Source organism: Monodelphis domestica, chromosome 3 (assembly GCF_027887165.1).
Source record: "Monodelphis domestica isolate mMonDom1 chromosome 3, mMonDom1.pri, whole genome shotgun sequence".
Taxonomy (NCBI): domain Eukaryota; kingdom Metazoa; phylum Chordata; class Mammalia; order Didelphimorphia; family Didelphidae; genus Monodelphis; species Monodelphis domestica.
Genome location: NC_077229.1, coordinates 62,258,998 through 62,386,483, shown reverse-complemented (window position 1 = coordinate 62,386,483; position 127,486 = coordinate 62,258,998). Strand labels below are relative to the sequence as shown.

The 127,486-nt window shown below is 43.1% G+C and overlaps 4 protein-coding genes and 1 long non-coding RNA gene across 13 annotated transcripts; 1 reads left to right on the top strand and 4 right to left on the bottom strand.

Annotated features, from left to right (window-relative positions):
- Positions 1–7,501: 7,501 nt before the first annotated feature.
- LRRC8E (leucine rich repeat containing 8 VRAC subunit E) lies at positions 7,502–17,120 on the bottom strand. 3 transcript variants are annotated; one of them, XM_007489520.3, is made up of 4 exons: positions 17,019–17,120; positions 16,246–16,350; positions 11,282–11,426; positions 7,502–10,803 (listed from the first exon to the last, which is right to left on the bottom strand). In XM_007489520.3, exons 3-4 carry the CDS (start codon positions 11,417–11,419, stop codon positions 8,578–8,580), a joined length of 2,364 nt encoding a protein of 787 aa, XP_007489582.1. In that variant the 5' UTR covers positions 11,420–11,426; positions 16,246–16,350; positions 17,019–17,120; the 3' UTR covers positions 7,502–8,577. The 3 variants fall into 3 exon arrangements, with proteins under 3 accessions (XP_007489582.1, XP_007489583.1, XP_056678010.1); XM_007489521.3 differs by lacking the exon at positions 16,246–16,350 and having other exon boundaries at positions 17,019–17,115; XM_056822032.1 differs by lacking the exons at positions 16,246–16,350; positions 17,019–17,120 and having other exon boundaries at positions 11,282–11,907.
- A 13,502-nt stretch (positions 17,121–30,622) lies between these two features.
- LOC130458239 (uncharacterized) lies at positions 30,623–32,120 on the bottom strand. Its single transcript, XR_008917349.1, has 2 exons — positions 31,843–32,120; positions 30,623–31,023 (listed from the first exon to the last, which is right to left on the bottom strand). It is a non-coding gene; the product is annotated as an uncharacterized LOC130458239 (long non-coding RNA).
- A 99-nt stretch (positions 32,121–32,219) lies between these two features.
- On the top strand, positions 32,220–39,745 carry PRR36 (proline rich 36). Of its 2 annotated transcripts, none has more exons than XM_056822027.1 (6): positions 32,220–32,351; positions 34,029–34,288; positions 34,918–34,978; positions 35,464–35,600; positions 35,861–38,863; positions 38,958–39,745. In XM_056822027.1, the coding sequence occupies exons 2-6, from the start codon at positions 34,030–34,032 to the stop codon at positions 39,416–39,418; spliced, it is 3,921 nt and encodes a 1,306-aa protein (XP_056678005.1). In that variant the 5' UTR covers positions 32,220–32,351; position 34,029; the 3' UTR covers positions 39,419–39,745. The 2 variants fall into 2 exon arrangements, with proteins under 2 accessions (XP_056678005.1, XP_056678006.1); XM_056822028.1 differs by lacking the exon at positions 32,220–32,351 and adding an exon at positions 32,592–33,100.
- Positions 35,915–44,861, bottom strand: LOC103095533 (zinc finger protein 358-like). The gene is made up of 6 exons (XM_007489526.2): positions 44,121–44,861; positions 41,518–41,583; positions 41,100–41,225; positions 40,821–40,966; positions 40,495–40,660; positions 35,915–40,060 (listed from the first exon to the last, which is right to left on the bottom strand). Exons 2-6 carry the CDS (start codon positions 41,573–41,575, stop codon positions 39,813–39,815), a joined length of 744 nt encoding a protein of 247 aa, XP_007489588.1. The 5' UTR covers positions 41,576–41,583; positions 44,121–44,861; the 3' UTR covers positions 35,915–39,812.
- A 118-nt stretch (positions 44,862–44,979) lies between these two features.
- Positions 44,980–107,421, bottom strand: EVI5L (ecotropic viral integration site 5 like). Of its 6 annotated transcripts, none has more exons than XM_056822030.1 (21): positions 107,307–107,421; positions 98,485–98,737; positions 97,690–97,879; positions 83,588–83,812; positions 83,199–83,273; positions 82,369–82,494; positions 79,842–79,985; positions 79,413–79,502; positions 77,676–77,773; positions 77,465–77,525; positions 71,824–71,877; positions 70,267–70,299; positions 67,565–67,705; positions 57,501–57,629; positions 53,239–53,379; positions 50,703–50,858; positions 50,284–50,430; positions 49,983–50,078; positions 49,761–49,856; positions 48,449–48,549; positions 44,980–47,970 (listed from the first exon to the last, which is right to left on the bottom strand). In XM_056822030.1, the coding sequence occupies exons 2-21, from the start codon at positions 98,652–98,654 to the stop codon at positions 47,958–47,960; spliced, it is 2,286 nt and encodes a 761-aa protein (XP_056678008.1). In that variant the 5' UTR covers positions 98,655–98,737; positions 107,307–107,421; the 3' UTR covers positions 44,980–47,957. The 6 variants fall into 6 exon arrangements, with proteins under 6 accessions (XP_056678008.1, XP_007489589.1, XP_007489590.1 ...); XM_007489527.2 differs by lacking the exon at positions 48,449–48,549 and adding an exon at positions 100,431–100,562 and having other exon boundaries at positions 107,307–107,411; XM_007489528.3 differs by lacking the exon at positions 48,449–48,549 and adding an exon at positions 106,101–106,202 and having other exon boundaries at positions 107,307–107,398.
- Positions 107,422–127,486: the final 20,065 nt, after the last annotated feature.

Below are 127,486 nucleotides of genomic sequence, written 5' to 3'. Positions count from 1 at the left end.
TAGGAGTGTGGGAGCTTTACCTCAGTCTCAGGAAAAGTAGGGAAACTGAGTCACAGAAGAGTTCATACCTAGTCATGAACCTCAAAGCCAATTTATAGGATACAGTAAGAATAATAGAGAGCAGCTTAAGTTCACTCAGCAATTTACATGTTAACTCATTTAGAATCTAAGGTCTAGAGCTGGTTTTTAGCAGTCAGCTAATCCAATATTCATTTTACATTTTAGAAAGGATAATTGATCTGCTCAATAATCACAAGAGATAACATTTTTTTCCCCTTGCCTCTACCTGTAGACCTTCCTGCCTTTTTCCTCCTCTTCTTAGTGAAGTGGAAAGATTGTTAGATTTGCAGTTAGATGACAGGTTTATGTTCCAATTTACTAAATGTTGGATCTTGGGCAAGTCACCTAATCTCTCTGGTCCCCCAATTTACTCAGCTGTAAAATGAGGAAGTGGTACTATAATGACTTCAAAGATCTCTTCGCGATATGATGCCATGTCCTGGTCAGACTAAATCTGATACAGTTGTATTAAGTACATTTTAGACAGGACGTTTGATTATTATGTCTAGAGGGAGGCAACCAGAATTGAGAGGGATCATGAACTCATATAAGCATGTCAAGGGAAGTAAACTAATCATTCCCTGTAAATAAGTGGAAGATTGTCCTATAGAAGGTATATATTCATTCTGCTTGGGTTTCAAAAGAAGAACTAGGACAGGGAAAATTAGGTAGCATAGTGGGTAGAGCACCAGATTTAGAGACAAATTTAGATACTTCCTAGCTATGTGACCTTGGGCAAGTCACTTAACCTCAATTGCCTCACTCTTCTGTCTTAGAACTTATACTAAGACAGATGGTAAATGTTTATTTAAAAAGACAAAAAGAAAAAAAAGACCCTAAGAAGTTAGTGTGACAGAGAAGTAGATTTCAGCTCAGTAGAATACCTTCCAAACAAGATTGAAAGTTATCCCCCAAAATGGACTCAGTTGCCTCAAGAGGTAGTGGATTTCCTGATATTGGAGGTCTTTTTAAAAGCTTGAAAACTTTCTCTAATCAGGAGGGATTTAGAATACTTTTTCATGTGCTTATTGATAGTTTTTATTTTATCATGTGAAAACTGCCTATTCATGTTTCTTGACCATTTGTCGATTGGGGAATGGCTTTTTTGTAGATTTGACTTAGTTCCTTACATATTTGAGAAATTAAAACTTTGTCAGAGTTGTTATAAAAATGTTCTCCCAGTTTATTGATTTCCTTCTAATTTTGGTTGCATTGGTTTTGTTTGAACAAAACCTTTTAATTTGATATAATCTAAGTCATTCATTCTATATTTTGCAATGTTCTCTATCTCCTGCTTGGTCTTAAATTCCTTCTTTTCCCACAGATCTGACAGGTAAACTATTCTTTTTTTTTTAAACCCTTACCTTCCGTCTTGGAGTCAATACTGTGTATTGGCTCCAAGGCAGAAGAGTGGTAAGGGCTAGGCAATGGGGGTCAAGTGACTTGCCCAGGGTCACACAGCTGGGAAGTGTCTGAGGCCAGATTTGAACCTAGGACCTGTAAAGAGTAAAATTTTCTATTTCCTCTCTCACTATTCTAATTTCTCTTAGAAATTGAATATTGTGCATATCTTTAGTTAGAAGTGAATTTAGAACTACAAAATGATTATGTTAAATGATCAATGGGGAGACTAGTCTCCCAATGATCATCAGGGGGGATTGTAAACCTCAAAATTCCTTAGACTTATAAATGTTGGAAATTTCACCATTGGATATTTCATACTTGGAAAATTTCTTACTGATAGTCTATTGGAATGGGAACTCCATTGGCATGGGAGGTTCCTTCTCTTCCCTTCTTAAGATTACTTTAGGACAGAAAGCCATTAGGGGGCAGTCCCCTTTGGCATAAAAGTATACATACAAATAAATGTTCAATCAACCACACCCAAAGTTCAATTTTGTGCAACTTGTGGTCTGGAGGCTTCTTCATGGTGGCTTCTCCAACAGTTCAGTTTCTGAATTCAGAGAGGTAGCATCTTCTTCACCTAAAATTCTTCTCAAAAGGAATTTAAACTTTGCAATTTAAATAATGATTTTTTTTTTACATTCCCCCGTGTTGTGGGTGATTGAAAGATTCAGAATCAGTTAGGGATGCATGGCTGAGGTATATGAATCAATTTGCAAGAGATATTAAAAAGACATCAGAAAAATAAAAAGGGAAGAAAAATTTCTGGATGAAAATATAGACTATCAAAGTCTTATGTGTAAAAATTCCAAGTAGAAGAAAAATAAATCTATAACAGGTCCTTCAATCAGGGCCCAATCAAAATGATCTAAGTAATGATGCATTTACCCAGTCAGTAGCCAGGACTACAGAAAGTTACCACACTATGAGAGGCAGAAAAGGGGACCAGAGTATATAAGCCAAGGTTCCGGGAGCCAAGTTTGAGGTACTTGGTAGAATGTGGAACAAGGAAGACCTGCTTTTAACACATGTTAAACAGCCGCAACCTCGAACCCCAAACACGTTCAAGTCCTCTTTGTCTAGGCTCAAAGTGACGTCAATTTCTCCAGGATTGGTTGGTCTCTTTGACCTTATGCTCTATTGGCACTATGCAGTGGCTCTTTTGTGTATATCTTGTCCTAGAATCAGACAGAATCATTAAGCAAAGTCCCATAATTTATTTAAATAATTAGTGGCATAATTTTTATAGTCACAAGCTTTTTAGGGCATGCTCTGACAAATGTATCTTATACTTGTAGTACTGAAAAATCAAAAGGTTAAAGAAAATCTTAATGCTGGTGACATGTGCTTCAAATATAAAAAGGAGAGAAAAAATAAAAAAAACTGAAAAAGTATATTGCACATGCAAGAAAAATATAATAAAAAAGAGCTTTAAAAAATTCAAAAATATAGCTTATAACCATTGACACTCTGTGTCAGTTAAGAAAATATAAAATACAAGGCTTTCTCACCAAAAAATGAGATCCATTTCCTCTTTGTATCTGGCCATGATCACTGTGAGTAGAAGGCAAATGAATTGAACAAGGTTAACAATTTTTCATTTTTAAAAATACAGTAGTACAAATATGTAGATATCAAAATCCCCAAAATTCTCAATAGCCCAATTAATTACAATAGCAAACAAACACCCTCTCATATTTCACATAAGTTGCTGTGTGACATTTTTAAAACCTATGAATTGATGGACATTTGTCACAATTTTTACAAACGTAGCAATCCTTCAACCTTGGTATTTAAACATATTTTAAAACAAAGTAAAACTCATCTTGGGTTTAGAACATAATCAAGAAATCTATATATCATCCTGGTAGAAGTAAAATAGTGAGCTGAAGAGCATAAATAAAGGGGTGCTCCTTGTTCTTGGAGGCTTTTCCCAAGGGTACAAATGCCCTGAAATTAACTGCCCAACTTCCATTCACATGTGGGAAGGTTGGGGGTTATAAAATACATTTCACTTCAGCTACTAGAATGGGCCTTACCTCATGGTAGGGGCAGGCAAAAATAACCAGACTGTTAAAATTCCAAAAATCATATTTAAAAAACCCTTAAAATCAAATCATTTGAGGTATTTAGCACATTACATTTTCCAAAGGTTGTTAATACAATTATCACCAGTTCTGAAGTCCATCTATCCTCAGCAAAATAGAGAAAAGCTGTTTTTTCATATATGGGCTTATTCACAACAATATTTGTTCAACAGTTATAGGGGAAAAACAACAGAATTTTAAAACTCAGTACATTCAAAATAAATTCGATCAACCTTCAGTTCAAGCAGAATAATATTCAATCCAGTAATATATGAACTTAAAATCACAAAGTTAAACCTTAAACAAAACAATGCAATATAATACAGAGATTTTTATAAACCATTGGAGTCTGAAATGTCTTAGAATGTAGCCTTTAGTCTCTTCAAAGTTCCTTGGGTTGTTTTTTTTTGTTTTGTTTGTTTGTTTTTAATTATCCATTTAAATGTCTATTGTCCGAAGGTAGAGTAGTAAAGGCTAGGCTATGGGGTTCAAGGGATCCGTCCAGGGCCCCATACCAGATTTTAGCTAGAGACCTCCCGTCTTTGGGCCTGGCTTCCAGTTCGCTGGGCCACCCATTTTCAAATTCAAAGTTAAAGTTGAATCCTTGGGCTGAGTCTGCTCCCAGACAGGCAGGTAAAATCAATGAAACTGCCAGAAGAGTCAAAAATCCTTTTAAACAGCCCATTGCTATTAAGTTTCTGTTTCTTCTCTTTAGTCTTTTCTGTCTTTCCCCTCTGATCACCCTGTGGCCAATACCCCCAGCCACGTGGAGGCTTAGCCTAAGGGAAAATTGCCCGGTCTCCTTTCCCTCTGGTCTCTCCCCTCCGCCCACGTGGCCAATACTGTTACCAGCTGGTCGCAATGAGTCCTGAGCGATCTGCTCCAAGGATCTGGGTGATGAGCCGGCTGGGTCGGGCTCCTGGGTCTGGGGCACAGAAATAGGCAGGCAGCGGCTGGTGAGAGGCCAGGAGCAGGAGCGGCTGCGGGGGTGGGCAAGGCCGGGACCAGGTACCAGGTGAGGATGATCAGGGCTGCAGGCTGCAGGCAGGAAGCGGCGGGGCCGCTTTGTAGGTACTAGCTATTAAAATTGAATTTAAGATCAGAAAAGAAATCAGAAGACTGAAAGTTCTTTGTCCCTTCGTGGTCGCCATAACTGTAAAGAGTAAAATTTAGGGGAGAATGGGGAGACTGAGGCAGGTAGAAATTAGTTTCTCTCTGCAAGGAATATATATTTTTTAGAGGTTTATTAAAGGTTAAAGATTAAGAATATACAAGTAAGAAACATGTGCCTAGGCCAGAGGCCTAGACAAAATAACCTCACATCATGGAAGAGATGCCTCTGCTCCAAAAAACGGAAGTCCAAAAGGCCCCGAGCCCTTCAAAAGCCTTTGCTTAAATATCTTCTCGATCTCGGCCCAGGTGAGATTACAAGGCATTCTGGGGAAGTGGAGCAAAGGCTCATGGGGATTGTAGTCCTGTATTCGAGTCTATTTTTTACAGACCTCCCGTCTCTAGGACTGGCTCTCAATCCACTGAGCTACCCAGCTGTCCCTAGGTAGACTATTCTATGTGTTAAATTTAATTTGTTCTTAGACTCTGAATAATATTAATTAGGTGGTCGCCAGGGATTTAATTCTAAATCCCAAAATGAATTACTTTAGTAATAAGTAAATGGAATTTTGGTAATTTATTTACAATAGAAGAAAGATATTAAGGAATAAGAGAGGAAGAGAAAGAGAAAAACTCTGACTTCTTATACCAGTTTAGAATTTTTAAGTCCCAGCTAGGGGAAGAGAGTCTCAAGAAGTTAGGCCTTTCCTGGAGGCTTCACGCCTCCAGAAAGGTGGAAGCCTCCAGGAAAGGTGGGGTCACTAAGTCAGCTTTTCACTCACCAACGGTAACAATCTTAAAGAAGTCTGGATGTCTATATTCCAGTAGCTTCTCTGAGTCAGTGCCCGAATGTCCGTCTTCCCTTCAGCTCCAAGTGACTGATCCTTCACTCCAAGACCAGGTGACTGACTGTCTGAATCCAAATGAATCATTTTGCCTTTTGGTCCTCTTCTTAAAGATCTTTTTCTCTTGTGTTACCTCCTCTAAATTTTCACGTCTACCAATCACAGCAGACACTTTTCTTCAGGACTGTCCATTCTTTACTTCTCACCTTTTCTGGTTAGATTATATCTTTTTGAGTTATCATTTTTTAAATTTATTTTTTGTTTTAATTTGGTCAATTTCGAACATTATTCCCTGGTTACAAAAATAATTTTCTATTCTTCCCTCCCCTCCCGTAGCCGATGCACAATTCCACTGGGTATTGCATGTGTCCTTGACCAGAATCCATTTCCATATTCTTGGTATTTGTACTAGGATGTTCATTCAGAGTATACATCCCCAATTGTATCCCCCTCGACCCATATAATCAAGGAGTTGTTTTTTCTTTGGTGTTTTTACTCCCACAGTTTTTCCTCTGAATGTGGATAGTGTTCTTTCTCATAAATCCCTTGAGTTATCTTTTTGAGTAACCTCTTTTGTTAAGTTCACCTTTTGTAGTTACTTAACACCTTTTTGTGGTTAATTCACCTTTTGTAGTTACTTAACACCTTTTTGTAGTTAAAATCTAAAAATAGATTGTAGCTTACAATTCTGGTTTCACCATAAAGGAAGCTTCATTGTTATCAGTTACAATCAGTTACAATTTTATCTTCACAATAAAGAAAAAGCTAAGTATTTTCATTGTTACAATTAGGAGATAGCTAAATCCAATCTTCACATATGTCTACTTAAATTATTTATGACTTATTTACCCATTTTGAATTTATTTTGGTATAGGATATAAGATGTTGATCTAAACTTAATTTGAAACCTTACACAGGGATTTTACAGAGGATGTTTTACAAAAGGCACAAGTTGGAAGAAATGACAAGGTCAACCTAAAAATTCCCTGTTAAGATGTATAGGAAATGAATGAATCTGGGGAGCTGGAAGAGAAGGAAAAGACCTGGGTTTGGACAAAATACAACAGGGACTCTGTCATAGGGCAGAGAAACCCTAGAAATCAGTGTCGCAATCATTGGCTTTGCTTGATACTTACTAAGCACCACCATGTACTTGGCTCTGTACTGTGAGCCTACAAAAGATACTTACTATCCTCAGGGGGCTTCCGGCTTTTCAATTAAAAAAAAAATCTCAGCTCCCCAAATCCTTGCTCAAAAAGTATTTATGACAAGTTTATAAATAAGGGATTGGATTCAGGATTTGGGGAATAGTCTCTAAGCTATGTTTCTCCCCTGAGAGAGGATGCTATGGTGAGAGAGTTCTACAGCATTCACAATCACTGGAAAGTATGGCTTTTCAGTCTTCCCACAACAATCTCCTCCTCCCCATTTTTTTTCTCACAGTCTAAGGCACTAAATGAAGACAAATGGTTCAGTGACTGAGGATAAAGGAAGGATACCAGGCCTGGCCAAGGAAACTGGGCTGACTCCAACTTCAGACTGGAAGGGGAAAACCAGCCAAAAGAGACAGGTGTGGCTACTGTCTCTGAATTCCAGAATTTAGCTAATCCCACCAAAAGGAACCCCACCCTTATTCCATAGGCCTAGATTTACTTCCCAAACCTGTCTAAGAGCTACTCTCAGCCAAACCCTTCTCTGGTTGGTATTTGTACTAGGATGTTCATTCAGAGTATACATCCCCAATTGTATCCCCCTCGACCCATATAATCAAGGAGTTGTTTTTTCTTTGGTGTTTTTACTCCCACAGTTTTTCCTCTGAATGTGGATAGTGTTCTTTCTCATAAATCCCTTGAGTTATCTTTTTGAGTAACCTCTTTTGTTAAGTTCACCTTTTGTAGTTACTTAACACCTTTTTGTGGTTAATTCACCTTTTGTAGTTACTTAACACCTTTTTGTAGTTAAAATCTAAAAATAGATTGTAGCTTACAATTCTGGTTTCACCATAAAGGAAGCTTCATTGTTATCAGTTACAATCAGTTACAATTTTATCTTCACAATAAAGAAAAAGCTAAGTATTTTCATTGTTACAATTAGGAGATAGCTAAATCCAATCTTCACATATGTCTACTTAAATTATTTATGACTTATTTACCCATTTTGAATTTATTTTGGTATAGGATATAAGATGTTGATCTAAACTTAATTTGAAACCTTACACAGGGATTTTACAGAGGATGTTTTACAAAAGGCACAAGTTGGAAGAAATGACAAGGTCAACCTAAAAATTCCCTGTTAAGATGTATAGGAAATGAATGAATCTGGGGAGCTGGAAGAGAAGGAAAAGACCTGGGTTTGGACAAAATACAACAGGGACTCTGTCATAGGGCAGAGAAACCCTAGAAATCAGTGTCGCAATCATTGGCTTTGCTTGATACTTACTAAGCACCACCATGTACTTGGCTCTGTACTGTGAGCCTACAAAAGATACTTACTATCCTCAGGGGGCTTCCGGCTTTTCAATTAAAAAAAAAATCTCAGCTCCCCAAATCCTTGCTCAAAAAGTATTTATGACAAGTTTATAAATAAGGGATTGGATTCAGGATTTGGGGAATAGTCTCTAAGCTATGTTTCTCCCCTGAGAGAGGATGCTATGGTGAGAGAGTTCTACAGCATTCACAATCACTGGAAAGTATGGCTTTTCAGTCTTCCCACAACAATCTCCTCCTCCCCATTTTTTTTCTCACAGTCTAAGGCACTAAATGAAGACAAATGGTTCAGTGACTGAGGATAAAGGAAGGATACCAGGCCTGGCCAAGGAAACTGGGCTGACTCCAACTTCAGACTGGAAGGGGAAAACCAGCCAAAAGAGACAGGTGTGGCTACTGTCTCTGAATTCCAGAATTTAGCTAATCCCACCAAAAGGAACCCCACCCTTATTCCATAGGCCTAGATTTACTTCCCAAACCTGTCTAAGAGCTACTCTCAGCCAAACCCTTCTCTGGTTTTTGCCTTTTTTCCCTACAGTCTCTCTGAATGAGGTCTCAAACTGATGAAACTCCCAGGGATCCTTCCTATTCCTCCTCCATTTTCTCCCGCACTTCAGCAGGCAATCCCTCATACAGGGCCTCCTCTACCAGCAGTCCTGATTTTTTGAGTCCCCCACAGTTGCCAAGTTCTTCAGGTAAAGCCTCTAGCCGGTTCCCCTTGAGTTCCAGGCGGCTGAGGGCTCGCAGTGCAGCCACTCGTGGTGAGAGCTGGCTCAGATGATTGTAACCCAGCAGTAGAGTCCGAAGCTTTTGGCAAAAGAAGAGTTCATCGGGGAGTCCCTCCAGAGCATTGTAGGAAACTGCAAGATGCTGCAAATTTTGGAGAATGCCCACCTCTGGGGGCAAGGAGCGCAGGCCATTGTGCGAAATGTCAAGAAGGCGGAGGTTGGTGCAGAAACAGAGCTGGGGCGTCAGAGTCTCCAACTTGTTGTGGCTGAGGTATAGCTGCTCTAAACTCTTCAGTTTGCGAACATGCTCCGGGACATAAGCAATCTGGTTGTGCCATAGCTTGAGCGTGACCAGTTTTCGACAGTGCTGGAAGCTCAGGATCTCCTCAATGGAGCGGAGGTGGTTGTCCTTCAGGTCTAACTCCTGAAGCGCAGTCAAACTGAAGACAGCATGGGGTATCCTCTCCAGCCCACAGCCTACCAGCTCTAACTCTCTCAGCGCCGTGAGCTTCTTGAGTCCATTGAGGGTCAGCAGCCTCGTCCCATCGTTGTGGAGACTGAGCTGCTGCAGGTGGCCCGCCACGTCCGTCACACTGGGGGGCATCTTGCCCGCATTGCTTCTCAAGGAGAGGCACTTGAGGAGCTTTAGCTCTTTAAGGCTCTCCAGATTAGCGGCTCGAGCAAGTTCTGGAGGGAAGAGGCCCTCCAGATGGAGCTCCTCCAGGCTCCGGAGCCCAAACACCCACAGGGGTACTTCTCGAAGCTCCTCACACTTGACCCTCACCACCTTCAGTCTGTCCCTCAAGAAAACAAAGGAAGAGAAGGGCAGCTTGGCAGGGGAATGGAGCAGGCTGAGCTCTTCCAGGTGAACCAGCTGGGAGAGGGTGGGAGGAAAAGTGATATCACAGATGGCCTCCAGCTTGAGAGACTCTGTCTCGATCAGCTCAAACACTGTGTCGGGTAGCCCTGGCAGCATGCACAGTGCCAGCTCTAGCCGCCCTCTCCCATTGCGCTGGAGCTTCTGGCGCAGTTTCTCTGGCGTCCATTCATGGTTGAGATTGAGTTGCTTGAGTCGGCTTTCGCTGACCTCGGAGAGGAAGACGGCAAAGCGTTTGGAGTAAAGTGAATCATACTGGTCAATGAGGTGGAGCATGAAGGCAAAGTCGTTCTTGACGTCTGGAATGTCACCCATTCCCGTTTCCTCTCTCACTGAGCAGAAAGAATACTCCTTGAGGGGCCGGTGAAAGAGCCAGTACAGGGTATAGAGGCAAGTGAGACCATAGACACACACGAAGGAGATGTAGCAGAAAGCCAGCTTGGCAAAGAGGTGAGCCTTCGTGTGGTTACAGCAGAAGCTGGCATACCCTGTGACTTCTGCTGTCTCCACCTGGCAGGCCACCAAGAAGTTGATCTTCTCCACGTAGATGACATTATAGATCAGAATGGCCAGGAACTTGCACACCTTGAGCACCGTCTGGCGAATGTACATGGTATAGAGAATGTCACCCTCTTCCACATGCACACGGAATTTCTTGACCTTCTCAAACAGGGCCTTGGCCTGCTCCCCTTCCTTTTTGTCCAACAGAGTGACAGCTGGGGGTTCCATCACCACCTTCTCTGGCTCAGTCAGCCCCTTCTCTGACTCGCCTGTCTTTCCTGACCCAGCTATGGCCGTGGCTGTTACCCGTCCTGAGGTACCCTTGTGGTTCTCACCAGAAACTTCCGACAGGGCCCGAGTGGTCCATGGTGAATCAAAGCATTTGCCCAAGATAGAAATAAAGTGTTCGATCTTGGAACTGGTTCCAGGGAACTTAAACCAGAAGCTTGTGCAGACCATGAAGATGAGGGTATGGATGACAACGAGGTAGGGGAAGTACTTGGCATACCAGTGGAGGGCTGTCTCGTAGCAAAGCTGGTTGATGAAGCTATACTGTTGTAAGTCCAGGTTGTTCTTGAGGCCACTGAGCTCCCGAAGGTCCTCTGTGTCCCCGGAGATTCCCCGGGGCAGCTCCCCACATGGGGTCTCTGATAGATTCTCCCGGGGCACATGACTAGGCAGACAAATGATCTTGTCCTGGGTCACCTGGGGATAAGGGAGGATAGAATAAAAAAAAAAGGATAAAAATGTCTAGAGAGGCTGATGAGAAGACCTGGGATCTAGTCCTACCTTGGTGGCCAGAACTAGCATGAGCCTTGGTTTCTCATTCTATAAATATAGTCCCTCCCCCTCTTGTCCCCACGTCAAGGATTTTACAAAATACGTGATTAAAGTATACCCTAAATTTAAGGAATTACTGGGGTGCTCACACAGGCTTACAGAGTCTTAGCACTGCCCCAGGTTTGGGTGCTGGCCTCTCTGAGGATCAAAGGCTCAGAAAGGAATGCAGAGATCATCTCTCTCATCTCTTCAATCCAGTTTCATACTGCCTTGGCTCTGGCAGTTGTGTTTCTGGTCCCCCCTCTCCTCAACTGTAATCCTTTCTCCCTTCCATCAAGGCTCACCCCCAGTCCAATTTTGGAGTCTCTTTTCAGCATCTGTCCAGAGGGCTCTGGATCCTCACCTGTAGGGTACAGCCAAAGACCCCAATCATGAGCATGGCCACTGTGATGTATTCTGCTAGCACATCCCACCATGGCTTCAACACTTTGAATGCTGGCTGCTGCTCCGTGAATTGCTTGAATTCAGCTACTGGGATCATTCTGCCTCTGGAGGAATTACAGAATGTCAGAACTGAAGGGACTTTAAAGGTCATCGTACAGGGAGGAAACAGAAGTGCAGATAAGGAAAGGACTTGCCCAAGATCCCACACTGTTTTAGTGGTGGAGCCAGGCCTAAACCCCAGTGTTTATGAGCAGTGCTTTAATTACACAACCCTGTTGCCAGGAGATGGGGCATCTAGAGAGGTAAGATTGAGGGGCCCAGAGGGAGAAAAGGGACTAAGGCACTCCGTGGGACCCCCAACACAGCTGTTGCCTTAGCCTTCTACCCCTGAGATCTCTCTTCCAGACCCAGATGCCTTCTCAGAACTTCCCCCTTATCAGTCCTAATCCTCCATTCCTAATTCATCTCCTTAGATTAGAGGGACACCTCCCCTCTCTGTTAGTTACTCCTCCCTCCATCTCCTCCTTTTCTCCCAGAATTCAGGGAGCAGAGTAAGCTTCAACCTACCCAAATACTATTCCCCTCCCTGGGACCCAAGCAGCCTACTCACCACTCAGTCCCCCATCTCACTCCCAGGAAACGCTAAACTCCTAGCTCTCCCCCACTATTGCCACAGATTGCCTCAAGGATTGAGGTCACTTGGGAAACTCCTGACTCTCAGACCCTGAATTCCCATTCTGGGCTTTTCGGGGGTGGGACTGAAGCTGTACCTCCACCCCCACCCCATGGGGGCACTCCCAGAGCCACCTCCAACCCAGTGCCACCTCCAACCGGAAAAGCCGGCTACAGCCTGGCTCTGGTTACCAGGGCCCCAAGGGCAGGGAGTGGAAGAGTTGAACAGGGGCGGGTCAGTTGGGCCTTTTGTGGTGGGGGTGGCTGGGTTCCTAGAGGGGCAGGGGTTCAGGCCCAGCTCAGACAGGAACTGAAAAACAGAAGCCTGAATGCTGCGAGGGGTAGAAGCAGAGAAGGATACCTGGCTTAGAAAAGAGAATGACTAGGGGACAAAGGAATGGGAACCCTGGATCCTGGCTGAGAAAGGGGGAACAACTACATCTGGGAAGTAGAATCTGGACTGGGAGGCAGCCCCCCAAGGCTTCCTTGTCTCTCTGTCCCTGGGTGTCCTTGCAGACCAGGCTATTCTTCCTACTTTGTGAAATGAGTGGGTTTGGACTAGACCATTTATTTCTAAGGTCCCTTCCAGCTCTGATATTCTAAGACTCTGACTATTATCCTGGGCCCTGGGGAGCCACAGGAAGCCAGGCGTGGGGTGTGGGATTGGGGCAGGGCCAGAACCACCTACCATGGCATTTGAGCTGGCTCCTTGCCCTCTGAGATTAGTCTCCCCCTCTTCCCCATCCTCCCAAGGACTCTCAACCCTTGCAAGGAAGAGAGGCAAGACCACTTTGGATATACCCCTTGGATAGGAAGCCTGACTCGGAATCTGAAAAGAGGACTTGGGGGTGGGATGCCGGTCAGAGACGAGGAATGCAAGAAGATAGGTCCCACATAGCTAAGAGTCTTCTGGCCAAGAGGAATTAGCTATGAATGAGGATGCTCCAGACCCAGGTGCTCTTCCCTTTAGGGGTAGCAGGGAAAAGAGTCTGTGATCCATCCCCTCTAGTCTTCATCTCCCCTCTAACTCTAGTAATCCCATTTCTGCCTGACCTGATTATCTTGAGCCTCTTAGCATCACTCCTGCTTCCACTTCCATCACTCTACTCAATCCCCACAACAAGACAACCTAAATAGGAGTCTGAAGAGCTACCCCTAATCACTATTTATTGGCTGTGTGACAAGTGCAAATTACTTCCCTCTCTGGGCCTCCATTTCACTGTCTGTAAATGAGCCAGACACAATGTTCTCTAAGGTCCCTGTCAGCTCTGGTAGCCTATGGCTCTTGAAAGGCCTCAGTCCTGCCTCTGCTCCCTCCGTTTTACCCAGCCCTGGGCCCAGAATTCATCTGGGGAGCTAGAGATAGAAGTTCCCTGCGTTCCAGATCAGGTTCCCACTTTAGACTCCCATCAGTTCCCTCTGGAAGGAGCTGAGGGCACCACACTAGTCATCCCCAAACCCCGGCCAGGACCACTGAGGCCTCCGATCTCTCAGCCCTGGCCTTCTAACCTGCACAGAAACAGTGTCCGGGGATGCTAGGCCAGTGATCTTACCCGTACCGCTGACCAGGTGCTCGCAGATGCCCCAACAACCCCCCCCATGCACACACACACAAACACAAACACACAGACACAGATATACACACACACAAACATACAGACACAGATATACAGGCAGATACAGACAGACACACAGACATAGACACAGACACACACAGAGACATGGACACACAGACACACACACGCCTACTTTGTGCATGACCGTGTGCTCCAGTGGAGGCAGGCTCATACCTGCCTTTATTCACATGGACCTTCCATTCACATCCACACTGATCCACAGAACATCCTGACTCACCCACTGACACACACACACACACACATGCTGACACACCCAGAGTGAGAGCTGAAGGTCCAGTTCCATGCAGGGTAACCAAGCTACACACACACACTGAAATCCTGACATGCTGTCAGTGACGGGCACCAACACAAATGCTGGCACATACCCACTCAGACATGCCCACACCCACGCTTGCTTGGGGAACATGAAAACACACAGAGGCAGAAACATCTGAGTGACCACAGGCCCGCAGAACACACGGACACACGTGGCCTGAGGCTTCAGAGGGGCAGATCTTTGATAGCACAATGTGTGAGCACCCAGGCTGCGCTTTGTGGCTTGGAGAGAAGGTCTGGGGTCCCAGGGTCTCTGCCCCTCGCGCAGCCGCCCACTGTCCCTGTTCTAGCCCTTTGCCGGCCACCTCTGGTGTCTACCCCGTCACACATAGGTGAAAACACAAACTCTTTGAGGCCTCTCACAATCTGGCTTCTATTTACCTTTCCAGCCTACTGTCACAGGACTCTCTTTCACAAATTATAGTGTCTGACTCTGGGACTCTGGGGGTTTTCTTGGCAGGGAGGCTGGCGTGGCTTGCCATTTCTTTCTCCAGGGGCTCCTTTGGCCAGGCAATCAGAGGTTAAATGACTTACCCAGGGTCTCTGGGTCCTGACTCCAGACCCAATTCTCTAACCACCAAGCCACCTAGCTGCCTTAAGCATACACAGGTTAAGTGACTTGTCCAAAGCCACAGAGCTAGGAAGTGTCTGAGGCTGGGTTTGAATTTCCCAACTCTTGGCCCTCAACACCGAGCCACAGCTGTTGCTGGGCCTCACAAAGTACAAGCTCCTGCCCAACTCTTCCCTGTACTCCATACCCCAAAGCTTGCCTCTGAGCATCCATTCCCATGGCCTCAAGACCCTGAAAGCAGCCTTCCCCCATTCTGCTTTGCTCCTCCATTTTCCCTGGCTATAAATATTCGTGTTCACCTTGTGTCCCCCAAAGCAGAACATGGCCTCCTTGAGAGCAAGTCCTAGTTCCTTCTCTATTGCCCCTGATCCCTAAGAGTGTTAGCTCTTGGTAGGCGTAGGAGGTGTGGAACGGTTGCTCTGATCAGCAGAGGATCCCGGACATCCCTCGGTGAGCACCTCATTCTATCGCTCACTCTCCAAAGCCAACATCCTCTCCCCCTACCCCACAGCCCCCCCAAACTCCACCAAACTTGCCTCGACCCTCATTTCTCCCCCAGTTTACATTAATTTGGCCAGGGAAGACCTTAGCAGTTTAGCAAAGGAAGGCAAATCCTGAGAAAGAATCACAGTCGCTATCGCATGGATATCTCAAGCATACAATTGGAGAGATGCCGGGTCACAGGCAGGCACAATCTCCCCCATGTTTACTCAGTGACAAGCTTCCACAGAAACAATGGGCCCGTCCAGGGAATAGTCCCTGGTCAGTCTCTCTCCTGTTCCGACAGACGAGGTCCCAGTCACAAACGGGGGCACGGAGGAACAGCGACCGATCCAAAGCCAGTTACGGACACAATGACGGACTTCATGCCCACCCTGGGGAGAGACCCGGGCAGACAGGGGCCCCAATGGAGAGTGGCCATCGTAGAGAATCGCAGACACACAGGAATTGTCATTATCTCGGTCTGTCTGTAATTCTAACTTTGTTGTCCCAAACCTATCATTAAGCCCCCAGAGACACATGACTGTCTCCACAACCCAAGATGTTGTCTGAAAAGGATTCTGGAGGAAGGGCCCAAGGAGCAAGAACTCTCGAGCATCTACTTCATGGCCTCCAGTGATTTCAGACACTTCAAAGCAAACTCTGGACCTTTGACCACCAACTGATAGCCCTTCTTTCCTCCAAAGGCATTTAACCCCATCAAAATGCCAATATGTGGGAAGGTCGTTGTCATCTCATAACCCACCGTTTCAGTCACTGCCTCCTTTGCTGAAGACGTTCATCCTGTCTTTTCCTAAGATCAAATTGGTAAGAGAAGATTTGAACCCAGAATTCTGGGGCTTATGGTAGGAGGAGGGGCAGGAAGACCCCAGAAAAAAGCGGCAGGGAGACCCATTCACTTCATTAACCTGACAATGGCCTCCTGACCAGCCTCCTTCCTCCATGTGACCAATATTTCCTGTATACATTCCCAGATAGCTTCCTAAAGCCCAGGACCCACTGGGAGGTCTCTGCTAACTGGCTCCCACCTTCCCCTGCTCAGTCATCTCTTCCTCAGCTCCATGTGCTATTCCCGGCTCATTCTCATTCCTCTCCCTAACCATTTCTCTGTCCCTCCCTCTTCTCCTCTTGGAGCCCTCCCCACACGTCTTCTCTCAATGTTCACCTCCAGATCTTGGACCCCCCCCCCCCCCAAGCCTGACCTGAACAAACATCCAGCACACCTACCTATCCTTTGGCTAGAGCTCTTGGCATCTGCCCTATGCTCGCGGGTTCCTTACTGGATGAATTCTCTTCATCCTGGCAGGAGCTCTCCCCGGAAACTGGAAGTCCCTAGAAGGCAGACACCCATCCATGTGTTAATTGAGCAAGTCCCAGACTCGTGGGAGCAATAGAATAATGGAGCTTTCAGAGGAGAAGGAGAAGCTCAAGACGGAGGGGAGAGAAGGCAGCCTAGAGTCCAGGACTGGGGATCCTGAAACCCTGGAATCTCCGGGCCTAGGGTCTGTGTCGGGGAAAGATCGCCCCATTACCGGGTCTGTGGTGCCAGGGGCTCAGGGAAGAAGAGATCTGACCCTGGAGGGAGTCCAGAATACGTCTGTCCCCGGCTCTTGGCTCCCTGAGGAGCCCACAAAGTTCAGGGGCGCTGCCTCGATGGCACCCACAGCTTCCCGCCTAGCTCTCGCCTCTCCCGGCAGATTCGGTGCTTTGGGGAACACAGATCCACTGTCCCGGAAGACCACTCTTTCCCATTGGAGCCCCGCTCTCTGGAAAGCTCTACTCTCCAGACTAGTTCCAGTTCTCCGGGTCCGGACCCCCAGACTTCGGGACAGACCTCCGTTCTCCTAGCAGGTCCTCCTCCCGGTTCGGGGACAACTCTCTCCTTCCAGCCTCCCCTGTTCCAGATCCCCAAGCCTTCCGGACAGATTCCTGGTCCTCCGAGGAGGTCCCCCTCCCGGGAAGGATCCTCACTCTCGGGCCAGACCCCTCGCTTCACTCACCCGCCCGTGCAGCCGCCGCTCAGTCCCGGCCCTTGGAGAACGCTCTCTGGTCCTCTCCGGACGTCCCGAGCAGCACCCGGGCCAGGCGGGTGAGTCAAATCGGGCGTGGCCGCTTTAGCTAAGAAGCCTGGGCCACTCCGCCCACCTGGCCCCGCCCCTCACCCCAGCCTAATCCAGTCCTGGGACTGGTGGGAAAGGGAAACTGAGGCGGAGGGGACCAGGAGCCAACTGATGGTGTTTCCAACTCTTTGCTTGACCACCGGGACCGCTGGCGAGTTCAAGGCGGCTTCTGAAATAGGCAGCGTTGGTGAGGTGGCTCCAATAGTCCAGACTCCCGGCTTCTCTGGGGATGGAGTCAGCCGCGTGGGGTCAGCCTCGAAGAAGGCTATAGGATTTCCTTATACCGCTTTCGACTGGGTCACCAGGAGAAACTAAGCCTCCGACCCTCAGAGGTCCTTCTGAGAGGAGAGAGGATCCCGGCATCCTGGCTCCCAGCTGTCTAGCATTTGCATCTCCTTCCCAGGGAGCAAATCCATCTGAGGAAGAAGGAAAGGAAGGTGTGGGGTCCTTTCATTATCCCGCCTCAGGCAACCAACCCCGGGGAAAGAATGTTGGGGCCAGCAAAGGGAGTTGGGGACTTCGGGACTTCATCCAGCCCCCCCCCTCCCCCCTGCCGCCCTCTCCCCTACCGAGGGGCAGTGAATCAGCTCCGATTGTGGGAGGAAAACCACAGAACTAGCCTAAGGGGTTCCACTCCTTTCCCATCAGCCTTGCCGAAGGCACTCGGGTTCAGACCTAAAATTGGGGAGGAGGAAACGTAGGGCCTTAAAAGGCTACTTAGTTAACCCCAGGGTTGATTTGCAGAGGAGAGATGGAGGTCTGGCTGAATGTTTCTGGCGATAAAGAGATGGGAGATCCTGATGAGAGTGCCTGATCTCTTCCCTTAGGTGGGAGCAGACACTGAAGTGTTCTTTTATGCTCTTCCCCCTCCTCTGGCCAGTGGAGCCTCCACTATGGCCAGCAGGCAGAAAAGGGACGGCATAAAGGGGTCCCCAGGCATTGGCACCTGAGCATGGAGGCTGACTATAGCTCTCCCCTCTCCCAGGGATCCTGTCCCCACTAGTTCTGCTCAAAATATTGCCAGATCCCTTATCTGTCCCTCAGGAGGGTAGCTGGCTGAACACAGAGAACTAGCTACCCAAGAGCTCATGCAGGGGATGTCAGGGTAGGTGAACTGCACAGAGGCCAGCCCTTTGAGTCCTTACCTCACCGGAGGCCCTGTGACTTGTCTCTCCTATACTTGACCATTCCCCCCTCCCCCTCCCCCCCTCCACTCAAGATAAAGAAGCAGGGGAGGCTTGGAAATGCTTAGAGGACCTAAGTCTGTGGGAATTTGAGAGTCCCACTCTGCTCTCCTCTCCTCTAATACTGCCACCTCTCTAGTGTAGATCCTCACCACCTCGAGCCTGGAGTAGTATTCTTTTTAAAGCCTTTATGTTCTAGTATCAATTTTAAAACAGAAGAGCAGTAAAGGCTAGGCAACTGGGATTAAGTGTTCAGCCAAGAAAGTGGTTTTCCTAAAATTTGGGTCCACTCATGCCATCCTCCTACTCAGTAAACTCTAGTAGCTTCCTATTACTTCCAGGAGCACATCCAAAATATATTTGTTTGGCATTCAAAGCTCTTCATAACCTATCCTCCCCTTAACTTTCTAATCTTCTTATACCTAGCTCTCCAACATGTATACTTCAGTCCAGTGATATTGGTCTCCTGGATATTCCTCCTACAAGACACTCCTTCTCTTGACTCTGGGTTTTTTCTCTGCCTGTCCCCAACCCTGGGACACTCTCCCTCTGCTCCCTACTGACATCCCTGGCTTCCTTCAAGTCCCAGCTAAAATCTTTTCTTTTCCTAGAAGCCTTCCCCAACCTCTCCAAATTCTAGTACCTTCCTTCTCTTAATTGTTTAACTTGTATGTAACTTGCTTTATATATATTTTATTTCATATTTTCACCTCTTTTATGTTGTAAGCTTCTTAAGGGCAGGGACTCAAAGTCATTTTAATTTGCATTTCCCTAATCCATAGAGATTTGGAGCACTTTTTCATATGACTATAGATAGCTCTAATTTCTTCTTCTGAAAACCACCTGCTCATATCCTCTGACCCTATATCAATTGGGGAATGATTTATGTTCTTATAAATTTGATTCAGTTCTCTGTATATTTGAGAAATGAGGCCTTCATCAGAGAAATTTGCTGTAATTCCACCCCCTCCCCAGTTTTCTGTTTTCCTTCTCTTCTTGGCTGCATTGATTTTGTTTGTGCAAAAGCTTTTAAATTTAACATAATCAGAATGATTGATTTTATATTCTGTAATGTTCTCTTATCTCTTGTTTGGTCATAAATTCCTCCCCTGTCCTTAGATCTGATAAGTGAATTATTCCTTGCTTATGGCATCACTTTTTATGTCTAAATCATAGCCCTTTACAACCTATCCCTCTCCTACCTTTCCATTGTTCTAGCTCTCCAACATATTTTGCTTCAGTACAGTGATATTGGCCTCCTGGATTTTCCATGAACAAGACTTTATCTCTGGCTGTCCCCATTCCTGGAATGCTCTCCCTCTGCTCCTACTGACATCCCTGGTTTCCCTCAAGCCTCAGTTAAAATCCATTCTTTTCAGGTCTTTTGACTTTATATATGATGTGAAATGATGGTCTAAACCTATTTTCTGCCAAACTACTTTCCAGTTTTCCCAACAGCTTTTGTCAAATAGTGAGTTCTTGTCTCAAAGTCTTGAATCTTTGGTTTTTATCAAATACTACATTACTATGGTAATTTACTACTGCATATTGTGTATTATACTGATGCACCACTCTATTTTTTATGCACTACCAGATTGTTTTGGTGATTATCACTTTGTAAAACAGTTTGAGACCTGGTATGACTAAGCCTACACATTTTTTTCATTAATGCCTTTTTGTTCTTCCAGATAAATTTTGTTACCTTTTTTTAGCTTTATAAAATAATTTTTTGGTAGTTTGGATTGACACTGAATAAATAAATTAACTTATATAGAATTGTAATTTTTCATATATTGGCTCAACCTATCCATGAGCAATTAGTATTTCCCTTATTAGTACAAAAATGTTTTGTTATTGTAACCTATCCATGAGCAATTAATATTTCCCTTATTAGTACAAAAATGTTTTGTTATTGTACTTATATAGTTTATATAGTTCCAGATCTATTATAGTTTATATAGGGTTTGTTTTGGCATGCAGACTCCCAAGTATTTTATATTGTCTACAGTTATTTTTAGTGGAGTTTCTCTTTCTATATCTTGCTGCTGGGGACTTTGTAATGCTGATATCTTATGTGAGTTTATTTTATATACTACAACTTTGCCACATTTATTAATTATTTCAACTCATTTTTGAGTTAATTCTTTAGGATTCTGCAAGTAAACCACTCTATCATATGCAAAGAGTGATAATTTTGTTTCCTCATTGCTTACTCTCATTCCTTCGATTTCTTTTTCTTTTCTTATTACCATACTAAGGATTTCTAGTACAATATTGAACAGTAGTAGTGATAATGGGTGCTGATCTTATTGGGAAGATTTCTAGCTTATCCTTTTTATAGATAATACTTGCTAATGGTTTTAGATAAATACTACTTTTCATTTTAAGGATAGCTCCACTTATTCCTATGCTTTCTAGCATTTTTTAAAAATAGGAATGAATGTTGTATTTTGAAAAATACTACTTACTTAATACTTGCTCTACATCTGTTGAGAGGATAACATGATTTTTGTTGTTTTTTTGTTATTGATATGGCCAAATTATGATGATAGTTTTCCTAATAATGAACTGCTCTGAATTCTTGGTGTAAATTCCACCTGGCCATAGTGTATGAGTTTCGTGATATGTTTGTGGTAATCATCTTGCTAATATTTTACTTAATAAAGTTTTTCATCAATATTCATTAGGGAAATTGGTCTATACACTTCTTTCTTTAATTTTGCTCTTCCTGGCTTAGGTATCAGTACGATAGTTGGGTCACAAAAGCCTCTTTCTTTGCCTATTTCCCCAAGTAGTTAATATAGAACTGGGATTAATTTTTCTTTAAATGTTTGATAAGGTATGTCATTTAAGTATTCTCTTTCCTCTTCTGTTTTGTAAATATTAATCTATTTGGCTTTGCTTGTCAGATTTATTGGCATATAATTGGGCAAAATAACTCCTAGTAATTGCATTTTTAAGACTGTACCTTCCAACTTAGAACTGATATTAAGTATTGGTTCCAAAGCAGAAGAGAGGCAAGGACTAGGCACTTGGGATTGTGGTCTACCCAGGGTTCACACAGCTATAGAAAATGAATAAAGCCTGATTTGACCACTGAACTTCCTGGCCCTTCACCAGGCTGTCTCTCCACTGAGCTACCTAATTGTTCACATAGTTGCTTTTTAATAAATTTTTATTGAATGGTTGATTGATGGGTATATCCAGCCTCCAAAACTTTGCTTCATCCATTATCCCACACCTCTCAGACCTTCCCAAGAGAGGAAATGTGCGGTAGTGAAAAAAATTTCTGGATTTCCCCATCTGTAATATGAATAGGTCAGATTGGATGGCTTTTAAATTCCTTTCCAGCTCTTGCCTGTTGGGTTTATTGGAGCTAGTTCAAACAATACTGGGAGTCAGTCGTTAAATTTTCATTGTGAACATTTTCACCTGAGAAATTGCCAAATGATAAATATCAGGGCTTCGTTTACCATTTCTCAATAGTCTAGACTTCGGCAAGTAGTGGAAGAAACATTAATAATGCATTTAAATAATTTTTAAAGGCCCTTCATTTCCTTCTTAGTAATAACTCTAAGACACAAGGCCAAAGGCTAGGCAATGGGGGTTACGTGACTTGCCCAGGGTCACACAGCTAGGAAGTGTCTAAGGCCATATTTGAACCTTGGTCCTCCTGACAATAGGCCTGGTTCTCTATTGTGCTACCTAGTTGTCTCCATTTTAATCATGTGAAATGTATGTCCTGTATACATTTTTTCCTCAGAGAGTCAGTTGTTAAATATTTACCTGTACCCTACTTGAGAGGAAACACCTCCCTTCTATGTCACCAGTGACCTCAAAGTGACCAAATTCAAAGGTCTTCTTTTATTCAGCTCTAAGCTTCCATGAAGCACTGGGCACCAAAATGTTCCTCATTGCTGGCTCTCAACACTCACCCCTTTTTCTTTTTAATTCCTCTGACCCTAGATCATTTTGGTGCTCAGAGTTAAAAGGGGACCCCAGAGTCATTTAATCAAATACCCAGATGGCATAGTTGGATAGAACATTGAGCCTAGAGTCAGAAAGAATTAAACTGGAATTAAAATCGCAACTCAGATACTTAATAGCTGGATGACTCAAGGAAAATCACTGAACCGCTGCCTGCCTCAGTTTCCTCAAGTGTAAAATGGTGATCATAATAACACATCTTCACAGGGTTGTTACAGAGACCAAGGGAGATAATCTCTGAAAGAGTACTTAGCACAGTGCCTGGCACCCAGTAGGTGCTTCATTATCCTTGAGTTTTCCCCTCCCATTCAGAAGTCCTCTCTATAGCATCCTTTATTCATGGTCATCTGGCCTCTACACAAAGACCTATAAATCTGGGGGATTCTGAGGCATCCTATTCTATTTCAGGAGTGTTTAGGAAGTTTCAGTTGACTCTACCTCTATAATAAACAGGTTTGGAATCTACTCTCCTTTGTGACACAGTAAAATGTTTTGATAAAGAGTAACTGAAGTACAAAGTTCTGGTCATGATCAATTCATTAGCAAAGCTAGCAACTGTCAGCAAAAGGGATCTAAGGCTCCTTGGCAGCTGAAGATGTATCTGACAGTTTGAGCAGCCATTTTATATAAGTTGACTAAGCCTTATTAAAATAATGCAAAAAATAATGGGATAACAATTTTCAATTTCTCATTTACACTTCTAGAGCAACCAGCCTAGTGCAGATCTCATTCCCTCTCCCCTAGTCTATTGGAGGCAATAGGCCTCCCTACATAGAGGTGTTCCCTCTTACATAGGCTATCAGATTTATCCTTTCAAAGCCCATTTTCACTTGTTCCCTACTGGAAATCAAATAGAGTCCAAACTCCTCTGGTTGACATTCAAGCTATTACCTTTCCAGTCCATCTCCCACTTTTACCTGTCAGGTGGTCTATATTATGTCAAGTCTAGATTAGTTAAAGTCAACAAATTCAGCCAACCTTTATTTTTGTAATTTTTAATTATTACTTTTTAAAACCTTTACTTTCTTAATATCAATTCTTTTTTTTTTTAATTTGGAAATTTTTATTTAATAATTTAGAATATTTTTCCATGGTTACAAGATTCATGTTCTTTCCTTCCCCTCCCCCCACCCTCTCCCCAACATCTCCCCCCCACCCCCACCCCCCCAGCCACAATTCCACTGGGTTTTACATGTGTCATTGATCAAGACCTATTTCCATAGTATTGATATTTACACTAGGGTGATCCTTTAGAGTCTACTTTCCTAGTCATATCCCCATCGACCCATGTGATCAAGCAGTTGTTTTTCTTCTATGTTTCTGCTCCCACAGTTCTTCCTTTGGATGTGGATAGTGCTCTTTCTCATAAGTCCCTCAGAATTGTCCTGGATCATTGCATTGCTGCTAGTAGAAAAGTCTATTACATTCAATTGTGCCACAGTGTATCAGTCGCTGTGTACAATGTTCTCCTGGTTCTGCTCCTTTCGCTCTGCATCAATTCCTGGAAGTTGTTCCAGTTCACATGGAATTCCTCCAGTTCATCTCAATATCAATTCTAAGACAAAAGTGCAGCCGGGGCTAGGCAACTGGGGTTAAATATGCCTAGGGTCTCACAGCTAGGAAGTGCCTGAGTTCATATTTGAACCCAAGTCCTCCAAACTCCAGGCTTGATACTTTATTGATTATGCTACCTAGCTGCCCCAGCCAACTTTATTAATCACCTACTATATTCAAGATACCCTGCTAGGCCCTGGGATATGGAGCAAAAATACAATAGTCCCTGCTCTCAATGAACTTATACTTCCTTAGGAGAAAGTAACATTACATATATGAGAGAGAGAGAGAGAGAGAGAGAGAGAGAGAGAGAGAGAGAGAGAGAGAGAGAGAGAGAGAGAGAGAGAGGAGGGAGGGAAGGAGAGACAGAGAGAGGGAGGGAGGAAGGGAGAGGGAGGAAGGGAGAGAAAGGGAGGGAGAGAGAGGGAGGTGGAGAGAGAGAGAGAGAGAAAGAGGGAGAAAAGGAGTGAGGGAGAGAGAGAGAGAGGGAGAGGGAGAATTTCATATATTTATATACATTGGTGCTTGAACTGTGTTTTGAAGGAAGCCAAGGGCTTTGAGAGGCAGAGATGAAGAGGGAGTGCATTCCAGACATGGATATAAACCTGTGAAAAGGCATACTGAAGATCTGAGGGAGAAGAACTGAGCCAACACCTGATCTCCAGCCATCTTGTGACTGGTCCATGACCCATGAATGGTATCATCTATTTGGCATCTAGAAATGGAATGGCAAGACTGTGAAAAAAGCAAATGGTGGTTGTTAGAGGTCCAGCCAGACAGCAAGAGATGACTATGGGAGGCCAGGACAGAAACTGCCCCATACCCTTTTCAGTTGAGTCCAAATTGCTTGGGAGTGGGCCACTGGGAAACACTAGATGTGGAAGACCAGGGAAGAGAAGTTGGGTTTTCACTAGGAGCTATGGTTCACCAAGTAGAGAAGTTTTAAAGCTGACATTGTTTTGATTTGGTGTTGGTTAAGAAATTCAGAGGTCCAACAGATTAGGTACATGATATACAGCAGCAAACAAGAACAGTGGCCTAGTGTTCAATAAACACAAAGATCTTAGTTATTGGGTTAAGAACTCATTGCTTGACAAAAACTAATGGGAAAATAGAAATCAGTGTGGCAGAAAGTAGGTATACCTTATGTACCTTTATATATACTGGGATAAGCTCCAAATGGGCTCATGACTTAGAAAGAATGACATCATAAACATATTAGAGAAGCAAGGGAGAAAAAACCTTTCCCTAAGGATAGGGAAGGAGTTCATGATCAAACAAATCACATGGTGGCAAGATGGCCATGATAGAAAGGATCATAGAAATTGAAAGAGACAATTAGTATAAATTTTGAAAGATTTTGCATGAACAAAATCAATGCAGCTGAAATTAGAAGGGAAGCAGATAAATGAGAAAGTATTTACAGGAAATTTCTCTGATAAAGTGCTCATTTCTTTTTAAAAAATTAATCTTTTTTCTCAATTACATTTAAACAAAAACTTTGAAGATTCATTTTAAAAATTATAAGTGATATTTTATTTTACCAATTACATGTAATAAGAAATTTCCACATAAGTTTTCCAAAGTTATATGATCCAAATTGTTTCTCTCTCTACCTTCCTTCCCCTTCCCAGAGCTGGTATACACTAGTTATACATGTATTATTAAGACATTTCAAAATTGATCATTTTTGTAAGAGAATAATCATATAAAACCAAAACTCCAAAACAAAAACCCATTAAACTAAAGTGAAAAGTCATATGCTTTGATCTGCATTCTTTTTCTGGAGGTGGCTAGCATTCTTCATTCCTCAGAATTGTTCTGGATCATTGTATTGCTGAAAGAAGTTAAATTTATCACAGTTGATCATTCCACAATATTGCTGTTACTGCGTACAATGTTCTTCTGGCTCTATTTATTTCACTCTGCATCAATTCATGTAGGTATTTCCAGGACTTTTTGAAATCATCCTGTTCATCATATCTTATAGCATGATAGTATTCTATCACCATTATATACCACAATTTGTTCAGCTATTCCCAAATTGATAAACATCCCTACAGTTTCCAATTCTTTGTCCCACAAAAAGAGCTGCTATAAATATTTTTGTACTAATAAGTCCTCTCCCCCCTCCCTTTTTTTAAATCTCTTTGGAATACAGGCCTAGTAGTGGTATTACTGGATCAAAGGGTATGTATAATTTTATAGTCCTTTGGGTATGGCTCCAAATTGTCCCTCCAGAATGGTTGGATCAGTTCACAATTCCACCAACAATGCATTAGTTATTTCCTCTTTAAGCTCCTTTAGTTTCTCCTTCAAACATTTAGAGGCTATACCAATTGGTGCATACATATTAAATACTGATATTACTTTATTCTCTATAGTGCCTTTTATCAAGATGTAATGACCTTCCTTATCACTTTAATTAGATCTGTTTTTTTTTTTTTTGCTTTAGCTTTTTCTGGGATCATTATTACTACTTCTGCTTTTTTTTTTGTCTCAATTGAATCACAAAAGATTCTGCTCTATCTCCTTACCTTTACTCTGTGTGTGTCTATCTACATCAAATGTGTTTCTTATAAACAACATATTGTAGGTTCCTGGTTTTTAATCCACTCTTTTATCTGCTTCTGTTTTATGGGTGAGTTCACTCCATTTACATTCAGAGTTATGATTACTATCTGTGTATTCCCCTCCATCATATTTTCCCTTTTTAACCCTACACTTTCTCATTTCACCCTGTCCCTTCACAAAATATTTTGCTTTTAATTGTTCCCCCCAAATTCTTCCTCCCTTATATTACTCCCTTCCCTACCACCATCTTTCTTATAGGATTCTTTACCCCAGTGAGTTTGGTTGTTATTTCCTCTCTGAGACAATTCCAATGAGAGTAAGGTTTAAGTATTGCCCATCACCACCCTCATCCTGTCCTCCATTATAATAGTCCCCCCCCAACCTGGCACCTCTTTAGGCTATATAGTTTACCCCATTTTATATCTCTCTTCCCTTGTGTAAACCTTAAAATTTCTTAGACTTATGAATGTTGGAAATTTCCCCATTGGGAAATATCATACTGGAAAAAATTTCCTACTGATAGTAAGAACTCTATTGGAATGTGAAACCCCCTGGCATGGGAGGATCCTTCTCCTCCCTACCTAAGACTACTTTAGGACAGAAACCTTTTGCTAAACAATGGAAAGGGCTTTGACCTATGCTTAAGCATAGAACAGGAAGTTCTTTGAGTCATGATTGATTTCAGAATTGATACGATAGAGATACTTGGAATGACAGAACCAGGTCTTGAAACTACAATCTCCACCCTACTCAGAGTAAAAGGATTTAGGAAGGGCTGCAGCAAGGATCAAGATTTAATTATTTGAGAATATGACCTTCAACAGACATGTGCAAAGCCACAGACCTCTGGGCGGTCCTGGGTTAAGCTAGAGCCACCATTGGCACAGGGAAGATATGGACAGTGATTGGTAGATGTGAGAACTGAGGGGAGGGAACTTAGATGGTTTCCTTAAAGATAGCGGGGTCTGAGGACTGGGGGAGTTCGAGGAGGTTTTGCTCTGAGAGGTTGTTCTCTGAGAAGCTTGCTCTGAAGGAGGCTGGAGGTGGAGGCCCCTGAGACTGTTTCTCCATTTTGGTCACGTGAGTGATAGGGACTGATCTCTTTTCTTTGCCTCAGCTATCTAAGGGCTTGGGCCTTTTGGCCCAGCCTAAACAGAGGGGGTATTTAAGCCCTATTCTCTTCTCTCTCTCTCTCTCTCTCTCTCTCTCTCTCTCTCTCTCTCTCTCTCTCTCTCTCTCATACCTTTCTTCCTCCTGTTTGTAATTAAAAACTCCATAAAAGGTTGACTGCTGACTTGAGTTTTCATTTAGGAATTACATAGCTGAATTCCTTGGCGACCTTAAAGTAATATATATCAGTCTTTTAAAGTGATTTCCTTGTCACACTTGTCTCTCATCTCTCCTTTTAACCTCTTGATTTTTTTTGCATGTCTTCCTAAACCACTTACTCATACATCCTCTGTTTATGTATACTTCTTCTAACTACTATGATAATGATAAAAATTTTAAGATTCATCTTTCCAGATAGCAATATTGACAATTCAACCTTATTGAGTCCCTTAAATTTTCTCTTTCTTATTTATCTCTTTATGTTTCTCTTGAATCCTGTATTTGGATATCAAGTTTTCTGTTTAGATCTGATCTTTTCATCAGGAATGCTTGGAAATCTTCTATTTTATTAAATGATCCTTCCCATCCCACCCCCACCTGGAAAGAATATAATTAATATTGATGGGTAGGTGATTCTTGGTTGTAAATCTAGTCCCTTTGCCTTCTGGAATATCATATTCCAAGACTTCTGATCCTTTAATGTAGAAGCTGCTAAATCCCATGTAATCCTGACTCTTGCAATGTTTTCTCCTTGGCCTGGGAGCACTTGAATTTGACTGTAATATTCCTGGATGTGGTCATTTGGGGATTTATTGCAGGAGGTGATCTGTGGATTCTTTTAATTTCTCTTTTATCATCTTGTTTAAAAATATCAGGAAGATTTTCTTTGATAATTTCTTGTAATATGAAGTCTAGGCTTTTAAAAAAATTGTGACTTTTAGGTAGTCCAATAATTTTTAGTTATCTTTCCTATATCTATGTCCATGTCAGTTGTTTTGTTTTTCAAATGAGATATTTCATATTTTCTTCCATTTCTTCATTCTTTTGATTTTGTTTTAGTGCTTCTTGATGTCTTGTGAAGTCAGTAGCTTCTATTTGCCCAATTCTAATTTTTAAAGAATAATTTTCTTCCATGATCTTTTGAATACCCTTTTCCATTTGTCCAATTTTAGAAGCCAGAAGATAATAAAGAAGGAGAGCATTCCAGGAATGAGGAAAGCCAGTAATAATACTTAGAGTAGAGAGTGCTCTTGGAACAAGGAAGCCAGAATATCTGGATTTTAGAATATATGATGAAGAGTAAAGTATTAGAAGACTGGAAAGGTCTGAAGGAACCAAGTTAAAAAGTACTTTGAATGTCAAAAAGAGGATTTTTATATTTGATTTTTGAGGTGATAGGGAACCACTGGAATTTATTGAATAAAGGGATAATGTGTTCAGACCTGTGCTTTAGGAAGGTGCTGGGTGCCTGGGAAGATGGTGGTATCCCTGATATTAATGGGAAAATTAGGGAGATAGGAGGACATACAGATAAAGATATTGAGTTCAGTTTTGGAAATGTTTAGTTTCTGATGTCTATGGAACATCCATTTCAAGATGTCTAATAGGTAGCTGGAGATGTAAGACTAGAAGTCAGGAGAGAGGTTAGGGCTTGACAAGAAGATCTGGGAATCATTAAGATATAGATGATAATTGAGTCCATGGGAGCTGATGAGATCTCCAAATTTAATAGTATAGAAAGCAAACGAAAAGGGCCTACTATAGAGCCTTGTGAGATATCCATGGTTAGTGGAAATGACCTGAATAACAATCTAGCAAAGGAGCTCGAGAAAAGACATTCAGTCAGAAAAGACCAAATAGCCAATTTAAACTAGAGAGGACCCCACAGTAATGTTTGAGTCCTACAAAATTATGCAATATCGCAAAATCCCATGGGAAAACGGGAACAAGCCAAGCCTATTTTGAATTATGATGGGATTAAGCACTGGAGGAGGAAAAACCTAGCCTAGTAAACATGGATAAGTTGAACAAGTACCAGGAATGAGAGGGCAGAGCTCAAATTTTGAGCATTGTATAATGGCTGGATCAAATACAACTCCCCATTTGTGCACAGCTAGTGTTAGCTTGTGTCTAGAATGCCACCCAGTGGTTTCTACACATAATGCTTTGAGCAGCTACCTTGAGCTCCTAATAGGTCAAAAGATTATATATCTAAAGACCTCAGAGTTCTTCCAGTCCATCGCTTATCCCCCCCCCCCATTTTTCAGATAAAGAAACTAAACCCCAGAGATGTGATTTGCCCAGTGTCACTTAGATAGTAAATGGAAAAGTTCAGGGGGCAGCTGGGTAGCTCAGTGGATTGAGAGTCAGGCCTAGAGACAGGAGGTCCTGGGTTCAAATCCGACCTCAGACAATTCCTAGCTGTGTGACCCTGGGCAAGTCACTTGACCCCCATTGCCTAGCCCTTACCACTCGTCTGCCTTGGAACCAATTCACAGATTTGATTCCAAGATGGAAGTTAAGGGTTTATAAAAAATAAAATAAATAAATAAATGGAAAAGTTCAGAGTTGAATTTAGGCTCTCTTGTTCCAAAGCCATCATTCTTTCTACTCTACCATACTGGCACTATGAAATCTGGTTTTCTCTATGTCAAAAGGAAACATGGATTTTCAGTAATGAGGCTGAAAAGGTAGGTGGGCTGTAAAGAATGAAAGATCTTGAAGGCCCATCTGAGGACCATCATGCTTTTTCCTGAATGTAATAGGTAGCCACTAAACATTTTTGAGTACAGGGTGAACTAGTCAGATCTGAGTCTTAGAAATATTAATTTGTCTACTTTATAGAGGCTGTTTGGAGAGAGGAAGAGATTGGAAGCAGAGACCAAGTTAGAAACTTTTCTAGCTGAGAGGTAAGTAGGGTCCAAACTGGAATAGAAATTGTGTAAATGGAGAAGAGATGATGGAGATTAGAGATATTGTGGAGGTAGAGCTGAGAAGACTTGGCAGTTGATTAGAATGGGGGGGGGGTGTTGAAGAAGGAGTCAAGGATGAGTGGGTGACCAGAAAGCCATCCCATTTTCTTTTTAAAATTTTATTTAATTATAAAAACATTCATTTTTACAATTTTGAGTTCCCAATTCTACCCCCTTCTCCAACCCCTCCACCATTCATTGAGAAGACAAGCAATGGGATACCCATTATACATACCACTTTCCAAATATATATTATACTTTTCCTAACTCTGGAGGAAAATTTCCAGTACCTTCACCTATTGAAATCTTATTTCCATACTTCAAAGTCCATCTTCATACCCTCTTTTCCATGAAGCCTTCCCAGCATAAGTTTCCATTGATTATTGTTTGCCACACCTTGTGGTATGTGGTGCCATATAAGACAGCTCTGCCACTCTGCTCTTCTTTATATGCTTTAGAGGTATAAGGCGATGTGACTCCTGATTGCCTGAAAGATGTCAGAGTCTGCAGAAAGCAGAGATGAGAAAGGGTTGGAGAGAGACAGATCAGAAGAGGCAAGGTGAGGACTCCCTCCCCCCCTTTTTTAACCCTTACCTTCCATCTTAGAATCAATATTGTATATTGATTCCAAGGCAGAAGAGTAGTAAGGGTTAGGCAAAGTGACTTGCCCAGGGTCACACATGGAGGAAGGCAAGGACTTTTCAAAAAGGATGGCAAATTCTTGGAGCGACATGTGTAAGGAAGTGAGCCCCTCACAGCCCAAATGTGCATTTTCAGTGTTCATAGAGACTGCAGAGAGTGGATTTCCCTTGGTGAGATCGGTCCCTTTCTCCTTGGCTAAGTTGAGATGTTTTACCTTGCTTCCAGCTGGAGTTCCTTTACCATCATGCATTCATTCTTCACTATATTCGAATCAGTAAACTTCCCTGGCTTTTGCTTAAATGGGTTTATTCGAATCAATAGTCATGATGGTCTTTTCCATAGCCAGAGTTTAATGGGGATGGGGGATTTCGGTTGGCTGTATTCAGCTATTACCTCCCTCTTGAGAGTAATAAGGATAATGCCTTTTATTTTGAATGTATCGTACTCCTAAAATTACAGATATTTGATGTGTGACACAAAAGGTATAATTCTTGTTCAGTCCTCCTCTTGGAGAAAACGAACACAGTCGCGAACATCTGGTTCCTAACAAAGGGGGAAATCGCATTCTCTTGGAGCAGGCTGGGCCAGACCCCTATCAGATGTCCATCTCTGCCATACTTTACGGTCTTTTATATATCAAGTCGTACATCCGCACACGTCTTACGTTTATATTTCTCTTACCTTGCTTTATAGTTCTTTGAGAACGTAAGTTTATAGAGATTCCGAATTAGAAGCGACTTTAGAGAGCGGAAGTCCACCTCCTTTCCCATTTTGTGGATGTAGACACTGAGACCCAGAAAGCTTACGTGCCTTTCCCGTTCACTGTGCTTTCTACTCTACCACAGTCTTCTCTCAGTCTTCCGTCTTTTTTTCACAAGGAATCATGTTGTTTCCCCCAGCCCATCTCTCGGTCTCCTTCAGGGGTAGGACCATCCTTTTGTCTCTTTAGAAGGTGGAGTCTGTCAGTGAGGAGGGCCCTGGTTCTTGAGTCCCTGGAGGGGTCTGGGCAGGACCAAACATTTCGTTATCCAGCCCCCTATGGAGCCACAGATCGGAGGGTCCAAATGTGGAGGGATACTCAGTGTGATGATTGGTCTGCCCATAAGAAGATAAACCAATGGAGTACTAGTCCCACCCCCAACCTGTCCAAAGCCCAGCCTGTCAGTTTCCGAGAGGACTGTGGAGACCAGGTAGGTTGGAGAGCGGAAAAGGGCTAGAATGGGACTAGGGATAGAAGGGGGCTTCGGGGCAGGGGTGGTAGTGAATGGGATTGATGAGGGGCAGGTAAGTGGAATCTAATGTAGGGGGGGAGAGGCCATTTGAGGGGCACCGGAAATTCTGCTTCCTCCCACTCCCCATATGCTCCTTCTGGACTCCTAGAGGCAGTTGCCATGGAAACACCCCTAAAAAGGCTCCTCCCCCCCCATATTCATCCTCCCCTTCGTCTTTTCCCTAGCTTCTCTCCTCTGGCCCCTCTTCTTTTTCAACCTTTCTTCTCCCTTCTGCTTCCAGCCTGTGTTTGTGTCGCTCTCTGCGCTTTCTCTCAGCTCTCTAGCTTACCCTCTCTCTTCCCACTCCTCTCCTCTCTTCTCCATCTTTTCATTCTTTTTTCTCATTTCGATCTCGTTTTCCCTGGGGTACCTCTCCGCCCCCTTCTCCATCTCTCACTCGGTCTCCTTGCTGTCCCCCCCGGGCCACTGGCCCTCCCTGCTTCTGCGCTGTCCCCCTGGTAGCGGTGGCGGTAGCGGTAGCGGGCCGAGGCTGGGGCAGGGGGCGGGGTGGGGCGGGGCTCGCCTGTAGTCTCCTCGCCCCCTGCCCCCTCCCCTTCCCATGCCTCCTCCCTCTTCTCCCCCTTCCCCCTCGGTCCGGCGCCCAGGCCCCACTGCCCGCTCAGGCCCTTCCAAGGGGACCCAGGTGTTCGAGCTGCTCGAGGCTGAAGGTGACTGAGAGACGGGCTTGGGGGCGCGGAGCGAGCAGAGCAGGTGGAGGGGGAGGGCTGGAGAGGCGGGGACCTCGGGAGTCGCGCTGGGCTCTTTGTTTCCATTAACTCCTTCATGGCAGCCCCCCTTCATCCCTTCCTTCCGCCAGCAGGTGTGTGGGGGTGGCTGGGGGGCAGCCAGACAGAATCTCACCCTGCGATCACAGCCCGACTCGTTCTCACCCGCTCGGGCTGGAGACAGGACAGAGGAGGCTCTCCCTTCTCTGAGCTCTCCATCTTCTTGAGCTGAGGCATGGGGTCCTGATCCCTTGCTCCTCTCCCAGGCCTAGTGAGAGCCTCGGGTCCCCCTAGGTTTGGATGTGGGGAGGCTGGACGCTTAGCCAGGAATAGCTCCTGTATTCAAGAGGGGGAGCTCCCTTGTTGGATCCCTAAGATATTTTTTGGAGGCGTGGGGGCAGGGGAAAGATGACTGGGTCTCTGAAGCTAGGTGCCAGAGAGTATGAGGCCTTGGGCCTTGGGTGGTGGCATTAGGACGATCCTGGTAGTTCAGGGGGAGGGCAAGATGGTGCTAATCTCTCTCTAAGCTGTGGAGCAGTGAGTGGAGGGGGAGGGGTCCCCATCTGCCACCTAATTCCCTCAGAACCTGCTGGGTGTCGAGGGACTGGTTGCTATAGGATGTACACAGGATTGCTGGGAACACCTACAGTGTCCCCAGCTGGCAGGGGAGGCAGGATATCTGGCTCCTTCCTCCAGCTGAAGAGTGAGAAGCATGGGGGTTGAGACTGAGAAAATGGACAGTTGAGTGCTGGAAATGGCGAAGGAGACTGAAGAGGTGGGGAGGGGGCACTTTTGTAGCCTGGGTGCTACAAGAGTTAAGCTTGATGCTCTTTCCTAGCCCAGGGTCATCCTTTGTCTTTATCTGTTGCAGGATGAATACAGGTGCCAAAGCCAAAGCCGGGGGTAGTCGACCCCTGGCTACCCGCCTGCCCAGCTCCTCAGTGCCAGGGCCCCTTGGGGCTCCTAAGAAATCAGGGACAGTGCCCCCACGAGCTACTGCTGAGACCCGAGCTGTGGTCAAGAGGCCTCTGGGAGAACAAGCAGAAAGGGCAGCCTCTGTCCCCAAGGTGGCCACAGCCCTGGCTGGGCCCCCCAGAGCCAGCAGGACAGGCCACAATGTTCCTAGCACAGGTACAGGGGCCCAAGTCTTGTTTCTTGACCACCACCACCCTTCCTCCCCCTCCCCATTCCTGGTACAGCTTCTGGATTCCTAAATCCTGACTGTCCCTTGACTCTTGGTCCTCCTCCCTGACAATGACCTTGAACCCTGTTCCCTGACCCCAGTCCCCCTTGATTGCCCCTCCCTCTTCTGTTCTTTCATTTCTCTTCTCGAAATGGCAGGGAGGAGAATTTGGAGGAAGCAAATTAGCTGGTTCAAGACTCCTGAAATGCCTTTCAGGGCTCCTGTCCCTAGAGGAAGGTCTCCCCTGGCCCCCTGGCCCCTTCCAAAGTTCTGTTTAATGGGGCACCTAGGTGGCTTAGTGGTTTGAGAGCCAGGCACAGAAATGGGAGATCTTGGGTTCAAATTTGGCCTCAGATGTTTCCTGTGTGACCCTGGACAAGTCACTCAACCCCCTTTGCCTAGCTCTTATCTCTCTTCTGCCTCGGAACCAATACTCAGTATTGATTCCAAGATAGAATGTAAGGGCTTAAAAAAAACAAAAAAACAAACCAAAAAAAAAGACAACCAAAGATATGTTTAAGGTGTTGGGAAGGACAGAAGAGATCAGGTTGAACTGACCAGCAGCTTCTCCCTGTAGTGCCCAGGCAGCCTTTGGTGAGGAAAGCAGACCTAGCCCCAGGTGCTGGCCGAGCCTCCAGGTAAGACCCTTCCCTATCCATGTCTGGTCCCTTCTCAGTCTGGTATGAGGGAAAACTGGGTGTAACACTTATCCAAGTACAACCTCTTCTCAGGTGACACCTCCCATGACCCTTTCCCAGATAGAACCACTTCCCAAGTTAGCCCCTCCTTGGGAATTTCTCTTCCCCAGGCTAGTTCCTTCCCCAGATGTGGCAAGCCCCCCAGCTGTGGTCCTGTAAGACCTCTAGACACACACACACACACATTCTCCAGCTAGACCCTCTGCCTGGGCTGGTCCCTTTCTTTCAGGTTCATAGGCCCTCCCCAGCTCCAGGACCTCTGCAAAGTGAACATGTCTTGGGAAACACATTTATTTTACAATCTTAGATGCAAATACATGCAAACCATCAGCTTGTGTGCCAGGGAAAGGGGCCAGCCCTGAAAGACTCTGGGTTATCCAAGCAATGTCTCCTAGATCTGACTCTGGCTTTCTTTTCCCACCAAGGCCAGGGCCTCAGGGCCCCAAAGTGTCCACCCCAGCCAAGCAAGTCCGCTCTGTCCCAGCAGAGACTAGAGCCAAGGCTAAGACACCTCTAGCTCCTACAGGAAGGAACAATGTGGCCCCAGCAGAAGACCGGAGAGGTAAGAGGGTCAGGGGGACAGGGATGCCAAGGGGCTCAGGGTCAGGAGGGTGGTGGCCTGTCAGCAGTGAGAAGTACTCAAAGGATCTATGGGGAAAGGGCAGCAGGGAAGGAACTGGCTGTCCCCTTCCCCCATTCCAGTATGGGAAGGAGCCAAAAGCAACCATCAGGTGCAGGCAAAGGGAGAGGAGTCAGAGGGCTTCCACAGGCCCTACCAAAAAGACCCTCCCAGGGGCCTTTCCTCTCTCCCATCTCTTCCAGATACTATTCGACCCGCTCAGGGAGCCCAAGCCTCACGGGTTGGACTCCCTGGGCCCCGTATGGCTGGGGCCTCAGGACCCGAGCCGGGGTCTCCGAGAGCACCCCCCAAATCCAGGACCCGGCCCTCCCCCCTGCCCAAAGCCCCAGCCTCAGCCCCGAGAAAAACCCCGAAGAACCTTGGAGATCCAGTCTCCAGCCCAGCCTCCGCAGCCAGGAGGAAGCCCAGCGAAGGTTCTCTGGGGGTTCAGTCTCGTCTCCCTGGACCCACACGTCGTCAGGACAGCACCTCAGCTTCTTCATTGGTCGAGCCCTCAACCTGCCCAGTAATCCAGTCTAAGGGTCCCTCCCTTCCCTCCACACCCTTGACTAGAAGAAAAGATCCGCAGGTCGGACCCTCTCCCTTAGCCACACCCCCTATGCAAGCACCTCTCTCTTCCTTGGCCACACCCCCTCCACGAGCCCCTCCCTCTCTGGCCTCATCCTCCCAACAGGTCTCACCCTCTCTCCTAACCACACCCCCTCCACAAGCCAATTACTCTTTGGCCTCATCTGTCCAGGAGGCCTCAACCCCTCCCCTAGCAACACCCCCGATTCAAGCCCCACCCCATCCCCATGCCCCATCCCCTCAGCAAGCCCCACCCTCTCCCTTAGCTACACCCCCTAAGCAAGCCCCTCGCTCTTCTTTGGTTACACCCCTTCCACAAGCCAATTCCTCTCTGGTCTCATCTGTCCAGCAGGCCTCAACCTCTCCACTAGCCACACCCTCCATACAAGCCCCGCCCTCTGATTTGGCCACACCCCCTAAGCAAGCCCCTCTCTCTTCTTTGGTGACACTCCCTCCACAAGCCAATTCCTCTCAGGCCTCTTCTGTCCAGCAGGCCTCAACCTTTCCACTAGCCACACCCCCGATTCAAGCCCCGCCCTCTCCTTTAGCCACACCCCCTAAGCAAGCCCCTCTCTCTTCTTTGGTGACACTCCCTCCACAAGCCAATTCCTCTCAGGCGTCTTCTGTCCAGCAGGCCTCAACCCCTCCCCTAGCAACACCCCCGATTCGAGCCCCACCCCATCCCCATGCCCCATCCCCTCAGCAAGCCCCACCCTCTCCCTTAGCTACACCCCCTAAGCAAACCCCTCGCTCTTCTTTGGTGACACTCCCTCCACAAGCCAATTCCTCTCAGACCTCTTCTGTCCAGCAGGCCTCAACCTCTCCCCTAGTCACACCCCCTATACAAGTCCCTCTCTCTCCCTTAGCCACACCTTCTCCACAAGCCTCTCCCTCTTCTTTGAGCACACCCTCTTCACAAGCCAATTCCCTTCTCGGCTCATCCCCCCAGCAGGCCTCCCCCTTAGCCCTATCCCATATACAAGCCCCACCCACTCCACAAGCACCACCCTCTTTGGCCACACCCCTTCCACAAGTCAATTCCTCTATGGCCTCTTCCCCTCAGCAAGCTCCACTCTCTCCCTTAGCCACACCCCCTACACAAATCCCTCTCTTTTCCTTGGCCATCCCCCACGAGCAAGTCAATTCCTCTCTAGCCTCATCCTTCCAGAAGGGCCCACTTTCTCCTTTCTTAGCCACACCTTTCCTCTCCACGCCTCTCCAGGCTCCACTTTCTCCCTTAGCTACACCTCCTCTCCAGACCCTGCCCTCTCCAGCCACAGCTCTGCAGGCCCCTCTCTCAACTGTCCAGACTATTCCTATTCCTTTAAGCACTTCCACTCTTCAGGACCCGCTCTCTCCATTAGCCACATCCCCTGAACAAAAGGCTAACTCTCTCTTGGCCACACCCCTTGTGCAGGTTCCACCCACTCCCTCGTCCCCACCCTCTCCCCCTCTGGCCACATCTTGTCTGCAGGCCTTTCCCTTAACCACGTCCCCTTTACAGAATCCGCCACTGTCCTTAACCCCTCCCTCTCACGGGCTCACCATTTTACCCACACAGGTTCCCCCTATTCCCTCAGATCCATCCTCTAATTTATTCTCACCCTCTCCTCCCTTGGCCACACCTCCTCTTCAGTCCTCTCCTCCGTTGGCCTCACCCCCTCTGCAAGCCCTTCCCTCTCCTATAGACACACACTCTCAACAAGCCCCGCCTTTTCACTTGGTCCCGCCCTCCCCACCCTTGGCCAAACCTCCTCTTCAGGATCCTCCTTTCTCGTCACCCCTTGTGCAGGTCCCCTCCTCCCTTTTGTCCCAGGGCTCCATTCACCAAGCTTCTCCCTGTCCCGTGGACACGCCCCCTATACAGGCCACTCCCTCTCCCCTGAACACACCCCTTGTGCAGGCCCCTCCCTCTCCTCTGGACACACCTTCTATACAGGTCCCTCCCTCTCCCTTTGACACACACCCTGTTCAGGCCCCTCCCTCTCCTCTGAACACACCTCTTGTGCAGGTCCCTCCCTCTCCCCTGGACACACCCCTGCAGGCCCTTCCCTCTCCCCAGGACACATCCCTCATGCAGGCCCTTCCCTCTCTCCTGGCCACACCCCCTATGCAGGCTCCTCCCACTCCCCTGGACACCACCACCATACAGGCCCCTCCCTCTCCCCTGGACACCACCCCCATACAGGCCCCTCCCTCTCCTCAATCCATACCTCTTGTGCAAGCCCCTCCCCATCCCCTGCCCATCAGGCTCATGACCTCCTCTCCCCTGGCCACAGTCCCAGTGCTGGCCCAGCCCCACTTGCAGAATCCCCCTCCTGGGGAGCTGCCCCTTCCTGATCCCGTCCTGTCCTTGGGAGCCTTGGGTGGGGAGCTGTCCAGAAGCCCTTCTAGTACTCTGAGTGGTCCAGACCTCGCTGGACACAGCAGCAGTGCCACAAGTACTCCTGAGGAGCTTCGAGCCTATGACAGTGGCCCTGAGATAGGGGCCCCAGCTTCACCCCCAGCTGATCCTGACCTTGAGCTTGCTGCCTGCCATCCTGCTGCCTGGAGCCGTCCTGGGGTCCCCACCCGGAGCCCTTGTACCACTTCCCCTCGACTTCCCCACGGGGTCCCAGGTAACCAGCCAGGGGACAGAGGGCAAGGGGCTGGGGGAAGAGGGCCCCTCTTTGAAGAGGGGAGAAGTCTCCACCCTGTCCCTCTCTCCCACAGGCGAGTCACTGCCCTGGTCACCTATGTCTGGGCCCCCTGATGGCCTCTCCACAATCTATGAGTCAGAAGCTCCAGAAACAGCATTTGGACCCCCAAGCAGGGAGGTCCAGGATCAGGAGGAAGAGGAGGATCGGACAGTGGAGAAGATGCCTCCAGCCCCTCGTGGTCCCAAGCCAGCTCGAGTGGGCGAGCTGCAGCTGGGAGCATTGCAGGCCAGTGTGGTACAGCAGCTGCTGAGCCGGACCCTGCTGCTGGCTGCAGAGGGACCAGGGGGAGCCAGGCAAGGACCCGGGGGTGGCCGCCCCCCTCTGAGTGATGCTGAGCTAGGCCGCTGGGCAGAACTGCTCTCCCCTCTCGATGAGTCCCGGGCCAGCATCACCTCTGTCACTAGCTTCTCCCCAGATGATGTTGCCTCACCACAGGGAGACTGGACTGTAGTGGAGGTGGAGACCTTCCACTGAGATGCCCTGTCCCACTCCAAGCAAAGGACCATGGAGCCCTCTGACCTGAAAGCCCCGGCCTGTTTGATCCCTGCATTTTGCTTGTTTTCCTTAGCAGAGGAGGCTGGGGAGAGGAGGGAAAGCCCCATGGTGTTCTAGGTTCCTAACACCTGCTGTCTCAGTCCTGGAAGGCTCCTTCCCATCCCATGCACTGAGTGTATCTTGTAGATTGTCCTTGCTGTATTGTTCCCGTGGCCCCTGGAGTCTGTGTGGTGTGTCCGTGTTTTCTAAGAGGCCTTTTAGTTTGTAATAAAGATGAGATTGAGCCGGAGCTGCTGTGCTGAGGAACCCAGCTGCCTGGAACTTCTATGTCTGAGGTTCTCCCCAGAGGCCCAGGACTTGCATCCCAGCCTTCTCACTGATGGCGCTGAGGTGGCTGAGCAGGAGAATCAGGCTTTAGGACCAGGTGTCTTCCTTCTCCCTGGGGCTCAGGACACCCAGGGACCGGGCAGGAGACTGGGAGGCCCGAGGATTTCGGGGAGGGTGGGCATTTTGGCCGCTGGGGCAGGCGCCGGGTGCCCCCATGCTGCCGGAAGTGAGTGAGCAAGTTGGAGCTCTGGCTGAAGGATTTCCCACATACTCCACAGCGATGGGGCTTCTCTCCTGTGGAAAGGTAGAGGGGAATTGGGAGGAAGTAGGGGGCTGGGTGAGGACCAGTTAGAGAAATGGGTCTGGGGACCGGGGAACTGAGGTAGGGTGGAGAAACCAGGTATCAGAATTGGGGAGGATATGGGAGTCCTGAGAGGTCCGGAGTCTGGTGGGGAGTAAAGATGGTGGAGTTGGGGGCCGGCTGGTAGGGACAATGAAAACAAGGGAGGGTAATGGAGGGGAGCACCAAGTACGTCTGGGGAGAGAGGAGGCTGCCGGAGGCCTGGGATCTTTTCCAACTTCCCCTCTAGCGTTGGAGATCTGGTGGGGTGGGGGATGGAGGGGCGGGGCCACCCTTCGGTCATTCCCCCCGGAGACCACACAGCCCGTCCCGCAGTCTGGGAGCTCGCTCCCCAGCCCCCCTCCTCGTCACCTCCCCGGGCCCGCACCGGTATGGATGAAAGTGTGCTTCTTCATGTCGGATTTCTGATGGAAGCGCTTGGCGCAGAAGGGGCAGGGGTGGGGCCGCGTGCCCGAATGGATGAGCAGGTGTGTGGACAGAGTCGAGGAGCGCCGGAAACTCTTCCCGCACACGCCGCAGGGGAACACTTTCTCCTGGGGGCAGGAGGGGAGCCGTGGGAGGCGGGAGGAGCTAGGGTCCCTCCCCTCCCGTCAGACCCACCCTAGAGGCACAAGGATGGACTGGGACGGCAGGCTGCGGCTGGACTAGCCTCTGCCCCTCCGCGCCTGCCTCGATCCCGGCCTCCTGAGTTACCTTGAATCTCTGAGGGGCCTGTGCTGTGGGTGGTGACAACAGTTGTGGCTCTAGACTTGGGGAAGTGACTCGGGTCTCAGGCCGAGGCTGGAGCTGGGTCTGGGGGCAGTGACCATCCCAGGAGAGGCTGACCAGACCCTGGAGCCCTGGGGTTGGGTCAAATGAATCCGGTCACCCCGAGACTCCTAGGACCTAACAGCTAAGCACCCCCTCGAGATCTTGAGGTCGTAGCCCACAATCCTCGGGCTTCCACCTCCCTAGGTCCAGGGGAGCTCTTACCAAGGAGGCCACTCTCAGAAAAGGCAGAGGAAGAGTTGGCTTCAGGGTCAGGGTTTGGGGACGGGGGCATCTCAGCCCATTTGCCTCCAAGGCTCCTCACAGTCAGGCCTGGATCCCCTGTAAAGCCTATGCAAGAAGAACCCACCACTCTTTAAGTAGACCTCAGTCATTCTAGCCCCCTCCTCTGCTGTAACCCCCTCCAATCCAAGGCATCTTGACTCCTAACAGCCCCTCCTCATCCCTGCCATCCCAAGTTCTCAAATTCCTATCTGGATTTGTCCAGTTATTCTGTCCTAATTCTCTGCTCCTCAGCCTTTTTCTCCCTCCAGAACTTGGGCATTGGAATAACCTGCTCTTCCATGGGAGCCCTGGAGGATTCTGGGGCTCTGGGTCTTCAAAAAGGACAGGCCACACTTACCCATCAACTTTTTTCTTTCAGAGGATCTTCTGCTTCTTACTAGGAAGGATCGAGGCATCTCAGGGGCTACCCATCAGGGGTGAGAGGTGAAAGAAAGCAGACTGGGATCCGGACATCTTGTTCCCCCAGCTTCTAGCTTTGCCCAATCTCAGGAACTCAGGTGTCCTGCCCCTCAACCCCTCTGACCCCTCCCACTTTGGAGACCCTAGATTAGATTAGTTGGCTTCCTCAGTAGTCATCAGATATTCAGATGTGCTTTGGAGGATGGGAACCCAGGAAGATAGCTAAGCAGCAGGATGCCTGGGCCCACTTCATATTCTTCCCACTCCCACCCCCATTCCCAACATTCTGCCACCAGCTCACTCTGGGGTTCTAGAAGGAATATGGCTATCCTAGAGGCCTGTCCTATCTGTCCCTCTGCCCTGGCATATTCCTCATGCACAAGGTTCAAACACCTACGCCCCCATTCATTAGCCATGGGAACAAAAATGAGTTTCCATTATAAGAGATTTCCTCAACAGAAGGAATGAGGACCCAAGTGTCTCTGTCCTCAGACCTGATCAGGAGTACCAAGGCAGCTCCCCTACCGCCCTCTTACAAGCCGTACCTCATAGCTAGCCTAATCTTACCTATACATCAGAGCTTAGTTCCACAAGTCTATCCTGACCATGGAGAACACCATGGAGAACACTCATTCTCTAAGCCACAGGATCAGAGCTGGATTCTTTGAGCATAAATCCACTCTACAATTTCCTTTACCAGTGGTCATTCAGTCTTTATTTGAAGACCACTAACAAAGGGACAGCCCATTCTTTCTGACTAGCTATAGGAAGTTTTCCCCTCAACCTCAAATGTAAATTGACTTCTTTGCAGTGTCCTCCTTAGTTCTACCCTCTGGTGCAAAGCCTAACATCTATGGTGCCTGTCCCTGCCCTTGGCTATGGCAGACTCTAGGATTCCATGATCATTTTTCCTTGTGGTTTCAGTAACCCCATTTCACTCACCAAATAATTTTTTGTAGGTTAAGATTGGTGCACAGGTTTAAAACACAAACTGCCTCCTTCTGTTTCTTTTTGGACAAGGTACGATGCTCCATGGAATGATTCCTTTTCTGAATCCCATCTCCCCAGATCTCAAGGATACCTACCAGGCTATACTGACCACTTTGTGTTAAAAACTCACTTTGTTTCTTGCTCAGACTGTACAATTGGTGGTGTTACTTGAAGATGTAGATTGCATTCTTATTCCTCCCTCCTCCCCTTACTTAAAGCATTATTCTTTGTGGCATGATGGGAAAAAAATCAAACTAACCAACCCTGAATTTAGACTTATGGACCTAGGTTCAAATGCTATTTCTGGTTCTTTTTGACATTAGGGCAAGTCTCTTCACCTCTTGGGGTCCAAATTTCTTTATCAGTTAAATGAGGGCATTGAATAAGATGATCACTAGTATTGCTTCCAGGCCTAAAGCTTATGATTATGTTCTCTGTTTCATATCTTTTTAATGCTTTACATATAGGCATTTTCTTCCTTCCTGTCACACATTTCTGTTTTCAAATTATTGATCAGGCTACTGAGTTCCTTTGACATAGTTCATCTTCCCAGTCTTGCGAGATGCCCTGACTGTAAGCTCATCTTTCTTCTATCTTAAGTGTTGGAAGGCTTCTAGTACATTTGGGTGAGTCTAAGAATCACGTTAGATGGGTGTGGAGGGGTTGTGATCTCCATCAATGGAGAAAGTATCTACACTGATAGGATCCCAGATCTATTGAAGTAAAATCCATGGTCCAGAAAACCAAATACTCTGATACCTACAATGTTGAACCTGGAGTTGGAAAGTCCTGGATTTGAATCTCAGTTGACCTTTATTACCTACCTGACTTCAGTAAATCACTCACTTGAACCTGTTTTCTATCTGAAAACTCTGGATGACACAAATAGTCCCTCCCTATTTCTAGAGGTTGGCCAGTTCAAATGAGATTATTAATATATGTAATTCATATATTAAATGTATATATAATCTTGCACATTTTAAAGTTCGACATGAATATCAATTATTTCTTTTCCAAAGTCCAAACCTTCTACTAGCAGGAGATGAATAACTCTTTGCTCCTAAATTCTTGTTTCCTGTCCAGGACCTCAGAGTTATTAGAGACGCTTATCTTTCAGATTTCATCTGAGAAGTTTATTCATTCCCATACAGATTAGACATGACTTCTTATGCCCTCTTACCTGGATTGTTGCCTTAGTCCTTTTAAATCAATCTCCTTCTAGTCTTTTCCCTCTGTATCTCATCTGCTAGATTCATTTTCCTAAAGTCTAGCTCTGATCCCATTATCCCCTTTCTTAAAAGCCTTCAGCAGCACCTCATCCCCAATGGACCAGCATGAGGCCCTCTCTAATTGGTCAGGAATTTGCCTTTTTAGCCTTATTTTCCACTGTTCCCAATGACCCCAGTCATATTGAGCACTGAACTTCCACCCCATCACCGAAGACAACATATACATTCTTACCTCCTGGCTTTGGCAATGCAATTTCTATCTCCCCTTCTCTCCAATTCACTGAAATTCTACTTGACTTTCAGAGCCCAATTTCAGTCTTACCTCCTCCTGGAATCCTCCCTGTCCATTTCACCCTCAGTGGCCTCAACTCCCACAAACTTCCTCTGATTCTTGTTTATTTTTCCACATCTTCTCCACTCAGTTAAATTGTCTGGAAGCTACTTAAGGCCAGGAGTGAAACATTCTCCGGTATTCCCCCAAGTCAAGTCAGTGACTTAATAAGACACCTAGTCACACATTTGCATGCTCCTCACCCCACCCACACATCCTTCTTCACACACGTACACCACACCACACACAAAACACAGGAACATATACAAACTGCCTCTCACTCCCTGTCACACGCATACTTCTCCACAACTGCAATTACCACTGACTCCAACCTCAGCCCCTAAAGGATCTCCTCTCACCAAACCCTCTGCTTATTCCTGTCAACCTTCTCCCTCCCAAGTCCTTTTAAGCTGGGATCTCTAGAAAGTCACATTGAAAAGTCTATAGCAATCAAGCAAGCCCTGGAAACGGAAGGGCTTGGGATGAGGTGAGAAGAGGCTTGTCTCAGTTGAAGTGCCCTCCTGATTAGGTCCAAGTTCTCGGGTCTGTTCTGTTTCTCATCCCTGCCAGCATTCAAAGAAGCCCTCCCTCCATAGCTATAGCCTCTCCTGAAGTAGATTCAATTCCCCAGGTCTGCAGGTGATGAGAGCAGCCCTCACTGAGCCTCTCTTGTGCCTTTCATGCCGTCTGCTGTTAGGGGAAAGGCTGAGTGAGGGAAGGAAGGAACCCTATTAAGCTGCTTCCTAAGCCCACGAAGCTCAGCCTTCCCCTCAGTCTTCGTCTCACTCTGCTTGGTTTAGAGTTTCTCCCAGCCAACCCCGATCCCCCACATCCTGCCCACCAATTCTAAGACCGTGTAAATATGCTTTATTATTTGTCTTTCCAATCTTGTGTGGAGACACGTGGGTTTGTACAGGCAGTGTGAGGATGATAGTGGGCAGTGGGGGGAGGTGGAGGCCATACACTTACAGCTGACAGGACATTGCAGAGCAGGCCAGACACCTGCAAGTACCGATGGCCCTCAACTTCTTCTGGTCTCAGCACAGAGGGCAGAGCCAGTGTGAGGTGACGATGTTGTGTATGGATGTGAGAGAAGGGATGGGGTAGAGAGTGGGAAACCTGCCCCACAGGGGCTTTCCTATTAATTAAGTGTAGAGCAGACTATTTGCTTCTGACATCAGCTAAGGGGCAGGGGCGATGGTGCCGGGTCAGGAGATAGCTTTGGGAGCACCAATGTGGTGGGCTGCCCTGGAGCCATTAGCCCTCCATGATTGGGGAGGACAGGAGTCAGGAGAGTGAGGAATGAAAGACAGGGCAGATCCTAGTGCAAGGGTGGGGAGCAGGACAGAGAATAACACTTAGGGTATAGTGTGTGTATGTTTGAGGGGAGTGTGCCCCCAGAGCAGCTTAAGTAGACACTTCATGGATTTTGGCACCTAAGTTCTCAAACTCAGCAAACAGAGCCCGAGGGGGAGGAGTCAGGGATGAAATGGAAGACTAGAAGTCTTATTCTCCGGGGAACATGGCACTTCTTCCTTCCATGGCCACAGGCACAAATTCTAAAAGCAAGCTCCTAGGGTGGGGCCTAGCAGGGAAACATTTCTATTCCTCCTTGCCCAAGGGTTTTCTCCTCCTAGGTGGCTTCTGCTGGATTGATGGACCCACCTGGAGTGAACATGGAGAGTCTAGAGGGGCACAGATGGGTGCTGAATACTGACACTGTACAGCAGGGAGGAAATGGGCTAAGACACTCAAGTGACAATTCCCCTCACCCCACTCCCTTCCCTCTGGGGTCTGGTACCATCTGGCTATGAGGAAGCTGGGCAGCACCTTTAATGTTGGCAAAGAAAAGAGACACTAGGAAAACCTTGGAAAGCAAAGTACTGTCAGGGAAGAGAACTGCTTCTTGGTGAGCCCAGAGGCTCTGTATGGCCAGGGGCTCCATCATCTGGGACTTTGATGGTCTGAGGCTGCTCTTCCTCAGCTCTAGGAGTGGCTAAAGCAGCTCCTCTCAGCTCAGGGGCCAAAGAGGATCCTTTCTTCCCACCTGTGGCCCAAAGAAGCCTTCCTCCGGCCTCTGGGCACAGGAGTGTCCTTAACCTTGCTCGGGACCAGTAGACAGGTGTGTGTGTGTGGGGTGAGCTCTCAGGATTAGCAGCTGCTCCTAGACAGACTCGTCCATATTTGCTCCCCAGACTGGGATGACTTTGGTTTTAGCAGAGAGAGGGCCTTTTCCTCCAGGGGCACCGACCCAGGGACTGGCTTGGCTGAGGCAAGAAGGGAGTGGTGGAGGAGAAACAATATGGTGAGAAAATGGAGTTGGCACAGGGAGGAAGAGGCAGCTGCTAATGGAAGGCACAATGCCAAAACTGATCTGGGGACTGCCCCTCTAGGTCTCCTGCTCCAAGGCCAGTCCCTCCACCTCAGGGGCTCCAGGGGGAATGGCCTGGGAAGGAAGGAAGGAGCTAGTCACTGATAACATGGACACGCCAGGGCCCAAGGAGCTCTAGAGTGGAAGATACCTCAAAAAGCCCAGCAAACAGATGACGTTGGATGGCTTATACATCCTGCATCTTCAAGGGTGTGAGCCAGCCTCTTCTGTCAGCCTGAGGTGAACAGGTGCCTGGCCCATAGGAGGAGGCCAAAGCTCAGGGGAAGCTGGTGGTCTTTGCTTCAGAGGAGAGAATCCTAGACTTGCTTTGGCCCAGGCTACAGCTCTGGAAGGTCTGTAGTCATGACCCATCTGCCAAGACCTGGCCTCTTTCTTTTGCTCAGGGCTCTTGCTTCCCTTGCCAGATCTGCTAATGGCTGAATTCCCCCCACCCCAATATGGAGGTGCAGAGCTGGCAGGCAGGGGCTTGGTGAATCTGAAGCACCTCCAGGGTTGTGGTGGGGCAGGTCAGTCTTAGATCTCGAGTTCCTGGGGAAGACAGACAGACTAATCCTGGGAATGGAGGCTGAGAAGAGAGCAGCTGCCACAGAGAAGGCCAGTTCTGATCATTGGTCCTCTATGCCCCTCCTTGCCCATTGCATGTGCTGCTCTCTTGAGAGGGAACGGCAGTGCTTTCTGGTCCTGGGCAGTCAGGGATGGGGGAAGAGAACAAAACAATCCTCTTGTAGATAAATAAATAAGACTGGGAACAATCAGAAACTTAGAGACCACGGAAGTGTTCCAAGGGGGAGAGGAGCCTGTGACTCCTAGAGTCATGGTATCCTCCTGTCTCCCAGTCCCTGCCCTAGAGAACCCCTGAAAGGAAAGAGGGTGGTGGGAGATGGGAAGGGAACCACAGAATGGAGTCGAGTTTAAATACAGTGAATCACAAGCGCCCTTGGAGAGGGCAATGTAGACAACACTCAAGGTAGATGTTCTGATGCACTCTGTGGAGGGGCTAGGCACACCTAGATGTGCCCCACTCCCCTTCATCCCTATGGGGAGGGAACATCCCCTCCAAGAAGAATGATGAATGGAGGTTGAGGAGAGCCTGCCCTCCTACCCCCCTGAACATGAGAGGTCTGGAGCCCCAGGTGGGGTGGGCCAGGGAGGCAATGTCATTCCTCAGTTACCCAGGCTCTGGCCATAGGAAGGGGCCAGCTCATCCGTTTCACTGTCCGTGCTGCCCTCACTGTCCTTGGCTGGACGGTCCAGTCGTCGGAAGAACCGGGCATCTCGGGGGGATAGAGGATATAGGGCATCCTGTAGGGCTGCCCCAACCCCTACACCTACACCCAGGAGCTCCTCATCTGAGGAGGGCAGCGAGTCCTCATCCAAATGACGCACCAAATGGAGGCTGTCGAATGCCAGGGGGTCCTCAAACGGGGGTGGGCCCTTCAGTAGCCGAACCTGGGAGATGGGGGGAGGGGAGGTAAGGTTGGGAAGGCCAAGCACTGGATGGATCAAAACCCATGTTGGAGGGGAAGATAAGTTGTGGTCAGGATGAGGTGGGAGATAAAGGGGATGCTAGAGAGGACTGAAGGGGATGGAGATGGAGGAAACAAAGGAAATGACTAAGGGATGAGGAAGGGAAAGGGAAAAAGAGGGAGGGAGCAAGACCCGCTGGATAGCAGGGAGCCCAAAGAGAGGAGAGATTGTTCTCTGGTGGAGAACACAGTGTGGGGTGCTTAGTGCACCATTGAGGCCCACCAGCAAGAAGGCTGTTACCAGATTGGAGGGGAAGAAAAGGGGCCAGATTGGGGAAAGGGGGAGGGGGCTCAGGGAGAGGGCTGGTAAGGTTTGAGGAAAAGGTCTTCCACCTTACCCCAGCCCTGAATCACCCAAACACCAGAGCCTGAGGGGGAGGCTCTGGGGGAGGGGGAGTTACCCTGGGCTCTGATACGGAGGGGTGGCCTGTGGGAGCCTACAAGTCCCAGCATGCAGTGCGTCGCCTCGGTCCAGCTGCCAGCCTGCCCAAGCTGAGAGACTCTGCTCAGATCAAGACAAGAGTTATGGGGCAGGGAGCTCCTGTCCTGATGTGAGGCCCAGGAGGGGGCCAGAGACACCAGCCATAGGGTGTATGGAACCCAGCCAGGGAGCCCACACTTTGAGGTTCTGCTTCCTCTTTTCTCTTCCTTTCTCCCTTCCACTCTGACCCCGGGACTTCTCTTTTGCCCTTGTAGGCACTGATTTGATCATGAATAAGGGGCTCTGGAGGGGGCCAGCTTATGGAACAGGGTCCGAGAAATAGAACATCTGGGGGGTCTTTCCTTGCCTGTCTCCCTCTGCAATTGTAGGCACAATCCTGTATTTGCTCTGAAGACAACCAGAACCTCCCAACAGAAATGAATAGGTGATAATAATGGGAGACAACTCTTTGGTTTGACATCTTCCAATAGCTTTCACCTCCATTATCTCAAGGGGTCATCATAGTAGTAGGGGAGAAGGGATTTTTGCTCTATTTTACACATTAAGAAAACTAAGGTTAGGAAAGAGGAAGGGACTTATTTGCCCATGGTCCCCTGCGGAGACAGTAGCAGAGGGAGGACCACAACCCAAATCTGATTTATCAGGCCAGGACTCCTGCCAGGGCCCATCAACTGTCCAGAGGTTTGGATAAAGGATGCCCTGTTCTCCCCCTGGGTTCAGAGTCCCATGGTCTGCTCAGGAGTAGCTAGAGCACTTGTCAGGAGCCCTACAATTCATCCCAGGGAGGGTCAGATTGCTCTCTAGAAGACTACAGAGATACTATACTTCCCTCCCCCCCCCCTTTTTAAACCCTTACCATGTACTTGTTCCAAGGTAGAGCAGGAAAGGCTAGGAAATGGGGGTTAAGTCTCTTGTCTAAGGTCACATAACTAGGAAGTATATGAGACCAGATTTAAACCCAGGACATCCTGACTCTAGGCCTGGCTCTCAATCCCCTGAGCCACCCATCTGCTGCACTTTACTCCTTTCTTATCACAGTGAATATGGAAGAAACTTCATGGCAATTTGCCAGGAAATCCAGGACCCTAGGAAACTCTCCTCTAGTCACATTAGCTTGCTCTCTTGAAATACCAAGGCCCTGGCATGAAGGTGGAAGGTCCTCCAGCATGCCAGTAGAGGGAATGGATGGCTTCTCTTCTTGGAAGGCCAGAAGGCAGGTGAGAGAAGCTGTGACTTGAGAAGTCAAACCCTGAGCCAGGCCTGTGACTCACCTCGGCCTTGAGCTCATCAATCTGATCCTTGAGCTCACGGATGTACTGGGAGGAGTCTGAGTGGTTCAGCTGCCCCTGGATCATACCTTCTTCTCTCTGTAAGGCAAAACGTCCCCATCCTATGTCACTGCATGGAGAAGAGAGGAAAGAGAAGACGAGGGCTTCCCCACATCAACCTCTTCTCTTTTGTGGAGTCCTCTGACCCTTGCTTTGGTCCCTCACCTGAATCTCCAGCTCTGCAATTCGCTGCCTCATCTCTGCTACAGCAGCCATGCTGTCTGCCTCCCGGAGCCTTACTGCCATCACCTCCTCCTTGCTCTGGAGGGGTAAAAGCAGCAGGAAAGCATAGGCAGCTGACTCAGGGGAGGGAGGGATGGACCGAGGGAGGGGCAGTAGAGAGAGGGGATGAATGGAAGCCCAGTAGACTGGGTTACAGGGTAAGCCCTTGGAAGATGGGGATAGGCCTCAGAGCATGCAGGGAAGCCAGCACAGCTGGGGGCTGGGGGGCAGAGGCGGGGCCCACCTTACACTCAGCCTCAGCATGCTTGCGTTTGCTCTCACTCAGTTGAGTCTGCAGGCCTTTGTTCTGAGCCACCAGGTAATGGAGCTTTTCCTGAAGGCCTGCACTCTCTGCTTCTACCCGGTTCAGCAGGTTTCGGTGGATCTGGTCCTAGGAGGAGGGGGAGTCACCAACAAGTGACCAAGTGGCCCCTGACAATGCAAGGGGAGCCTAGAGCCAGAAGCACAGTCTGACAAAACCAGATGACCCTCAGCCTGTAACTGACAAAGTGCAAGCCAATGAAGGGAGCCAGAGGCGCAGCCCAGTGGGATTCATGAAGTGCATATAGGGCAAGAGGATGGCCTGGGCTTAGGAGTAGGCTGAAGGGAGGGTGATGACCAAGGAACACAGGGACGTTCCTCATTCTGGGGAAGTCCTCTGACCTGTGTCTCCAGTTCCACCACTCGCTGCCGAAGTTCCCTCCCCTCTGCCAGAGCATGGGCCTCTCGCAACCGGACAGTCATCAGTTCATCCTGTAGGTCACTAATGGCCAGCTTCCGGGGAGACTCCTTCCATCTCCCTCCCCGAGAGAGGTGGGCCTATCCAGAAGGAAGGAAGGGTCATCAGGATTTAGAGCCAGAGGAGACCTTAGATGGCAAGATAAGCCTTCTGGAATCTCCATGCAGCTCCTAGAGTATGAAATGACTTCTAAACTTCCAAATAAGACCCAGGAGTCCCACTTCAGAGTCTTCTCCCTGCCCTGGGGCTGCAGTACCAGAAAGATGAAAACACAGGGGAGAGAATGATGGGGGTGGCCTCTGCCTGGATTTGTCCTCTGGGGAGCTTCATGTGGTTGGCCTAAATGGGGCTGTATTTGAGGGTCCTCCCTGTGGGAGTTCCTCACCAATATAAGTTGACATTTCTGTGGGGTTTTCTGGTTTACAAAGCATTTACATTACCTCACTGCTTCTCACAACAGCTCTGGGAGGGAGTTAGAACTTGGCACATTTTAAAGAACTATATAAATGTGAGTTATTTTTATTACTTTAGTCTTCTAGAATATCTGACATTTCATCAGTGAGGGAGCTTGCTCATCCAGGCCACCCTTTGGTAGATAGCTTTATGAACTCAAACCACAATGGGGCATGACCTATCCAGGAGTTTCTTGGATACAGGCTAAGTTGAATTTCACACCATTCTCTGGTACAAGGCACAAGTAATGAGATAAGAGGTCTGGTTAAACTCTTTCTTCCTTCCCTTTTCCTTTCCTTTCCTTTCCCCCTTCCCTTCCCTTCCCTTCCCTTCCCTTCCCTTCCCTTCCCTTCCCTTCCCTTCCCTTCCCTTCCCTTCCCTTCCCTTCCTCCCTTCTCTTTTCTTTCTTTCTTTCTTTCTTTCTTTCTTTCTTTCTTTCTTTCTTTCTTTCTTTCTTTCTTTCTTTCTTTCTTTCTTTCTTTCTTTCTTTCTTTCTTTCTTTCTTTCTTTCTTTCTTTCTTTCTTTCTTTTTCTTTCTTTCTTTTTCTTTCTTCCCTTACTTTCTATCTTAGAATTGATAGTAAGGGGGGATGTGGATTGAGAGTCAGACCTAGAGATGGAAGGTCCTAGGTTCAAATCTGACCTCAGATACTTCCCAGCTGCGTGACCCTGGGCAAGTCACTTAAACCCCATTGCCTAGCCCTTACAGCTCTTCTGCCTTGGAGCCAATACACATTATTGACTCCAAGATGGAAGGTAAGGGTTTAAAATTTTTTAAAAATTTAAATTTAAAAAATTAAAAAAAAAAAGAATTGATACTAAGTATTGGTTCCAAGGTAGAAGGGTGGTAAGGGCTAGGCAACTGGGGGTAAGTGATTTGCCTAGGGTCACACAACTATAACTAGATTTGAATAGGCAATAGTTTCCAGGAAAAGACCTAGGAAGGGGAGGGGGAGTGGACTATAAATTCAACACAAGAGAACAGGACACAGAAGTCCAAAGAGTTAAGGACGAAGATAAGGCAAGCACATGTCCAGAATGAAGGAGGTCGTTGCCTCACTGTCTTCTGCCTTGGTCAGACCACATCTGGAGGACTGTGGTCAGCCCCAGAAACCATATTTTAGGAAAAATATTGAAAAAGTTGAAATGCATCCAGAAAAGAGTGACTGGAAGGGCGCCTAGATTGAAAACTATGTTATACCTGGTTCAGGAGAAGAAAAGACATGTGGGAGACATATTAGTGATCTTCAGGGATCTAAGGGGATGTCATCAGAGAAGAGGGAGTAGAATTATTCTTTTCAACCCCAGAGGGCAGCAATGGAAGGAAACTGCAAAGAAGTACTTTAGGTTTGACATAAGGAAAAACTGTCTACCAATTAAAGTTGCCTACAAGTGGAAAGGGCTGCTTGTCATGTTCCTTAATTTTATTTTTAATCTAGCAAACCCTTAATAAGTGTCTACTGTGGGCAGGGCACTGTTTGAGGTGCTGGGAATTCAAAGACAAAAATAAAACTGTTCCTGTTCTCAAGATGACATCTTGTAATGGGGAATGGGTTCCCATTCCCAGGAAGCCTTGGGCTGTAAGCTGTTAATTATAGGGATGAGCAGTAGTGTACAGGGGATTCCTGTTCATGCAAGGGTTGACAAAATGGCCACTGAGATTGTGAGATTGAACAGACATGGAATCTTCAGCCAGAGTCCCCCTCCAACCTTCTCTCTAGCTTGGCAGCACCTGCTAGAGCTTGCTCAGCTGGCATAACCTTCTGGAGGTAGGGGGCAGCTCTATCCTCTTGAGGAGCGTTAGAAGAAGACTATATCTAACTGAGCGAACAATGTTAGCCTCAAGAAAACCCAATCTCGAGAGGAAATGGTTTTGCCCACATGACAAGGAAGTGGCAGGGACATCACCTGAACTCAGGTTTCTTGACTGCCAGGCCAGGCCAGTTCAATGCATCAAAGAGAGAGGGAAATCCTTCCAAAGAGGCCTGGGGCTCTTGCTGCTCTCACCTGCCAGCTGTCTGTGAGCTCCTGCACCTGCAGCTTCAGCTCTCGAAGAGAGGCCACAGCCTCACTTTCCCGAAGTTTGAGACCTTTAAGTTCCTCCTGTAGTCGGGCCACATTGTTTTCATCAGGAAGTGAGTTGTTCCTCTAGGAAGGGCAGCAGGGGGAATAGACAGAGTCAGTTCCAGGTGAAAGAGTCCTATACCACCCCGACCAATGAACTCTTCCCAGCTCCCTAGCTAGGTTCCACAATTAGTTGGAAGCAACCATTCAGGAAGCAGCAACTGCTATTATTTAGATGGCACTTTAAAGTTATATGGTGCAGGGGTGACCATGTGGTCTCTAGTCCATCCACTCTAGTGGTTCTCTACATTGCCTCCAGGATCAAATGGAAAATCCTCTTTGGCTTGATAAGCCCTTCAAAACTTCACCCCTTCCTACCTTTCCAGCCCTCTTATACCTGTCTCCCTCCATGAACTCTACAATCATGTGACATGCTCATTTTTGATTTTTTCAAGCAATACACTATCTCTTTCCTTTGCCTAGTGATTTCTCTGAAGTTTCAGCTAAAATCCCACCTGCTACAAGAAACCTTCCCAGTCCTCCTTAATACCAGTACCTTCCCTCTTTGGATTCTTTCCAATCTATCCTTTCTCTATCTTGTTTGGACAAAAGGTGTTTGCACATTGTTTCCCTCTTTCGATTGAGTTTTCTTGCAGGGAGAGATTGTTTTTTGCCTTTGTACCCCCAGTTCTTAGGAGGTGCTAAATAAATGCCAGTGATTTGATATTACAAAGTGCTTTCCCTCCAATATCCCAGTGAGGCAGGTAGTATAAGTATGGACATCACAATTTTCTTTCTTTCTTTTTTTTAAAACCCATATCTTCCATCTGAGAACAATATTGTGTATTGATTCTAAGGCAGAAGAATGGTAAGAGTTGGCAATGGGGGTTAAGTGCTTTGCCTAGGGTCTGGCCCACAACTAGAAAGTGTGTGAGGCCAGATTTAAATCTAGAACCTCCTGTCTCTGAGCCTGGCTCTCAATTTTCTGAGTCATCTAGCTTCCCCTGACGATTTTTCAGTGGAAATAGAGGTTCAGGGAAGTTGTGATATGTCTAAGTTGCAAAACAAGCAAGTGTTGGAGTCAGACTTTGAAAGGTCTCCTCACTTTATGACCAAATCTCTTCCCGCTACACTATAGTCATCAAGAGTTTCCCCTCAGTGATAGGAAATTCCTTCTGTTCATTAAATCTCCTACTCTGCACAATTATAGCCCAATCCCTTTTCCCTTGTCCAGATTTTGGTAAAGATGGGGAACAGCTGGTCTCAACCCCTTTTTATCATGAGCCATCTCTGTGTACAGGAAACCTTAAGACATTAATAGAAAATTTCTTTTTATTGACCCCCCCCAATGCCCTCGCACAATATCCCTCATGCTAAGAAAGGTCCAGGTGTGGAGGCAGAGCCAGTCATGGTTACATTCTGATTGAGACCGAGAGTGAATGACATCAGATCACTGTACAAATGGTTATGGGGAGGATTCTAAAAGCACTCATTTTAGAGCAGTAGGAGAAGGGCCTCAAGTTTTGATGCAGGTAGGGAGTAGGTGAAGGAGAGGTAGGGTAAATTCTAATCTTCTTCTCTCTAGATGAAAGGGTACTTCTTACAGGGCCTTTTTGGCCTCTTCTAGGATTGAGGGCTAAATCAAAAGGAGGAAGGGACTGGTCTACTATAAAAGGTATCTAAAGAGGAATTGATTCCTGCTCATTAGCAGGTTCCATTTTGGAGAGTGAAGTCAATATGAAACTAGTTGGGGTGAGAGCCATGAATTCTGGCCCCTGCTCTGCTTGCTTCTCTGCTGTCTATGTCAGGGCAGGAAATAAGCCAAATACATCCTGCCGCTCTATTCTAAAGTGTAGCCCCTCTAAGTTGAGGCTGAGGTGGAAAACACCTATGGTTGGCCCTAGCTTCATATATACTGCTCAAATTTGGCAGAGGAGGCAGGGTCAATCTCTGGGGCCCACAATGACTTCAGCCTTCTGAATAGCTGGCATAGTCCGAACAGCAGTTCCCATATTCTCTTGCATCACTGGAAGCCCGCAAGACACCATCAGGAGTATGTTTTGCCCAAGGTTCTTTTCTATCTGAATAGAAGCCTTGAAATGAAAGATAAGCCAAATCTACCAAGCAATGCCCAAGAAAGAACATAGAAGGGAAAACTAGACTTGGGGATAAATCTGGCTTGTTGTAATCATTATAAAAATTGTAATGATCAAACTGATATTTATACATCATTTTAAGGTATTCAAAGCACTTTCTGTATGTTATTCCATGGAGCCTCCCTACAACCCTATAAAGAAGGTTTTATAGGTGAAGAAACTAAGGCTCAAAGAAGATCAGTAACACATAGCCATGCTAGTATTAGAATTGCTATTTGAATGTAGATCTAATTGCAAGCCCAGCACTTGAGCTGAAACATCACAAAGTAATGTTTAAGCTGGCTCTGCTTCTGAAAATGGCCCTTTCCTTAGTTGAAGCCTGGGGTTTCTGACCCATCCCCTCAGCAGATGGCCCACAGGAGGATTTCTGCCCAGAGACACTGCTGTGGACACAAAGCATGATCACAAAGAACTGAGACTGACTTTGGGGACTGGATTTCCAAGTATGGGCCTCATTGCTTTAGAGCCAAATTTTTATGTGATAATTTATATGTTGTGTGCATATGTGTGTAGTTCATTTGTCTACAAGTCTCTATGTACATATATATGTAGATAGTTGGGGCATAGGAGGGGAAGGGAAGGAAAAAAGTATGCTACCTGCCTCTCTCCCAAGTCATAGTGGTTAATGATAGCTAAGCTATTTACCCAGTGGAAATGCAGAAACAACATTTTATAAAAGTCTTTTTGTATAACTCTCCAGAGAGAGGAGGCTTGTGTAGGAGACAAGACGCTTAGCTTTTCAGCTCTACAGTTCTACCTCTATAAAACAGGGGATTGGACCAAACGACCTACATGGTCAGAGTGGCAGAATCTTTAGCAGCAAAATCCTTTGATTCTGCAAGTAACAGGATTAGGGATGAATGTATAGACATGTGACTTTCTTCATGTCTTTGCTAAAGCCCTTCTTTTTGCAAGAAGCCCTTCCTAGCCCTCTCTAATGTCAGTGTCTTCCTGCTGAGACAATCCCCAATTTATTTTGTATGATCTTGTTTGTACATAGTTGTTGTCCTGTCATCTTCCCCATTAAACTGGGAGCTCCTAGAGGTTAGGTGCTGTCTTTAGCCTTTCTCTGTGTATCCAGTGCTTAGCACAGAGCCTGGCACATAATAGGTGCTTAATGCCTGCCAACTGACTGACAGGCAAATACTTGAAGATCCTCAGATAACTTTGTGGAAGATGATCCCAATGCTTTGTATACAATTTCCCTGGGATGGTGGTCTGGTTCTATAACACTGCATCTCTAACCATCATACCTTCAGCCTAAAAGCAAAAAAAGACATCTGGTTTCTCAAGGCAAAAAATAAAATCTGGGTATCTGGCCTTTCTGTCCAGTGTCCTGACTATCCACCTCAGAGTTGAGAATAGGATTCACACATTAGCCTTCCACCCAGAGCCCATGTTCCCATTTCTGGGGCTAGGAAGGGGGATTTAGACATCTTTTTACTCTGTTTTGTGCCAACTCTGCCTCAGATCTGAGAGAAGGACCCTGGTATCTGGCCTCTCTCTGTACCCCAACTCTCTTAATCCAAGTTCTTTCTTCTATTCCTCTTCAGTTCTGGAGTAATGGTTCTCAGTGCTCTCTGGGGGCCTCTCTCCTAGCACTTGGAGACAGGAAGGAAATGGTGTATGGGGGGGGGTTGGTGATGGTGGTAGGCGAGTTTTAGGCTCATGACTTTGAAGGTACCACAGATAACACATTTACCAAGGTTTGCAGAGTGGAGACTGACCACAAGGGAGAGGAAAGCCAGGGAGGAAAACAAGGTGGTGGTGGTTTGGCAGTGGAGGGTGGGAGGAGGCAGGGTGGCGGAACTAGAGGTAGTGATATAGGAAAACCCAGAGGTTTACTCTGAAGACACAGAAGCATAGCTATTTTGGGGAGGGTAGCTTCTGTTTTATACCATCCCATCTCATCCAACAAAAACAATTGCTATGCTAAGGTAAGGAAGATGAGTAGGCTGCAAAAAAATAGTTGGCATAGCCTTTGGTCCTCTCCAGGTCCACCTTTCTGTTTGCTAGTTCCAAGGTACCCCTCTTCCTCATGGGTCCCACCTTTTCCATGTCCAGGACTTTGTCCTGCATCTCCCGAAGGGCACTTAGGGTCTCTGTCTCCCGCATTCGAGACTGTTCCAATTCTGTCTCCAGGTGAGCCACAAACTCTTCTGTTAGGCGAGGGTTATCCTGTGAGGGATAAAACATATGATAGGATAAGAGAGGAACTTTTAGCTGTATTGCTAGCAGTGTGGAGTCCAGAAAAACGGAGGTGAGAGTTCTAATGGTTTTTGCTTTGTTTTTGACTAAGGCATCAGCTTTGATCAATCAATCAATATTTATTAAGCATGTCCTATATGCTTATATATTCCATATTAGCATATTCTACATTAGCACAGTGCCAGGCTAGTGCTAACTACTGGGTATACAAAAAGAGGCAAAAGATAGTCCTTTCCATCAAGGAGATTATAATCTAATGGGGAAGATAATTTTGTGTATGTATATAACTACATCTATGCAAAGAAATTTATACCAAGCAAGCTATGTACAGGATAAATGGAAAATAATTAACAGGGGACAGGGCAGCTAGGTGGTTCAGTGGATAGAGTCAGGACCGGAGATGGGAAGTCCTGGGTTCAAATCTGGATGCGTACACTTCCTAGCTGTATCCTGGGCAAGTCACTTAGCCCCCATTACTTAGCCCTTGCCATTCTTTTGTCTTGAACCAGAACATAGTTCTGATCTTAGGACAGAAGATCCTAGGGAAAAAAAAAAGATAGACTGAACTCAAGTAGTAAGGAAGACAACCTGATAAAACATCTGATTCACGAGGGACATTCTGGTATAGCAGAAATAGTTCTCCCTCCACAACTGAACTAGCTTGGAAACTATAGATAAATCAAAATGGGAGAAGCTTGATTTCCTTCAAAAAATTTCCTAATATCTATGGTTCCTACCCCATAGGGCTGTAGTAAAGATCAAATTTTAAAAATGGATGTGAAGTGCTTTATAAACTTGAAAGCTCTATGGAAACATTTGCTCTTATTACTCAGTTGGTGATGTTTAAGTACTTAATGGGGTATAAGGACTTACATGTTTTCTTTCCCCTTTTCTACTCCACCCCTTATCTCTTTTCCACTTTTCTCTTGTTTCCATAGTTTCTCTTAGATATGAGTTCCAGTGTTGCCCCTTAGGATCTTCCTAAAATCTAATTCCTCTCGCCATAACAGAAATTTAACCCATCTTTTTTGCTACATTCCACTTTCCATATAACATAGATGAGAGGCTGTTAGAACTAGAAAGGATCTTAGAGGCCAACTAATCCACCCAATGTAGGAATGAAGAAGGTGAAGAACCCCGGGGGAGACTTATGTGAACTGCCTTGAGGTTTGAGGACCTTTGTGCCTCTCACCTCCTACCAAACTCTTATTTCCAAACTGAATCATCCTTGTTCTTTTAATTTTTGCTCAAAAATCTTCTTTTTCAGATGTTTAGTCTCACTAGCCAGTGTGCAGAACAGCCCCTAGGCCTTTCCTGTTTATACCAGGAACTGTAGAATGGAAGACAACAGCTCGTTTTTTACCTTGCTAAAGCTTTATTGTGAGAAAAAAGTTAACAGATTCCTCCAACAGGGTGTTCTGTTAGCTCCAGAGTGAAGGCAAACATAACCACAAAGTAGAGTGGAACGGGGGTTGGGGGGAAGAAGTCTGAGTGGGGAGGAAGGAACCGTTGTGGGGTTTGTTCTGCAGCTGGTGACTGTTTATCAGATAAGAAAAGAGTCAGAAGCTTGGAGGAACAGGACAAATGCTTCCCTGTGACTATGGGGGACTCCACAGAAGTTCTCTAAACTTACCACACACATACACACAGTCTATAGTGGTTAGAAATATTTTCCTTCTTGAGAGCCAGAGGTCCTGGATTCTAACCCAGATATCCTAATTTAAAAGGCCCCTACTTTTAATCTCAGTTACTACTTAGAACAGAGGAGATACTATATTAAGCCAAGGATGCTGTAGACTAGATTTATAATTTGGCTAATTGTCATAATTTTGGTTAGTATGGCTTGGTTGATCTAGATGACCTCTGAAATCTCTTCCAACTCTAACATTCTAAAACTCTAATCCTCTGAGACTACATATCTCCAAGAGTTCTAATTTTGTCCTCCAGATCTGACCTGGCTGCCTCCATCTAAAGCTCTTCATAGCTCTGCGTCTTCCTATTTTAATAGTCTTCTCCTTTACTCCTTCTCCTCCACGTACTCTAAAGTCAATAGCATTGGCCTTCTTACAAGTCGTGACTCTGTTTCTTCTGCCTAGAATGCTCTACTGACTCATCTTTGCCTCTTGGCTTTCCTGGTTTCCTTCAAGACTCACTTCAGATGCCATTTCCTACAGGAGGCCTTTCTTGGTTTCTCCCAACCCCCAAAGCTTCAACTACTAGTGCCTTCTCTCTTCTTCATCCATTCTGTATGTACTTCATGAATGCATGGTTATTTAATGTTGCCTCTCCCATTAGAATGTAAGTTCCCTGAATGAAAGGGATTGTGTTTTTTGCTTTTCTTTTTTATCCTAGGGCTTAGCACAGCATCTGGCACATAGTAACTACTTAATAAATGCTTCAAGACTGATTTTTATCCAGGCCCATTCCTCTGGGATCTGGCATCTGGGTAGGACTATCCCCTAACTTTGCTTCATTTGCATATAACTGGTTAAACACCTAGTTCCCTATCCAGGACTCACTTCATCTGAAGCCATGGCCATGAAGAGACCTGATGTGAAGAAATGGAAAAAATGATTTAGTCTCAAACTAGAAGGATACTTCATTTGTTTTTGTTCATAAAGAATCAAAGGTCAGGTCAAAGGTCCTGGGAATATGCCTTTTTCTAGGGAAAGCATCAGTACCCTGGCAGGGAAGCCCAGCTCTTCTATTTGCTCCCTAGTAGAAGTTATACTCAAATTAAAGATAAAATGAAATAACAGGTAAACACTTTATAAACCTTACAATTCTATTATTAGTTATTGTTAATTATTATTAGCTATTGTTATGTAGCTGCTTCTTAGGAAAGGAAACTCAGAAACTAAAGTTCTAAACTCCTTATATCTCTCTTTTATACACAGACATACAAACACCCCCCCCCCCAATATTTAGTTGATATTTAGCATGGGTGGGTCTCCTTTGCTTCCAATTGTAGGACCCATATGTGTCAGCCTATTCTTTGCATATCTTGTCCATAAGCTCCAATACCTTTTCTACAAGGGATTCTCCTAACATTTGGGGGGTGGGGCAGTCCTCCTTTGGAACTCTTGACATTTCATGGATCCCAATGGAGCAGGGAAACTAATCATTATAGGATAATTTCAATCTGGATGGGACTTTAGTCATGAATTTCAGGTAGTTCAATAATTCTTAAATTGTCTTTCCTGGATCTGTTTTCCAGGTCAGTTGTTTTTTTTCAATGAGATATTTCATATTTTCTTCTATTTTTTCACTCTTTTGTTTTATTTTGTTTTATTGTTTTTTGATGTCTCATGAAGTCATTAGCTTCTATTTGCCCAATTCTAATTTTTAAAGACTGAATTTATTCCATGACCTTTTGATCCTCCTTTTCCATTTGGCCCATTCTACTTTTCATGTCATTCTTTTCTTCACTGGATTTTTTACCTCTTTTTCCAGTAGGTCAATTCTGTTTTTTTAAAAATTCTTTTCTTCATTTGATTTTTGTGCCTTTTTCCAGTTGACCAATTTTACTTTTTAAGCTGTTTTTCTTTTTGGATTACTTTCATTGCTTTTTCCTATTGCATCCCCATTTTTCTTTGACCTGTCATTTGATTTTTGATTTCCTTTTTGAGTTCTTCCAGAGCTTGAGATCAATTCCTGTTTTCCTTTGAAGTTTTGTGTGTGGGTGCTTGGATCTCACCATCCTCTGTTGGTTCTGCGCTTTGCTCTTTGTCCCCTCAGACACTTTTGAGGGTTAAGTGTTTCTTTTGCTATTTGCTCATTTCCCCAGCCTTTTTTGCCTGTGGACTGGGAATTCTGAAAACTAATGACTGTCTCCTTTGCTCCTAGCTTGAAGGAATCAGCACTGTGAACTATTTTGCTCCGGGACTTGGTCTTCTCCAAAGCAGCGCAGGCTTGAAAGGGCCCAGCACTATGGACTTCTGGGTCTCAGGACAGTCTGGTGCCAAAGCCTAGGACTTCAAGGGGTGGGTCTCATGTGCTCTTGTGTTGATGTAGCCCATGCCCTGGGATCCTAAAGTTAGCTTATGTCTAGTTGCAGGACCTGGCATGGTAGGGATGGGAAGGGGGGATTAGCCAGCACTCCTCTGTGTGAAGTTTTGCTTCTGGTTCTCCCTTTTCCCATGAAAATCCATTATCTCTGCCTACCTTTCAAGTTGTGTTCAGTGCGAGAACCCCCTCACTCTGTCTTGCTATTGGCTTTTGACTCCTGTTGTTTTGAGGTACTTTATAAAGATTAGTTTGGAAAGCTCATCAGAGAGGTTTCAACTTTCACGGCTACTAAGCCTCCTGGATGGAACTTTAGAAATCATCTAACCTGTTCATTTTGCCAGATGACAAAAGAAATCCTGCTTTCTTTAAGTAACTTGACCAAGGTCACATAGAAACTGAGTAGCAGAGTTGAGATTTGAACTCAGGTCTTCTGAATCCAAATCCAGCACTTCATCCACTGCATCATACGGCCTCAATTATCTTTGCCAGTTCCTATATACCCAGTCTTCTTCTTTTTCGGGTCACTGATCTCTCTGTTGTAATCCATTTACCCTATTTTTTCCTGTGTGAAATTCTTCATTAGTAATATGTCATAGCCTACTCATGCCCATTATGCCTCATTCTATTGCCCTTTGGGTGACTCTCAATTTTAAATCTTTAGAGACTGTGGTATTCCATGATTCACCACCACACAGTAAGAGTGGAGGAAGAAAGATGCTCCAATGATGGGCAGTTATTTCAGGGAGAAACTTTGAGTCATCATATAAGCACTGAACATTTTCCCAAAGTCATGCATCCCAGACTGCTACCCTTCTCTTTTCAAATATGGACCTGGCTTATGTTCCATCCACAGAGTTTGTCCAAGACACTAGGTATTGATGGACTAGTTCTATGTTTTATCCATTTAACTTTATATCAAAGCTGAACAACAGGTATTCTTCATCTACTAAGTTTTTCCTATGTGGATATAGAACAAATTGAATACTTGAGTGATTGTGACTCTTACTGAAGAGGCTCTGAAATTTTTTGAGTTTGATGAAATTGGAACAATGTCATCTGCAACAAGGACAGTTGGAGGCTCCAACAAAATATAATGAATCCCTCTTCCAATTGAACTCTGTGCTGGCTGTCCTGCACGATGATTTCAAACACTGTAATGATCATGTTATTTTATGCATCATTTGATATGAATCATCAGAGATTTGAACAATTCTTTCATTGTTACATCTTTTGAGGAAACTTGAATGAATTTGACATATGCATGGCTGCTGCATTATTGGAATAGGGCCTTTCAGCATTTTGTTGCTCCATATCAAACAATAAACAAGATAATCTTGAATTTTGAACTGTCAATTCTTGGCTATTTACCCTGGGTGTGAGTATATGTGCACATGTGCTCAGTGACTGCTTAGTCAACTGTAAAGATGTGGCTTAGAAAATATCATTGTTGAAAGTCAGCCTGTTCTCTTCTCAAATCTTCAAGGATTCTCTTGACAATTGTGTATATTCTTCTCCTACAGATTTTGTAGAGCTGGTAACACAGATAGAGTTACTAATATTTACTCAGATGCCTTTTTTCTGGGTAATAAAGTTTAGGATTTTTCCAAGTCTTTGACACCTAATCTTTTAAGTGTCTTGAAAACCAATCCTTCAATACTTTCAGAATTGTATCACCTTCTGCACAGATGTTCTCTGTACAAATTTCTAGTCTAACTGTTCTTTTGTCTTTGTTTTTACTGTCATTTCTGCTTCTTTATGTAGTAACTCATATAATTAGGGATTGGGATAGCAAGAATCCAAGTGTGGTAGCTCCATTACCATTAGAGTTAGTGATAGAAATCTTAACAGATATTTTACACTTTTTGTCCATTTATTGTCTTCTTTTCAATTTCATTCTTAACTGTTTTCACTATGATGGCTCAGTTTAATTTCCCACCAAACTTTCTGAAAACATCTTTTTCTTTTCACTGTTTCTCCTTGTTTTGTGAAACAATATTGCTCATAATTATTGCACCATTTCCCTCTGTATCATTTTACGAATGAGTTTGGATTTTAAGCAGACATTACTCTGAGGTATAACCTTTCTTTGGTGAAGAAATCGAGGTTTGCTGATTAAGGGAGTTTATAGGAAGGAGACTGAGGGAGTCTCCTGTTCCCCTTGCTGTCACAGTAACTGATCTACATCAGTAAAACTTCTTCAGGAAATATGACAGCTAGTGTTGATTCTGTTTTTTGATTCATTTCCCATTTTCTTCTATCAGCAGCCTATTTAAATAAGTCAGGTTAGACTCTGTGTTAGAAAAAATGAGAAGCATCTTTCTTTTAACATGGTCTTGATTTTGACTTTTGTGCTAACAAACTGATGGTCTGTCTGTTCATACAGCTGATTTGGAAATGACTCAATGCAGGTAATGTGTGGTTTTCTCTTAGTTAAAATATAATCAGTTCCATTTTTGTGATGAATTTGGCACTTGGCTTGTTCAGTATTTCCTGATTCTCTTCTCAAAGAAAGTTTTTCATATATTATTATAAGTTTATGTAATCTGTAACTCTTTGGCTGCTTTCATTTCTCAATCTTAAACCATGTTTTCCAAATTTTTTTTCCCATCTTCCCCATGTCTACTTAAAACAAAGTATTAAAATATAATAAAATTTAATTGAGGGGAGTTCTTATTGAGTTGATAGATTTTTTTTCTATTTCATCAACACATGATGATACATAAACTATAATTATTTTAATGATGTCTTTCTGCAAATGTTTATCATAAGTATAATACAAGATCAAATGTCTCATGAAATATTTCTTGTTGTTTTTGTATACATAATTAAACTTTTTTATTTGCTTCTCCAAAGAGAGGCTATGAGCTATCGCCTAATTGTGACTTCCTTTGTCTTCTGGATCATTAAAGTTAATGGATATAGATGATCTAAAAGCTATGTTATCCTTTGCATCCTCTTCTCCCTTTCCTACCACTGTGCCACTGACGAAGTAAAAGAAGGTTACATGGGGCTGAGAGACATTTACATTTTTTCTTTGTTTCATGGGTTGTTATGGCAAAAAGATTCATAATCAAGTGGCCATACTACTGGCCAATCAACTCCAATAAGTCTCTGTGAATTTAGCTAGGTTGATCCTTGGAAATTAGACAGTCAGCATTTTATTCCTTTCCAGGGTGAGTAGATCCTGTCAGGGCTTATGCTCTGCTGACATACCTTTGAATTAATGAGTGAAAAGGCATTTCTAAAGTACCTATTAGATGCAAAGCACCATGCTAATGTTGGAGATATAAACAGAAAAAGTAAAAGCCAGTCCCTCATTCACATTCTGATGTGAAGGTTCCAGCTGCAAGTCTGATAGAAAGGACTTGTGGGGTGATGCCAAAGCAGATAGTGCTGCATCTTCTTTCATGCCACTTCTACTGATACAGCCACGGTCATTTTTGATGTTAAGTCATTTGACAATGCCAAGGAGTTTGGTGTTGAAACATTCTTCCCTGATATGCAGGAGTTGAAGTTGCTGAGGAGGGACAGAAGTAGATGTCAGGCCACATCTCCACAAAGGCTGTTTCCCAGGATGCTGGTTGAGAGGTTAACACAGGGTGGGGCAGAAGGGAGAAAAAGAACCAGTGGTCTGAGGTTGCTGCCACTCGTGAAATTCTTGAGCTTACCTCCCTATTAGAGGCAGATGGGATTGATAGTGGGGAAGAAGTAGGGTCCCTTTTTCCACAGTGATTGCTGTAGAGCTGGACTAGAAGTGAACATGCAGGTCTGGAGGGCACTATTCTTTCTGAGGTCTTGAGTTCAGGGTACTGTCTGAGGGGAGGTGTGTGTGTGTGTGTGTGTGTGTGTGTGTGTGTGTGTGTGTGTGTGTGTGTAGCTAATGGGGATGGCTGGCCCCTTATCCACAGGAGTCACTTCCCCAATAACCCAGGTAATGTAGTGTTAACCTCCATGCTGCTCTAGGACTTTAGGGGTTAAGAAGACAGTTCTTGTGTGCTGTTCAAGCTCATTGTAGAAACAAATTCTAGCTGCCATGTGCATGCAATAACTTATTCGAGTCCATATGGAGATGATTATTCTTGCTTGGTATAGATTCAGAAAGGTTTTATTCAGGTAAGGAAGAGGAAAATATAGTCAGTCAATTGTTGGCCATCTGTATTGTGTATGTAATGATAGCTTAGACTAGCTTTCCATAGCCTCCTAGTCCATGTACATGTCCCTTATTAACTAGCTTATTGATATGGCTAGCAACAGCTAATATTTATAACGTCCTTTAAGGTTTGTAATTTATATAAATGTATATAAATATCATCTTATTTTATTCTCATGACCACTCTAGGATGTAGATGTTATAATAATCCCCAAGGATACTGTGACAGACAGAGATTAAATGATTTTCCCAAGGTCCCCTAGCTAGGAAGAATCTGAGGCAGGACTTGAACTCAAGTCTTCCCAATTCCAGGTTTAGCACTTTATCCACTAGTTTGTTGTACCATAGGATGCTGAAGTGAGAATAACCCTTGATCATCTAGAGCAATCCACTCATTTTTCAGAAAGGGTGAAGCCATTTGTCTAAGTTCATCAGGCTAGATCTGGGATCAGAAGAGTGTTTGTTAGTGTTCTGAGACTGCCAAGTTATTTTTCAGTTACCCTAAGACAAATACCAAGGGGGCAGCTAAGTGGCTCAGTGAATGAGAGCCAGGCTTAGAGACAGGAGTTCCTGGCCTCAGAGAGATCTGGCCTCAGACAAATCCTTGCTGTGTGACCCTGGGCAAGTCATTTAACCCCCTTTGTCTAGCCCTTTACCTGTCTTCTGCCTTGGAACCGATACATAGATTCTACGGTAAGGGTTTTAAAAAAAAGAGAAATATTAGGAAAGTCAATTTCTCTTCACCCCAATCTAATAGTACTCTATATTGACAGCTGTAATAATCTTTAACAATAACCTAAGTCCAAGTCTCCTATTTTACAGAAGAAATGGAGCTTGCAAGAGGTGAAGGGACTTTCCCAGTCATTCATTTTATGGTATGAAGTTTGAAAAGAACTTTTCTTAGAACTGTGAGGGAGGGAGTGCAGATCTTATTATACTCATTTGACTGATGAGCAAACTGAGGTTGACAGAGGCAAGTAAACTTATCCAAGGTCTCACAGATAAGAGATCACAGTTTTAAAATGCTTTTAAGTTTGCAAGTGCTTGATATGTGTATTGTTATTTGATCCTCACAACCTCGTATGAGGGGGGAGATGTTATCAACTCTAGTCTATGGATGAGGAAATTGAGGCTGAGAGTTCAACTAGGTAGTCAGTCCAGGATCACACACCTAGTGAGTATTTGAGGTAGGATTTTCATCTTGTTCTTTCTGACTCTAAAATTCATTAGTACATAGTTGTTTTCATACTGTCTTGCTCTAGGAGCTCCTTAAAGCAGGAATTGCCATTAACTTTTTTTGAGGGGGGAAGTATTCCTAGCACTTAGCCCAATACTTGGCACACTGTTGGTGCCTAATAAATGATCTTGACTGCCTGACTGATTGACTAGCTTCCACATTCTATTCACTTTGTCATGCTACCTAGAAAGCAGTAGTGATGAGAATTGAACCCAAGCTATCCAAATTCAACGTTCTTTCCTGTAGACTAGGATTCCTAACTCTGATACCTCTAGATTATCTGTCATTGCTTTATAGCTGGGAGAGGGACTCAACTTTCTTCCTGAATTTACCACCTTCTGGTTTATTTGGCTCAGAGGAACACAGCCAAGTATGTGGCGTGGCTCATTCATGTTTGCAGGGCATGAATATCATTCAGTAGGGCAGGCTTGTTGGGCATCTTGGCATCCCCTTCTGCCCCTTTTCCTGCCTGGCCAGGTATAAGGAGTAGGGTGGGCACTAGGAGGTTACCTGCTGCTCCTGGAGTTGCCGGATGGTACTCTGAGCCTTTTGGAGGTTCTCAGTGGCTGAGCTACACTGCTGTTTCACCACAGCTAACTCCCTTTTGATGACATAGTTCTCCTCGGCCTCCTGGGCTCTGGTGACTTGCCCCTAAAGGAGAAGGGAAAACCAGTTATACAGGGATTCTTCATGCTTCTGCCTCCCAGCCTACCCTCCCAACTCTTGGTCCCTACCCCATGCCACACAGAGATGGAGTCTGGGCTCCATGGGGAGATGTGAGACAAGGGGTGTGCTGGATATGGGCAGAGTGGTTAGGCTTCATGGTCAGGTGCTAGGAGATGGTGAAGGAGTAAGAAAAGAGAGGGAGAAGGGGTAGTAATCAAGAGAGTTGTGAGAAGGGAAAAAAGAGAAGCAGCAACTAGCAGGAGGGAAGAAAACAAGTCAAGTTTGCCAGGAGCCTAGAATCTCTATATCCTTATCTTCTTGGTACTTCTATTGTTCCTACTTATTCCAAGTCCCCTTAGGGACTATTACACCTGGTATTAAAAAATCAAAACAAACCCAAACCCCTCTAAGGCTCAAATGCTCCACTTGCAAGCCCATAGGAATCCTGCCCTGTCCAACTCTACAAACAGGAAGGAGTCTGTTTCTGGGATCCTCAGGGGAATACAGAGAGCCACAGAGTCATAAAAGCAACATATTGGAGCCATTGCTCACCAGACTCAGGATTGCTGATTTGTGGCAACACTTCTCTCACATGAGTGCTATGGGGATCATGTGAAATAATGGACAGAAAAGTGCTTAAGTCATAGAATGTCAGAGTTGGAAGGGACTTAGAGATGATTTAGTTGAGTCTTATATTACAAATGACAAAGCCTAGATGGCATAGAGATTGGGTGACTAGGTTCTTCTTCTTTTTTATAGTTAAAACCCAACCTAACATCAACACCGAGTGTTGGTGACAAGGCAGAAGAGTGGTAAAGACTAGGCAACAGGGATTAAGTGACTTGCTCAGGGTCACACAGCCAGGAAGTATCTATGGCCACATTTGAACCCAGGTCCTCCCATCTCTAGGCCTGGCTTTCAATCCACTGAACCATCTGGATATCTGGGGTAACTAGGTTCTTGAAGGATATATAAGCAAAGCAAAAATTCTGTCAGATCCTAAACCAAGCAATGGACTTTCATCAAGGCATCAACTTCATTCAAGTCAAAGAGGTTTGTCACTAGACGGTTGGCTGATAGGCTGTGATTTTTTTTTTGACCACAGCAACTCATAACGAAGACTAGTAAGGCACAGAGAGGCAATCTGTATCAGTAACAGGAGCCCCTATAGTGCTGAAATGACCATCTTTTTGAAGTACTAAGTTGATAATTGAATGATTGCTGAATTGACCAAGGCAATCCAAAGAAGGAGCTGGAAAGCATCTCAATGACTTATCCAGGATCACATAGCAATTTAATGGAAAAAACTGAGTTTGGCATCTAATGATCCAAAGCTCTTTCCATTATCTCAGATTACATCAATCATTCCATTCAATAGACATGCATTATGTACCTGAGTACAAGGATTCTGAAGAGGTTATAGAAATGAAGAAAAGTCCTAGTCCTTAAGGAAAGTAAAATCTAGCAACAAGTGAAGCTACAGAGAAACTGGGCTAGAAGCTAGGTCTCCAGGATTCTATAGTCTATATAATGCAGATCAGACATGAGGTCAGTCACTTCTCTTCCCCCTTATGGATCATCATTTCTTTCCTTATGTCTTGTATGGCAAATTAATGAATGTTTTAAGGGTTTAAAAATAGAGATGGGGTAGGGGTGGGAAAGATGAAGTAGCAGAGTGGCCAAGAACAAACCAGATCCACACACTCTAATGGATCCTTAGCTTTTGGGCAATTCACTCTGAATGATAAATTTATCCAAGGTAGTCTGTTGAAGGGTAACAGAAACACAGTTCAAAGATATTTTCTTGAAGACATTCTTTCACTGGATTGGTGGGAAATAGAACTAGATGACACCAAATGGTCTTTTCTGAAGACTCCATCATTCTCTAAGTCAGTTACTATAGGACCACACAGCTGCCACCCCAGCCATCCTCATAAAAATGTGCTGGACTTTTTTTATCCAGGCTCCATGCAGAAAGTTTTTGGAAACGATAATACAGTGATACAGGTAGGTGAGTTAGAGCAGAAACCAGACACTAGCATAAGCATTTATATTTGTGATGGGAGGACAGACTAAGGAAATAGAGAAGTGATTTAGGTACACATACGCACACACATACACACACCCACATCAAGTACTTATTCTACAGAGAAACCTTTCTTTTCTTGCCTCCCTCATTCCTAGCCCCCATACACATGCACATACCTCAAGAAGAGAAAACTATCCCTTCTCCCCAGACACACATACAATCACTATAGGCAAACTCTGAAAAATGCATTATCATGCACCCAATAACTCCACAAATGGTCACTTTAATTAGAACTAGGGAGATGTTTATTACATGCACTGTGTGAAACCTTCCTCCTCCCCATATCCTTTATATGAGAACATTTCCCACTTTCTCCCCAGAAGGCTGCCCACATACACACAAACCCAAGAAATAGATGCAACCATCAAAGAGTTAGGCATTGGCAGAAGGGAAGAAGCATGGAGTGCAGATGGAAATCAAAGATGGGTAGGAGGAAAAATAAAAAAAAGTACTGTACCTGGATTAACCTATCAGCCAGAGCAGCACTCTCCTACCGAAACCCACAGGGAGGAGATCCCGAAAGGGGGGAAGAGGTAGAGCAGAAGGGATGGGATATGAGGAAGGGGAGAGAAGAAAAACATGACAATAACCAGCAGTTACTAGCACAGTAGACTAGAGCTAGAAGCAAGGTAGAAAGAAGAGGCTGAGGACCAGAGGCCATAGGCAGGAATCCAGGAAACAACCAAGGCCAACAACATTTTTTCAATTCCACAAAAGTTTATGTGGGGTAGCAATTTGGGGGAAGGGAGGAAGTGGTACACTGGAGTGTCTCATGATATAGGAATAGTGGGCATGCTGCTTCCTGTCCAATCCCACTCTCGTTTTCCTGCTTTATCATCTTTATTCCCACATCAGTTCAACTGATTCTCTTGTCTGACAAAATAGAGTTACTACAGTATAAGGGGAAGTTTTTTATTTTCTATGTAAGTTTTTTACTTTAAAAGAAAAATCTGAGAGTTTTACTTTTGTTGTTTTGTTCTTATATATACCAAAAAAAAAATCCCTCACACATCATGACATATCTCTCTGGGATATAAAGCAAAGAAAACAAAATCCTAATGAAGGTCTCTGTCCCTAACAAAGTGACCAAAGAGGGGAAAGGCTCTCAATTGTGTCTAGAGCAAGTTTGGGCCCATTTGCCCTCCTTAGCTCTTCTGCAGGAATATTCTCAAATACAGGCTGGATGAGAAGGAGGAAGAAGGTCATAGGCATAGAATTTCTCCTTCATCTCTCCTTATAATGCCATCAAAGTTATGGGGTTTGTCACTGCTAGTAGCATCAAAGGGCAGTGGTATAGTTAGAATCAATACTTATTGGCTTGTCAAAGTTATTGTGCTGGGCAACTTGTCATCTAAGTACATGGCAATCCAATTAAAATATCAATTATATCCCTAATCAAATTTAGATAGAAGTTTTAGCATCATTCAGGGAAGCACTCTCTCTCTCTCTCTCTCTCTCTCACTCACTCCACATACACACACACACATATACACATACATATAAAAACACATATGTTTATATATCTATATCAAGCTAGCTATCTAGATCTATGTCTATATATAGATCATTGTATTCACAGTAACAGTTTTGCCCTAATTAACCCAATGGGTTAATTACAATGCTACTCAAGCACTACTGCGATTATATCATAGTCCTATATCATATCATAAATACATATCACAAAATCACTGACAGTGAAAGACAGTGGGGGAACAAGTCAACATAAATTGCTCTCCAAAGGATATGATCCCTCAGACCCTAGGCCTTGGTCCTGCAGGACACAAGGCAACATTTGGTACAGGGTAATGACTGACCCCCTCCACCACAAAGATGGTCTCTGCAATGCAACAATAAAAGGAGATGGGATCCTTGAGGCATGTCTGGGTGACCAGCCTCCAGAGAACACCAAAGGGGGAGGATCCAGGTAGTTAATGGCATCAGGTAAAGCTTTCTGGATATTGAGGTCCCTCTGGAAAAGGGAGATCCACTTGAGGTAGACAGGGAAACCCCTCACCTTCTCCAGTGTCTCAATCCGCTGTTTCAGGAGCCGGTTTTCTGTTCGTAGCCTCTATTTGCCAGGGGAAGGATAGGGAAAAAACACGTTAAAGTGGATTGCTTCTCCCAATCTCACCCCAGTTTCCCTGGTTTAATCTAAGTCATCATCATCTCCTTTCCTGAAGGATGCATCTCCTTTTAAAGGTCATTTCCAGGCAGGGGCTTAATCTTAGATGATATTTGTGAAATACAATACTGATCTGGCCTAGGGATTCTAATCTTTTTTTGTACATGGATTCCTTTGGTAGGCTGTCTAGTGACATCTATGGACTGCTTCTAAGAATGTTTTTAAGTGAATAAAATAAAATACATAAGATTACAGGGAACACTGAAACACATTTATCAAAGTCCCCTCCCCCCATCCCAAACAGGTACCTGGACTCCAGGTAAAGAAATCCAGCATAAAATTTTAAAATCATAGTCTTGGTTCATATTCAAATGGCTAAGGTTTTTTTTCCCTGAAAAAATTTTGGTTCAGTTAAAAAAAAAGTGAGGTGTGATCAATGTAGAGATCAGTTAATTAGCAAGAACAATCTCTATCTCTTTCATTCATATAAACTGTAGCCTGATGCTTGGGACGTGTGTCCTCCTCAACTCTACTCTGTCTTCCTTCAAGGCTTGGCTCACATGCCACCTGCTCTGTGACACTGTTGCAAATATCCTCAGTTGTCAGTCTCTTTTACTCTACTTTTCCTTGTATCATATTTATCTGATTATATATTATATTCCTTTCAGGAGATTAGAAGAATGGCTCCTTGAAGGCAAGGGATTCTCTACCCATTCACTTGGGTCCCCAAGAACTTGCACAGACATTTAAATGTTGGTCGAATTTTCATTTCTTCCCTAAGATTCATAAACCCGCCCCTTTCCTCTTTTGTCTTGCTCCATTTGGGGAAGATGCCAAGGAGATAGCTCCACAATAGGATGAATTTTAGGGGTAAAAAGGCCTCAAGAGACTTGTCCAAGGCCACACAGCATGAACCAGATGTCTTTTTTTCCCCTTTAATCCTTTACCTTCTGTCTAAGAATAATACTAAGTATCCATTCCAAGGCAGAAGAGCAATAAGTGGGATTAAATGATTTGCCTAAGGTCACACAGGTAGGAAGTATGAGGTCAGATATCTGGGCCTGGCTCTCAATTTACTGAGCTACCTAGCTGCCTCCAAACCAGGTGTCTTGACTCCTCTCTAATGCATTTTGCATCATACCAGTCCTGAGCAACAGATCCATGTTCTTAGTTGGTCTAGTCCTCACGAGTGCTATTTCCATTTCTATGGGGATGAGGCTAAGGGGAAAGAAAGATCAGCTTCTTCCTGAACTAGCTTCTGACCACACTGTATAACACTCTTGGGACTTCCATAATTTCAGTGGCACATAAAGAACTTAGAGAAAGACCAGTTAAGGACAACTTGAAGGATGGGATAAGGAACAAAAAAAAGGTGAAAAGAACTGAATCACTATCAATTCTCCTAATGGAAGGCTACATTGACATTGATAAACCCAAATTAAGAATAATCCAAATCTCATTTCTACTTGGCATAGAAATATATGTCCACACCTACATATTAGTAAATATACTTTTCCATTCCCAATTTGCTCACTGAACTACCTGTGTGGATAGGGGTGGAGGGGGTTAACTTGGAAAGGGTTGCAGATAGGATTCAAATGCTACTACATATGACCCCATAAATCATCCTCCCTCAGTAGGTTTGCCATCCAGGACAAGTCATACTTGTGTGCCCTTATCCTCATACCAATGCAGTCCCAAATGAGACATCACAAGATGAGAAGGTATCTATAGAAGTTGAGGGGGCAAGGGAAAGGGAAAGAGAAAGGAGTCTGATCCTTCCTCCTTTGCACTTAAGAGATAGAAGCAATGTGGTGTAATGGTACAGACAGTGGACCTGGGAACAGCAATCCTGGATCAACTCTTTACTGGTTATGTGAATTTGAGCAAGTCCCTTTGCTTTGGTGTCTCAGTTTCCTCATTTGTAAAAGGGAGATAATAAATATATCTGTCTTGTACTTAACACTTTCAAAACACTCACACGAGCTCTCAATTGAGCCTCAAGACATGTCTAAGTTAGGTAGGGTAGGCCTTGTCTCCATTTTACAAATGATGAAACTAAGGCTCAGCTATATTAAATGATTCAGTCAAGGTCATGTGGCTCTTGAGCTCCAGAACATACACTATAACTTGGTTTTTCTGATTCCAATTTCAGAGATTTTTTTTACCACCTATACCTCAAGGTTATCTATGTGGATCAAAAGTGATAATACATATGACAATAATTTTCAAAAGAATTAAAAAATAAAATTTAAAAGAATAAAAAGTACATTACAAGTTTAAGTTATTACTATTGCTGATGGAGCTGGGGTGGTTTTGTGATGAATGAATGAGTAAATGAATGTATAAACTTCAGGAATATATATGTACATAGGTGTAGTATATATATATACACACACACACACACATACATAGCAGCAGTTGGTAAAAATCACTCATACCTTCCTTGGCAGCTATCTCCCCAGAGAGTCTCCCTGAAACTCCACAAAGCTGGGAATCAAATCTGGAGTATCAGAGGGAATACCCACCCAAAAAGTAAGCTCTAAGACCTGTCTCTACTTTGCCAGAAATTAGGTTTGAGGAAAGAAAGGGTGAGTAGGCCTAGAAGTTTGCATCTGAAAGTGGAGCTGAGGAACTGGTTCACAGACTGTATAGAAGTAAATGAGTAAGCCAGAGAGGTTTTGTCACATTAGGACAAGTGTTTCTACTGGTAAAAACTTGGTTTTGATTCCCAACTTTAAATATCATTCCCCTTTTCATAATTTCATTATATGTCTTCAAAATTTGTAATTACTGTATACCTTCCCATAGGAGAAGGATGTTAGAACATCTCCATCATGTTTTCTTAACCTCTTCTTTTGCTCCTTTCAGAGAAAAACACTTGTTTGAAGAACTAAATTGGGCAGTTTGGTCAAATCTGAGTCAGCAAAACATCATGTAAAAACGTTTAATACATGAAGAAAAACAGTTGATATTTATATACTGCTTTAGGGTTTACAAAGTACTCTCATATATTCCTACAAAGAAATTAACTGCTCTAGGAAGTTGTAAGGTATCAAATGTTATTTTACAAATGAGGAAATTAAGGCTCAGAGAGATGGCTCCACTGCCATCTCCCTTTCCTTGACTCTGACTCTTTTCCAAATGTGAGAGACTGTGTGAATGAAGGCTGAGTTATGTTATTTTGAAAAGGCAATTGACCCTGCTTAATTAGACCATCTACCTGTCATGAAGTGGAGTTCATTTCATCTCTTCCAAATTAACAGTATATAGAGTCCTTTTTATGATCTCAGGAGATTCCAAAGCTTCCCTTGGTCACCAATTCTTATTGATGGTTAAACTGACCTTTCTGCTTCAATTTAAACCCATGTCTGTTCAAAAAATCTCAGAGGTAGAAGACTTCAGAGGCCATCTAGTCCAACAAGTTTGGTCATATACAATTCTTCATGACCAGATTTGGGGTTTTCTTGACAAAGATACTGGAGTGGTTTGCCATTTACTTCTCTAGCTCATTTTACAAATGAGGAAATTGAGACAAACAGACTTAAGTGACTTGTTCAGGGTCTTATAGTATCTAAGACCTTATTTGAACTCAGGTCTTACTGACTTCAGACCTGATACTCTATCCACAGCTAGCTGCCCAGAGTAGCCAGGACTATTTTTTACCTCTTTTTATATTCCTAGTACTTAGCACAGTGCTTGGCACACAGTAGGCACTAAATAAATGTTTACTGAATGGATAAAAACTGTCAAAATATTGGGTTTAAAGTCAGAGCTAGGTTCGAGTCCTGTTTCTGAAATTTACTAGCTGTGAAACCTTGGGCAGTTCACTTCCTTTTTCACAAACTCATTGAATCATTGGGTTTGGCAGGGTCCCTGCAAGTCAGGGCTAATGAGTAAGAACAAATTTGGGCAAGTTGTTTATCTCTGTGGTTCTCAGTTTCCTTGCCTTCCAAATAGAGATAATATCACCTCAAAACCTACCTAACTCATAGGTGTGAGGATCTAGTGACATAACACAGATAGATTAATTTTTGTTAACCCCTACAGAAACATGCAAAAATCATCCTCATCACTATAACTAAGACTAGGGGGTTGCTTACACTCAGAGCTGGGCTATGGGCGCCCTCTAGTGGAAGGATGATCCAAGTCCAGCAGCTGCAATAGGAGTGCTGGAACTGAGGTGAGGGGCAGCCAATGATGGGTAAAGATGCCAAGGAGCAGTATGTTACTGCCAAGCACAGAATCCCACAGTTGGGAGGGACCATCACTTTTTTATACCCTTACCTTCTGTCTTAGTATCAGTTTTAAGACAGAAGAGCAGTAAGAGCTAAGCATTTGGGACTGAGTGATTTGCCCAGAGTCACATAGCTAGAAAGTGGCTGAAGTCAGGTTTGAATCCAAGGATTTCCTTACTCCCTCTATCTACTGTGCCTGATCCAACAACATCCCTAACTAATGTCTATCTAGTCTGTTTGAAAACTTCCAGTGATGGGGTACACACTATCTTTCAAAGCAAACTCATCACTTTGGACAGCTCTTTCGGGAAGATTTTTCTGATCTGTCTCTTTGTAACTTCCCCCTGATGTTCCTTGATTTGTCTTCTAGAGCCAAGCAGAGCATGTCCAAATCCATCTTGCACATGAAAATAATCCCCTCCTTTTAATATTTCCTCCAATCTCATTCTTGTTTCTTCAAATAGCTTTTATGCAGCCTATACTTGGACCAGTGATGGTGAACCTTTTAGAGGGGTGAGTGATGTGAGAAATGTCTTCAGGCTCATGGGGGAGGGGAGCAACCCAGCTTCACATTCTTCTGGCTTTCAAGTAACACACTGGTGAACTCTGTGCTGGGGTGACAGCATGTATGCCCACAGAGAGGGCTCTGAGTGCCATAGGTTCGCTACCATGGCTCTAGACCCTGCATCAAAACAGCTCCTTTCTAAAATATGAGGCCCAGAAATGAATGTAAGCCTCCCAATGGAGGCTAGCTAGTACAGAGGGCAGTAGAATGATCATCTCCTTTGCCTTGGATCCTATGTTTCTCAACATAGTCTTATATGAAGCTAGTTTTGGGGACATCATATGGTTCTTTAACTCCTTTTGCCTGCATTGCCTCTTCTCCCCTATCTATGTCACAGGTCTGCTAGGGCCCTCCCTAAACCCTACTAGGCTTTCAACCCCTGGTTTAGTGGGAAATGGGAGAATCTAGGAGAAAATCAAACCAATGCAGATCTTTAAGTGATCTTGTAATCTTGATCCAGGGGGCAGGCAGCTAATTCAGAACAGTGGTTTACATAAGACTTTAAGGAGTAGCAAAGAGGAAAGATGGGCCATCTTAGTAACTAAGGAGCTAGAAGTATTTCCAGCTCCAAAAAACTGGTATTTTTATCTCTTTTCCCAAGAACTGTTGATTAAATGTCTAGGGTTGATCAATTTCTAGATCAAAGATTTAGTGCCATCCCTCAGAGGGAGCTGCCAGTTTAGGTTCAGTTTGGGGTGGAAAGGAATAATCCTTGGGGCCAAGAACTTACTTTTATCTCTATCTGTTCCTCCATCTCTTTGTTTTTGATGGCAGCATATTCCTTCTCCAACCTATAAGGAAGGGCAACTCCAGTTCAATTCTAGTCAAACCACCTCTTCTGCCCCTCTTGCACCACCTCATTTCTTTATGATAAACTCCTGATTAGGAGTTCCTGGCCCACCCCAACTACTTCCCAAGGATTGAGAGTCCCACACACTGACCTTTTCATCTTCTTGGGATTGTACTTGACCTGGTAGGCCTTGAGAATCAGCTTGTCAGGACAGCTATCAAACTGATGGGGTATCACCTTTTGGAAGTACTGTGGAGACACATCTAGTCACAGCTACCCTTCCCACCCTGGAACCCCTCAGGATCCCTGATCAGTAATGGTCACCAGGCACCCCCAACCCCTACAGGTGTTTGCCCTAGAGCAAGGTATCTACAATTTCAGCTGGTGGGCAACTAAGAATAGTTTTTGCATTTTTTAATACAAGAAAACTTTATTACAAGTGTAAAATTTATCCTTAACTTTCTGGGATCCCACAAAGACAAGCCACTGCTCTAGAGGGTTAATGGTGGACAGCATTCAAATTCTTCCCCTTTCCAGTTCCCCACAGCAGGATTACCCCTCAATCCAGCTATTCCCTGGATCAGGGAATCTGGATCAGGGCTCATATTTAAGATGCAGTAGAAATGAATCAAGAGACAAAGATCTATAAAGGCCCCAAACAATTGATTGTGTTTGACGGGGAAAAGAAATGTAGGAGAGAGGATAAGGCCAGCCAGATTACTCGAGGTTCCTATCTTTTAAACTTCCTTCAGATTCAGGGCCCGGTTTTTTCAAACAAAGACATTGTGAGGAGGAAGAGAAAATGAAAGGATAGGTAGGAAGAGGGAGAAAGAAACTGCTTTAAAAAGACAAGGCTTTCAGAATGACAAGGAAGCCAAGAAAGAGACAAGGCAAGTGCTGGAGGTACCTAAAGACCATTCTGAGAATACTAAGTTTACCTGAACGAAAGTGAATTGAGCAAAGGAAAAATCTGGGATAGGATATACCTGGAAAGAGCCTTGAAGTAAAGAGGGAGGAACTTTATCTTAAAGAAAGCTAAAGTAAGGTGGGCTTTGAGAAAGGGAACCTTCCTCAGCCAAAGTCGTCCAGTCTAACTTAAGATGGCAGGGCACTGGAAACAAAAGCCCTAGGGCCTTTACAGCCCCCAGCAAAAGGGTTAAATGTTAGAAACAGCCCAGCACGGCTTAGGGTAGGCTGGCAACAGGAGGTGGGGGAGGGAAAAGGATTCAAGGACATTGGCTCCTGCTCTTCCACCACAAGCTGGCCTCTCTGGTTGAATACAACGGATCCCCCTGTGTCTGTGGACACAACTACTGCCTTTGTGTATTCTTCCCTGAAACACCAGCTGGGAAACATTGGGGGGGGGGGGTGGACAGGGAAGAGGTGGAAAATCAACCTCTTCCTCCAGTAAGGCTCCGTCCCAGGATTGTTTATTCTCTTTCTCCTGGGTCTGACCTGTAGGCTAGGACATCCCAGACAGAAACCATGCCCAATGCCATGCCTATTTGATTATTCTAATTTACCGTAAAGTACATTCTGCAGCATGTGGCTTCAGGGAACCCAAGCTGGAGGCAGAAGACAGAACAATGTGTTCTACCCTCCTTTTCTATGCCCTCTGCATTCCCTTCATGCCCTGTATGCCAGGAATGGCCTGGCTAGCAAATTCACTCTCTTGCCCCTCCTTCAGATGCTTGTCCACTATTTATTTCCACCAGGAAGGCTTTTGAAATAGCCTTCAGATTCCTAGATATGTTGAAAAAAGGCTTAAGGGTAATCTCATTCCTTATTTCTCCCAAGTCAGGTCTTACCTTATTTTAATATATTTTCTAAATGCAAGATGTGAATCTTGCCTATATAAGGCTCATAGCCTCTCCCTCCCTCCACTCACTTGTGACATGCCCTCCATGTCCAGCTGCATCAGCTCCATCTGGTTCACCTGCAGTAGGGCCAAACCTACCCGGAACACAATTTCCAGTCCCTGCAATGGGAAGAAGTTACCTGTTTTTACAATGAGGGCCAGAGATGCTGGCTCCACCTATTTCTCACCTCTCAGTCCTAAGGCTCTGCTATATTTGAAATGCCAAGCAGGTGGAAACAGGATGGGGAGAAAAGAGACCTTCCTAAGTAGGAAGAAGTCAAAAAAAGGAGCAGAATATAACAAATATAGCAAGGCTAGAGAAAGTTAAGGAGGAAAGCGAAAATCATGAATTAGTTAGCAAAGAAGAGAACTGGACTGTTATCCTTGGGCCTGTTGACACTAATCTAGGTCACTGTGAATTCTACCCTTCAACAAGTCCTGCCAAATCATAGCCCTCACCTCATACATAAAGATGTCAAAAACTCGGGTGGCAATTGGCAAGGGGAAGGTTGTGAGGAAGAGTGTGAGGAACCAGGATGAGGCATACATGGACGTATGGAAGCTCTGGGATCGAAAGTGGATGTTCAAGTCTGGAAGCTGCTCCTGCCAAAAAATAAAGAAGAGAGAGGTCTCAGTGTTCTTCACAAGGTTTCCTCAAGATAGGCCTCTAATACAACTCACCTTGACCCCAATCAGAACTCAGTCATCAGCCTCAGTGAAACTGTGTTTTAGTCACTTCATCTTAACCACAGAGGGAAGCTCATGTTCCAGTTTGTATCCACCTTTCTTTGGCTTCTACATCAATTCTTATTTCTTTCTTTGAGCATCTTAATTCCATGCACTTCTTTCTAATGTTATAGACTTGAATTTTCCCTCCTTTTCCCATGGCCTTCCCCCCACCTCCATTACATGACATTTGTAGGTCTTCTTATCAAATCCCTACCCTTAACCATGAGGGAAACTGTTATACAGAAAAGTTAAGGTAAGTAGAAAAGTGTGTAAGTTTGCAAAGGAGAGTGCCATGAAAAGATTCTGGAATTTTGTAGGAAGGGTTAGACTGGAACTGAGGGGTTAGCTTTCTCTTTGGAGGTATCTGGAGGGTGTGACTGCTTTTCCTTAGTGGCTGATCCTATCCTTGTTCCTGTACTGCTTGCTGTCTTGTGTGTTGTATTTCATCGGAGCAGAGCCTGGTGATCCCAACCAGCTGTCTGCAGTGATTGTGAGACCAGGTCTAGGTCCTTTTTGGATCTAGGACCTTCCCTTGGCCCTATCAGACTTACACAAACCAGTACCTTAATGCCATCCAAAGGGGGTTTTAGTTAAAGCTTATCAAGAACAGGGACTGCGGATTTTTAGGAAGTGAGAACAACCACTCTGAAGAATCTCTGTGAAGAGACATTAGATCCTTGGGGTATTAGTTAGTAAACTTAGCTTTAGGGTTATCCCATACCCCTCTAACCTATTCTCTTTAATTAAACCTACCTTTCCATTTTACTGAGTAGTCTGTGTGTGATCTCAGACCAGGCTCTGTCCTGGTCAGAATGTCTTCCGATCTGCAGTCAACCTACTGACACTGGACCAATTTAATCCAACCCCCAAAACCCCTCCCTTTTACAAAACTAAGGAAAGGAGTAGGGCATGGGGAAATTATTAGGGTCCTTCAGGATATCTTTCATGGAACTGGAAACAGTAAGTCTAGTGCTCCAATCATCTCCCCTCTGCCTTCCCCTGACCCCTTTGCTGACTTCTCCCAAAATGGGGAGCTTTCTGACTCAGATAACATTTAGTAACATATTCAGTTTTAGATCTTCTGGGCTAACTGGCTTGAGAATCATGACATTCCTGGTAGAGAGGATAAAAGATTAAGTAGATTTTCATCAAGGGGAGGACAAAGAAATCAAATTTAAGGTAAAATTGGATTCTATTGACTCAGGTATCTGAACACCCCAGGAACTGAAGAATCTTTCTATTTCCTCAGGAATCCACATCTAATCCTAGTCTTTGGGAAGGTAAAGTCGAAGAGATTATAGTGAAGCCTTGCCCTCTTTTTGTCACTTTATTTTCCTCAGTCCTGAGGGGCCAACTTGCACAGCTCTGTCTAGCAGCCATGAGCAGGGTGGGGGGCTGCTATTTATAAACAAATATATCTGCTGGATCCCCTTTAATAAGCAGAGGCAGGTAGACATTTTTCTCTGTTACCCATAGAGACAGAGCAGAAGGCTCTCTGTCTCTGTGTGTCTCAGTCTCTTTCTATGTCTCTCTCAGTTCATCTGTTTATCTCTGTCTCTCTCTTTCTGTCTCTCTGTCTCTCTCTCTCTCTCTCTCCCTCCCCTCATCACTCTAAGCATTCTATGCATTTTCTCAATCAACTCAACCCAGTGCCTCCCCTTCAGGCTTTGTAACTCAGGGTCAAATAAAGTCAGATTCCCTTCTAAAGGAGGAAGAAAAGGCAAAAACAATAGAAAGAGGGGTACACTTTCAAGTAAGGTGCCTCCTCAAAGTAACTTCCTTCATAAAAGCTGCTTTTTACAGTATGTTGCCAAGAAGAGGAAGAACAGAGGAGAAAAGGGGGACAGAGCAGAGAAGGGGTAGTTAACACACAGGTAAGGTTTCCCTTTATGATTAAGCCAGGCCACACAATTTGATATGGATAAGAGATAGAGTTTTAAATACTTCCTTCACTCTTAGTTCTAAAATTCCTAAAGCACTTCCAGAAACAAGAATGAGAAGGCTTAAAAGACAACTCTAGAAAGGCAAGGGGAAACAACTCTGGCTGCTCAGGAGTTATGCGAAGCTATATACTTCCTCTAGGATTTTTACCAACCTAGCTCTCAGGTCTGGATTCTTCTATATGGGGCACCTGGGTAGGCTCTTTTTGGCTTGATGAAGGACTCTTGACACAACTAAAATCAGTCAAATATCCAAACCAGGGATCAGACCTTCACCAAAAAAGGCAAACCACTAGAATTGATGTCCCAGATCTCACCTGTAACATGTATTCAAACTGGTATATACAGAGCCCCAGCTCAGCCATGCTGGGTTTAAAGAGTTCCCGAAGGCGGTATTCTTGCATCAACCTGACGAATACACAGAATGCCTCCTCCTCAGGCATCTGGGGTAGAAAAGAGAAAGACACTGTATTGAACAGGGTTCAAGACAGGATTGGAGGTTCCTCAAGGATAAATAATATTCTAAATTTCTTATATCCTTCACTTGGCCTCTCTGCTAATACATGGGGGTAGGGAAGAGTTCTATTTGATATTACCTGTGTCAGTCAGGCAAGGTATTGAGTAATTAAAAGGCAGACATAGGGCTATGACTTCTTATGGTCTTTCTTTCAAATTCCAGAATGTTTCTTTTTTTTTTTCTCCCATCTTTTTGTTCCCTGTCCCATTGATAAGCCTTTATGACCTAGAAGAATTCCCCATGGCTCAATGGTGCTGAACCCTCCTTCATATCCTTCCCTCAACATTCCTTCAAAATGCCCATCCTGAGTTATCTTCAAACCCCAAAAAGGATGGAGAAAGGATGGCTGCTACTTGGGATTCCTGCCCTCTGTCCTGCCACTAGGTTGTACAAGTTAGAAAAATCTCATACAGGGACTAGCTCAGTGCCATATCATGTCTTAACAGTCGGATATAAGTATTGACACAAAAGAGTCAAGTGCTTCTACCACTCCATCCCAGGGAAGTCAAACAACTGAATAAAATAACCACAGAAGCCAAGAATTCCCAGGGTGAGAGCCACACACATGATGCATAAACAGGGGGACACTTAGCAGGCAGCTGCTATAGGATCAGGGGCCAGCCCACTAACCTGCATTAGAAGCAGGCCAACGATGAAAGCACTGCCCTGACAGTAGCCCACCTCTCTGTCCACCAGAGAGTAAGCCTGGAAGAGAAGAAGAGAATAGTAACAATGATCTGGGAACAGGAGAACAGTTGATTCTCCCTGTAGAGGTCAGTTTAGAAAATCAAGAAGTAAGATGTAAAAGCTTCAGAGTCTTCCTGAAAGAAAGATAAAAAATAGACACTGGAAATCAGCTATCTCCCATAAGTAAGTATCCCAAACTTATTGCCATATACTGAAAAAAAAAAAATCTTTTCTCCATGACACTCTGAAGGAAGTGAGGGGCTGGAAAGCTGACTAGAGATTTCTGCAGAAGAAATGATCCCCATGTAGACGGCCTGCCCCATGCCATTTACCTTCATGACGTTGAAGAGGACCTCCTGGCCCAAACTGTCCTGCCCCTTGAAGAATTCATGTTCAGGGTAGGTCCTGGCAATGTCTCGACGGATCAGTTTCTCACAGGGGGATGACATTTTGAGCAGTTCTGAGTACTGGTTCTTCACTGGCATATCTGTAGCACTGCAGAGAAGCTGCCACACAATGGCACGGAAATGGTGAGGGATGCCTTTCCGAATCAGCTCCTGGGGAGCAGAAGATCCAAAGTGATAGGACAGGCTACAATGGAGTTTCTGGTGCCCTCTCAGTTTAGTAGAGGAAAAGAAGCTTTAGGCTCAGAAGTTCATGTTGGAAACTATAGGGCAGGGAGAAAAAGAACCCTAAATAGGCAAAAGGTAGTTCTAAACTGGAATCTCCACTTTTAATTTTTCCCTATTCCATTCAATACTACACATCACAATGTCAGATTTTTTTTTCTTTTTTACTACATGTGATTTCGTGGGACTCTCTGAGAACTTCTTCCATCTTTACAAGGAAACCCCTTCCCTACAATGTCTGCCACATAATAGGTACTTAATAAATGCTTACTGACAATCCTTAGAGAGTTGTCTGGGGCACTGGAAGGATAAGTACCTTGTCCTTGGTCAAAGAGTCAGCATTTGGTACAGGTGTGATTTGAACCCAGATCTTCCAGAATTTGAGGTTCATTCTCTAGCCACTGAACCATACTGTTTCTCCTAAAACAGGACTTTTTGTATGTGTCACTTCCCTGCTCAAACACTCGGTTGTTTCTGTTTACCAAGTAGAATCTAAATTCCCAATCATGGCCATATATATATATATATATATATATATATATATATATATATATATATATATATATATATATAATTCTAATCTCATCTTCCACTAGAATCATAGAATCTCAGAATCAGAGGGGACCTCAGGGGTCATCTGGTGGACCCTTAACTACACAGCATGAATTATTTATACAAGTAGGTCATAAAACCTCTGCTCATATTGCCTCCAATATGAAGGTTGTCTCTCTCTTTTTTAAAATTTAAACCCTTACCTTTTGTCTTAGAATGGATACTAAGTATACATTGCTCAAAGTCACATAGTTAGGAAGTATCTGAGGCCACATTTGAACCCAGGTTTTCCCAGCTCCAGGTCTGGTATTGTATCTAATGAGTGAAGGTTTCCTCTTATCATTTTGGGGCAGTTATAGTGGATGGGCAATTCTCATATGACACTGGAATATGCCTCCTTAAGCCTTCTTCCCCACTGGTCTTAGTTCTGCCCACTGAACAAGTCTGATTCTTCTTTCATGAGAGCTCTTCAAATATCTAATTAACTTTGATAAAACTCCCCACCAAATCTTCTCTTCTAAATGCTAAGTTCTTTAATAGATCATCACATAAAAACAGTTTCAAGTGTTCTCACCATTCTGGACACTTTCCTTGACTGGAAAAGCTGTCACATGAAAGGAGGATTAAATTTGACCTGCCTGACCCAGGAAGACAGAACTAGGAAGATGTGTAGAAGTTACAAAGAGGCAAACTTGGTTTACTGTCAAAAAAAACTTTCTTAATCTAAACTTTCCAAAAGTGGAATGAGTTGTCCAGTAGCTAGTGGGTTCCCTTTTGCTGGAGATCTTCAAGCAGAGGCGAAAGTCCATTCGTCTATTTTTGGAGATTATTTTGGGTATAGGGTTGTATTAGATGGCTACTGAAGTCCCTTCCATCTTTGCAATTCTGTGATTCTAATATCCTAGACCTATTCTATCTTGTTAGCCTTTAAACTGTGGCATCCAAAACTAAACGTAGATGATAGTCTCCTTTGTTTCAGATACTGCACTTCTATTAATGTAGTTTCAGATAGCATTAGCTATTTCTGACTTATACTACACTGCTGGATTATATGGAACTTGAAGTCAACTAAAAACACTCAAGTGTTTCTCACATGAATTGACATTTGGAAATCTTCTCCCATCTTGTACTTAAACAGACGGTTTTAAAAAATCTAATTATAGGACTTAATACTTATCCTTAATAAATTGTATCATATTAAGATCTGGCTCACAGTGTTGTGGTCAGGCAAGTCCTTGCTGGATCCTTATTCCTAGATAATATCCTAGAAATTAGGCTTTCTGTTCCATTTTCACATCATCTGCAAATCTGGTAAGCATGTTATCTATACTTTCAACTAAGATGCTGATAAAAATATAGAACAGAACCAAGAACAGAGGAGAGCCTCAAAAAGCATACCACTGGTGACTCTGTCCAAGATGATACTGAATGAATATTCTTCAGCTATATTGGACCAGTCAATGATCTTTGACCCATCCTACTTCACTTCTCTACGTCTTCATACACTGTCGACCACCCTTTCCTCTTAGATGGGTCTTTAGGATTCTACCTTCTTCTGGTTCTCCAACTTGCCTCACTATTCCTTTTCAGTCTCTTTTTGCTAGTTCTAAATCCATGTAATATCCCTTAAAAGTGCATGTACCCCAAGACTTTTCCCTAGAACCTCTCCTCCTTTCTCTTTGTACTCCCTTGACAACCTTTTTAGCTCTAAAAGGTTTAGTTATCAATTCTATGCAGATAACTCTCAGATCTATGTATTTAGTCCCAGTCTCTTTCTTGATCCTGTTTTATATCACAGACTGCCTATTGGACATTTCAAACTGAATATCATGGAGATATATCTCTTCCTTTAAAAAAATATTTTTTTTTATTTTGAACTTAACAAACTCCAAACAAAACTGGAATTTCCATAAACATAGAACAGATAAAGGAATGTCCAAGAGACTGCAGATCTCCATTATGTATAATTTATTTTTCTTTTTAAGTATGTAGTAATTCCTGTAGCTTTCAAAGGTACCCTGCCTGTCTGTGCTTGCATATGGCCTTCTTTTTGTTCTCAGATTTAAAAAATAAGACAAACAAAAACAAAATAAAAAATTAGCCTCAGTAGGTTTCTTTTCTTCTCTTTTTTACTACACTATACTTATTTTCCTTTATCCTCCCACACTCATCTCACACTGATGAGGAAAAGTCATTGTAAAAATATGCATAGTCAGCAAAACAAATTCCTATGTTGGCTGTGTATCAAAATATTTGTCTTATTCTGCATCTTGAGTCCATCATCTCTTTGTTAAGAGATGGGTGGCATAATTCATCATCAATTCTCTAGAATCATAGTTCACAGATATTTCAAACTCAATATGACCAAAACAATTTATTGTCTTTCCCACAAACCTTCCCTTCTACTGAACTTCCACCATTCTTCCAGTCCCTAAGGTTAAAAAACTTGGCTTATCTTAAACTCATCACTTTCTCTCATTTCCTATATCCAATCAGCAAATCCTGTAATTTCTGCTTCTATCTTTTTAATTCAACTCCTCTCTACCCACAATCATCACCTTAATTCAGGGCTTCATTACTATTCACCTGAACAGCTATAATGACCTCCTCACTGGTCTTCCTGCCTCTCATCTCCCCATTCTAATGTACCCCCCATTCAGCTGACAAAATTATTTTCCTTAAGAATACATCTGACCATATTACATTTCTTCTTGAATTCCAGTAGCTCCCTAATACCTACAAGATTAAATAGAAGTTCTTCTGGGTTTTAAATCCTTTCAAAAGTTGGCCCTAACTTATCATTCCAGGATCATTAAATATTCCTCTATTCCCACTCCTATGGTTTAGTTAAATTATTCTTCTCTCTTCTGTCAAACATGGCATTCCATTTCCTGTCTTTCATGCCTTTGTTCTTTGTTCATGTATTGTCTGTTCTTCTGAAATGGAATGCGATTTTATCTTCCCTACACCTCATAAAATTGAAATAATTCCTGATTCCTTCAACTGCTAGTGGCTTCCTAACCACTATGTATTTATTTTGTATTTATTTTCTATTATATATGTGCATATTATCTCTTAAAATAGAATATAAGTTTGTTGGAAAGAAGAATAGTTTCCTTTTTTGGTCTCTGAATCCCTAGTGTAGTGATGGTAAACCTACGACCCTCTCTATGGGCACATGGCTGTCCTCTCCTCTCCACCCCCCAGAATTCCTTTCTAGAAAGGTAGAGGCACTCAGGTGTAGTTGCTCCCTTCCCCCTCTCCATGGTGTCTGATGGCATTTTTTTCACATCATACACCCCTCTGCCCAAGCAGTCCAGTGGGAGCACATAGGGTAGAAGATGGATGGCTCACAGGTGGCAGAGCTGAAGGGGAGAGGAGTACTTGGGCCACTCCCCTTCCCCACCCCACCAATTACATTCATTGAGGGCTTTCCTTACTTCACTAACCCTAGTAGTCCAAAAGGAGCACTTCCTCCCTCCCCTGTGTGGAATAAGGGTGGGGGCAGGGGGAGGCCTGGTACTTGGTGGAGGAAGAGGCATGGCACATAGTCTGGGAGAGGGTGGGCATGGCAATCTATCTCTAAAAGGTTTGCCATCACTGCCCTAGTGCCTAGCACAGTGCCTGGCACACAGCAGATATTAAATGTTTGTTGGTTCATTTGTTACTCTAACAACACTGGCACAATCCATTTCATCCTCTGCCATCCCCAAACGTTACTATTTCTCTTCCTAAATTCTCATAAAACTGACACTAAATAACATTACAGAATTTGTCTGGGATTGATATTATGCTGACCTGTTTATAATAGTTTATAATTTATATATATGTATATATAAAGTATATAATGTTTATAATAGTTTATAATTTAAAATTTAGAATTCTTTCCCCTTAAAAAAAACTGAGGCAACATTTTCCCTATCTCTAACCATTTAATTTCTTCCATTTTCCTTAAGTCCAATTCCCAAGATCATGATGAATAATTAAGTTCTTTAAAAAACACTCAAAATAATCCCTTCAGAGGCTTGGTCTTGTTGATAGGATCATAGACTCTCAGAATTGGGGACCTCAGTAGTGGACCTCAGGCCATTCCACTTTTAGACAAATCTAATTGTTAAGAAATTCTTCTTCATGTTGAGCCTCAACCTGCTCTTCCCAGTACTCCAAGTTCTATCTTCTGAGACCCAGGAGAACAAGTCTAATTTCTTTTCCACATAACCCAGCTCCTCAAATAACTAAGGACCATAATCATGTTCCCTTCTACTTCCCCTATACTTGACATCTTTTGTTTCCAGACTAACTTCCCAATAGCCTGGTTTCCAGTCCCCTCCTCCCATCATCATCTTACTCTTTTCAATCAGATAATCATTCCCCATAATGGAGGGTGGAAAACAACCAAGAATTTTAAAAAATGCTGAGTTGCTTTACTTTCTCCTTGTCATCCTTTAGCATTATACCACCCTTCTTTAGTAGTGGGCCAACGCTGTCTCTGAAGAAAGCTTTTTTTCCCCCCTAAAAGCCCTTTGTTGTGTCTCACCTCTACCCCCCTACCTCATTCTATCATTCTTCTGTGTTCTTTTGTTCCTTGCCCTTTATTCCATCTTTTCCAGTAGCATGGTCTCTAGTCTCTTTCCTCTTTCCCCTCAATTGGTACCTGCCACCATTACTTCTTCAGGTTAACCATCCCTTCTCAAGCTGTTACACGGACATTTCTCTTTGCCTCTGGGAAGTTATTTTAGATTCTTTCCCCCATGAGTCTCTTTAAATGCCCCCTTTCTTTCTTATATGAAATATTAATAATCTTATTGTCAGAATTTCATCCTTAAGAGCTTTCTATCCATTATACAACTGCTTCCCTTTTAAGAGTCTCTTGTCTTGGGAATATTGTTATTTTCTCTCTGACCTTTTTAAATCTGCTCTCCCAACATTGTGGATGTCTGACTATGTTTGGCATTCCCCTATTTGCTCTAAACCCTAAGATGGCATGACCCTCCTTTCTTCCATGTTCTAGTGTTTCTACTTCCTAAGCAGCTGCTCCCTGGCAGTCAAAATCAGATTCAGAGCAGTAGTTTCCCTTGCCTACTGAGAAAAAAAAAACTATTAATAAGACAAATTAATCAGATGCTCTGGTTTTAGCATAATGAATTTTCTATAGAATTACAGTTAGAGAAGATTCAGAGGCCATCTAATCCAACTCTTACCTGAATAAGAATCTTCTAACAATTTGCTGGACAAGTACCTAGCCTCTGCTTTAAACCCTCTAGTAAAAGGGAAAGTTGCTCCCTTATAGACAGCTTCACTTGTTAGGAAGTTTTTCCTTGCATTCAATCTAGGGTTCTCTGCAACTTCTCTTCATTGCTTTTAGATCTTTCCCTTTTGGAGCTGAGCAGAACAAGCCTAGTTCATCTCTATTCCTTCAAGTATCAAGATTGTTACTATGTCACCTAGCTTAAGCATCCTTAGCTCTCTCTCAGTTGACCCTTATGTGGTGTGAAGTCCTTTATCATCCTAATTCTTTCCTCTGATTCCTCTTCAGCATTATCATACGTGGTACCCAGAAATGAACACACCACTTTATATATAGTCTAATCAAGGCAAAGATTAGTGAAACTATGACCTTCCACACTTTGGCTTTCTTAATAAAGCCTTAGATAGCATTTGAGGTTTTTTTTTTTTGGTTGCCATATTATTTTTGACTCATACTGACTTTGTATAGACATTCTTGGTCACCGAGAGACTACCACTACTGACTTTGTAGTTCACTAAAAATTCCACACCTTTTTCAGATGATCTCCTTTCTCATCTTTTACATAGGAGGCGGATTTTTTTAACCCATATATAAGACTTTATACTTTGGCTTAATGACCTAGCTTGTTAAGGTCTATTTGGATCCTAACTGTCATTTAATATGTTAGCTATCCTTCACAGCACTGTGTTTTCTAGAAAATTTATAAACATGTTAACTATGGTTTTATCCAAGCTTTTGATTAGAATGTTATAATAGTACTGGCTAAGCACAAATCCCTGTATCTTCTTCAGTAGAGGCCTCTCATCAAGCTGACATTAAACTATTGATAATTACTTTTTGGGTCTGGCCCATCAGTTTATCCATATCTTTTCACCTTCACAAGAAAAAAACATGACAAAAATTTTGCTAAAACCAAGATAAACTCAAGAAGATTAAAAACAAAGAAAACATAGTAGCCCCTTTTATGATAGCAAAAACTTGGAAACAAATTGAGTACTCATCAACTAGAAAATCAACTATGGTATATGAATATAGTGGGATACTACTGTGCTATAAGAAATTATGAATATGAGTAATTCAAAGAAACAAATAATACTTGTATGAGCTGATACAGCATGAAGTAAATAGACCAAGAGATCAATATACACCTTGATACAATGATGTAAATGAAAACAACATTAAAAGGCAACCAGACAACTAATTTTCTTAACTGATATTGGTCCCAGAGGAAAGATGATGGAACACTTCTCTTCTTTCTAGTATGAAGAATATTATATATGCCATATACAATATGACATGGCAACTACTTCTGTTTAACTGTTCTCCTTTGTTTTGATTAAGGGTTCAATGAGAGATGGTCATATCAGTGTATATATACACATATGTACACACATAATGTATATTTACAAATATGTGCATACACTTATATATGTGCACATGTGTAGATATACATGTATATATAAAATATACATTTTATCTAATATATAATTATCTTGTGGATGGAGTTTATTTGGGCATAACCTGTCTACAGAAAGCTAAATTTTCTGTGCCTCAATTTTTTCAACTGCAAAATGAAGGGACTGAGCTAGATGCCCACCAAAGTCCTTCCCATCTTTAAATCTGTGATGTTATTATCTTATGACCTATTCTTGATAAGACCATGCTTGCTCTTTGTGATCACTGCTTCCTTTTCATTGATGTTCACCTTCCATCCCTTTAATAATATATTTTAGTCTCATTAGGACTCAAAATCAAGCTCAATGGCCCACAGTCAAGTTCAGAGTTTATCAAATCTACTGACTTAGTGATGTGAACTCAAAGGCAGTCTGTAGCATAGTATAAAAAGTATTTATTAAGCACCCACTAGATATGAAGCACTATACTGTTAGGTATATAAAAACAAAACAAAAAATCCCTACCTTCAAGAAGTTTACATCCTGCTGAACTTTGAAGGAAGTCAAGGAATCTAAGAAGTGAAAGTAAGTAGGGAGTATGTTCTAGGTATCAGCAAAAGTCTGTGCAAAAGCCCAGCACTGGAAGACGGAATGACTCATTTAGGGAACACCAAGTAGTTTGGTTTCACTGAAATATTGTGCAAATGGGAGTAATAGACAATAAGCTAGGAAAGGTGGGCTGGTGCTAGGTTGTAAAGGGCTGTAAATACTAGGCAGGGAATTTTTTTACTTTATTCTAGAGGCAACAGAAAACTGCTGAAGGTTATTGAGAAGGATAGTAAAAGTGTCAGATAATGGTCTATGAAGAATATTTTGATAATTTTGTAGAAGGCTTGAAGAAGGAAAAAACTGAAAGCTAGACTCCAGTGAAGCTATTATAACAGTCTGGGTGATAGGCCCGAAGTAGAATGGAGGCTGTATGAATGTTCAGAAAGGGACATATTGTAAAGGTAGAATTGACAAGATTTGGGCAATCAATTGAATAGGGAGGAGGAGCAGAGAGTAAAGAAGACTGAGGAATGAAGGATGATGGAGCCCTCAACAAAATAGAAAAGTTTAGTGGGAAGGTGGATTTAGAACCCCCCAGTTGAAGATGTTCAACAGGTGGCTGGTAATGTGGGACTGAAGTTTCCACACAGAAAAAAAGATTAGAGTTAAGCGGATGGATCTAGGATGAAAGCACCAAAAGGTTGTAAAAAGGAAGGAAAAAAAAAGCCCAGGCCAGAGTCCCAGGAGAGACCTATTATTAGGCACAGAGAGAGGCAATGATCCAGGAAAGCTGAGTGAAGTGGTCAGACAGGTAGGAGGAAAACCAGGAATGCAGAGTGTCACAAAAAATCAAGAAAGAGAAAACAGCTAAGAAGAGAGGGTAAGCTTACATTCTAGTGGATTAAACATTAGAGAGGTCAAGAAAGATGGGTGCTTTTAAAAAAAGGACATTAGTTTTTGCAATGAAGAGACTATCATAATCTTTTAAATAGCAGTTTCAGATAAGAGGTAAAGTTGGGAGCTACTTTGCAAGAACTTGAAAAAACAAGGGAGAAGAGGAAGTTGAATCAGCAAGTATAAAACTTTTTTTTTCCCTATTGGTTTTACTGTGAAAGCAACCTGGCACAGTTGGATGCAAGCCCTCACTCTGACACATGATGGCTATATGATCCTGGACAAGCTGCTTAACATTTCAGGGCTCTGGGCACCTACTTTAAGGCTAAAAATTTCTGAAAAGGTGTTAACTTGCATTGGGAATGGAGTTTCCTCACATGGGTCTTTCCTGTACCAATGAAATTGGATCATAGGCCCAATAAGTCCCAGTCCTATCTTTTGACTACAGAAGGGCTAAGAGATGTAGGTCAATTACTTGAGAAGGTGGTTTGGTTTGGTTTTTCGAGAATTGGGGAGACCTGGGAATGTTTATGGAAGCTGGGAAGGAGGCAAGTGAGAGACTGATGGAAAATTAGAGAAAATAGAAAATTGATAATCACTTATTTCTATTACCTTTTATATTCATCTAAAAGCTCTCTACTATGTTTCTGAACTTCTGCAGTTATGAGTCCTAGAATCTCAGAGTTGGAAAGGATCCCACAGGACATCTAGTCCAAACCACACCTGTAGAAGAACCCTATGTACAACACCTCTGCCAAAAGGTCTTGAGCTTTGGTTTGGGTGCCTGCTCATTCTCAAAGCAGCTATCCCACATTCCCAATGTAGAGTGTCATTCTGGAAGAGCTGTTTCTCTGACATGAACAAGGCATGTTCTTCCATTACTACATTCTAGTTATGTATTTACTGGAATGTAATATGGGGCTCCTTTTAATTTCTCACTAGATTCCCCTCATGCCCAAGTATGGTACACTATACACATTGGGCACTTCATAAAATTTGCATTAAATAAATGAGTCCCTCACAACCTACTAAGTCTTGGGGGTTCCTATAAAGTTTTATTTACATATTTGTGTTTAAATTTCAAGTTCAACTTTTTATTATCCACATTTTGTAAGTGGCATACATATTTGTGAAATTTTAGCATTGTTTTGGGCCCTTTTACCTATTATTATCTCTTAAGAATGAACAAGAGACACACCTCCTTATTTCTAGGTATAATTTATAGTGTCTAGTTTTGCAATCATATCTATGAATTTACCTCTCTCTGCCTCTAATTATAATTTAATGCCCTCTTGATCAGGTTGCCAAGCACATTCTTCCTAATATTCATGTCATACTTAGATAAGAATCCATCATTCTGAATTTGTGAGTTTTTATGAAGCATATCAGCAAATCTTATTCTTTGACACTATTAAACACACAGATAGCTGCTATCACTTTCAGTATCTTCCTTTCTGAAAGCCTCATCAATTAAAAGTAGTGGTTAAAATGCCACTTGTGGCCCCTAAGACCTTCATTTTACTACTCAGGGCTTCCCAGTCTCTATCGATATTTTGTGGCAGTATAAACCATCCTCATACAAATCATTATAGGGATTAGCTGATGAATTTCATGAACTTCACAAGGTTCTTAGGTCCTGGATACATATTCCAAAATGATAACCTACCTCTTAAATGGCTATGTCAAGGGTGCATAGTCACTGTCCATACCACCGAGTGGGGGGTTATTCATCATACCACATCTCTTCCTTCTGTGTCCAGTGAAGTCTTTTCTCACACATCCTGGCACTTATCTATCTTCTTTATTATCCCAAAGGAACATAAGCCACTGTTTTTGCCTCAAGAGCTCTTAAGAACCTTACATGTGGCTTCAACAGTTCCATTTTTTCCCTTTCTTTCACAGTGGTGTATTCTTCCATTTACCAACCTCTTGGTTTAAATCTCTAATCCTGTCTAGAATCTTAGAATGATAAGGCTAGAAGAAATAAAATTCATCTAGTTCAATCCCCTATTTTTTTTCAGATGAGGAAACAGACTCAGACCTAATAATAATAGCTAACATTTACAAAGTCCTTTAATGTCTGTCAAGTGCTTTAGAATTCAGAAAAAAACATATAACATATAACAACCTTTGGAAATAGGTGCTATTATTACCCTAATTTTACAGATGAGAAAACTGAGACAAATAGAAATTAAGTGACTTGCCCAGAGGCACACAGGCTAGTAAGTCTCTAATGCAGGATTTGGACTCAGCATTTCCTAACTCCAGGCCCAGTGCTCTATCCATTGTGTCACATAGTTGGCTTGATTTATTATCTTTCTTTTAAAACTCACCTTTTTTCTGAAATTCTCCATTTCTATCTAGGGAGCCAAGTTAAGTTGAAAAGTCAGCCACCCTTCGAGTCATCCAGGTTTGTACTCTCACCATTAACCATGCTAGTGTGTAAGTAGGTGGTTAGCCACCTAAATACTCTCTTCTAGAATTACCTTACCTTGTTATTACTGAATAAGCTTTCATCTGCCTTTAAAATTTCCTTCACAGTCTTGTTCCAGTTTGCCTTTTTTGGACTTACACATGTTATTCCTCTACACACAGGCGAGATTCTGTCTCATTGGCTATTCCTAGAACACAAGATTCCATTTCCTTTCTCTAGGCCTTTACAGAGGTTGCCCCTATACAGCAGCTACTCTACCTCTCAACTCTGCCTCAGCTCACACATTACTTCTTTAAGGCTCTTCCTAATCTTCCCAATTTGGGATCTCTCTGCTCCAAACTGAGCTTACTTTGTATGTACTTATCTGTATTATTATTACATCATATTCCCCAGGTAGAATGTTAGCTCCTTGTGAACACTTATTTTTTTATTTCATATCCCAAGTGTCTAGGCCACACTATCTAACCTTCTCATTTTATTGATGAAAAAATTGAGGCAGAGATAATGTCTTGCTCTGGGTTACCCAGCAAGTTAAGACTCTGACATAAGGCTCAAACCTTGGTTTTCTGATTCCAGTTTTAGCATGGCCCAGTACATTATCATTAACTCTTCTGTTATTCCTTAAGTATATTCTAGACCATGGAGTCTTAAGGGGTCTATGAATATTTTAAGAACTGTATTCTTATATAATTGGTTTCCTTCATTATTTTATCATTTAAAAACATTGTTCTGAAGATAAATAATTTAAAGCCCTCCCTAACCTTTCCCCTTTCTCTTTTTCCAGTATTCTTATACCCTACTCCATCCCACATGTTCTGAGATCTAGTGACAGTGGCCTTCATATATCTTGAACAAGGCATTCCATCCTCTGACTCTACATTTTTACCAGTTATTTCTCATACTTAGATCTCTTTCCTTCCTCATCTCTGTTTACTGGCTTCTCACAAGTTTAAGCTAAAGCTTCATCTTCTACAAGAAACCTTTTCCAGTTTTCCTTAATCTTAGTGCCTTCCCTCTGAGATTATCTCTAATTTATTCTACATATAGTTGTTTGCATGTTGTCTCACACATTAGATTGTGAGCTCTTTGAAAGCATGGCCTGTTTTTGCCTTTCTTTGTACCCTGAGCATTTAGTCCAGTGCCTGGTACATAGTGTCCAATAAATGTTATTGACTTGACTCACTAGGCCTCAACTAGGCACCAAAAGGGTCCATTGCACAACATAAGTTATGATTCCTTGCATTTAAACCAATATAAATGTTAACAAGCATAAGACCTAACTTGAACGTTCAAAACCACTTGATTCTTCCTGACTATTCTCTTTAATGCTGGGCTCTTATTACCCTACCAAATCTTGCCACTATAGCAAAACTTTCCCCATCACACCATGAATACATCATATAAATTTCTAATTCTGGATCTTCATTTATAGTGTTTGACTTGCAACTAGAATGTCCTTCCTCACTTTTCTTCTTATTTTAGGTCTATACAATCTTTCAGGTCCAAATGTAGTTCTTTTTTCCTCCATAAAGTCTTTCCTAACCCCTCAGCCAATAATAATCTCTCCCTCTGAACTCCATGACTATACTCACTTGACACTTATTAAAAGATATTTTCTTTCTTTTCTTTGTCCTGTGATTTCATCAGTGTTGGGAACTCAGTGAAGAAACCCTTACCAATGAAGACTGGCACATACTTATAGTCTTAAGACAATTGTGGGAGCAATAAGAAGTTCAATGACTTGCCCAGGATCACATAGCTAATAGGAATCAAAGGTGTCAGAACTTGAAACCTGTTCAATTCTGTCTCTGAGGCCAGCTCTTCATCTACTATGTTTCATGGCCTCTCATAGGATCATTAGTATAGCAATGTTCTAATAAGATTTCCTGCTTCAGTTCTCCCTACTCTGATTCATCCTCTGCATATTGCCAAAGAGATTTTTCCTAAAGCATAGGTCATCCCTCATATGTCACTACACCATGCACTGCTGCAATAGTGCCTCATTATCTTTGATTTGGCATTTCAAGTTCTTTTCGACTTTGTTCCTTTCTATCTTTCTAATCTTTTAACACATTGCTACCCTCCATGAATTCTGTAGTCTAGTAATAACTAGTGTAATTGTAGGTCTTCATAAAACCCTTCATCTCTTGTTGCTGTTCCTTTGTACTAGCTGTCCCCTATGCTGAAATGCCCTTCCCATCTAACTTCTAACTTTTAGAATATCCTTGGCTTAAGACACAGCTTCTGCAGGAAGTCTTTCTAAATCCTCTCAAATGCCAGTTCCTTCTTCACTAAGACTATCTTCTATTTACTCTGAATTTATTTTGTATATACTGATTTTTATATATATATATATGTGGTTTGCCCCATTAGAATTTAAGTCCTTTGAAGGGAAAGGCTATTTTTGCTTCCTCTTTTTGCATTCTGAGTGTTTGGCACAAAGTAAGGGCTTAATAAATACTTGTTTATTAGTTGCTATTTTAATTATTAATTTATCTTCCTCCTCAAGAATGAAATTTCACAGGAATCATGTCTTGTTTATTTCTCAGAGGGCTTAGTTGAGTTTCCTACAAATAGTGGGTGGCAGTGTTTATTGGTGCCAACAATGATCATGAGGGAAGAACTAGTAGTAATCAGTGCAGTAAACGGACACCCCTCCCCTCCAGTCTGGAGAGCTTGACTCTGCCACTGTAGAATTGTAGAAAGAGCTAGTGCTGCTCCTCACCAGCCCTACCTTGAGCAGCTTTTCTTTTTTGCGTCGCCACTCCTCCCACTCATTAACAATTCGGCCCCAGAGGATCCAAGTGTCCTCTTCCAGGTGGCTGAGGTTGGAAGAGGCTGAAGAGCTGGACACCAGGGAAGAACCGCTGTTTCGCCGAGAACCATTCATAGAGCGCATTGACTTGGAGTCAGCCTCCAGAAGCCTGGGTGGGAAGAAGGGCAAACAGAGCACAGAAACATAACTGTCACAGAAGAACTGGCTGACTCTTCTCTCCTCCCTGGGCACTGGGTGCCATTTTCTTAGAGGTGGACCTTGGGCCTTTGATTTCTACTTTGTCACTCTGCCTGGGTGGGACCATATATGCAGCCTAATAACCATGGAGTTTTAGGGACCTTGTTCAGTAGCCAGGGAGTAATGAGAGGGGAGAGCTATAGTAGCTAGGGCAAGAGCAGGATCTTCACACCCCTAACATCAGACCAGTTCAACCCCAAATCAGTAAAGTTCTAATCCTGTCCAATCTCCCAGTTCTCATGTCCATTTCATACTTCCTCCAAACTTTCCCCATCCCAGACTTTCCCCTAGGACTTTCTGCTTCTCCTTCTGCCCCAATTCCTTGGATCCTCTCCTTTCTTTGTATGTCTGTCTTGGAAAATCAGTTTTTAAAGGCGTGGAAATGGATCCACACAAGTCTTTGTGTAGTTCCTTATATAGTATTATGAGCAATTTGACTGGTAAAATTGATTGGTAAAAATGATAGCCCTTTTTCCATGTCTCACTTAAGAAGCAAGTAGCCCTTTATTCACTCACCGATTCTGTTCCTCTAGCTTGGCCAACAGCTCCAGTTCATCTGGGCTGAGGTTCTCAGAATCTGAGGTGGGAGAACAGGCAGGGCCTGAAAGGGCTTCATGGGAAGAGGAGTCAGGGCTAAGGGCTGGGCTCGCCATGCCGGGAAGGCTCAGGGTCTCAGGGATGTTCATCAGAAACGGTGAGTGATGGGGGAACTTGAAGGGGAAGAGAAGAGGATCACAGGAGGCCCAAATGAGGGAGGTTACAACTCCATCTGTAGCATGAGAGAAACAAGGCTAGTTATACCAAATACTGACCACATAGTATACATATTTGATTGCTCACCCAATGTCAAAATCATTTTTCTTTACTTACTAACCAATCATCAATTTTCCCTAGTCCACCCCTGCCCCAGCTTGCCTTCCAGCCAAACCCACAAAGTTAGCCGGCATCCTTCTATTTTCAGAATTTGACTCCTGCATATAATTCTGTTACAGAAAGAGGAAAGATCAGAGATGGATCCTTAAGAAATAAGGAAGATAATTTCCCACATGGCACATGGGGCCACAGATAAATTCTAATTGAACAATAAGCAACAAGACTTAATTTTTAAATATTCCTGTTGTACTCAAGTACTCGATACAATTTAACAGCATCTAAAAAAGATATTCCCCAAACCTTAACAAATAACCCATACTACTCTATACCAACAGTATTCTATAGTACTTAAGGTTTCTGCCAGAGTCCCACAATATACCACAGTGCTCCAAAATACTGATAGAATTCAGGCTCAGTGCCTAGAGAATATGGGCTGTTAATGCTATGGGTGTTTCTGTTTCTGCATTCCTTCCTGATCACCCCTGTCCCCCTCACAATCCTCTCCCACCATCCTGCCCTCTAAGCTGAGCATCTGATAGTTCTCATCTCATTTACTAGAGTGTGCTATTGGCACTGACAGAGGCAATTACCACTCACCATTAATTATGTGGCTGTTTGTTAATGGGCCAAAAAGTCAGTTTTCCCTTAGCAGGGAGTCCAGGATTGATCAAAGCACTGGCAATTTGTCCTCTTGGTTATATGGGCCAAAGTCAGATAACTCCTGATCTCATTCTTCCTCAACCTCCTCCCCCTCTCCCAGACCCAATGGGGCTTCTGGGGCTCTGCTTTGACACTCCTCATAGTATTAAGACTCTCACCTACTTAATACCTCAAAGACACTGCCTTTTCCTTCCAGCTGGAAGCCATAGGTAGAATGGTCAAGATACACTTGCTTTCAGACATAACATACACATAGCATAGAGGCAGAAGCTTAGGTCCAAGAGTCAAGATATGGGGAGCTTCACTATGTTTGGTGCTGCTCAGCTAAATAACCCCTGTGTCTTTTTAGTAGGTAGGCCCTGGGATCAAAGCTTGAAAATGTGTGGCTAGATCCCATAGTCAGATGAATTGATCTCTAGGATGAACTGATGTAATTGCTCCTACTTAGCCACAATAACCATGAGTGAACAGGTAGCACCACACTTATATACCAGAAAGGGAACTGCCAATTGCTATGGGGGTTGGCCTAAGAATCTAGATACCTGATTCCTCCTATATACTTTTTCTATCAAACCACTTATTGCTTTTTCCTTAGCCATATTATGAGGGAAATGGCCTAGCCTTTCTCTGTGAGGAGAAAAGGAACTGATCACACTTAGATGTCTAAAATATGTAGAAGCTTCACCAATTCACATTTGCCTAGTAGGAAACTTAAAGAACTTCATTTTATTCTCTCCATAGTCTCCAAATGCCATAAGCAACCCATGAAACAGTTCCCTTATCAATTTTCAAGCAAAATAAGTGATTTATGGAAATATTCCTCTTCTATGCCCCACTTCCATCTGCTGTCCCAAGCAATAGGGCCAACCTTCCCATTCTATCTACATCTTTGCCAATTTAGTGATCCTCCTGTCCCAGAAACAACCTACCGATGAGTCCAAGGGAGGTGTTTTGACTCAGTGAAGATGACTTCAGCCTAACTGGGGGTTAATCATTCTTAAGATTCTGACAACGCAGTCCACTCAAGCGCTTCCTGAGAGAGTCAAAGTCTGCAGCTGGGGCTGGAGGGAATTGAATTGTGAACAGAAAATGCTGAGTCTAAAGGATTCACCCAAGAATTTCAGGGGGAAGGGAGAGGAGGAAAGAGGACAAAATAAGTGCACAGAGAGATTTCTAAACTAGCTGGAATTATGGGATCATCGTAATTATTGCCTAAATTTGTCCAAGGAGCTCAAAGTATACAACAGGCCAAATGTGGCCAGTGGAAATGGAACTAAGACTCTTCCATTTCTTTCTTTTTTTTTTTAATAAGGAGGAGCGTTGAGACTGAGAAGGTGGAGTGAATAGGAAGGAGGAAAGAATTGTTCCAATATCCGTAATATCAGTTCCAGGAATAGAACCTAGGAATTCTGATTCCTTATTTTTCTCCCCTTCTCCATTATACCAAATAAGGTGAGGGAATAGCCTGGACTTGGGTTTTCAAGATAAAACTAGAGTGGGAAATTACTGGAGATCAGCCAGGTATTTCTCACATGAATGAGCAGTTTTTGCAGGGAGTTGAAATTATTGAAAAACATCAGTCTGAAATTTGCAAACTTAAGGACAAGATGTTCATTAGACTAGCATGAAATTCACTTCTCCATCACTTCCCACAAAGTCCTTGCTGCTTCTGACCCTTTAGCAATATTCTATTTTGCTTGGGCACAATGCCTAGGCACTGGAAAAGACTTCTACTGGCTATGGGACACATCCCTTCTTGATACTCAATGCTATGACTAGACACATCCTGAAATGACTTCACAACATCCTTATCCAGACATAATTTAGAATAGAGTTTGGGCTACTGGTTTTTTGGCTACATATTTCATATGAGATTTCAAATTTCTTCAAAATGGCGTCTCCTTTTCATAAATATAGCCTTTCCCCCCCCAGATCTTTGTATTCTAATAAAACAAGGAGAATCCTCCCTGCCAATAAGGAACATGGAATCCAAATTTTCCTGCCTGTACAAACATTTTATTTATGCTTTCCAGTTTGTCCACCCATCTACCTGAATTCTCCCTTGTCCCTCCCCACAACACACCATGTTCATGATCTCCCCATTTATGCCTATGTGTTAATGGTTGTTTAGGTCTTTAAGAACACAGATTTCTTCCCAGCTCAAAGACCTCAAAGGGAACCACATTTTCTAGTTTGTCTGATATAACTATAAGCTTTTAGAACATCAATATACACCAAGCATCTTCTGAATGATAATTGGCTTCAACCCAGAGAGAATAGTCCAATAATTCCAATAAAATGTGATGTACTTTTTCCTGGACACTACTTTTCTTAAGAAGCAAAAAAATAAATAAATAAAAAAGTTTTCCAATCCTCAGGATGGCAAATTTGGAGACTCTCCTCTGACATAAACACATTCATTTCAGAATTCAGTCACTGCTTAACAGAAACATTAGAAGAGTGTAACAATGGAAACCTTCCACTGGATTAACATAACCTATTCCTATTTCAGCCACCTCAGCTGTGCTGCTATTACTATCCTTTAATTATTCAACTCCTATCTCTCTCATACTTTTTGGGAAAGATGTAAAAACTTCCTTTGGACTTCCAGGGCAAAAGCCTAGGCCCTGTCTACACTTTCTGACTTTTATTATCATTATAGAATGGAGAAGTTGGAAGGAACCTTACAGATCATTGATTTTGACCTCCTCATTTTACAGATGGGAAAATGGTCCCAGAGAGGAAAATAATAATAATAATAATTTAAGTAACTGGCATTTATATAGTGCTATAAGGTTTTTACAAAATGCTTTACAATCATCATCTCATTTGATTCTTAGAACATCTCTGGGAGGCAGGGAAAAGAATCTCCATTTTATAGATAATGAAATTCACTTTAGAGAAATGAAGTAACTTTATGATGGCCAAACACCAATAGTCAGAGATAGAAGGTCTCCCTGACTTCAAATCCAGTACAATTCCTAATATATCACAGCATCCCATGGGAAGTAATTTGTCCAAGGTTACAAGGCAAGTAGCAGAGCTGGCACTTAAATCCATTTGAGATAGCATTGCAATTTGCTCTTTCTTGTCTTCTTCAGGCTTTCATTGCCCAGCAGATGTTTCTTGTTTGATGATAGAGGCTAGTTCATGGTAAGCTATTATTATTATTATTTATTATAACTATTAGGAGTATTAGTAATAACAGAAGCAATATATCTAAGACCATGATGCCTAAAGAGATGGGCTGTCATTACTGGAATATTCCATCTGATCCAGAAAGTGGGTTTCAACCCACATCTAGCAGGTTTTCTTCCTTTGTGATTAGTTTGCTATTAGCCAGGTTAATTAATTCTGTCCTCCACAGTGCCTCAGTTTCTTTCTGAGATGAAAGAATAAACCTGTTCAACCATTAGAGAAGCAGGGAGATGATGCATTGGTAGCTATCAAGGGGCCTTAATTCCACAAAAATCCAGAACCAAGTAGTAGGAAGATGGTAATCTTTCATTTTTATGGTTTGGTTAGAAGTAGAACTATAAGAGAAGCTTTCCTCAAAGTCTATAAAAGCCTTGATAGGAGAATAACGAAGGGGACAGATCAACTCATCTTTCGGGAATTCTCAAAGTAAAGGAGATAGATGCTTCAAATGACATCTAGTCACCTGACTTTTCTTCTTTCTGACTTGAAATATAGTCTTTAGGACCCAGTCTACACACTGAAATAGAATCCCTCCCACATGTCATGAGAGTCAAATGAAATAGAAGAGACAATATGGAGAGAGCACTGAGATTTGTAGTTAGATGACCTGGATTCAAACCCTTTTCTGCTTGGACTGGAGGAAATCACATCACTTCTTAGAGCCTCAGTTTCCTGATTTATAAAAAAAATGGAGTCCCTCTTGGCTCTAAATCGTATGATTCCCATGACACACTTTTGCCTCCAGAAAACCCACCATGATTCTCTTCACAAAGTAAGACCTTTTTCTTCTGTGGACAGCTTTTCAATTTGGTATCATCCTGAAGATAAATCCTACTTCCAGATGCTACTCTTTCTCAATGGCACATTCATGTTTTTAATTTCTACTATCTTTGTGATGCCCTAAGCTCATAATGGCTCTGGAATTCTCTCTTTTCTCTGTCTATGGAGGTGAAACTTTTTTTTTTTAATAAAATCCTTACAATACTGTGTATTGGCTCCAAGGCAGAAGAGTGGTAAGGACTAGGCAATGGGGGTCAAGTGACTTGCCCAGGGTCACACAGCTGGGAAGTGTTTGAGGCCAGATTTGAACCTAGGACCTCCGGTCTCTAGGCCTGGCTCTCAATCCACTGAGCTACCCAGCTGCCCCCAAGGTGAAACTTTTAAGGATTCTATTGATTTTAGTTCCCTACTTTATATAGTGAAAAAACAAACAAACAAAACCAAAAACCAACCCCACCTCTTTATACCCTAGGAGGCTGTTGTGCTTTCAAGAGAGCAAATGAAGATTCATTCTTTCTTAAGCGCTTACTTAGACTCTTTCCCAATATCAATTTGTTCAGGATTTATTTGTATTATCACATAGGGCAGCCTGACCTAATCTCCCAGTTATAATTCAGGCCAGATTTCTATTCAGTCACAAAAGGTTAACTAAGGAGACCCCCACAAAATATAACAGCAACCCAGGCTTCATAAGCTTCTATTTTAGCTACGTAGTCATATGCCATGTGGGAAAATTCAGGGATGGAACTGAAGTAGTCATCCTTCTTATTTCTTCTACACTGAACATAAGTAACTTGGGGGGGGAGGTAACATCATATTTCCACCTTAGTTTTTGAAACTTCTACTATATGGAGTCCCTAGAGTCCAAAATGGATTATAGGATCATAGAGATGGCATTGGAAGGGACTTTAGAGACATAAAGGTCCACGTTCTTCATTTTATAAATGATAAAACTAGGTTAAGAGGTTAAAATAACTGTCCAAGGTTGTATAGCTAGTTGGTAGCAGAACTGGGGTAATCTGAACCCAAGTCCTCACACTACAAACCTAGCACTCTTTTTATAGCATCATGGAAAGCATGAGGAAAAGAGAACAGTCAATATTTGTTGAATTGAATTGAATTTAGGGTAGGCTTAGCCCTGGGAATTCTCAGTATTTTTTTAAACCCTTACCTTCTGCTTTAGAGTTGATACTAGGTATCAGCTTCAAGGCAGAATCTGGGTTAAGTGACTTGCCCAGGGCCATACAGCTAGGAAGAGCCTGAGTTCAGATTTGAACCCAGGACTTCCCATCTTCAGGCCTGGCTCTCTATGCACTGAGCCTCCTAGCTGCCCCTCTCCATCATTTTTTCTTCCACTTTTTTTTTCAGGTTGAGAAACTGAAGCACTGAGAGGGGAAGGGGTTTGCTAAGAGGTGCACAGAGAATTAATGGCTCAGTTACTAAAAGAACCCCAGGCTCCTTCCTTTGTCTGTGCTTCATAGCTCTTTCCAAAAGAAAGTATGTAAAATAGTCTCCTAGCCTGACCAATACAGTTAGGGCTCTACTAGTTTATCATTTTCCTTCTCACAATTACCCACCAAGAATGAGAAGCAAGGGAGCCTTGCTGCTGTCAAATACTTCAAACTGCTTCTGTCATCCTCCATGCGACCTCAACTATGGCTGACTCCACTCTATCCAGACAGCTTTCTATACCAGCTGCTAACCCACATGGAATTCCTTCCAAACCACCCCACAGCTATCCACAGGAGCTCATGGGAGCCCACAGGTCAAACCAACTGCTTGGCACTGTCCTCTTGCCAGAAAGGAGAAACTAGGATAGAGGCAAGATGACAGATAGTTAATGCCACCTGGAAAGAGGGAAACAGCTTCAGACAGAACAGTAAGCTTTCTTCTGCTAAATCTCAATTCAGCTCAGAGGCAAGAGAAAAATGAAATGACCTATTCACTAATTTTTTACCCAAGACTTTTAGTACATTTTTTCCTTTCTTAAAAAAAATGCCTTAACAAAGAAATGCCTGATCTTGGCAGACTGGTATCTAACCCCACTGTGCCCCAAATGCCACAACCTATTGAAAATATTTCATTCTGACAAAACAATCCAATCAAGGATGAGAGACTAGATTTTTGCTATCAAGGTGAAATTCCAACAGTTATAGAAAGGGTGAACAGACTAATGCCATATGAAGGTCAGCATCATCAAATGGAATAAGGATGCCACCTAACCAGTCTGGTCAGCCCTTAAGACTAGCAATTCATTTACCTCCTTCATCTGGACAGACTGGACTGATTGTGTGATATCAATTGGGATGGGATAGGTATGTATAGAAAGGAGAGATGTGTTGAATTCACAGAATCTCAGAGTCAGAAGGGAGCATAGGCATGGATTGGACTAGTTGACCTCTGAACATAACTCTGCTACAACATTCCCAACAAGTCATCATAGAATCTTCTCTTTGTCCAACTTTAGTTGGCAAACATCCTTTCCTTGCTTCTCCTTGACCTCTTTTCCCAAGTTTCTTCTCAATGTTCTCTGCTCCTGGAATGGCTCTCCTCACCTCCCCAGGTATCAGTATGGCCTTAGGTACAACAGATCAGGTCACACCCACTTCTCTGTATTGTACCTCACTTGTCCTAGGGGCAGTCTGGGAGGTCACTGGTCTGATTCCACCATAGCATAGGACTTCATGGCTGACTTCCAAAGCAGGTCAGAATTCCTTACAATTCTGGGGCAAAAAGCAGAGGAATTCTAATGACCAGAGAGAAATGGGTATGCGGACAAGGAAAGGATTTTGAGTAACATCAGTGCTGGAAAGGACCAGAGAGGTTTTGACATCATATGATTTAGAGGTAGAAGGAATCTTAGAGATCATCTAGTCCAATACCATCCTTTCACAGATGAGAAAACTCAGATGCAAAAGGGTTAAATCACTTGCCCAAGGACACACAGGTGGTAAGATGCAGAGCCTGAATCTGAATCCTGTTCTTCTGCCTCTAAACCTGGTAGTTTTTTCCTATTACAACATTCTGCCTCATCCTGAAACCTCAGGTGGGAGAAGTTAGGGGAGAAGGGAGAGCTCCCATGCCCTTTGAAAAAGCCAATGGGGGTAAAGGCATGTATATGCATGTGTATGGGATAGAAGTTATTTACAGCTGCCCAGGACAGTCACCTACATCCAATGGGTGCAGTTTCTGCCTTTGGATTGTTACCCCTGCCCCCTTCTCTCCCCCCCCCCCCCCCCAAAGGCCAAAAGCCAAGTCAGCTCAGAGAGATGGGCTCTTCGACCAGGCTCCTGGGTCCTGTGCCCAATAACCCTATACTAGAGGAGAAGATGGGAGTAGGAATTTTAGGCAACTTCCCAGGGCCTCCCCCTTCCCTTCCGCATTTTGCAGAAGGCAGGGGGGAGGGCAGAGAGAGAAAAGATGCCTGGGTTTGGGGACCAGAGGACCTGAGTTTGAATCTCTGTCCCTGGTTCAGTGTGACCTTGGGCCAGACCCTTTCTCTTTCTGGACCTCAGTTTCCCCCACCTGTCAGATGAACCCCTCGGTCTCCGAGGCTCTGGATGGAAGGGGGCCTGGTAGAGGAGGAGGGCAGGAAAGCTGGGGAGGGAGGGAGAAAGAGAGAGGGGGAGGGGTCCTGGCCCCTTAACCACCCCAGCGGGGAGAGGGGCTGGGCCAGGGGTGAGGGTCCAGCCCAGCAGGTGCATCCTCGGCACCGGGCCGGGACTCAGGCCCGGGCCCGGGGTGGAGATGCTAGGTCCGCGGAGGCTCCCTGAGGAGACGCCCGCCTGCTTGCCGGCTCCCAGGGGCAGGGACGGCCAGGGCCCTACCTGCGCCGTCGCCGCCGCCGCCGCCATGGTCTCCTCCTCCACCGCCGCTGCTGCCTTCTGTTCTCCGGCTCCGGCTCGGGCCGCCGCCCCCTTCCTCCCTCCCACCCGCCCCCCGACTCGTCCCGGCCCCCTCAGCCGCCCCCCGGGACCGCAGCCGCCGCCGCCGGCTCTGCCGCTGCCATTTCACCTCACTGACAGGAGCCTCTGCCCCGCCCCACGACCGACGGCGGACCCAATCCGGGCACCCGATACCTCCGTTGCCAGGCCTACTGATAAGAGTGACTGAAAGGATAGCCAATCAAAGGATATTCTATGTTTACGTAGGAACATTACCGCCCCTTCAAAAAGGAGCGAATGGGAAGAAGGGAAGCTATAAATGATAGGTGTTTCGCCTATGAAGATTTGGAGAGTGCAATGAACGACATCTAGAATAACCAGTAGTTAGGAAAGAACAGAAGAGAGGGGTGTGTCCCTAGGGAGAGGCGGAGGCGGCTCCGCCTGCGAGCTGTCATTTAGTCTAGTGACTTGGGCACCTGAAACAACCATCTATCTACAACCCTGAGCCCCACCTCCGGAGTCTGATAGGTGTAACCAGTAAGGACAGACAGCCAAATTAGCCAATGCAATGTCAATAAGGAGGGGCGACGTGACACCCAACAGCCCGAGTCTCACAGCAAATGAAAGCTTCGGGATTTGGAATCACAGGACCTGGATCCAAATTCTAGTCCTCCTCGTTATTAGCTTACTATGTGGCCCTGGGCCAGCCACTGAACTTCTCTGAGCCTCAGATTTCTCATCTGTAGAATGAGGACGTTGCATTATACGAATTGTTCTACTTCCAATCCTGTAACCCTGTGGTCTCTTCCATTGAAAGAAGGAAAGAGTATCTGGCACATTGTAGGTTCGTAATAAGAGCTAATTGATTGCCCTTTTAGCTCCGCCACTAGAAATGCCTCCTGTTTCTTTGAGACAATTCCTGGCCACTTCCTTCCTCCCCCGCCCCTCCCCTGAACTGATTTGGAGTCAGTAATGCGTTCAAGTTCTGACTTTTCCATTTCCTATCGATGTAACTATGGACACGACCTCTCTTGGCCTCAGTTTCTCTGTCGATAAAACAATAGTTTGAAAGAAATTATCTCTAAGATCTCTTCCAGTTGTTGTTTTAATATATTAAACCTTAACCTTCTATCTTAGAATCAATACTAAGTATGGGTTCCAAAGCAGAAGAGTGGTAAGAGCTAGGCAATGGAGGTTAAGTGACTTGCCCAGGGTCACACAGCTAGGAAGTGTCTGAAGTCAAATTTGAAACTAGGACCTCTAATGGGTCTGTCTGGGTCTCTATCCACTGAGCCACCCAGCTGTCCTGATCCCATGATCTAAACCTTTGCATAATGGCAATTGCCTTATTTTACTTGAGACATCTGGCTTAGCCCCTGACCTCCTTCAGCTCCCCAGTCTCCTACTTTCCTTCTGTTGATTATGTTGAATTTACCCTGTATTCATCTACTTTGTACTGAATCATCAGCCTTGACAGCAAAGACCAGCTTTTTGCTTTTCTTTGTAGCCCCAGGATCTGGCATGTAGTAGGTGCTTAATAAATGCTTATTGTCCTACTGACTAATTGACAGCCAGCTCCCTGGAACCCACAGAGAGAACGACCTTTTCCTTGTTTACCCACCACAGCTTCATGAGCACTGGTGCTGCTCAAAGCATTTTGGCAGAAGTCATGAGCCACAGTCAGGAAGATGACTTCTTTTTGCAAAGTGAGGAAGGACTTGCCCCCTGGATAAGATTTCCTCCCAGGAAACATCTTCTGCAGGAGCAACACAGTGCTTTGAGAGGAAGCAAAATGCCTGAGTTCAGAAGGAGATGCAGTGTAGTGTATGTGGAAGAACAAAGGGTGTAGGTAGAGCAGGAGGATCTGGGTTCAAATCCTGCTCCTACCTATGTTTCCAGTCACTTTTATGCGTTTCCGCTATATCTCATCTATAAAATAAGGAGGTTGGATTAGTTCCAAAGTTCTTAACCCTCTTTGTGTCCTGATTCCTTTTGCCAGACTGATCAAACTCATAGACCCCTTCTCAGTATAATCTTTTTCAATACATCAGATGACAAAGAAAACCAATTAGAATTGAAATGCAGTTCTTTTTCTTCTTCTTTATAGAAGACTGAGTCCTCACAGACCATTTGTTCTAAGAAGGGTGATAAGACATAAAAAGAGAGAATTCTAATTACAAGACAGCATTAGAATCCTGGGTGGAAGCTGCAAAGCTGAAGCAGGTAAGAAAAAACTTTGTATCCCAAGAGAATCTGCTTTGACTTTTTATTGCTTTTCATTTCCCCTCCACCTTCTTTTGACTCCAAGGAAATGATTCACCAGCAGAGAGGCTGGCGGAGAAAATTCAGAGATTCTGGTACAGAAAGGGACCATCTTTCTCCTTTTCCCCATGATCTGAGGACTTGGTGAGCCTCTCTGGTGACAGAATAGGAGCAAGCATGACAGAATTAAAAAGACGGTATCTTAATTTGCCATCCCCTTTATGTGCCACTCTTTCTCCTCCCTGTTTTCTCTAGTTGTCTCTGCTGGGGAATGAGCTGCCAGGGGGTGGGGGAATTGGAATAGTGAGCTTAACCAGCTTGCCAGAAAAGCTGAGGAACAACAAAACCTGAAGGCAGCAAAGATCAGAGCCATGACCCTTATCTTTCAGAATTGGCTGAGCCCTGGCAGCTCTTATGACTCCTGTTTACCAGCAAACGAGTGAACCAGAGGGCATTTCTTTGCTTTTCCACCTAATGCATGAGATGGCAAGATGAACATCCTTCTTAGAAGCCCATTCCTTTTTTTTTTTTTAAGAGCTGTGGGTGTGACAGCTGGGGAGAGAATGACCATGCCAGAGAAAATGGATTCAGTATTCTGTGCATACCTTATATCCCAGTGATGCCACTTGCTAGGTATATACTCTAAAGAGACCAGCAGAAGACAGAAAGAACCCATATGTACAAAAAAATATTTGTAGCAATACTTTTTTTTTGTTGTTGTTATAGCAAAGACGTGGAAACAAAGGGAGCGTACATCAACTAACTGAACAAATTATGGTATACGAATGTAGGGGAATATTCTTGTACTCTGAGAAATGATGAAAGGGATGGATTCAGAGCAACCTGGGAAAAAATATGAATTGGATGGATTCAGAGCAATCTCAGAAGACTTACAGGAACTGATGCAGAGTAAAGGGAGAGTTACAAAGTATCTAATTCTAATTTATTAAAAAACAACAACAATGTGATCATAACATATTTAGTGCTTTAAACAATGAGGAAATGAACCTAAGAAAGTAATGTATTCAAGGGTGGGCTGGAGCTCACTCCTACCAGCTCAACAGAGCTAATTGTTTAGTTTTGAGTATAAACTTTTACACCTTGGGAAACAGTAAAAAAAATACAAGGCGTGGTTTATTGTTTTGTTGGCTATCTAGACAAAGTATTGGAGAAAAAGTTAATGCAATCTAAATTTATGTCATTCATACTTTTTTCTTCTTAAAATATTTTATTTTTTCTAATTACATATAAAAACAATATTAACATTTGTCTTTCTTAAATATTGAGCTCCAAATTCTTTTCCTCCTTCCCTTCTCTCATCCTTGAGACAGCAATTTGATATAGGTTATATGTGTGCAGTCATGCAAAATATTTCCGTATTAGTCATGTTGTAAGAAAACACAGATCTAAAAAAAAATGAGGAAAAAAGAAAAAAATAGTATGCTTTGGAGCATGGTGGAGAGAGAGCCAAGTCTGGAGTGGAAGGTCCTGGGCTCAAAAATGGCCTCAGATACTTCCTAGCTGTGACCCTGGGCAAATCACTTAACCCCCAAATGCCTAGCCCTCTACTGTTCTTCTGTCTTGGAACCAATACTTAGTATTGATTCTAAGATGGAAGGTAAGGGTTTAAATTTTTAAAAATAGTATGCTTTAATCTGCATTTAGATTCTATCAGTTCTTTCTCTAGAGGCGGATAGCATTTTTCATGATTCGTGCTTCAGAATTGTCTTGGATCTTTGTATTGATGAGAATAGCTTAAGCATGCATAGTTGATCATGCAGTATTGCTGTTACTGCATACAACATTCTGTTTCTGCTCACTTCACTTTTCATCAGTTCATACAAGTATTTTCAGGTTTTTCTGAAAGCATCCTGCTCATCATTTATTCTAGTACAATGGTACTCCATTGCAATCAATATTCAGCCTTTCCCTAGTAGATGGGCATCTCCTCAATTTCCAATTCTTTATCACCCCCAAAAGAGGTGCTATATGAATATTTTTTATTATCTATGTCCTTTTCTGTGGAGAGCCATCCACACCCCTGCTGTATGACAGAGTCACAGACTGGGGAAATGGAGACTTCAAAGCAGCCCCTCAAAAATAAGGCACTCACTGAACCCCCTTCTGTGTGACTTCTCCCTCTAACTTCCCTTACTAATGGAATTGTTATGATTATTGTTCTCTTCCAAATACAGGAGAAATAATATGAGAGCAAAATACTTATAGGGTTAATAGACATATATCCCACCTTAATCCCCACAGATTATTACCCTAAAAGATTACATTCACAGAATTAAAACCTAAAGACTATTACCCATTCCCCCCCCCCTCCTTTCCCTCTCCACAGAGTTACATTCACTCCCATTACAAGCCAGGCAAGCCAAGAACATCAATTACCTTCAAGCCCAGGTCTACAGGACACACTCCACTGATTTGTTACATAACAACCAAGCAACCTCGCCAGGTGCCTGAATCAAGCACAAGAAATATACAACTTGGAAATTGAGGAAAATCCCAATTCTTATCTGTCTTAAATTACCCTCTAACCCTGTACCTAGCCACGAAATGTTTTGTTACCTACCTCTTAAATAATTATGATTGATTTTGAAAGCTGACCAAAAGTAACAATGATTCTCCTAACTGGTCATCCTTTAGGTCAGGAGGGACTAACCTCATGCCATAAACTCATGTCATTTATCTCCATCTCTGTTGTAGTAACAATGTTTTTTTATTATCTCCTTAGGCTTCATGTCTGTAGTTGGATTCTATGGAAGCATGTATTGTTGAAAAATGATTGTGTGCTAGAAAAACATGTATTCATTGAACCTATAAAATAAACCAACCTCGGTGTCATGGCAGAGCACTGTGTGATGCCTGACATGGATTGAGTGCCTCTCATCATTTATCTGACTGAATCGCCACATTCTAGACAGAAGGACCCTCCCCTCTGAGAGACCACTGGCTTGGCTTTCAAAGTTTTTCCCTTAAAAAAACCTTTTGGGATAGAGACCTAATAATGGTATTTCTGGGTTGAAGGGCATTTACATTTTTATAGCCCTTTGGGCACAGACCAAAATTGCTTTCCAGAATGAAATGGTTAAATCAGTTCACAACTTCACCAAGAGTGCATTAATGTCACAATTTTCCCATATCCCCTCCAATTTTTTGTCATTTTCCTTTTTTTGGGGTCATATTAGTCAATCTGATAGATATGGGATGGTGCCTCTGAGTTGTTTTAATTTGTATTTTTTTAATCAGTAGTGACTTAGAGCATTTTTAAAAATATGACTATAACGTTGATTTATTCATCTGAAAACTGCCTGATCATATCTTTTGACCATTTATCAACAGAAAAATGACTTGTAGTCTATAAATTTGACCCAGTTCTCTTTATATTTGAGAAATGAGGCCTTTATCGGTGAAACTTACTATAATTTTTTCACAGTTATGCTTACTAACTGCATATTTCTCTCCATACTATTTTCCCTCTGTTTAACCTACTTCATCTCTTCTTTCATTTTGTTCATTATCAAAAGTGTTTTGCTTCGCTTCTGACTACCACTTCCCCCAATCCTTCCTCTCTTCTATCAGTCCCCCTCACCTTATTATCTCATTCCTCTCCTAGTTCCCTATAGGTTAAGATAGATTTCTATACCCTACTTAGTATATATGATATTTCCTCATTGAGCGGATTCTGTAAAGAGTAATTGGTAAAGTGCTGACTGCCCCTCCATCTTCTCCTCCAGTGTAAAAGCTCTTTTGCACCTTTCTTATGTGATAGTTTATTCCATTCTACCTCTTCCTTCCCCCCTTCTCATATTGTATTCCTTTTTCACCCCCCACCCTTTTTTTTTGGATATTATCCCATCATAGTCAACTTACACCCATGCCCTCTATACATGTATATTATATCTAACTGCCATAATAGTGATAAAGTTCTTGTTAGTTGCAATTATCATCTTCCTGTGAAGGAATATAAACAACTTAACCTTATTGAATACATTATGCTTCTCTTTCCTGATTAGTTTTAAGGCTTATATTTGGTCTTGTATTTGAAAGTAAAAATTTCTATTTAGCTCTAGTCTTTTTATCAGGAATCCTTGGAAGCCATCTATTTCATTCAAAATCCATTTTTGCCCCCTGAAGGTTTAGACTCAGTTTTAGATAATTCTTGATTGTAATCCTGGCTATTTTGCCTTCTGGAATATCATATTCCAAGCCCTTTAAGAGTTTAATGTAGAAGCTGCTAAATCTTGTGTTCTCTTGAAGGTGACTCCACAATATTTTAATTGTTTCTGGTTGCTTATAGAATTTTCTCTTTGATGTGGGAGTTCTGGAATTTGGCTATAATATTCCTAGGAGTTTTAATTTTGAGAGTTCTTTCAAGAAATGATCATTAGATTCTTTTATTTTCTATTTTGCTCTTTAGTTCTAGGATATCAGGAAAGTATTCTCTGATAATTTTTTTGAAAGATGATATCTAGGCTCCTTTTTTATATGTTTTTCAGGTAATCAATTAATTCTTTTAAAAAACTCTCATCTTCTATCTTAGTATCAGTTCTAAGTGGCAAGAGCTAGGCAAATGAAGTTAAGGGACTTGCCTGGGGTTATATAGCTAGGAAGTACCTGAGACCAAATTTGAACTGAGGTCCTCCTGATTCTAATCCTGGAGCTTACTATGATACCACATTGCCCTTTAAACCAATAATTCCTAAATTATCTCTCATTGTTCTATTTTATGGGTCAGTTTTTTCCCAATGAGATATTTCCTATTTTCTTCTATTCCCCCTCCCATTCTTTTAATTTTATTTGATTGTTTCCTTATGTCTCGTGGAGTCATTAGCTCCTAGTTGCCCAATTCCAATTTAAAAAAAAATTTTTTTTTGGTGAGGTTTTATATCTCTTTTTCCATTTGGTCATTTTTGCTCTCTAAGAAGCTCTTCTCTTCAGTGGGTTTTTGTGCCTCTTTTACTATTTAGTCTATTCTGTTTTTAAGATGTCATTTTCTTCGGTGTTTGTTGCTGTTGTTGTTGTTGTTGTTGTTTTGCATCTCTTTTACCAAGATGTTGATTCTTTTTTTTCATTATTTTCTTGCATAACTCTTATTTCTTTCCCCAATTTTTCCTCTACCTCTCTTATTTGAGTTTTTAAATCATTTTTTAGATTTTCTAGAAATTTGTTTTTAGACCTGAGATCAATTCACATTTTTTGAGTTGATTTTGCTTTGTTATCTACTTCTGAGTTTGTGTTTTGATTTTCCCTATCACCATAGTAACTTCATGTAGTTAGTGTTTTTTTTTACTATCATTTTTTGTTAATTTTCTAGATTATTTCTTGACTCTTCATTTTATGTTAAATTTGACTTCTGCTTCTGTGGCATAGAAGGTACTGTCCCAAGCCTAGTTTTTTGTGTAGCTATTTTTAAAGCTAGGTCAGGGAGTCTGTAAGGTTTAAATTCTTCCAATGTAGTGTGATCTAAGGAGAACCCCTGTGTTCTGGTCTATGAGTGATCATAAACACTCTTTTCTACTTTAGAACTGTGACCTGGGTCCTGGGGCCTCTGAGTCCACAAGTTCATCCTAGAACTATGACCCAGAACTTTCATATATGTGTGTGCAATGCAACAGTGTACTGTTCCTAGAGCCAGCAAAGGGCTCTCCAAAATCTCCTTCTGACTAGTTGTTCCACTTCCTTATTTTCTGTGGGTTGAAAGCTCTGGATACTGCTCCTGCTGATTGAGTTACCCCTGAGGCCTGCTGCTAGCTTGGGAGGAGGCACAGAGTCTCCTGGCTTGCTGGGGCATTGCCTACACTGGACTGCCCTCTACTTTTATCCTTGTTTTATGGACCTTTCCTGTCAACCTTTTAAATTGTCTTGCATTGGAAAGTTGTTTCACCCCATTCTTTTGTGGTTTTGGCTATGTTAGAATTCATTTTGAAGAGTTATTTTTAAATTGTTTGGAGGGAAATTTGGGAAGCACAGGTATGTCTCTGCCTTTTTTCTGACTCCACCCTTCAGCAAAACACTTTTGACGAAGAACAGGGTAAAAGGAGAGAAGGAAAGAAGTTTAAAAGGGGGAAAAATAGAATGGAAGGAAATATACAGTTAGTTATCATAACTATGAATATGAATGGGGAAAACTCACCCATAATATAGAAAGATATAGCAGAGTGGATTAAAAATGAGAATCCTGCAACATGTTGTTCATGAGAAATACATTTGAAGCAGAGAGACACACAGAGGAAAGATAAGGAACTAGAGAGGAATTCATTATGCTTCAGCTGAAGCAAAAAACAAAAACAAAAAACAGGGATAGCAATCATGAATTCAGACAAAGAAAAAGCAAAAATAGTTCTAATTCAAAGAGATTAGTAAGGAAACTATACCTTGCTAAAAGACAAACATTGTCCTTTCCCAAGGATCATTCTAGCAAGGGAGACAACTTTTAAATAATTAGATATGCACAGAATATATCCAGGATAGAAGTGAAGACACTAGCATGTGGGTGGACCAGGAAAGGTCCCATGCAGAAGATGGGATTTGAGCTAAGTCTTGTAGGAATTCAGGGAAACTGAGAAATATAGGTGAGCAGGCAGACTTTTCCAGGCATAGGAGACTTCCAGGGCAAAGTCATGGAGAGAGTGCTTTATTCCATTAAAGATCCATTTCCCACCATGTTTGAATTATACTCAATCTTGAAGAGAAAGTTATTTGGGATTGTAAGGCTTTGTCTTTCGCTTTTTGGAATATTGTTATATTTCTTCTCCATTTAGGTGGTTGCTTCCAAGTCTTCCTTGATTCTGAATGTGATTTCATGATACTTGAACTCTTTCTTTCTGGCCACTTTCAGTATATATTCTTAGACTTAGAAGCTCTGGATTTTTGCAATGAATCTTCTGATAGTTTTCATTTGGGCATATTTTTAGGAGGTTTTCGGTGGCTACTTTCTATTTTCACTTTGCTCTCTAGTTTTCACAAATCTGGGCAATTTCCATGTAAAATTTCTGGAATATAGTATATAGGACTTGTATTTTAGTCAAGATTTTCAGGTAATGATGATTACTAGATCATCTCTCCTTGACTATTTTTCAAATAATTTATTTTTTATAGTAAATACCTTAATATTCTTTTCTTTTTCACTCTTGATTTTGTTCAAATATGTCCTATAGTTTCATGTAGTTGTTTATTACCTTTTGCTCAAAGGACCAATTGCACAAGACTCTCTCTTCATCGATGGAGATTGATTATCCGATGCCCCATACCTGTCGGAGGGGCAAAAAAGGTTGGTAAGATCTGGAAAGAAGAAATACCCTCTCTTCTGACTTTTAGCTTTGAGAAAAAAAGTCATGACATTCTCAACTATTCAGGTCCTTGAAGGAAGAAAGACTCTTGGAAGAAGTTGACATGAAGAAGCATCAGGAATTCAATCATGTCCCTGTTATCGGTTTATTACACTAATAGTCTTTTAGGAATTTTTTCTTGGATAAGAACTGGGGCACTCTCTCAGTTGAGTCAAATTACCTCACTCCCAATGGGAGAGCTCATTTATTTATTATCATCTGGTATATATTCCCAAATATACACTTTCTCTGATTTCTGTTTGCTATCTGCTTAGATAAATGGGTTTATTTATTATGTATATTCATTGTGTGGAACCAGCATTTAGTAGGAAAGGAGGCAAGCCTTGGATATATAGTTTGGGACATTGCTTCTCCATTAGGACTAGTGATCATGAATGAGGTTTGAACCTAAAAACGCTTCCCTTCGGCTAACAATATTTAAGGGAACAGATAGAGATAGTTCTAGCCCAGTATCCTCTATCTATAAAGAGAGCAGAGTGGCCAACCTTTTGCTTCCTCTCTTGGCAAGAATCAAAATATCCCTTAGAAAACGATAGGAGGAATCTTTAGAAATATCTATTCTTATCTCCCTGCAAATCACATCTAGTCAGACCCACGTGGACACATATAACCTACATAGGCAACACCACACAAAGCACTTCCACTTGTACACATTTATTTCTGTTTGGTATATTCTAATTCTCAGGGAGGTGGGGGGGGGGCAAAGTTTACCACATTCTATTCTAAGACATTAATTCTTCTTTTAATTCTTTCCTCTATAGCTCTCATTTTACTTTTTGTTTCTTGATTTGTGGCCAAGCCTTTATTTATTTATTTATTTTTTAAATGAAGCTCTGCTTCTAGTTGTACAATTACTCCTTTTCAAAGATTTCTTCTTCAGCAATAATATTTCCTCCCGGAGAGGTCAGTGTCTTCTGTTTCTCTAGCTTCAGTTCCTGACTTAGGGCTTTGCTCTAGGGCTAAACTTTTCCCTATCCAGCATTCTTAGCTTTCTTGATTTCCTATTAGTGGCTTCCAATTACCCGGATGTGTCTGTTTTTAGAGTGATGGCAAACTTTAATGCTCTTAGTCAAAAGTTTTGTGGTTAACTGTCCATGATTGGGTCACCGAGTAGCTTTTTGTCATTCTTGGGACTTATCTCCTGTCTTGGAATTGATACCAAGTATTGGCTCCCAGGCAGAAGAGTGGTAAGGGCTAGGTAATTGGGATTAAGTGACTTGCCCAGGGTCACACAGCAAGGAAGTGTGTGAGGTCAAATTTGAACTTAGGACCTCCCGTCTCTAGGCCTGGCTGAGGCCCTCCACTGAACCACCTAGCTGCCCCCTTCTTGAGGCTTTCTTGATCAGGGTGTTAGATAATTTTAATTCTCTTGGACCTTTCTTAATCAGGATGTAGGTTAGTCTTTGGTTCTCTTCCTAGTTTTCCCAGGCAGGGTGAAAATGATCATGTCATCTTCTCTTGTAGTTCTCTGGTCAAGTTGCTAGTCCCCACATTGGACTTCCTTGGTTAGGAAAGCTTCTGGCCCATCTGGGGCTTCTGGTTGTGGGAGCTCTTCTTTCCCTTGTGTAGTTTCTCAAGTCTAAGTAGTGGGTGGTCTTCTTCCCCTAGATAGAGTCACAATTCATATGATAAGATAGAGTTAATCAATCTCAGCAGAAGATGCTTTCTTCACATGTGAGCAGTGAATCCAAGAGTCTCTTTCTCCAATCTTTATAGATGTTGGAGTAGTTAATAATATTTGGAATGGTCCTTCCCATGAAGGTTCAGTTGCTCCAGTTCGCTTGAAATTCTTGATATAAACTTTATCTCCTGGGTTCAGGTCATGCAGAGAAAAGTCTAATGGTCCAGCTTGTACTGCAGCTCCGGATTCATGAAGTTCACGTAGTTTGTGCTGTAACTCCTGTATATAGGAAGCAATAGTAATATCTCCCCCTAATAGCGATGTATAAGCCGGGGAGAAAGGCTTAGCCTGTATAGGCGGATGTCCAAAAAGCATATCAAACGGTGAAATATGTAAGTCTCCTCTAGGCCTGCTTCTAAGATAAAATAGGGCCAGAGGGAGAATTTCAGGCCATTTTAAATGGGTCTCAGTGCATAATTTGCCAATCATAGTCTTAAGTTCTTTATTCATCCTCTCCACTTGGCCTGAGCTCTGGGGGTGATATGGAACATGGAATTTTGGAGTTATCCCCAAGCAAGAATATATTTGATTTAAGACAGAATCGGTAAAATGACTCCCTCTATCGGAGTCAATACGTGCTGGTAGGCCAAAACGAGGAATAATTTCTTTTAAAAGTATCTTTGCAACAAAATCTGCTGTGGCTCGGGTCGTAGGAAATGCTTCCGGCCATCTGGTTAGTTGATCTACAATTACTAGACAAAATTTATAACGTCCAGCTTTTGGCATTGTAATGAAATCTATCTGTAGATGTTCAAAAGGTGTGTAAGCCAGAGGACGTCCCCCAAAGGCTTTTCCACGATATGCATGTTGGTTATATGCCTGGCAAATAGGGCAGGCTGAACATACTTTAGAGGCTACAGTAGTTATACCAGGGGCTATCCATACTCTCTTGACAGAGTCCACGATGCCCTGGGTGCCAAAATGACCATTTTTATGAATAGATTGGCAAATTTGGTTATAGAAACTTCTAGGGAGCAGGGGTTTTCCTTCAGGTGACACCCATACTCCATTAATTTGTTTTGCTTTAAATTTTTGTTTCCATTTTTCCACTTCCTTTTCATTATAGGAGAGTGATAAATTTAAATTATCAGTGGTTGTTAATGTTAAAATTAATCCAGGTCCTTCTATGGCTGCTAGTTTTGCAGCGGCATCTGCTCGGTCATTTCCTCTAGAGACAGGGTCAGAGCCACCTGTATGGGCAGAGCAATGAACTACAGCTAGGGCTTTAGGCAGTTTGAGAGCAGAAAGAACTTCATTAATAATTTCTGCATTAGCTATGGATTTTCCAGCTGAGGTTAAAAATCCTCTTTGGAGCCATAGCATCCCGACTGAGTGACAAATGCCGAAAGCATATCTAGAATCTGTATAAATTGTTGCCTTTTTATCCTTGGCAATTATACAAGCTTGTTTTAGAGCTATGAGTTCTGCTCCTTGAGCGCTAATGTTAGAAGGTAGTGAAGCTGACCATTCAGTGGCAAATTCTGAGACTACGGCAGCTCCAGTGTAACGTATGCCATCCCTCATAAAAGAGGAACCATCGGTAAATAAAATCAGATCTGCATTGTCTAAGGGAGTGTCCAAGAGATTATCTCGAGGCTTTTCTGCCATGGACACTAATGTTTCACAGTTATGTAGTGGTTCTCCTGAAGTAGGTAAATCTGGAAGCAAGGTGGCAGGGTTAAGAGTTGAACAGCGTTTCAAGGTAATATTTTCACTATTTAATAAGGTTATTTCATACCTTGTAATTCTCTGATCCGAGAATGCCTGTGTTCTATGTTTTACCAATAATGATTCAATCTCATGTGGGCACATTATTGTTAATGGACATCCCAATACTAAATCAACGGTTTTTGTTACTAGTAAGGCTGTAGCAGCTACTCCTCTAAGGCATGGTGGTGCTCCTGCTGCTACTGGGTCTAGTTGGGCAGAATAATAAGCAATTGGGCGCTGAGAAGGTCCCAAAGTCTGAATTAACACACCAGAGGCTACTCCTCTTCGCTCATGCACATATAAAGTAAATGGCTTGTTGTAATCTGGGATGCCTAGAGCAGGGGCAGACATGATAGCCTTTTTCAGATCTGTTAGAGCTGACAAGTGTTCAGGCTCTAATTTTAGGGGTTCAGGAACTGAATCCTTTGTTAATGCTATAAGGGGTTTAGTGATTTCCCCATAGCAAGGAATCCATTGTCTACAAAACCCTGTTGCTCCTAAAATTGCTCTCAGCTGTTTCTTAGTGGTAGGAGCACTCAATTTTTGAATGTTCTCAATTCGTTTTGGAGAAATATAACGAGCACCCGCAGTCAAGATGAATCCCAAATATTCTACTTTTTGGAGACACCATTGAACTTTATCCTTAGAGATTTTATGTCCTCTTTTGTGCAATTCCAAAAGAAGGTGTTTGCTATCTTCTTGACATGTTTCTGCATCTGTTGAAGCCAAGAGTAGATCATCTACATATTTGATTAATTTGCTATTTTTAAATGTTATATTGTCTGTGTCTTGGCTCAAAATTTGCTCAAATAAGCTCGGACTTTCGACATAACCCTGTGGCAGCCGACACCAGGTATATTGTGAGCCCTTCCAGGTGAAAGCAAAAATATGCCTGGAGTTTTCATGTATTGGTATGGAAAAGAAAGCTGAACACAAGTCTACTACTGTAAAGTATGTAGCTGTGCTAGGAATAGATGAAATAATAGTATGTATGTTAGAAACTACGGAGTGTCTCTTTATAACATGATTATTCACTGCCCTTAGATCCTGTACGAATCTATAGATGTGCTTGCCATCGGGTCCTTTTTTTGGTTTTTTAATTGGCAGGATGGGCGTGTTGTATTCAGATTTGCAAGGGATTATTATTCCCTGTTCTATTAATGAGTTAATAACTGGTGTAATACCCTCAATTGCCTCCTTTGAGAGGGGATACTGAGGGATAGAAGGAGGTGGGCTAGATTTAGTTTTTATCTGCACAGGAACAGCAGATTTAAGTAAGCCTACATCAGAAGAAGATGTGGCCCAAAGAGACTCCGGTATATCTTTAGGTATTTCAAAAATGGAAGGTTCTTTTGCCTCCTGGTTTTCAGAGAGAAGTACAGGGAGTAAATTTAAAGATTCCTCTGGTACTTCTAATGATAATGAGCCATCTGGGGAGCAGGTTATTGTGGCTCTGAGTTTGCATAGAAGGTCCCTCCCCAGCAAATTTAAAGGGGAGTCAGGCATCAAAAGGAAGGAGTGTTGTACCTCTAGGGGTCCTACAGACACCATTCTAGGAGGAAGTCTTTTAACTCTTTGGGTTATTCCTGATACTCCCATTACATTCTCTGAGCCAATAGAATAACATTGTAAATCAGGTGTTCTCTTTAATACAGACCAGGAAGCTCCGGTGTCTAATAGACAATCATAATAGGTGTTACCCACTTTTAAGGTAACATGGGGTTCATTAGTATGGGGAGGGCAGTGGATAGGGACAACGGGTAGTAGGACATCAGGGTCTGGGAAATCAAAGGTTGTATCCTCTGATTCCTGTGCCCCAGCCCCCCCCGGGCACCATCATTGTGTTTGGGATATTCCTTGGGCACCCCCCTGAAGGGCACCTCTCTGAGGGTCATTAGTACCTCGAGTAATTTTTGGACGAGCGCCATTTCTCATATATTGTTGAGTATTATCATTAAAATTTTCTTCAATTTGAGCATTGTCATTAAATTCCCAATTCCTATTTCTATAATTCTGGTTTCTAAAGCTCTTATTTCTATATTCATTATAGTTATTTCCATAGTCATTATTATAATTTCTAGAATTTTGGTTTCTATAACCATTATCATAATTTCTATAGTTATTATTTCTAAAACCATTATTAAACTGTGTATTCCTTCCAAACATCTTAAGAAAGGTTCTACATTCCATCATTTTGTGGCCCTTCTTCTCACAGAAGTGGCAAGTAATGGATTGATAATTGGATTTCTGGAGAGGGGCAATTGTCGTTGGTTCATTATCATGCCCACTTTCTAATTTAGTTATCCTATCTATTACACATCTCATTTTTTTCTTCATTTCCTCCATGTCATCATTATTCTCTTTCTCCTTTTCTTCGTTTCCCTTAAAAACATATATAGCTGTTTTTCGCAATTCTTCAAGGTCCATATCTGACCATCTTGGGCATTGTGTTTTAAAATAATTTTTAATTACTTTGCAAGAATTATTTACAAAGATTCTTCTAACTTGTCTTAAACTATTCTCTTTATTTAAGTCCCAATCTAAGTATCTGTCCCCAAACTCGATAATTCTGTCCATAAATCTGGAGGGTGTTTCGTTTTCCTTTTGCTTAATTTTTTCCAGTTCCATCCACTTATCTGTACTGTCCGCACATTCCTTCATGGCCGTGAGGATGGCCTCTCTACAACGGTATAGTTGTAGATAGTCCTCAGGATTATTATAGTCCCATTCGGGATCCTGAGATGGCCAATGTGCTGCATTACGCCCCCGGGTTTTGTTGACATGAGCAATTATTTTATTTTTTTCACGTTCACTTAAAAAAGCCTGTAGTAAGCTCTCAACGTCCTTGTAAGATGGATTATATTGAAAAAATATGTCTCCCATCTTTTTTGTTACTAGAAAAGGATCTTGTTCATATGTGGGGATATTTCGTGTAAATTCATTTATTTCTTGGGGAGTAAATGGTATCCTATGTCTTAAAGTCACCACATCCCCATTTCGTCCTATTTCAGGTACTTCTCTTAGAGGAAACAGGCCTCTAGTTGAATTTTGCACCTGTGGGTCAGTTTGACAAGGACAGGTTTCTCTAGGAGGACAAGATCTCCCTTGCATTGGAATTTGGTTTTCTGTAGGAGAAGGAACATGAGAAGTTGGGATTGCAGGGGAAGGGTTTTGGGAATTAAATTCAGACAAGATTTGCACTGCACGAGAGAAGCAGTCTGTTAACTGGGCTATAGGGAAGGTGTTTTCCATCTCTATTTCAGGGAAGGAAATTTCCTCATTCAAAGGTTCAGAAACAGGTCTGTTTCTGGTAGAGTGGGTGTTTGCCCATTGATCCTGTAAGAAACATTTTAGATCTTCTAATTGGGCTTGCATTTTTTCCTCAATTTTTCCTATTTTATCTTCCATATCTCCCATTTTATCCTCAATATTTCCTATTTTATTCTCAATATTTCCTATTTTATCCTCAAGTTTTTCTATTTTATTCTCAATATTTCCTATTTTATCCTCAATTTTTTTCTATTGTATCCTCAATTTTTTCTATTGTATCCTCAATTTTTTCTATTTTATCCTCAATATTTTCTATTTTATCCTCAATATTTTCTATTTTATCCTCATTTTTTTCTATTTTATCCTCAACATTTTCTATTTTATCCTCATTTTGTTTTATTTTATCCTCATTTTGTTTTATTTTATCCTCATTTTGTTTTATTTTATCCTCATTTTGTTTTATTTTATCCTCAATATTTTTTATTTTTTCATCTCTAAATATAGTATTGAGGAGTACAAAAATGACAGTACCTATTAATATAAAAATTTGGAGGTATCCTTCATTCCTCAATGCCCCTACTTCTTCAGCTGCCATATAATTGTCAAAGAATGTAGTACTCATTTTTATATGTATATTTTGTAATTTCACAAAACACGTGGGGAGCAGGGCAAAGCAACAAACTTTCCACAGGTTTTTTTTTTCTTTTTTTAATCCAGGAAGTTGTTCCTTAAGGGAAAGGATATTTAGAAACAGTTCTTCCAGCCAGGACTTTAGAGTCCTGTTGCTGAGATTTAAAAACAGCTGTTTTCTGTCTATCAGAGTCACACAGCTGGGAAGTATCTGAGGTCCGATTTGAACCCAGGACCTTCTGCCTCTAGGGCTGGCTCTCAATCCGCTGAGCTACCCAGCTGTCCCTTAAGATTAAAGGGAAGAAAAAGAAAAAACTGCTGATTCCAATTTAACTTAAGGAGAAAAGAGAAAAAGTTTTTTATACTCACGTGTTCTAGCAGCTGTGTCTTTAAGCCAAGTTTTTTTGTTAAAAAAGAAAAAGGACTAAGTGGTGAGACGGTATAGTAAAAAGGCAAGGAATTTCAAAAGTTTTATTGAGAGGATTCTTTAGACTCCCGTGTGGTCAGCCACAATGTTACAAGGGAATCACTTTAAAAGACTGATATATATTAATTTAAGGTCGCCAAGGAATCAGCTATGTAATTCCTAAATGAAAAACTCAAGTCAGCCGTCAGCCTTTTTTGGAGTTTAATTACAATAGGAGCAAGAAAAGGAATTAGAGATATATATAGAGAGAGAAAAGGGGAGAGAAGGGAATAGGGCTTAAATACCCCTTCTGTTTAGGCTGGGCCAAAAGGCCCAAGCCCTTAGATAGCTGGGGCAAAGAAAAGAGATCAGTCCCTATTACTCACGTGTCCAAAATGGAGAAACAGTCTCCGAGGCCCCCACCTTCAGCTTCCTCCAGAGCAAGCTTCCTCAGAGCCCAGGAACCACACCGACCAAAAACTCAATCCTCTCTCCCGAGTCTCCAGACCCTCCTATCTTTAAGGACACCATCCAAGTTGCCTCCCCTCAGTCCTCACATCTACCAATCACTCTTCATCAATTTCCCTGTCAATGGAGGCTCTAGCTTAACCCAGGACCGCCCAGAGGTTTCTGGCTTTTGCACATGTCTGTTGAAGGTCATATTTTCAAATGATTAAATCTTTACTCCTTTGCTACAGCCCTTTCTAAATCCTGTTAACCTGAGTAGGGTAGAGATTGGAATAATTAAATTTTGATCTAGGCTGCAGCCCTTACTCAATCTTATTAGGACTGAATAGGGTGGAGTATCTCCATTGTATCAATTCTAAAATCAATCAAGACTCAAAGAAATTCCTGTTCTATGCTCAAGCATAGGTCAAAGTCCTTTCCATTGTTCAGCAAAGGGTTTCTGTCCTAAAGTAATCTTAAGAAGGGAAGAGAAGGAACCTCCCATGCCAATGGAGTTCCCATTCCAATAGACTATCAGTAAGAAATTTTCCAAGTATGAAATATCCCAATGGTGAAATTTCCAACATTTATAAGTCTAAGGAATTTTGAGGTTTACATTCCCAACTTTCTTTATTAGGATGCCAGATAAATAAGTTTGCTGACATTTCTTTTTAGCTTTCATCCTTGTTCAATCTGATGCTTTTTTTCAAAATTACTGTTGGAGAGGACAACTTGGTATGATGAATAGAGCTTTGGCCTTAGAGTCGGGAAGCTCTGAGTTTGAATATCACCTGAGATATTTACTACCTGTGTGTCATTGGGCAATTCTGTGAATTACCCCAGGCATGGGGGTCCCCTATTCATGTGCCTTCATTCTCTGGTTTTGTAAGTTTGTGCCCACTCTCTCCCATGTGTTCATTGCTGGGAATATGCATCCCAGACTTATCTGAAGAATGTTGTCTTAATTTTTCTTGCTTTGCCTTCTGTTTAGGAAATGGTCCTGATTAAGAGCTAATTCTTGACTGATTTGTTAAATGAGGAGCCCCCTGTTGGGGTTCCGGAGCTATGGTTAGAAGTATTATGAGAGTACTCCTCCCCATCAAGGTTAATCCTAGGGCCCCAAGAGTGAGTTTTATCAGTGTGGCAACCCCAAGTGAGCAAGCCAGACCCAAAACAGAAAGAAGAGGTAGAGTTGGAGAGAAATGGAGATCAGATGCCCTGGCCATCATTCTACAAAGGGAATTCCCATGATTACTTCTAGTAAAAATATATCATATGGAGACCCTTTCAGTAACACATTTTCCCTGCCCTTTTCTCATACACCATGGCTGCTGGCTTGGCACTTTGGGAGGATATAGCAATCCTTTAACCCCATAATGGCAACAGGGTGAGGAGGCTGAATCAAAGTCTCTGGGTAACTCATTCAATAGACCTTAAAAGGAGGGACTCTTTAAGCATTCTCTTTCTCTTCCTGGTAAATTTGACATGTAACTCTAGCTATTATGGCAGCTTTGAATATATGTGCTTCTAGTTTTTCTGCTCTGTGTTTCTTCACATTAGTGTAGGTGCTCAGTGATTTTGAGAGGTAGACTTTTGGGGAATGGGTACCTTGAGTACTCTGGGGTTCCTCGGTTGATGTTGACATCACTTCAGGAAGAGTCCCTTACAGCCAACAACTGTAATACTTCTCAGAGGAGATGACCATCAACAAGAGGATGAGTACAACTTATCCTGGCATGACATATCAAAAGACATGGATTTTGAGGGAGTCATTTAGAGAGTACCCAGCGGAGGTGGTGGTGAAATGCTTATTCAACACATCCCACTGTCCAGGGGAATACAATAGTGGTTATTGCTACATATTTAAGTCTTTGTTGGTTTATACTTAAGAATATTTTGTATCTTAAGCATTTCTTTTGAGCAAAGGAAATAAGTAGCTGTCCTATAGCTGAACGTCAAGTACTTTTCTGCTCCTTTTTTGGGGAGACCTCAGACAGGAGTCAAACCTGTACTTTAAATTATTCATCCCAAGGGCTCCAGAATTAGGGGATAAAGTGACAGAAGTCTGACCCCTTTCTTCAGGGGCCAGACTTTGAAATGAACCTGGTTCACAAAATGGGTCCAGGAGGTAAAAGTCCCTTTGTACGACTGGTTTTGTGTCATAGGTCCCTTTGGCCCATGGATCCCTTTTCAGAATGTTTTTAAATGCATAAAACAAAATACATAAAATTAAAAAGGAAATAAGCTGTATTGAAATAGTTCTCAAAATATTTTTTAGAAGTTCACATATCCTAGGTCAATGACGGCAAACCTTTTAGAGATGAAATGCTGGGCCCTGTCCCCCCACCCCCCCACC

Bases quoted from the DNA above. Each gene is read 5' to 3' on its own strand.
- LRRC8E (XM_056822032.1), bottom strand. From the start codon at position 11,473: ATGACCTTTAAAGTCCCTTCAGTTCTGACATTCTGTAATTCCTCCAGA. The intron at 10,804-11,281 runs GTGAGGATCCAG...CCTTATCCCCAG, and splicing joins TCTTTGGCTGTACCCTACAG to GTGACCCAGGACAAGATCAT.
- PRR36 (XM_056822027.1), top strand. From the start codon at position 34,030: ATGAATACAGGTGCCAAAGCCAAAGCCGGGGGTAGTCGACCCCTGGCT. The intron at 34,979-35,463 runs GTAAGACCCTTC...TTTCCCACCAAG, and splicing joins GGTGCTGGCCGAGCCTCCAG to GCCAGGGCCTCAGGGCCCCA. The intron at 38,864-38,957 runs GTAACCAGCCAG...TCTCTCCCACAG, and splicing joins ACTTCCCCACGGGGTCCCAG to GCGAGTCACTGCCCTGGTCA.
- LOC103095533 (XM_007489526.2), bottom strand. From the start codon at position 41,575: ATGCCTCGATCCTTCCTAGTAAGAAGCAGAAGATCCTCTGAAAGAAAA. The intron at 40,967-41,099 runs GTAAGAGCTCCC...ACCCAACCCCAG, and splicing joins TTCTGAGAGTGGCCTCCTTG to GGCTCCAGGGTCTGGTCAGC. The intron at 40,661-40,820 runs GTAACTCAGGAG...TCCTGCCCCCAG, and splicing joins AGGCCCCTCAGAGATTCAAG to GAGAAAGTGTTCCCCTGCGG.
- EVI5L (XM_056822029.1), bottom strand. From the start codon at position 98,654: ATGAACATCCCTGAGACCCTGAGCCTTCCCGGCATGGCGAGCCCAGCC. The intron at 83,813-97,689 runs GTAGGGCTGGTG...TCTGCTCCCCAG, and splicing joins AAAAAGAAAAGCTGCTCAAG to GAGCTGATTCGGAAAGGCAT. The intron at 77,774-79,412 runs GTGAGTGGAGGG...GTGTCTCCACAG, and splicing joins ACATGGAGGGCATGTCACAA to TACTTCCAAAAGGTGATACC.